Raw genomic sequence first — 113,580 nt, forward strand, 5'->3', positions numbered from 1 at the left:
GTTAAATGATAAGGTCAGTACCATTTACATACTTTTCACTACATTATTTATCTGATTTGTTTGTAACCATGGATAGGATTCATTTTTTATCATTCATCAAAAAGCCACTGATGAGAGGACTGATGATAATAATAATACTATGTACTCCAGTGTAAACACCTTACATATTCAAAACCTGTGTAAAATCATGTAGAACAGAATTGGGACACAGTTATAGGTTTTTGAAAGCTCATCCGATGCTCCACACACAAACAAAAAGCTTGAATAAGGATATCTGTGTAGATCGATGGCATTCACGTCTTCTAGGAAAACAAGTGTAGGCTGGTCATTTCTCAAGTACGGAGCAGCTACAAGTATTTGCTGGATTCCTTAATGCTTTCATTGACAAGTAGGTTTCTAAAAAGAATAATCTTTTGCCAGTATGCAAATATAAAAAAAGACAGGCTCTTCCATGTCACTGCTTTTCCTACCATTGCAGTCCCAGCCGTTAAAAAACAAGCAGAGGCTACAGATTGTAAAGCTTGGATTGGTGACAATTTTTAAATGTGGACAACCCTTGAAGACAGAAAAGGCTGATCGGTACGTGTTCAACAAAAAGTAAACACTGACCAAAAATGTCTCACGTCCCAAATCATTAGCAGTATCATCACCTTCACAACCGTTCTCCTTCCAGTGATAGTATTGTTTCAATCATGATGAGACAAAACAGCACATGGCATATTATGGCAATATAAGAAGCTTTTCTAAATCCACAAACCATGACTGACGCACGCAAAATAGGACTGTGATTTCTGCCACATAACGCTCCATCACCTCTTCCAGAAAACAGCGTGGCCCCTCAGAACGTGTATTATTTCGAGGACACAGGAAGACTGATGGATTCCAATAATGCAGGATCTTAGCTCGGTCGACCGGATTCAAGCGCTAACTTTCATTACGCACAGAATCCCAAGAGTGTGATGACTAACGAACACACCCCCACAACACTCAACTCGTCTCCTGTCACAAGGCACCAAAAAGAAACCCACAGCTATCAAACTGGCTGATCTACAGTTTAAAGAAATCCTCCGATGTAGGGACAGACCTAAATGAGGACATTAAATATTCATTGTTCCAACAGCCTTTAGCCGCCTGTGTGTGTGCTTTGCCCTCTAAGGAATGCTTTATGTTGAGGAATGATACATATACATTTAAGTCATCTGATTGTGTATAAATGAACACACAATGAGCAGGAAGGGAGAGTGTGCATTTGATGTAGCTGCTGGTTGTCATGTCCAAGGCGTGCCCTTGCTGTCTCCCTTGGGGGTAATCAACATGCTTTCCCCTTCCTCATTTCAGCTGAATGTCAATGGTGCCAGAGCTAAAACTGATGTGTGAGCTTTGAGGGAGCAGCCTGAGACCTGCAATCAATACCGCTGTCCCTTAGAGCACCAGCTTCTTACCCTTTCACGAACATAAAAACACAAACACATTCATAGACAAAATAACAACAATACTCCAATGCAAAGGATTTTCACACATAATGAAATTTTACAACAGCATTCAGTGCTATGTTGTAGGAGCTTTTATCTGCCAGTGGCTTTCTCTTTTCCTTGGTTGCTTTTTCAATATTTTTCTGATCATTTTAGAAAGAAAATAATTTCAAATGTATTTTACATTTGTCATGCAGCTATAATGTGAGTTTTTCTTTTAATAACAAAAGTAAAGTAATTAAATGACAATCAAGAATGACTTACAGTAGGTACAACACTAATAATAGCAGTCTAAAATTAAAATCTGTACTACCAAACATTAGAAATATTCCTGCATCTCTAGGAAACTGTAACCCAGTAAACAGCTGGATAAAGAAACAGCAGCTGAGGGGAAAATATTGGTTTGTGTTGACAGTGATGAATTAATGAGACAATGCTACATGTGTCACCTTTAAATATATGAGTGTAAACAGAGGAAAATGCTTGCTCCACATGGTATTATGGATGCAAACCTTGTGAATGTCACCCAGCATGCTGAAACAGATATCCTTGTAAATACTGTAAATACGCTTTTTTATGTGGCCACCCACTCAGCAGTGGAGTGGGTGGTGCTGAAGTGGGTTTAATGCAAATTTCCTATCTCTCCAGTGCTAAATGATCTAATTATTTAATGCTGGACACACATGGTTTTCATTAGGATTTACAGTACATTAGTGGTGTAATGTTTTTTTTTTTTTCCATGTTTAAAAATACAATTACAATATATCATAAAAAGATATATACACAAAATCCCATGTGAATGGGAGAGTGGTCTCAGACTTTTGGACCCCTCTGTATATACAAACACAATTGTAACTACATAAGCTTAGATATAAATGAAAAGTAAACAGGAGCTTGTGCAGGAGAGGTAGGAAACTAAAAGTTTATACCTCAAGACCGCTGAAAACTAAAGACAAGATATACAAAATTACATCCATCAGGCTACTCTACATGCACAATATTCACAGTTCAGAGTTCATGTTTTGCCATTTGCAGCCCAATAATTCAAAGGTGAAAGTTTCACCCAGGTCCATACACCCCTAACTACACGTCACAAACTATTTACGCTGCTCCCATCTTTTAGACTTCTTTGCTAATTTTAAAATGGCAGTCCCAGCATTTGCATTTGAACATATAGTTGAAGTTAAAGGTACACATTAGCTTCAATGAAACTGCTCAGCACTCCGCCCTGAAAAAGATGTAATGTCACGGTTCTGATGTGGATGATAAATATTGAGCAGGGCCACAACAAACTATAAACAGCGTGTGAGAGCAATGATGGAGTTTTATTTCTTGTCCAAAACGAGGTAATGGCACATCACCGAAATATGATTTCTCCATTTGAAAACAGGGTGCATGATGATTTCTTTCTCTCTTTAAGCCAACAGCAAACAGCAACAGCAGGGGAAGGTTGAACAAAATTGAACCATGAGTCCACCACAAGCAGCCAGAGGTCCACACCAAAACAGAAAACATATGAGAAAAATATGTGATTGTACAGTTCCTCACTTCCAACCTGAATGACACATTACTAAACCACCAGCACTAGTACAATCACATACAGTACAGTAAAAGCTTGATAAACATTTTTCACAATCCATGTCATTTACTTCCAAATGTTCCTCTCAACATTTCATGCCACAGGCTCTCAAAAGATTTATTCCAGAACATTTTTAAATGGAGAGGAGCAGTTCACCTTGTTTCCCAGTATTAGTGTCTCAAACCCCAGAGAACTGATGGTGCCTTGAGGTAATAAAGAAGTTTCAAATCAAACATTTTGGCTCCTGCTGCAGAAGTTTAAAATATTCCATTGTCTTAATTCAAGCTTATCTGGCACCTTTTGCACATAAAACACACCTCTTACAGGTAACTTTTTAACATCAGCCAGCATAGCCATGGAAAAGAGAAATGTAAGCAAACATGTGATGCAGAGGAGAGTTGTGTGAGTCAAGAAGGTTAATGCAGCATTGATGCACCAGCAGTTAGATCTTTCAAAGAAGGTCAGATAAACATCCAAGATGTTTAATTCATAACCCTCTTCCAACTTGAATCATATGTAGTCAAGTCGGTGAATCTTCTTATCTTTTTTCATTTTGCCCAGTAATGAAATCAAGAAAATGTGCACACAGCAGTGAGAACATACATTTCAAGCAGCAGTGAAAAACTCATCCTCGTGTATAGTTGCACAGAAAATCCTATGTGGATTCATTTTTACTAATCCCTCACTGCGTCTCCACTATAATTCCAACATCTGAGAGAAGCCCTACAGCTGGGAAGACTGCAGCTTGGGGTTTACGTGGATAATAGTTATAGACACATATGCACACTGCGTTTCCTTTGTGTGCAAACAGGAGAAACAAGGAATTAGTCCCATCCCAATCCCTCTGCAGAGAGAATAGGCACCAGTCAGAATTATGTCAACCCCCTTTTCAAAATTCCTTCGCTTTAGAAGATATTCACAATTTCTTGGGGAGGGCTTAGTTGAAGATTGAATTAGGTGTGACAGCAGTTCTTTATACAAGATGCCATTCAATGCAATGGGGTTTTTTGTAGAGCAATCTAGAGATTGTAGTCTGTACAAGGCCAAAAAAAAGATTTATTTTTAGGTCTAGGTTTAAGTGCTGCAACACGAGCAAACACCTTCGATTAAACACCTGCATCGTGCTGTCAAGTTATTTCACACCGGAAAGCGGGAGAGAAATGTATTCATGACATTTTAAATTAAACAAAACAGTGATATGGTTTCAGTATTAAAAGTAGAGAGATCTATCTATACAGACTTCTTGTATAAAAAGCAGAGTTGAAAATTAAATATCGTACTTTTAGGTACAATTTAGAGGTGCTTGTACTTCACTTCAGTATTTCTATTTTAGATGTTTTTACTTTTAACCCCTCTACATTTATCTGACAGCTACAGCCTAGTCTCTTACTTTTCAGATCAAGAATTGATGTTTTATGCACATCATTAAAGATAAAACCAGTGGCTCTCAACCTTTTTTGTTTCCATCCAACTCTTTACAGATTTACAAGTTTGGGCCCCATGTCACATTTTAGATGTCTGAATTATTTGCACCTTCACCAAAGAGACATTTCCCCTCAAGTTTTTTCAGATGCTTTCATTTAAACAGTTTTAGGGGTAAACGTATCCATTATTTTACAAAAAGCAGAGAACCACTGGACTAAACAACCCATCTGTGTCCACAAGAGTTAAAGCTACTGAGCTCCATCAGCTGCAGCAGTAAAATGCTACTACACATTGATGCATTCGTGCATCATGCAGTACAAGTAATTTAGATACTTTAACTACATTTCACTGATAATCCTTCTGTATTTTTGTTTTAATAAGATTTCAGTGCAGATTTTTACATTGTAATGTTGGTACTTTTAATTAAAGGATCTGAATACTTCTTCTACCACCTTTCTCCTCCGTTTACCTTCTTTCCTTTACACTTAATCCCGTCCCCCCTCTTTGTCTAGACTGAACAGGCTACAATAAGGTCCATGGCTGAGGACTGACATCTGGTGAGGAGATAGTGTATATGAGTTTGTGTATCTATAGGGCTGGGCATGTTTTTTGCCTTGCTGACTTCCTCAACACTGTGTCCATCCTTCATCCACACTGCTCCTCTGCGGAGGATTTTCTCTACCTCCTTCTCTGCCCTGTCCATCAGACACAATCCACACTACCGTTAATGCCCAGGAGAGCGAGGGAGAGCGACAGCTCACAGGCGCTTTCCTCCTCTACTCTGACACTGATTCAGTGCTGGAGGTTGGCTGGGTGAGGTGAGGCAGGGGGGAAAATAATCATTTCCCTGGGAGACGATGCATGTGTGCACACACACGTGCATGTGGGTGCGTGTGTGAAGTTGAAGCAGCTAAATCTCTCCTTGGCTTTCCACCAAAGAGAGAATATTCAGAGCAAAAGATACAAATTTGTTTTTTCTCTGCTCTTAAAGACTGATTATTACTTTCATCACTTTCCCGCGCTGTGACCAACAACTACAACATTTTATACTGATTATGATTATGTGGATCATTTAAACAAGGGATGCGTCTTTGTTGGCTTTATAAAAACCTACCTTAGCAGCTGGTAGGGCTTGGCAGGCTTTCTGCACTTCTTCAGACACATATGTAGCAGCGAGTCAAGCTTTTTGACTGTTGGCCCACTTCACCCAGGTAGCTGTCCTCTCAAACACTTGTAGGTCCACATCAGTGCAATCCTCCACTGTTACTGTTACTGCCATGTCCTGCTATTAAAGCAAGGTGTTGCTGCTGCACATGTAGCGTTTCCTCTTCAGGTGGTGTTCAGGCTACAGCCTCTGCAGACTCTGTTGTTGGTCACTCCGACAGACAAGGTGGTGCAGGTGTATTCTCCCACACCTGTGACACAGTCACAGGTATTCAGGGAATCAGCTCATATGAATGTTTCTGGGGAAAAGCAGCACACCATTCTGTTGATCACCAAAACATCTGGTGACAAAATCTCTGACAAAATGTTAATATTTTGTAAGGAGGTCTCTCTGAACACCACTGTGTATAATTTAGCAAAAGTCCAGTCATTTACAAACTCTGATGGTCTGTAGCTTGCTGCTCTGTCACATGCTGTCTCATGAAACTGCTGAGCTTCCCTTTACCAGGAGCAATGACGGTAATCGCCCCCAGGTGTGGGCTGCTGGTTTGCTCCTGTAAGAGGAGGGGAAGTCAACATACTGGGTGGGAGAGACCACACCTAACCACACCCGGCTCAGTTCTCTTTTGAATGTGTCACACCTAATATTAGTTTCTTGTTTCTTTGTCTTTGTTTAAGCTTTGGAGCTAAAACACTAAGCTTGGATAAACAGTGTGCACCTACAACATAACCAACAAACACAGGACAGCTCAGGTTTGGATTATCCACAGGGCAGATGGATCCCCCCCAAAGCCTCCAGCAGCAGCAATTTCACAAGTAGATACATCTGCATATCTCATATCTGTCCTAATATATGGCTACATATGTGGACAAAGTACATGCACAATGCACTTTGCAGGGTGCACAGCCCTTGCCACTGAAGTAAATTTTCCTTTGCACTGAAATTCAAGCTGTTTGTTACATCTATAGCTATATATTGAACAGATAATGAAATGCTTACAATGTTATGAGTTTAAGTGCTATAAACTAAACACATTATAAGCATAAAGCAATAAAACAGATTTAATGTCCTCTCTGAAGGTGACACGGGCTGTGACAATCCAAAAAGGTCATTTTCTTCTGTGCTAATTAAAAGTGGGGCAAAGAAGAGTCCCTTTGCTAAATATCATGTATCCCAGAGAATGCCAAAGACGGCATGATAATGAATGGTTGTGATGTCTTTTAAGGTTAGCCTTTCCATCTTCATCTTGCTTGTTTTCACTGGCAGGTCAAAAAGCAAGGCTGGGCCTGCACTAACCTGCCAGTCTGCTAATTCTTCTACTTCTGTTTTGCTGTAAATTTGTATGCAAACAATGTGTCTTACCTCATACATTTCAGCTGATATCATCATAAAATAATCATCTTTAATTTCAGAATAATGCCCCCATTCTGCATGTTATTGCCATGAGTACCTGAACTTGTTTAATTAAATAACATTCTTAACATGTAATTTCCCAAAAGTGTGATTGTTTTGTAATGAAATGAGGTTTAGTAGTCTCTAAAGGTTTAACTTGCATGCAATCAATTTACATAAGAGATTGTGGTCTGAATGGATATCTCATTTTCAAATGTATCGCAGGAGCTAAATAAACAGATAGCCAGACAGGGACGTCTCCTGGCATACAGATGTGCATACTAAAGTTCGTTGCATTTCAAAATCTTAAAATTCAAGCATATTCAAAGAGAAAATAGTGTGAGGGATTGTATCTTTATACACAACAACTAATCAAACTTTCTAAATGTTGTTAATGGGACTTAATTATTTGGGAGGTGTGCATTCCCCAGAAACTGACAATAGTGATTTTTGTTGTTTTGCTGTTTTGATGTTACATACATACTTATTCTCAGAATAAACTAATACCGCTATGTAGGTCTCCTCTCTATGCAAAGGCCAGGATAACACCACTTCTCATTGACTTTTCCTCAGCACTCCACAGTCAACAAGGACTTCATCTTAGCTCAGACCTTATGGGCTGTGCATCACAAGCCTCTGGCCCATATCCATGTTGAGGTGACAGCAACACTAAAAGCATTTGCAGTGCTTTCTTGATCTCCTGCAGCGATGTGATTACAGTGAGTGTGGTGCTAGGTCTCCTATGCCCAGCCCTGCTGCCCTCAAATCTGATCCCCCACTAGTGGTCTGCCCCCTTCCTGCTGAGTTTGACAATCTGATGCTGCTATGGGAAACCAAAGATTATGACTTTTCTTCTTTTTTTGCAAAAACAGTGCAATGTACCTCCACCAGCTGCCTTACCTCCCACAGCCACTGAATGCATCACATTCAGATTCTTCTGTATATCTACTGCAGATTCACTGCAATAGTTTAGAAAATACTTGCTTTAATGTCACATCCTGTAATTAGAGGTGCAGCTAAATTTAGTCTATCCTCCCTTTGGCTATGAGGGTCCTGCACCTTTGAGGGGACTCTGTTCAAAAGACTATTGGGGAAAACAGCTCACCAAGTGTCAGTGATCACAATCACATCCCAGACAGGTTGAGAGGTGACCTGTCTTGCAAGGTGAGCAGGTGATGTGTGGCCTTCAGGGTTGAGTGGTCACGCCAGTCTTCTTTCACTGACAGTGGTTAGTCCTGCAAGACTTCGAACCTGTGAGGATGTGTTGGTGCAAATCTACTGCTGTGCCACAGCAGCCTCCACCTCCAACTGGGTGGTGTCTGAGCTACCTGCAACAAACACTTCAGTAACAGTAACAGTAACTTCAGGACAGTCAGGTTAAAGTTTAAACAATTTATTGCAACAATACGCATTCACTGTCATGTGAGCAAGCATGCAAATTGTCCCTGACCTGCCAAAACCTGCCTGGTAGAGTCTGAGTTACATGTTATCTGAGGAACAAGAACACAAATGAAAAGAAACATAACAAATCACATGCAACTCAATCCTGATACAAGAGGAGGGTGTGTAGGAGGATGAACATGTGAGTATAAATCTTTTATGCCTGTATGAACTAGTTTAAGGACTCGTGAAGAACATGGGGACCAGCACTATGGTTGGAGCAGAAGTGGTTTTGCTCATGGCAGGGAAAGGCTGAACTGTAAGGTTCATAGGTCAGTCTATCATTTTGAGGCAAAAAAAAAAAAAAAAAAAACATGGCTGGGTTTTCATGCATCAAATGAATTAAGAATTGTTTCTCTTTTCTTTTTCTGCAGGTTTTAATTGAGCTGGGTCTAAGATGTGTTTATGCTGTTGACAAGTCAGTGTCACACCAGGGAGTGAAACAGTCAGGCTTCACCTTTTCATAGTGAATACCCCATAGTGTTAAAAAGGCTTGTTGTGACTGTCTGGCCATGTAATGTATATGCAAATGTCAGTGTGCCAAGATGCCAGAACAGCACCTTTTAGAGGGCTTGCTACCTAAGTGTGACAATGCATAACTATCAATACTGCGCTGTGCTAAGCTTAATCAATAGAATACACTAATTACAAAAGGCAGTAAAAAGAATTCTGACTTTCTGGTCATTGTTCAATATGTGGGTTGCAAAAAAGAATATATTGTTCCTATTTCTGTTGAACTTTTTAAGTCAAGTTGAGGCACCTTGAAAATGCTCATGTCTAGACTACAGCAAACCCAACACTTGTTCTAAGTCTTGTTGCCTTGGAAACAAAGGGCCGGCTGAGAAGCCAAGAGTGAATAATTCTGTGAGACACGGGGATGTTGTTGGAAGGGAGACAACCAGTCTACGGGGGCTGAAGCATGAAGACGTGTGTAAACAAGTGTGTTTTGTGTTTGTGTGAGCACACATGATACATATGCTTGTGCTGGAGTGAAGGGACTTTGGTGTTTGAAGGAGATGCAGCAGGATCAACACCAGCGAGCTGAGCTTGTGTGCTCTCCCCTCGCCTTTTTCTTCCCTTTTCCTTCCTGCTCTAAAACTCCCATCATCATCATCATCATCATCATCACTATGGGCAGTCTCTGCAGGATCTTCCAAAATAAACATCACATCTTTCTTTGTTACCAGTGTGTTGAGCTTTGCATCACAACAATCAGGATGGAGTGGGTTTTCTGCACAAAAGCATTCAGCGCGCCGAAATGTGAAAGACGAGGCTCAGTAGGGAACACTCAGCAGGTGCCACCACACCCTTTTATTTACTGTCCGCTTCCTGCTGAGTAATGGTCTGTCCCATCCAGTTACCCCCCACTACACACACCTCATCCAATGTGTCACTGTAACTGCATGGACATAAAAATGCTGTACAAACTTGCATTTTCCATCCCCTCCCATTGCTCATGATATATAGATATTAAATGTACAGTTGCAGGCCATTTGTCAAGCACTCAACCCTGCTGCAGGTGCTGAAAGCTTTTCCACACTGTCACCAAGATTTCTTCAAATCAATCTAAACAGAGAGGAAAGCACTTCAGACTATTTATGGTTTAGTTGTTGAAGTTTTTATTTGAACACATGAATATGTATCTTAACAGGACATATGTGTTTAAATACATCAACAGAAAAAGTAAAAAAAAATAAAAAAATAAAAAATAACATCAAATGATTACGAACCCACAGACATCTGTCACCCGGCTCTGCAGTTTCTCTGCATTCTAACATCCTTCAGCTCATCGTGTTGGTTTAACGGTCCACAACTTTCCTGGTTTCTCACCACTCTCACAGTGGTGGCTGATTTCAGCAAAAAGTTAGTGATGAGATGGTGAACGTGGTGAAGCATGTGGCAGTTTAAGAACAGTCTGGAAACTGTGGAGACCAAAAAAAAAAAAAAAAAAAAAGGTAAAAGGAGAGAAACGCTCCAGATGAATTATAACGTTGCCTCAAGCCTTCTGCATGTTTTGCATTGGCTTAAAACTTGTGTACACATTTATGGCTTTAAATGCTATTTTATAGTAACTTTCTCTCATGAAATTAAAATGTATCTGTGCCCTTATAAAACAGTATGCTCTAAAACTGTAGGTTTTTAATGTTGCAGTTCTGCAGTTGCAAAGAGACTCATGTCTCTGCATGTCTGTATTGTTTTTTCTGTCATAAATGATATAATAATGTTAGAATAATTATAATGCCTCATATTAAAATGCTCCAATCTTCAAAACCAGGTGGGAGGAGACCTTCTTCACTGAACTTTCTGAAAAGCTCGCAAATGCATACATCATTAAAAAAATATTTTTGCTAAGAGTAATAGCAGTCACAACCTTTAATCTTTGTGTCAGATAATTAAGGAGCTGTGAATGGGCTTTGCTTTGACCTGTCAATTCTTCATTAGCATTTAATATGAAAAGAACTAAGCATTAAAATTTTAGCATCTTCCAGCACACAGAAAATTATTCTAATAGGTTAAAATCTCATTTGAATCCAATTATGCCTTTGCCATTCGACTCAAGTGCTGAAAAGCTTAGCACTCAAGTGTAACAGGCGTAATGAGCTGAAGCCTCCATTTTAGCATGTGAGAGAGGTTCACAGGACTGTAAACAAGTGGGGAGGTGTTTAGAGCATGGGAACGTGGATATGGAGTTGCAATCATGGGACCTCCCGAATGCACAGTGATAGCGATCTGGCTGTGGTTACCATGGTGATGGTGATCATAAAACGGTGAATCCTGCATCACAAGGACCATGTTTTCTTGTGTAGACCCTGTAAAAATTCACAGAGAACCTACATATTCCTGATTACATCTGTATTCCTGCCCATTAAGGTCACACGTGGTCTTTTTGCTGTCATAAAAGATAATGTTTCTAGTTTAACTAAGGGGCAAAATACGCCCTTGCTGACTTTTTAAAAACCTTTTTCAGGGCTCTGCTGCACTCTGCATGACCAGGTTGAATAATATGATTTGATAACCTGCTCCCCTTAGGCTATTTCTTATTTCCATCACCAAATAGAGCAATATAACAATACATTTCATGTGATAACAAAGAAGTAGAATAGTGTGTGTGACATTATTTGTTTTTCCTCTCAGAGTAAAGAAAATAAAAAATGTGCTCCAGGCAGCAAACCCACCCAGAGAAATCAATTTGCAGGTTTGTGGTATCCTGAGACATATTGAACTCCTATACAGAATAATTTCTTCAGGTAATACAGAGGCAGTGTCTCAAAGAAAACACAGGCTGAATTTTTCAACCGCAAATGAAAAATTAAACACAAAGTACAGCCCGAAAAAAAGACCAAATTGATTCTCCTCCTTCGGAACCAGTAAGAAGTACTCAGCTACAAAATGGGACACATTAAAACTTAAAGGTCTTTAGTGTTCGATAAAGTCTGAAACCCCCTTTATCTAATGTATAGGTGCAAGCTTTCAAGCTGCAGAATGCTTGGTGCGTGGTTGATTTGGCTTATCAAGGCTCAAAGGGGGCAATTCTGGCATCACAGTTTATCTCAATGTGAAAAGGTCAGACCATCATCCTTTACACAGATGCAACACGTGAACCATGAAAGATGAGTTTGAACTAGAAAAATAAAGGCCGCTTCATCCACACTTATGTATGGCAAGAGCCCTCTTTGGCCTCTTAGTGTAGTGCCCAGTGCTGCCATTGTACTCCCTCTATAAAGAACCTGCAATCATAAATAACCTGCAGATGTTATTGACTCCATAAGCGAGAAAACACCCAAACAAAGGTCACTCTGTCTGGGACTTACGCAGCAAAACAGGTGAAATAAAACACAACGAGTGGCAGTGATGGAGGACTAAAAACCTGCTCTGAGCTATTCAGCAGTTCAGTAAACAGTCTTTTCAGGAATAATAGCTTTTCACATGATTGCTGTGTGTTTACGTCTTTTTTTTTTGGCTTCTCTGTAACATGCAGCTTCTACTGACCCGCAACTAAACCCAACAAACAGTTTTACACTCCAAAATATTATGTATATGTCTAATGTTTACCATGTTCACCATCTTAGTTTAGTCTGTTAGGATGCTAACATTCGCTGATTAACGCTCGCTAGTGCTAATTATCAACTAATTATCAATTATGAACACAGCTGAGGCTGATGGTAATTTAATTAGTTTTTCCAAATAATTGAACAATGTACTGGACAAAGTCAATTTCTGACCTGGTAGCAGCAGATGAAAAGTCAAGGGATCACTGTAGTCGTAGTGAATGTCTGAACAAAATTTCGATCCACCCAACAGATCGAGACGTTTCACCCGAAACCACAAACAGGATGCATGCTCTTAGCACCATGTCTGTGTCCAGAAATATCAAGATACTTCCATCCAGACCAAAATGTTGAACCAACTGACTAACTGTCATTGCAGTCCCAAGAGTCACATTGCTAGCATGGCTAAAAATCAATTACTGCTCAATCAATATAACAATATAAACAAAATGATTCGATATCGGGCTAAATGATTCAGTCATCACCTGCATGGTTCACATTAATCTGCTAAATCAGATGAAGCGGTCCAATTCTTATTGAAACAGTTGGAAAAATGTAAAGGGGCCTTTTTGTGAGACTTTTAGCAAAATTGTATCTGAAGTGTCCTTTATCCTCCTGCTTTGACTTAAATAGACACAGACAAGATGAATGCCACAGAACAAGACTGAAACAGATGCCAAGTAGACAGCCTCAAAATATCCTTGAGTTACTGTCCTGCATACTGAGCCAAACAAATCATTGATTTCATCAGAAATGTACTGCCTCTCTTTGCCTGTTATTGATTTTGCAATGCACTTTGTTTACCAGCTATAGCACACAATACACCGTTCTATCTAATTATTGTGGAGAATGTGCATCATCAAAGGTAGGATTAGTCCTGGCAGGTCCACGCTGCTTTTGTTACAGCAGCAAGAGCGAAGATCAGTCTTTGTGTACTCCCTGACTTTTTAAGGACTACGGACTGGATCGTGTATCGATTACACTATTAAAATGGATTTTCTCAAAATACACCGAAGCACCCTCTGCTGAGGCTCTGTAACTCTCCCTGCTGGGGTAGCTGCTCCTGAAATCATTAGTAATAATATTTCAGAGGTAATCACCAAGGAGACTATTATTCTACACCATTTTCACATTGGCAATAGAATAAAATCATAATTAGGCACATCATTTCCAGGACGGAAACGTGACAAATGTTTGATGTACTATCTGGGCACGAGAACAGAAGATATTGCAGGTTCTCGTTTCTCTCAGAAGAATCACAATGCTCAAATAGCAAACAGGAAAAATGGGGGTGCTTCTTTCAAATAAACCCTTTAGCTATGAGGCAGTGAATAATGTGAATCATTTATTATGAACATTTATTGATAAATAAATGCTGTGCCTAAACATCTGCAAGGGAGCTACAGAGAAGCTGAAACAAAAGTGATGACAGTTTCTACATTTAAAAATTCATTTCCTGCTTGTTTATGTTTCATATGTAATTTCAAGTAATTCATCAGAGACAGACAGACCATCATCAAGGAGAGAAAATTAACAATTCTAATGAGCTGGTTAAAGATACATTATGTAAATAAAAACTACATATCCACCCTCTACTTTGCACAGAATGCCTTAATCAAAATATGCAGCTACTGCAACTAAATATGCACCTCCTGCAACATTAAAAACTGTTGTCGATCCAACAAACTGAGGACCCCTTCTGCGAGCCGAGAGAGATGTAATCAGCTTCACAAAGAACTGACAAATCTCTCTTTGCACAACATGCTACCCAGCTGTGAGAGTCTTGGAAAATAAAATGAAATAACCAGTATCACAAAACCCTAACCCTATAGAGCAAGTGAGTTCAACATACTGTATAAGAGACTGAGATACACACACTGTATGTATGACTTCAAATTACATTTAGAACTGTAAGAATGAACCATTGCATTGTATGGAGAATCTAATTACAGATATCTACAATATAGTTTTGAATCACCACACAACTTAATGGTTCATTCACACGAGTCACGATGTAATTAGAAAATATCTTAAATTAAAACTCTGACTAATATAAAATTCAAATTCTAACTATATAGGGACATCTGACAGCAGTGTTTAAGCTGCATACCACTAAGACAGCAATGTCCCCAGTTTGAGTCCATCCATTGTCTGTCACTCTTCCTTTCTCTCTCTGCTGTCACCTCATAACTGTCCACTGTCGAATAAAGGCAAAAAAAAAAAAAAGAAAATTAGAAAAACTGATAATATGCTCATACATGCATTGCCGATATCTGTGAAGTAAATCAGTCTAATAAATGTGGAGCAATATCTGGGACCTCATTATAGATATCTTTAAAGTATTTCTGACTGTCTGACAAAATCTATTTGGAAATATCTTGAATTATTGGTCCTACCAGTCAGGTTGTAATTGCACACACTGTATCTAGTCACATTGCAATTACGACTAATCAAAATGCATTTGCAGATGTCTAAAATGTAATTAGAGATAGTGAAGTGAAACCTTATACATGCTTTGCCTGCTTGCCATATACCCTCAGGCAGGATTGAACCCACTGAGAATGAAGAGGCCCTGAAAAAAACAAATAAACTAAACTGCAGAACCAGGAAATGTGGAGCTTCAATTAATCTTGAACTCATTAGCGAAACGCTTGCACAAGTTATTTTAATTTTAGAGAAATGTTGAAAAGGGAAAGAAAAAAAAAACTGACATGAAACATATTCTCAGTAGAGTAATTTACAGGTCATAAGCTTCCCTCTAAAGGTTATTACCAAAATCCATTTCAGACACACTCAGTTCAACAAGGACCTAATTAAAGTGGCAACATCAGCACATGTCGACTCCTTCCCCTGTGACAGTCACATAAACAACTTAAGCAGCTAATTACACAACAATAAATGATTTTCCACTGAGCGTATATGATCCACATAGGGTTAGCTGTTGCATTTATGGAGGCACAACTTTTTGATGACATTTGCCACCTGTCCCTATAGATCACCACAATAATGTAACTCCTCGGAAAGCCGGCACACAATAACACAGCTTTCCCTTTCATTTTATCCCCATACACTTCAGAACAAAGTTGCCAACATAAGTCAGCCATGACAGTCTCTTCAATTATGTGACACTGGCGAAGAAAGGAGTGTGATGGATTGGTGTCAAAGCTCTAGGGAGCCATATAAGCCAGACAGAAAGCGCAGGCTGCCCATCTGTCAAAAATCTCAATTAACCACTGTACAGATAGAGGCATGCTGCTCTTTTATGCAGCACTATGAAAAAAAAAACCCAACGACAACAAGGGTCTCTATCATGACGGTGGGCGAGATCCCATTTTTACAAAGAGAAAACTGTGTATTCAAGGGAGCTGGATTGGTCCATCCATCAGCAGGGGGGTGAGTCAAATTGAAATCTGACATTTAGAGCCTCAACGCCATTGCTCACCGGCACTGATATGAACTATAGCAAGTGACAAATTGTTTGTATCAGGCCTGTCCCTAGGTGAAGCTATGATAATGTTTAGGGTTGAAATAGGCACCCTTGACATTTCGCTGAAAGGTCAGGTTTTGCGTTCATTAATGCCTCCTTTTTACACCCAGCAGCGGGGATGAGGATTATTACCATAATCTGGGTTGGTGCCAGCTGGTGAATGCTGCCTTCTTTCTTTCGATTCCTCTCCATAGTAGTACACAGGGAGTACAGCAAAGACAAGTCTGCAAAGACAAGACTGTCAGGAACAAGATCACAGCACGATTTTAGTGTTGTAAAGTCTCAACTCTTTTGTGCCTTTGTGCAAACTGATTAGCAAGTTGATCTGATAAGCAATTAAAGATTGTGCATCTGTCTCCTGAAATTTCACCAAAAGAGCAAAGTATTACAAAACTCATCACTCTCTGTGTGTGTGTGTGTGAGAAGATCTCTGACAGTTTCACAGGGAAAAACGTCCAGGATTAATTTGCTTCTGTACCAGGGTGTCCATTTACAGCTAAATTAAGAAACCTATCTATAAATCATTTAATGTCTGCACCAGACAAATAAGCGTCTTGGATCTGAAGCTAATAAACAGCTTGAAGTGGCGTTGATATGTACATAGTCCTACATTATTGCTGATCGTGTGTGTCACATTTTTGATTAGCCAGCCTCCTCAGGGAACAGTGGGTGAAATTGGGCCATTTTCCCAGACCCTTAGGTTTCTTAGGTAAGCAAATGCAAATAGATATCCAGGGTGTTTGTCCATGGTGTCTGCCGGGTTTTTCACTTTAACTTCTGGAATCTGGTACATGAAAAGACAATATATAAGGAGACTACTCTTTGAAAAGACTGGATTACCAACCAGGCAGAAGAGGCTCCACACCTCCAGGAGCCACCCAAAGCCACAGGTTTTCTGTGTGCCAACTAATTTCCCATCACTGACTTTTTTTTTTTTTTTTTTGATAAAATGAAGGATTAAGTTTTCTTTCATGCATTAAAGCCACATTCTTAGTTCTTGAGCTAAATAAGCCAGTTAAAACTCCACTATATTATGTGAAAAATGCATTTGCATAAAGCTGAAAAGGCGGTTTTTCTCTGATTTCTCATGAAAAGATGACATTTTAGAGATGAATAGTTTCAGACAGCAGGGTTTTGCTGTTTTTTCTTAAATATAAAAGAACATGCCCTGATAAAGGACATTTTTATTTCTTCTATTTATCTGTTAAAGTAGAACTGTACTATATATGAAATGATTAGTAACATGTTTGCTATAACTGCACCAGACTGGCAGCTAGCATTTTTAGATAAGCTACAGTACTGTAGTTAATCCAAAGAGATTCAGAGACATTTGACTTATGTAAAATTTAAGTTTTTTCCAAAAGCTTTAGGAGGCTCCTGCTGTTTGCTTGAATATACGTTGTTATGCCAGAAGATGCATTTTCTGACAACAAAATGACCCAATTATGAGAATAAAACCAAGGTTGGAAAATACTGGAATTTACCCATAATGTTTGTCCTGCTGCATTATCTGTATCAAAATCTAGCTTTAACTTGTGATGGAAGAGGTCCTGAGATCTTTGTGTTAAGTAAAAGCATGAAAACCTGCTAAAAGTTCTGTAAGCTATTCATAAGTCCACGTAAATAGAAATACAAAAGCATCAGTGGCAAAGTTTAATTGAAGCATCACAAGGAAATGTACTCATTATGTCACACTATGGCCCCTGTTATGCTTCTGGGTTACTATTACAAATGGAGGAAAGCATATTAACTACTTTACACAAAAATTAAATTTAATCTTTAACAAGGCATTAAATCTGATTTTAGTATCTGATCTCATAGTAAGAAGTAAAAATATCTATCACTTAAATGTATGTATGATGTAAAATTAAACAAGTAGGCTGGTTTTAAGAGCTTTATTTTTTCATCTTCCATATGAATATGCTGCACCATACAAATAATTTACAACAAACAGAACATAGGCTACAAAATATAAAACATACAATATACAACATATATTGTATTGTACTTATTGTATTTCATGCTTTGTCACTAGTAAAATGTTGTTTATAATGGGTTTACCATCCCTATTTTACTAAGAATGAATAAACCAGAATATATATGAATATGGTGCAGCTGTTTTTGAGGCAGCTGTGTCCACAGGAATCACAAGACACAGTTATTCTCCTGTCCTGTCATGTCAGCTGACTTCTCCTCCTCAGATCTCTCACCCATCTCTGGTGGTGACCCTTGAACCTCGGCGCTTCCTAGTTTATAGTAGACAAATCCCGGCGAAATGTGATTGGACAGTCACAGGCGCATTTTGATTTGATTGGTCCAGATTCACGTCAGTCATTAAAGGGGGCGGCGTTAACTCGCTGTGCATGAGGAAGCGGACCTGCGGGTAAACACAGCCGCTGAGCATCGCGGGTCGTGTGGAAAGTGCGGGGTCGGGAAGCGAGAATGTGCCGCGCCGCGTTTCTCCTCGGGCTCGTCGGGCTGCTCGGTCCCGCCTCCGAAGCTTTAGACAACGGCCTGGCACTCAAGCCCACCATGGGCTGGCTGCACTGGGAGAGGTTCATGTGTAATATCGACTGTGACAAAGATCCCGATAACTGCATCAGGTAAGACACCCCGGCGGTCAGGTGAGAGAGCCCCCCCCCCAATACTTCACTTCTCCCCGGTGAATTCTTGTGTAAACATCCTCCACTCCCACACAGGTGATTTCACCCAGACCCAGTGAGTGAGAGCTTTTACATTTTCAAATCAAACACATACTTCACCACAGAGGGCCCCACCGTGCACAGGAAGGGACGTTTCCACAGGGGCCCCTGGAAAACTAGGCCTAAACTCATTTACAGGTTGATTAAAGACAAAAACAGGAAATGTTAGTGGTAATCAAGCTTCAGAAGCACAGTGGTTTCACAAAAGCAAAAAAAAAAAAAAAATCCTAAAATTTCTTGTAATCATGACTCTTGACTTTGCATTTAATCCATTGTACGATGTAATTATTGTTTTATAATTATGAAATCTATTTTGAAATGAAGATATTTATTGAAGAACAGAGAATATGAGAGAGACACATGATTTGAACAATTACAGACAGTAATTGCCATCATGACCTGATTTAATTTGCCTTTATTTGTTCTTTGGATTAAGGCACTGGGAGGTATTGGTGTTAGTTTATGTAAAGACCATTATTATATTTCACAAGGCATTTTAATTTAATTGGAGGGTTCAGGTAAAACACATACCAGTCCACTTTTCCTCATGATTACCTTTTACCATTTCTGCTTGAAAAACTATTCAGACAATCGATTATCATAATAGTTGCAGATTAATTTTCTTAATATGGACTAATCAGTTAATAGACTAATGACTGCAGCTCTAATCATAATTATAAGTCTGTAAATTCTCCATTTTTTTTTTCTTTGATAAATACAAAGCACTTTAGAATGCAAGATATTAGTCCCTGTTTTATTTTAGGGCCCTCAACATAAAATACCTCACTATATTTTAGATGGCAATTTTTTCCAAGAAAGACCAGAGCAGTAAAGCATTTGGAGCACCAAAAGTGGGCTTATTGGTTGAATAGTTATTGTTTCATAACACTCAACAATGAACTATAGCGAAACTGGCATTTGCTGTTACAAGAATTCCTTCAGCATGTACATATTTGTGTCTGCCATATTGCTGTTGCTCATGACATTGAACACTGGCATCTCACTGATACTATCAGCCCCGCCTGTCTCCTCCTGTTGCCCTGGCAGTGAGCGTCTGTACATGCAGATGGCAGATGTGATGGTGAAGGAGGGCTGGAAAGAGGCTGGTTACGAGTACGTCTGCATCGATGACTGCTGGCCCTCCCATCAGCGTGATGCCCAGGGCCGCCTGCAGGCAGACCCCAAAAGATTCCCGGGGGGCATCAAGAAACTGGCAGACTATGTGAGTAGTAGGTGTAAAAAAAGGCATAAAGGCTCTGAATGTGAATATAGTATTAATGTCATAAGTCCTCCATAGACATCAAAGAGAGAGGGGTTCAGAGAGACTTGAGGAAAGGGAGAGATACTTTAATTGGAGTCATTTCACCAGCTCCAAGGACTAAATGTGAGTATGTGCTAGGATGTGACTGTTTTATTACAGTTTCCAGTCTTTGGGCTGCAGTATAAATAGTATGCACAGTTATACACCGGTAAACCATGTCATATTTAACACATATTCCCACAGATGTAATTCCAAGGTGCTCAGAGAATCAGTGGTGCAATGCGTCTAAGTTTGGAAATCTTAGACAAATAAAAACTTTGGGAAGCCCTGGTTTAATAACTTGAGAAGTAAAAGTGATTACGCAGTCAGATTACGTATTCATTATACATCCATCCAAGCCGACCTGCAATTATTTACATAATGAAGGGGAAAGGACCAGATGTAGAACCCAGGTCTCAGATTTCATACCGATAGAAATTCAGCACCTGGAGCTGAGGGAGATACCTCGGCATTAAACTGTCTCAGGTGGGGAGTATGTTGTTGTTCACCCTCTCGGCTGCAGACAGTCACAATGGAGAGGAGTTTTCTGCTTCATAGACCACTATGACAGGCTGATTCCTACACAGGCAGCGAAAAAGTTATATTCACCAGCAAAGTGATATATTTAGGCCCGCTAAGGCAGAGCTGCTGCCTGGAGTGGAAGGATCAAGTTTTTAGCTGTGCAACATCGCCACCTGCTGGTACATGTCTATAACCTGTCAAGAACAAACCTGCTGTCAGTACCTGAAAACTAAATCAATGAATTCCCATAAATTTTTCTCTTTTAAGGTCCATTCTAAGGGTCTGAAGCTGGGTATCTACGCAGATGTTGGGAAAAATACATGTGCTGGATACCCTGGCAGTCTGGGTTACTACGAGATAGATGCTCAGACCTTTGCTGACTGGAATGTGGATCTGCTCAAATTTGATGGCTGCTTTATGGACCGGACCATGCTGGGAGACGGTGAGCTTTTAATTCAGCCCCCAGATCAACTCTCAGCTTAGGTGCTGATCAGGACAAAACCAAAAATTAGTTAGTAAGGCCCACTGATACATAGCACTGCGCAAAATCTTTAGGCATTAAAAGTAAGAGGAGGATACTTTTTAAAATAACACAATTTAATTTATCAGTAAAGCTCATACAAAGTACGGGAAACAGAAAAAATTGAAATCAAATCAACCTTGAGATCACGTCTCTGCGGGGGCCAGACCATCTATTGCTCTTTGTTCTTCTTGTCACTGAGGATAGATCTTTATGACTCTGAGTGTCTGTTTGGAGTAATTGTTATACTGCAGAATTAATTTGGGACCAGTCAGACCCCTCAATTCTGGTAATTCATGATTCAAGTGCCTGAATCTTCTGCACAGTACTGTGTATGTAAATAGACTTTTGGCTCTTCTCTCATTCAGAACCTCAATTAGACAAGGTATTTTATGGGGTTTAATCTAACGACTTATTATTTATTCTGGTTAAGGCTACATAAAAATGTCAGAAGCACTAAACAGAACCGGAAGACCTATCCTGTACTCCTGTGAGTGGCCTTTATATGAGTGGCCTCTTCGGCAGGTGAGAGAAAACTTTTCGTTTTTTTCCTGACTTTAAATTTCAACACTCATTTTCCATCTGTGGTTTATTTTGCAAAATTCTACCCACATAACAGTAACAATAAAAAGAAAGAATACTTGATGATGATGAGACCATAAGCCACATGTTACACTACATAAAAGAGCATTTCTTTGCCTCCAGCCTAACTACACAGCCATTCGCGAGACGTGTAACCACTGGCGCAACTTCAATGACGTGTTCGACTCATGGAGTTCTGTCAAGTCCATCTTGGACTGGACTGCTACTTATCAGGACATCATCGTCCCCTCGGCGGGACCTGGGGGCTGGAATGACCCCGATATGGTACAGTGCTCTACTCACGCTCCTATACACTCTCTGACCTCAAACCCAGCACAGAACCAGTGGCCTTCAAATACCAGGCTGTTGTATTATCATTTTAACATCACTGAATGACTCACCAGTTGCCACATTTTGAGGACAGTGGTAAGTGGTGTAATATTTTCAGAAAGTCTTTCTTGCTGAGAGATAGATAAAAAGACTAAGTATAATTATCACTAGACTGTCACTACTATGGGGCTACAGACAGCATATAGCTGACTTAGCTTTGCACAAAAACTGGACACAGGTCAAAACAGCCATCTATGTGTACTCGATGTGCCAGAGGGTGGATTTTGTTCACTTTGGAGAGATCACGCCTAGTCTTTGTGCTAAGCTAACAGGCTTCTGGTTGTAGCTTCATTTTGACCATAAGGTCATTGGAGTGGTGTGGACTGTCTAATTTAAGCAGTTTATTTTCCAAAGTCAAACTACTCCTTTTAAATTATCAATGCTTTAGTTGAGGCTCTTGTTTTTACCTTTTTCATTTATATAGAGCTGCATTTATAAAGGGGCTCAACTGAATTTATATTACTTAAGCTAAAACTACAAGCGTGTATGTGAAAAAATGATCACATTACCCAGAACTGTGTTGTTGATGTACTGCATCCTATCACTAATCCTAAATTCCCTTGTTTTGTTTTTTTACATTTTTATGATACTGGTCCATTTCTCTAGCTGGTCATCGGGAACTTTGGCCTGAGTCATGACCAGCAGGAGTCTCAGATGGCATTATGGGCCATCATGGCAGCCCCTCTGCTCATGTCTAATGATCTGAGGGACATTTGTCCTCGCTCCAAGGAGCTGCTGCAGAACAGACGCATCATAGAAATCAGCCAGGACCCACTGGGCAGACAGGGATACCGCACTGCCAAGGTGGGTGTGAGAGGTGACACAAAGTGTGTTCGCCTCCTGGAATCACAGGTGTGAGCATTTGTAGTACTTTTAGTTTCTATATAGCAATGCTAAATGCTTTGTTATCATCTTGGTAGTCTAGAAGTCAAAACTTTAAAAAGACTATGATAATAACTAATGAAATCAAAGTAGCAATAGCAATTCACGATATGGACTAGCACCATCAACTGATAAGATATAACTTGTTCTGCAGGTGGACAGTTTTGAAGTGTGGGAGAGGCCTCTATCTACGAACCGGCTGGCTGTGGCTGTTCTGAACAGACAGGAGATCGGAGGCCCCCGTGGGTTTGTCATCAGAGCGGTTCCAGGCTGGAAGATCTGTAACCCCCAGTGTAACGTCACACAGATCCTGCCTCAGTACAAGGAGATGGGCGTTCAGACTCCACACAGCAAAATGGTTGTATCTGTCAACCCTTCAGGCACCGCTCTGCTCACTATCACTCCCATCAGCGACTTCGAGAGGACGCACAAGCTTTACTGGGAGGACATGTCAGTCAAACACAAGAACGCCACCATTTTGTAGTTCTCAAGAGGTTATACACTTTATCTTCCTACACTATACTGATGAAGTATAGTGTAGGAAGTTGTTGGATTTGTTTTAAGATCAGTTGCCTTTGTAAAATTGAGTACATATGTTCAAAAACAGAAGGTGTAAAGAGTTTTGCTTGAATCCGCTTTGATGACACTGGTTACTTTTTATATTTTATGTTCACTGGGCAATATTTTCGGACACTTGATGTGAATTTTCCAGACAAGCTTCCAAAGAGGTTAAATTACAAGACAAAACTTGATTTTTGTGCAGGTATGGTGAAAATAAGAGTGAAATAAGGACTTAACTACCGCGTTAGTTTTAACACATTTATTGAAAATAGTGACAACTTCATCCAGAAGATGGGACCACAGTTTAGAACTGGATGACCTGGCCCTGTAAGAGAACAGAGGGACACCTTTGTAAAAATGCAAGTTAAGGGTAGTTACTCAACATAAGGAAAAAGTGTCGATGGCATATGGTTCACGTTGAATGGTGCTGACAATTTCCATAAATTTCAAAATCATTGAGGTTTCTGAATCACATTTGAATGATGATATATTTGAATAAAAACAGTTCAAGTTGTCTGAATGTGTTAACTTCACATTAATATATGTTGGTTAAACTCTACATCAAAAGCAGAGTTTGATATCTGTACTGACTTAGTCTGATCCAAACATTTTGTGTGAAGAAGACATGATGTATGACAAATTAAGGAAATGTGCTACTGAGATGTACACATTTTGTCCTTTAACCCTTTATAATTCACCCTAATTGTCAACTGAGATTAACCACAAACTCATCCTCATAAATGACAGTTTAATGAATCAGTCTCTTACTGAGCTCTCACAACAGCTGGTGTGTTAGGGCAGGAAGAGGCAGCTAATCTAAAGTATTTTAAGGTTTACAGAGTTTGTAGTAATGTTTTAATGTTCATGTGGCTTTGATCTGATGTAAAAATGCTATATTTTACATCATCCGCATATTAGTGTGGGCAACTGGATCAGTCCAGTGACAACAGATTCCTTAATGTACGTGTATATGTTCTAAATGTAAACCAAAATCCCTGCAATTTGCAAAAGCCCTGCAAATTAATCCCTAAATATACAACCTCTGCAATTTTATGAATTTGGATCAAAACCTTTGTGCCTATTATGTCACTTGATTTTTTTTGTAGCGACATGATTCCAGTTAAAAAGCGATGCTATTCACTCACAATGTACCAAATCCCCTTCCCAAATCCTCTGCCATCTAAAATGAAATGGGCTCTTTTCAAGACAAAGAATTATTTTTCATCTCTGCCGTGAATAACTGTCCTGATGTTCACGGAGAACATCTCTCATTTCATGCTGCCTCTTTGGCAGCATGTCTTAGCACCCACTCCATCTTGAACATTTTCAACACTGTCTTCACCCTTTTCTAGTATATTTTTTAGTGTTAATGCAAAAGACAGGTACACTCACTGGTCAACATGCAAATAGTTGTGCTCATTAAAATTCTACAATCTTTACTACACCAGGAAAGGAGGAGAGCTAAAATACTAGCATGTCACCGTGTCAAAAGTTAACAGATTGTCAAGATGTTACCGTTAATAGGTTATTGACAGGGTTGATTTATATTAATAGTTGCCAAATTAAGAGTGTGATTACCCAATTACCTCCTTTAAGTGAGTGAACTATGATTCCACACAGCGCAGTAATGGTGGTAGAGCATTTAAGAATGATTTATGACATTCGCTGCATAGATATAAAAACCTATAAAAAAAATAAAACAGAGCTCCACACAGACATTATAAAAATGACACTTACCTTTCTCTTCTTGTCACCACCCAACTCGAAGTGCTTGCATCTCTTGATGGCCAGCATTCTCTTGGATCTGCAGTTGGGCTCCACACACTCCAGCCTCAACACAATTTTCTTTGTAGTTTTAGCCTGTGCAGACAGTGAATCAGTTAAGACTCCACTTCTGCCGCAACATTACACACACTTGATGACACAGAACTAAGCTTTTACTTGCCTTTTTGCGGAAGATTGGCTTTGTCTGACCACCGTACCCGCTCTGCTTTCTGTCGTATCTCCTCTTACCTGCAAAACAGTTTCAGCTCAGCCACATTTCCTAACACAGGAAGCTAACCACAAATTGAAATATGAACCACTCATAACAGACTGGTTACCCTGTGCATAGAGGGAGTCCTTCCCCTTCTTGTACTGGGTAACTTTGTGGGGTTGGTGCTTCTTGCACTTCCTGCAGTAAGTCCTGCGGGTCTTCGGGACGTTCACCTGAGCATAGAAAATAAACCTTGAGCAGACGTGCAATAAGAACAGAAACTGATCAAATATGTCGAATTAAATTTCCCCCTATAATGCACCGCAAGCTAACCAATGCGGAAAAACAAGCTACTGTCAATGGCCTTGCTAACTGACGGCTAACTCGAGTACATGTGGGCTGTTTAACAGATCAAAAATAAAACTAGCATCGTTTTATGCTAAAGACATTTTCTTACACTTGTCAATATTGGCTAAGAAACTCATGCTTCTCACGTTTTCACTGCTAGCTTTAAGCTAGCCAGCTGCCGTTAGCTAGCAGGCTAACACTGAAGCTATACAACATGAAATAAATGGGAAATACATCATTTAACATGCGACACTGAATCCAAGTTTAAAGATAAAAGGCTGTAGCTCGGAAATACGGTTATTTTGACATTTAACTCAAGCTGTCGGCGACAGAAAGGCCGGCTGCTGTGGAGGCACGACTTCACCAACACAGGAGACATCGTTCAAGAGCCATGAAACTGTGTAAAACAGACACCAGACGGCTCATACTGCCATCGCACCGTGTATCAAAACATTTAGCACATATCTGAACTGACCAGATGCAAAAATGGTTCCGTAATAGGTAAGATTGAGTTAGATTGAGTTTCGTGTGATAATTTCATACCATGGCTGCGACCCGATGCAGAGGAAAAGAGGGAGGGAGAAGCCGGAAGCAGTTCTTAAAGTGGAGCCCAGCTGTGAACCGGCTGTTGTCTGTTGTTGTGTCTGCCCCCTGGCGGCCAGAGATGTCAGGCGGCCCAAAATCACAAATCAGACAAAGAGCTCCAATTTCAAGTACATAAAAATGCATTGAGTTATATATTTAGTTTTTTGAAAAATGCTGAGCAGATTTTATAATTCCTGCAAAAGATATGAGTCTGAAGTGTGTCTATCTGTTGCCCATGTAATAGTCAAATCAGCAGTGGACTGAATATAAAAATCACCCCAAATAAAAAATGTAAGAGTGTAAGAGCCTAGTGTCTGAATATGATCCTGTGTTAATGTTTAGCCCGCTTCCAGTTATCACCAAAACTGTCCAGAGGGCCGATATGAAAATGAGCAGGAAGAAAAAGGGGAAGTAAGCAGAGTCGATTCCTCTCTGTGGGTGAGTTTAAGCTTCTTGCATCAGAGACTAGTACATTTAATGGGAGACAAGCGACTGAGACAAAGGTTTCTGCCATCGCTTCAAGCCTCAGCATCTGTAGCTGTCCATCTGTCTAATGCTTGACCTTTTTTGGGTGCCTGGGTAAGTGACATGGCTCTTTTAGTGTGGTCTGTAAGGTGAAGAAGTATTTTTATTCATGTGTTTCATTTGACAAAAGCAGTAGAAAGTACTGTGCAGATATGTGCAAGTACTGCATGGAAACCCAGCAATGCTAATTTTGAATGCAAATCCAAAGTGAAGTGTGTTCTCTCCACAAAACTACAAATACATAAGTCAAATCATACTGACTGTATCTGCTAAAATGCAAGAATGTTATACTTGTTTCTGAATGTTTCCTTCACAATGATGCACTGTGGTGTATTCTGCTATACGCTGCAGTGATGAAAACTTGTTGCATGTTTTTTAAACCTTTGTATTGACACATCTTGCATGACTACAATGGTTTACGTGTACGATGGGGTGACCATCAGAGGACACTTTCATGTGGTTACCTTTATAATCTATGCATGATTATTTTTTTAATACTCTGAATTTCTGAGGACTTTTCTAAATTACAATTTCAGAAGTGAAGAAGTGATCTCTCTTTGCACGCATCACAGAAATTTTTAATCATCTTAATTCCTATTTGTGCGCTCTGACAACTGAACTCCACAAGGAGACCACAATGATAAACTGATGTGGTATCATGTGGAGGGGGAGCATTTTTGGTGGTTACAACTCACAGTGAATTTGCTTTTCTCTCTCGTATACACACACCAACACACATACACACTCTCTTTTGCATATACTACTTATCTGTCAGGAAATGTCAGGAAAAGAGAGCATCTTAACAGGTTCCTGTTAAACCAACGCTTTCATGATATGGTTGTGTTTGCTACGTCATACAGAGCACACATCACACAGTAAAAAAACCACCTGCATTCCATCCTAAAACATTTTCACTATAGTCTTTATTACTTATTTAATTTGGGCTTCATTTTAATGTATGTATCGCTCTGCACACAGACATAACAACCCAGTTGGTGATATTTACAGTTTACAAAGATCAGCCTCTCTCACAGCCACCCATAGTCAGCGCATTTTCTTATGATGAGATGATTCTATGAGATTAAAATGGGTTTTTTTGTTGTTGTTTTTTACTTAGGCTACTCTTGACTTTTGAGTTGTCATATATGGTTTCTCACAACCCAAAACCACACAAGCAACTGAAAAGATAAGCATTAGAAGCTGAGAAAAAAAACTCTCTGCAAAGTAAAAAAGTGTGCAGAAATAGAGATGCAAAATCTAAAAAAAGAGAACCTTGTATATAGTTGTACGTGGTGAAGTGATGTATAACAGCACACAATGGAGGCATGTAACATGCATTTCAACTGTGTCAATGATAGGTAACCATACTCGAGAGAGAAACAGTGTTGGGTCGAAGTGCTGCAGGGCACACAGTTTCTTCTCCCTTCATATTGCAGTACAACACTGATGCAACTTCCCTATCAGTTTGTCTGTGTCAGCCACCATGAGTCAACTCCCTTCCAAAGAAGAAAAAAGAAAATCTCCTTCTACTGGTCGTGATACAGTGAAAAGTAGACGTACAGTTTCGGTTGACTGGCTCCAGTTGATCATAAAGGTGGTGGTAGTGAGGGTGCATTATCTCTTGTCTGAGTTTATTGACCTCCACTCAAGTTAGTGATGTGAGAAAACACTGGGTTGCAACGAATGAGGAATGAGTAAACAATGTTTCACAGAATAGGGAACACGTCTGCCTGTTCATGACGGCACAAACAAAACTAATAGGTATTGTCAGTCAGTCTGGTGTGAAGAAATGTCACACATTTGGTGTGCAGGGAGTGACAGAAGCTTCTGGTAGTGTTACAGTTCATATGATAGAAGGAAGTGCTCACAGGCTGAAAATAGGCTGAGCTGAAGTGCAAGCACATCTCACAGAGACTAAAAGGCAGTGAGCACTCAGCTGTGTGACGGGGTGAGTCTGAGCATCTGATCTGGGTTTGGCCCGGCAACATGGCACATTGACCTCTTCCCTTTAGGGTATTGTGTATTTTTTGTTGTATTTCAGAATAAAATGTGTCCAGAACATGACTTAGACTTCGAGTTTTTGCTTGATGGAAAGTGGTAGTTGAATTTTTTAGTGACTGTTTCACACTAACTCTACTCACTGGCCTGTCACTAGTGTATCTGTTGACATAAAATTAAAACAAGGTATTCAAGGATGTCTATATACAGACATCCGTGTTTCTCTGTCCTACTCCTCTTTCATCTAACTACGGCATCAATAGACACCCTTGTTCTGTTTTGGAGGTGCTAGTTTCATTGCAGCACTAGTGGTTAGAAACTACTGAAAACAAGACACAATAAGCTGTCCTAAACTAAGAACAGACAGGCACTTTCATTTGCCTACTTATCTTATAATGCAGGTGAAATGTGATTATGTATGTGAGCGGGTGAGCGAATGTATGTGAGAGAGAAAGGTGGCCTTGTGATGGTGAGATTGTTTGATATCTTATATTATCAGTTTGCCAGTAAACTAATTTCCCTTGGATACTGTTTCTTATCTCAGAGTATAAATTTAAATATGTTACGAGAACCTATATAACTGGGTTATTGCATTAACGACCAGGTTGAATGCTAAAAATAGCATTCAAAACCAGTTCAACAAAATACCAATAAAATGTGTTTGTGTGTGTGCTTTGTGAGAAAGTAAATTGTTCTATCAAGCCAGTCAAAGATGTCTATGCATGTATTTGCACCATACCCCCTACAATCTAAGACATGGAAGAGTAATGTCAACCCATCATCTAAGGAGCACATTTCCAGATGGACACTTTTATCCAATATTTCCTTACACAGCTTCCCAGCACAAAAGCATACTGTATATTTAGGTCACAGTCATGATGACCAGGATATAACAGCTGAGAGACACAGATGTGCCACAGGGGGGAAAGGATGTTGCTGGCATGAAAAGCAGGGCTTATGCAAACTACAGCTAATCACGCGTTCATACTTACTCATGCTGCAATGTCTCTCCATCTCTTTCCACATCTGCAGTCTGGCGTGTTGTCCTGGCATTGCTCTGACTCTATCTAGAGCAGGTAGGTATTGACTTAAACTCTGTTAAAGCACGTTTAAAACTTTCCAAGCTGAGCACGGTGGTAGCAAGTGAGTCAGTGACAGCTCTCAACAGGAAAATTATTGCCTGAGTTGAGGCGCAAATATACCGTTCAGTGTTGTTCTGCCACACAGAAAAGAGTCCATGCTATGCTGCTATTATGCTTCACAGAAGTATTCATCACTCCTTGTTCCCATGTAGGTTAATTCTGACTGAATCATGTCAGACCCTATACTGGAAGAAATCTTCATTAAACGATCCCAGCAGAAGAAGAAGACATCTCCTTTGAACTACAAGGAGAGATGGTTCATTCTCACACAGGAAAAAATAGCCTACTATGATTTTGATCCCGACAAAGGGGTACGTATATAGAAGCAGGAAAAAAATCCTTTCTTGAAACAGCATCACATATGTCTCAGATTAATTTTGCTGCCAACCTTAAAAGAACAGTGCAGCTACATTTTTTTGTTTATCCCTGAGATACCTGACTGTTTCCTCATCTGTTAAGCAGAAGCGAAAAGGTTTGAGAGGATCAGTTGACCTTGAGAAGATCAAGTGTGTGGAAACGGTCCAGCCAGAGCCCAACTCCCCGAACGAGCGCATGTTTGCTTTCCAGGTAGACATTTTTGTCAGTTAACTTCATATCAAAAACTACAAACATGCACTAGTGTAAATAAGCAAGAATGCCATGTATCACATTATCCATTTAGGCAACTGAGAAATAATAAATAAAGCAAGTGGAACATACTCTACTCCATGTATGACATTTGTCACCTGTTACTATGTAGACTTGGCAAGAAGCCACACATGGGACACTTGTAACATGAGACCAAATTTTCTCCCTGACAGACAAAAGCTGGCAATACTTTCAATAGTTAATAATGTGAAAGTCTATTGTTAAGAAGTGAAACCATCTCTCACACTCAAATGAACTAGGGGCTTTCAGTGATTGTGCAGGTGCTGCTGTTGCACACATGTTAAATCACAGTCAAGGTGAAAATGTTTCTGGCTGGCATTAGCCATCAAAGAAAGAGCAGATAACAGCTAATAGTTTCTTTCTTCAACTGCAGTGAACGCATGTGAATGCAGCTTTTGTCGCACTTTTTGCAAACCTGTACATAAGAGTGCGTATCATATGCAGCCACAAACTTTCTATTTTCTTTTTCATTTTGGCCACAGATCATTTATGATGAAGGGCCGTTGTACATCTTTGCAAAGAATGAAGACATCCGGGCTCACTGGATAAAGAAGCTGAAAGAAAGTAAGTATATGTTTATACATTTACCAATTTCTCTTGTGTTTGTGTATCCTGTCATATATGGGCAATATCTGACGATATCTCAACATCATCCAGTGTCTGCACATCAGAAGAGTTGCATGCTCATGCAAAAGCAAATGTTGATTTAATGTAAATGTCCTTTGTGTGCGTGTGTCAATACTTGTGCATAGTGGTACGCTTCAACAAGGACCTGATGCAGAAATACCATCCGTGTTTCTGGGTGGATGGGGTGTGGCTGTGCTGCCAGCAGGAAGTTAAACAAGCTATGGGTTGCAAGGTGCTGGATAGTAAGAACGGTGAGAATAGATTCCTTTTGGTTGGAAATCTGCAATAATCAACAACTAAGCTCATTCATCAATCCATGTTTGTGTTAAATAATGTCATTCATAGGCTTTACAACGAAAGCATCCCGTCGAAGGGGATCCAGGAAACCTCTTCCTCCTACCCCAACAGAGGTACAGACTCAGGCCTTTTTGATTGATATCCACCAATTAAAAACAGACTAATTTGTTCATAAAAATATCCACTAATCTTATCTTGTTTCAGGAGAAACATAGGCCTCTACCTCCACAGCCTCCTGAGACACCTGCCCCTCCTGCAGTCATCACTGTCATAGCTGAGTATGACTACACACCCATGTCAGAACAAGACCTGGAGCTGAGGAAGGATGAGGAGTATACCATCCTTGAGAGGTCTGAAACAAACTGGTGGAGAGCCCGAGACAAATATGGGTAAGATGAAAATATGAACGCAGGAGGCCTAACAGATTGCATTTACACACCTGCGTCCACATCCAAAACAAAGGGAAGAATACTGTTTAAATAAAATGATTGCAAGCTCCTTGCTTACAGAAGGGGAATTATTCATTGATGCCTCTGAAGCACATAAAACAAGGAGAACAGTGTTATGAGTAGACATACAGATCTGAATATGCACAGTATCAGTATCTGTATGGATGTGTTTTTACTATATTTACCCACATGAATTTTCCAGGCTACTTCATCTCTTGTGCCAGAACAGGAATATTTTTATATGATTAGTAAAAATATATAAAATACTGATAATCTCTAGTTTGAATGAATTAAATTTGTAGGTGTATAGAGGTCTAGGAGTAAAAATATATTTATGAAAAGTGTAGCTAGCTAGCAACTAGCATGGCAGTGGCCAGTCAAGATGCACATTTAGTTGTGTATTTGTGTGTATGCATGTAGACAATACTAATATCTAAAAAGTATTTTATTTTCTTTTGCAGCAAAGAAGGATACATACCTAGTAATTATGTTGTGGAAGCAGAAAGTGGGCTAGAAAGATTTGAGTGAGTATTGATTCTATTGTTCTGTCCTAAATTGGTGAATTATCTTCTTATATCATTGTAAATATACAATTTATAATTTTTATGTTAGATTATTAATACTTTGTAAAGTGCCTTGTCTATATATCAATATATTTTTGATTGCTGACGCAAAAAATGCTGCAAAAACAGTACACAGGGAAAATAATATTTAAATTCATTTTTACAGCTGGTATTGCAAGAACATGAACCGTAGCCAGGCAGAAAAGCTGTTAAAGACTGAGGTAAGTTAAATTATCAATATACATGATGTTATAGGAGGACAGCTATAAATATAGTTCAACTTAGCTGGGCAACATTTAATGTGAAACTTATGAATTATATATTCTTGTGTTTTCTTTTCCGTTATCAGAACAAAGATGGAGGCTTCCTGGTACGGGACTCAAGCAAGGCTGGGAAATACACCGTGTCTTTGTTCAGTAAGGGTGGCGGGTGAGTGAGCTCAGCGGTGTTAAAACACTGCTGCATGGTGCTCCTTTTATACACAGCATCCACTGGCTCCACTCATGTGTGAATCTATCAAAAGAAGAACTGTTTGTAATGAAAGCGGAAACAGTGGGCGACAGAGGGAGAGAGATGTAAATTTTTCATGCAAAACTTGGACTAATCAGCCTTCAGAACTTTTTCATCAGAGCTCTAAGACTGAACTACCTTGTGGATAACATTGAGGAGATATTACCTACTCAGGCATACATGATAAATGATAAATTCCTATGTTGTTCATTTAAGTTACTCTTCCTTTCCTCTCAACAGGGACACAGGTGGAAGCTGCAGACACTATAACATCTGCACCACCCCACAGGGCCAGTTTTATCTTGCAGAGAAGCATCTTTTCAGCACCATCCCAGAGCTTATCAACTACCACCAGCATAATGCAGCAGGTCAATATTGAATATATGGATATCTAAAAAAGTATCTAAAAAAATCAGATTTTAATTCTCCAGTATTTGTCATACAATGAGACATAATTAAAGTTAGGTTGTAACAGCACGAAACGGGAGTGAAGGTGACAAAACATAGGCACACAAACAGAATATTAAAAAATGGAAACAGTCAAAGTCTATTAAATAAAAATGTTGACCTCACTGGTAATAATGGGATTTTCTTATCTTCCTCACTAGGTATGGTTAGCAGGCTGAAATACATTGTATCTAACCGGGCGCGGCCTCCATCAACAGCCGGGCTTGGCTATGGTAAGAGTATGACTATAGAAGTATTGATATGACTTGAACTACTGACAGAGCTGAAATATGTCCACTTTCTTGGCTTCTTAAGATATTCTCTTGTTAATCATGATTTCTGGTGATTAATCTCTGGTGACTGATTAAAAATTTCTGTGTGTGCAATTTATAAACCACCAATCTTCTGAGATTGCCTAAACGCTGCACGTATTAACATAATGATCATTTGTTAGCAGTGGTCTAGGGCACCAGCACATTTGTTAAAAGTAATGATTCCCTTGTTTGACATTTTTGGAAGTACGCTTACTATTGCCCCTCCAATCTCTCTTGTTTGCCCCAGGTGTGTGGGAGATTGACCCCCATCACCTCACCTTCATCAAAGAGCTGGGCACTGGGCAGTTTGGAGTGGTGAAGTACGGGAAGTGGCAGGGACAGCATGACGTGGCCATTAAGATGATTAAAGAGGGCTCCATGTCTGAAGATGATTTCATTGAAGAGGCCAAAACCATGATGTAAGCAAAACTAATCTTAAGAGTCTTAATTTGAATTAAGTTCACACTCGTGATTGATCAGTAAATCTGAAACTGCCCATAATAGAAAAAACTGATGCGTCACACTGAGAAGTGTAGGCTCCGTAAGCATTGTGAGGAAAACCAACTCATAATACCTAACTTCCTTCTCCTTTTGCTCAAACCAGGAAGCTACGCCATGAGAACTTGGTCCAGCTGTATGGTGTCTGCACCAAACAGAGGCCCATTTACATAGTGACTGAGTTCCTTTCAAATGGCTGCTTGCTGACTTACCTCAGGGAGGGCCTGAAGCAGCATCCAACAACTGTGCAGCTCCTAGAGATGTGTAAAGACGTCTCTGAGGGCATGGCCTATCTTGAGTCAAATCAGTACATCCACAGAGACCTGGTGAGAGACAAAGATCTACTGTTCAACAGTGCAAAACATATCCCACTACATTCCTGCATCACTGCATCATGATACGCTAGGATACATTGGGGTTGTTTGTTTGAAGATAAGGCTAAAAGTTTAATGATTACACCTTAATCAAGAATGTTATTTGTTTTGTTCTCAGGCTGCCAGGAACTGTTTAGTAGATGGCAATGGTACTGTCAAAGTGACTGACTTTGGACTGTCAAGGTAAAATACATTGTACATTATCTTGCTACACAGGTACAATTTGTAGATACTTTCCAAGTACTTTTCTTGAGTATTCAAATTTTATGCTATACTTTGAATCCACTACATTTATTTTACAGTATTAGTTACTAGTTACTTTTCATATTAAGATATTAATATCAACTTAAACATAAAACAGTATGTAAAGTAGTTAGAGTTAGTCCCACGTCAACTAACCTTCATTTCCCCATTGTGGTATTGGCACTTTTTCACTTTAAGTAAAAGATCTTCCATCCCTGCCTTAGGTACGTCTTAGACGATGAGTACACAAGCTCAGCGGGTTCCAAGTTCCCTGTTCGCTGGTCACCTCCTGAGGTCCTCCTCTACTGCAAATTCAGCAGCAAGTCGGACATCTGGGCATATGGTGAGCAAACATAATGTACAGTATATTTTTCAGTTTTAGTTATCATTTCCCTACTGCAGTTTTGGTCGATTATAAGTGTTATCTATGTTTAAATGACTTCACAAACTATGAATTCACATCTGTATTAAAGCATCATCTTTATGTTTTCACCATAACTATTTCTATAATTACCTAGGGGTTCTGATGTGGGAGGTGTACACTTTGGGGCGGCTTCCATACGAACGCCTAAACAACACAGAAATAGTGGATCAGGTTTCCCGAGGCCTGCGCCTATACCGCCCCCAGCTGGCCAATGAAAAGGTCTACAGCATTATGTCAAGCTGTTGGATCGAAGTAAGTACATTTTGTATTGTATTGTACTTAACAATATGAGAGGTTAAACATCTTAAAGTATCTACAACCAAGTCCAGCTGCCCTCAATTAAACTGTTATTGGAATACCATGACCTGGATGACTGAGAATCTTCACAGACATATTAATGAAAACATGTATTATCAAGTATTAACTTAGTACTTTCTACTCCACTACATCTATATTGTACTTCTTACTCCGCTATGTTTATTTGTCAGCCTTAGTTACTAGTTACCTTACAGATGAATTATGATACATAGATTAAGCTACCCAGCAATATATGAAGTACCTGCTGCAACATTAGTGCTGCCACATTAATTTATCAACAAATAAAAAGTAATAATGTAAGGTATATTATTCAGAATTGGACCATCCATAATGAGTTATTTTACTTTTGATACTTTACTTGATGCTTATACTTTTGTGCTTTTACTAAAGTAAAATTTTAAATGCAGGTCTCTTACTTGTAACAGTATTTCTACACTGTAGTATATCTACTTTTAATTTTACTACTGACTGTTGGCTGTGTTATGATAATGGTCTTGTACAGACTGGTGATAGTGTATGAAAATATTTTCTGAACATCAACCATCTCGCTGCATTTCCTTGTTTTGTTTCCAGAAGGCAGATGAGAGACCCAACTTTCAAGAGCTGGCACTGACTGTTCAGGATTTGCTGTACGAGCTCCAGTAGACGCCAAAGTGATCCACACCACCATAGACACAAACAGTTCACTCTGGTCCCCACAGAGCAGCATCTCCAAATGTCCCTGGAAAGTTAACACGATGTAAAAACAGTTAACAACTTCAACACGAGACAGCACAGTCACACTGAGGTGCTCTGTAATGTGAATATGTGTACTGTGAATGTCATTATAACTCAATGATTAGAATAGCTCTCCTATCACGGGTACAATACTATAGTTCAGCATTTGAGATGTGTATATTTTATTGACGGTTATTGGATTAAAAAATATTGCATGTCTATATTGTATTCTGTGGAGTGATTATGGAGACATGAGGAAACAGGCTTTGTAAGAGCTGATTTATTGCACAAATATGAGCCAAGTATGACAGGTCATGGAATGACTGAAACATCACGTGAAATGAAAATGACAAACGACATCTAATGGAACTGTTCACTTAATACAAACTTTTAGTGTAAAAACAATATTTAAAAAAAAAAAACGTTTGCATGGGTTGGTATTATCTTTATTTGTTTAATTAAATAATATATAATTATTAAAAAAAAACTTTATTTAGAGCATTATCACATATAAGGGATATGACAACAATAATCACACATCAATTTCATCAGTTTTTAAAGGGTAAAGTAGAAAAATAAAAACATAAGCTCTACATTAGTAAAGTCTGAACATACAAAAGTCATACGGTATGATACATTAGGACAGAGAATTGGAAAAGAAAAGAAATAAAATTAAGCAAAATAAATATATCTATTTAATACCCTCTTGTTATAAAATTTATTATTAAATTAAATTATTAAAATTTTGTCATGAATAGTTCAATGGATTTAATATGTTAACAATCTGTTGTATTTTTGGAGTCTTGTTTCATAATATAGAGGAATATCTCTGGCTTACAAAATACTTGTAAGGCTTGTTTGATTGGCAAAAAGATATTTAAATTTTCTCCAGAATAATATTTTACATGGGATTTCATAAAATAAATGTTTTATTATATCTTCAAAACCACATTTGTTGATGATATATACATCTTGGGGTGTAAGTATTTGTTTGGTTTATATATTATGAAAATTTTGTAATGTATGTCTCTATGTCTGTACTGTAAAAGTAATTCATATATATATATATATATATATATATATATATATATATATATATATATATATATATATATATATATATATATATATATATATATATAGTGGCTGTTAATGTCAATTCCTTTTACAAAAAGGGTCGTCATTTTTGCAGCTCTTGCTATTCAAAGTTGATAGTATTTACAAGACAGGAATTTTTTTTGATCTAAGAAATTCCTCTGAGAATTTGAGCATTTTCACTTTGTGGGAAAACAATGTTCCTGTCAATCCAATGCTGTAAATACAGAGATTTATTCTTTCTGGTGATGTATTCATTGTTTGATAAAATGGTTTTGTAGGGAGAATAATTATGTACAAAACATATTTTTTCTGTAGTAAGAATTTGTTGATGATATTTAGACAGCTTTTGCAGTAACTTTGTTACTTATATTATAGTTCCATAATAACATGAATTGTAGGTCCCCCAGTGTGGCAGTGTGGTATAAAGTACTAAATAGGTTCCAATGCTTTCAAATACTCTTTTATCCATTTTACACACATCCATAAATAAATATCTCAGTCACCTTCACCTCTAATTGATCATATATTTTAATCAATCAAAGTTAGCTTCCATTCCATCACAGTCCAAGTATTAAGCCAAACGCAAATTACACTGAAGTCTTGTAAGACTGATTGTTTTTTGTTCAGTTTGTTTGAAAAAGTTTATTACTGCATTTAGAATCAGTAATATCTCCTGTGAAAGATCTTTATCCCCCGCATGGCATTTCATTAAGTGACACAGACTATCTGGAGCAGCTTCAGCTTTATTCTCTGTATTTGACAGTGAAGTTAGGCCAGTTTGTGCATCCAATCTGTTGCAAGTACACAAATGCTCATGATTAAATAAATGAGAGACAAACCTGATACCATGTAGGTACCAACCTCTAAAGAATGTGGGGTTTTTTTTGTTTTTTTTTGTTTAGTTTTTTTGGACAAAATAAATAAATTATTCAAACAATGCCTTTTGGTAACATCTATAAAGTTTCATTAGTAGTTTAAATGGGTAAAAATCACAGGTTAATAGAAAACTTATGCCACCAAGTTAATGAAACATTACGCATGTGTGATGACAAGTGACGTAAGAGAAACGCGCCCTGTGATTGGCTGAACTAGTTCCTGTTTCCTGTCGTCCATTCACACACGTGAAGGTCAGCAATACAGCCATAAGGCTTCATAATCACAGAAATATCCCTGTGACGAGCTCTCTTCAGCAGAGGATGGACGGCCAGGGAGCGACCGCCGACCCTCAGCTTCAGCACTTCATCGAAATCGAGTCTCAGAAGCAAAGATTTCAGCAGCTGGTTCATCAAATGACTGAGGTTTGCTGGGTAAGATCGGCTTTAAGCTAGCAGGGCAGCTCAGCGTTGGCTTTTCACTCGCGGTTCTGAGTGTAACTAGCAGCCTGCTTGTCTTGTAAAGACGTACATGCTGAATCTGCGGGTTTTGTTTGCTGCTGCTTCGCTGGTATCCAAGCGCACATATCGGGCAGGGCCGCCCGCAGCCTCCTCTGTGACCCCGGCAGTCCGTGTGTCACCCGGTCGCTCCAGGTCCGCTCAGTGGTGCAGGAGTAACTCACACATAGCACAGTGTAAACATACTTCACTCAAAGTAAAAAGTCAAACTGTGTATATTCAGGAAAATGCACTTTAAGTGTAAGAAAAAAGTACATAATGTAGGAAAATGGTTAGTTTTTATTGTATATCCTTAAATTATTATTACCCATCAAAGTAATGTGTATTACACATAACGCCTGACGTCTTGTCTGTAAGGCTGCAGCTAATGATTACTGACATAATGGATTAGTCTCCTGCTTATATTCTGTATTGATTGTTTGGATTGGAAAATGCCCAAAGAAACACTTTCGCAATGCTTGTTTTGTGCAGCCAATAGTCCAAGCCTTGAAATTATTATTAAAATATCAAAATAAATACAAATAACTATAATGATTTAAAGAAAACAGCAAATCCTCACAGAGAAGCTGGAACAATGAAATATTTGACATTTTTGCATGGAAATAGTCTTTTTAATTTGAGTGTGAGTGCAGTGCTTAAGTAAATGGTCTCCGTTACATCCCCCCCCCCCATTGAAGAGCATCATGTTCTTTTTACCTGTTGCTGACCCTCAATATATTTTCTGGTCCTATGATAAGTTTAAATTGTTTTAGCTCTCCACTTTAATATTTGCATTGTGAGCCCCAGAGGTCGCAGGTATTGTAACATACCAGGACTTTCTCTCACATTTTCAGCAGACAAGCTCTTCTGTTAAATGTGAAGTACTAATGTTAAGAGCTGAGACAATTCAGCAATTTGTCGCGGCCCTACTAAATTTGCTTGTAATGCCATGTATGATCCACTGGACCTTGCCTAAATTGTTGCGTCTCTGTCTCCAGGAGAAATGTATGGATAAACCCGGGCCAAAGCTGGACTCAAGGACAGAAATGTGCTTCGTTAACTGTGTGGAGCGATTCATCGACACCAGCCAGTTCATCCTAAACAGACTGGAACAGACTCAGAGGACCCGGGGCTCATTCTCTGAGACTATGTCAGACTAAAAACTGTCACTGAAAGGACTGACAAGACACGCGGCCCTTGCTCTGTGACAAGGCCATTTGGTCCTGACACAGCCTTGTGAATGTTGCAGAACTGTCTGATCAACTGGAAGGAACAAGATGAAGTGTTACTTGTGTTACAAGTGCCTGAGATCAACACAACGCATGAACCCAGGCAGAAGTCAAGGGTTTTATTTGCCCTCCACTTAGCGGCATATGAGTGCAAAACACTTATATTGTGACCCGTTGCAAGCAGTGCCCTTATGTTGGTTTTGTCAAGTGATTGGATTCAAGCCATTACTCTGGCAATCAGCTTGAATTTGTTAATATCCACTGCTGTAACTAGTGGGCTGAGTGTGGGAGGCTGCAGAAAGATGGACACATCTGGGACATTCAACTTGCCAACTGTTTTTGACAGCCATAAGGACTTCACCACATACACTGCTGTAATTTAAGAGAACTAACAATGTCATGACTGAAAAGGCATGATCAACAGCTAAAGGTTGTAGACTGTACATATGCAATAAACAAAATGCCAAATACTTCATTTGGAAAACTGTAGTAAAGTATTGTTGTAGCTATGTTTTAATCAGCATTATCAAACACACAAAAGGTACAGTTACAGCAGAGATATGTTACAGCTTGGCACATGATGGGAATTAATTCATACAGGGAAACAACATTCTTTGGTGCGGTTTGTATGAGGTATTAACAGTAACCCATCAGAGGAATTATTCATAGTTGTTCATCAACAAGAGATGATTGGATGCATTCAGGGCAAATAAAGTTGCTGCCGTAAATCAATTCATACATTTGCACAACACTGTGGATAGGTTCATTTTCAGTAACAGAAGGCACAGCCTGGCTTATGCAGAATAATATTAAATCTTCAATGAATTTAACTTAAAGTGTAAAAAATTTACACAGCAGTGCAACAGACATTCACATGTATATACATTATACTACCAACCAAAGGAAAAAGATGTGGATGTACTATTGTGTATGACTAAGAACATACATTTTATATGGTTTTCAGTGTGTTGACAGCAAAAATTGTGTTCATTTTAAGGCAACTTTGTTCATCCAATGCATACTGCATTGAATAAGATAGACTTGATATTTAGATTTAGTAAACTTGTCACACTGTAAAGCTGTGATGTGCATTAAAGCTTCAGAATTGCAATAAGCAACTTTTCTTGGTGACAAGACTGTTAAGGAGCTCTCTGGTGTGCACCCCACCCCATTTTTGAGCCTCCTTCTCTTGGCAACTTTATCTCATCCTCTGCTTGGCTGTCGTGGCTGGGAACAGCCACATAAGGCTGGTGGCCCCATGGAAAGCCCTGAGGACCTTTCCGTAGGTACAGCGGGAGGGAATCCCAGCTAAATGTAATGTCCTTGAAGGCATGGAGGAGGAAGATCCCAAAAATGATGGTGAGGAACCCGCTAATCGTTCCCAGTACTTCGTCAGTGGTCATACTCAACCATTCCTTAAATAAGATAGCAGAGCAGGCCATGACAGACGTGGTGAAGAAGACGTAGTAGATGGGCGTGACTATAGAGGTGTTAAAGATGTCGAGGGCTTTGTTCAGGTAACTGATCTGAACGCTGACACAGATTACCAGGCAGATGACTAGGGACCAGAACAGGGGTTCCTTCAGCACTGCTGTCCCAGCAAACAGCTCCTTAATGCCAATGCCCAGGCCCTTGACACAAGACACAGAGAGGGAGCCAATCACAGAGCAGATCAGGATGTAGACCAGCACATTCTTCTGTCCAAACCGCGGAGCCACAGCAAAGATAAGAACCAGGCTGCTTCCCACAACGCACACAGCAAACACAATGAAACCTAGTGAGAGCATTCAAGAATGAGTTAGTACCCTGAAAAAAATCCATCCAACCGTTATTAGGGATTTCATTTTCACAGCATGGTTAATCAGATCAGAAGGGAAGTTCACACTGATCAACCTCTGTCTCTACCTGGGTCTCTAAGCTTCTCTGCCATGGATGCGAGAGAAGCAACCTCCTCTTCCTGTGGGGCATGGATCACCATCACTGTGGAGCCCAGGACGCACAGCAAACAACCAATCTTCCCATGCACATTCAGCCTCTCATTCAGAAAGTAAGAGGAGAGCACAGCACTGGAGAGAAGACCAAAATTACATAAATAGAATAGATATTCTTATTATCATCATCATCATCATCATAATAATAATCAACAAATCCTGAGAAAAGACAGCTGGACAGTGTAGTTTTCAGCCAACATTTCTCAAACAGGAGGAAACACTCTACTTGGACTATTTTCAGTCATAGATCTGATGCTCCAACCTGACGATCTGGTCCCCCAGAGGGTCCCAAGATAAATCTGAGAGGTCACAAGATTATAAAGGAATAAGAAAGGAAAAAAGGTATCTTAGTTACACAAAACAAATTCTCTGGCTGTTTTTACTTTATTCTAAATATTGGGTACTTTCACCTCTTTAAGACTTGTTCTACTTAAGTAGTCTGAAAAGGAAAAGACACTCTTAACTCACAACATAAGTCCACACTAAGGCAATAGCCTGTGATGGGCAGCTGCAAGTAGACATTTCTTTGACTATGACCAAATTAAGCCAGTTAAATTACTACACACATATTTTTCTCTTGGTTTCAGCCCTCTATCCAAACTAAAACCGTTTCTCATTCCAAAATGGCCTACAGACTGTGTAAATCTGAAAACACTGCCTCTGTGTTTCAGTCTGTGAGAGGTAAACAACTGCCCAGTGATGGTCAGGGGATGTGTGGCAGTTAACACAACCTTTAGTCGCCTCGGACTTTAATTGTGATTGTTCATTTTAAATGACAGTGTAACTGAATAACATAGGAGAGCTACTATCGATAAGATGGATTTACGTTGATGTTGTCATATTAAGCAGCAGTTATAAAATGAGGATTTTATCAGTGTGGCACAGCAGCTTCATTCTGTCTGTCCGCCTCTTACAAGATGGCTGTGATGCCGTTCAGCTGTTTCCCAACTGAAAACAGACCTTTAACCTTTTTAATGCTGTTGTTTCACTGTGAATACTGTGAAGTTCTCTACAAAAAAAGGAACTGAAAATGTTAATATGGACGCCAATTGTTATCACACAAAAACAGCATCTTAATATTTACATGGCTTCGTGTCCTTACCCCTTCACCGAAGGAAATCTGACAGGTCACAAGATCAATTAAGACAAAAAACAATGTTTTTTTATGCAACATTTTTCTTTTTGCTAACTTTTCTTGAAGCTTTGATCTTTTTGTGGGATTTGCTGACACTAAGAAAAATACAGAATATTGCCAGACGTATTGAGAAGACTTTTAATATTCTAATATGCTAATGATATTCTTACATTTCTGTATCACACCAGCAGCATGTTGTGATCAGCAGCATCAGTGGTATAAAAATTAAAGTTAAATAAATTACCTCACAAGTACACTCAGAGCTCCAAGAGGTGTCACCAGTGTGGCGGGTGCGAATGCATATGCAGCAAAGTTAGCCGCCTCTCCAGCTCCCACTAGAACAAATCAACAGCACCATCAGTGTACAAAAATTCAGAGCTGTTGCAGCCCACATGTGCAAATGAGTTCTTTGGAGGAATGTGTACTTCAAAGCTGTGGTGTGGGTGATAGATCTACTGCGAAGTCACCAGCAAAAATACCAAACCCACAAGAGCCTCTTTTTCTGTTTGAGAAACAAAGGCCACAATGTTCCTGTGCATGACTGGTAGGCAGTGTAACCAAGCAATAACAAACACCCATTTTATAGAAGAATTATGTTGGTGAATCATTCACTTACTTGAAATTAGTCCTGCCCACCACAGCCATTCCTTCAGGTAAGCATATCCACCTTGACCTGTGAGATACAGAGAGGAAAACTGGAGTAGATGTCACATGAATAGTTACAGTCTTCTCACTTAAAATAACTGATTTTAATCTGGAGGGTCACTCGCTTCTGTCACCAGTAACCAATTTTATATAAAAACTTATCCAGGCTGATGTCCTGTAATGACTCATTGGCTTTAAATGGAATGTTTACACGGGATTTACGATACCTGCATCTCCTCCTCACCACATTTTCATACTCATATAGACAACTATGAAGTTTCCCTTACCTTTTGCATTGGTGGAATGTAACTAGAAGCATTTAATCAATACTTACTTTGCTTTTACAGCAATAGATCAGTAATAATCCAGTAACATAATACATAATGATAAAGCTGCAACAATTAGTCGATTCATCCATTAGTCGAATAATGGAAAATATATTTGATTTATATTTTGATAATCCATTAATCAGTTGTTATTTTTCAACATAAGCTAGTTCCAACTTATCACATTTTAGGGTTTGTCATCTTTGGGATTTAGACTGTTGATTAGAACCAAATAATAACAACGAGAAAATAATAATAATAATAATAATAATAATAATAATAAATAACAGTTTGGTGGATGCAGCCCTGCACAATAATATAACTCTGACAGGGGCTTTTATTTCTTACTCCAACTACATTTTCATCATGACTCTTCTTTTCTGCATATACATTTTGAATACAACTGATGCATTAATGTGGCTCAGGTTTACTTTTATTTTAGTAAGAGCTTCCAGTACCTGCTCGCATTGAACCCTTGCTGGCCAATCGCAGAAGGCCTTTCTTCTTCAGGATGAAGCTGCCCCCGATAAAAACACTGGAGCTCACCGCCAGTGAGAGGCCGATGTAGAAGTCCAGACGGTTCACTTCCATCTGGAGCAAAAGAAAACAGCCTTCCTGCGTTACGTTTAAGAAAATAACCTTGGTTGTGTGAGAAAACGGAGCTTTTAGAAACTTCTCATGAGTCGAGCAACAGGCGGCCCATGCTGCACATCACATGACGGGCTGACGCTGCGCGGCGCCAGAGGCTGGAGCTGCTGCGACCCGCAGGACTGGCCACTTCTCTAACTCCTTTTTTTTTTTTGGGGGGGGGGGGTCAAATTGTGACTAGTTACCTGATTCATCTGTCGCATAACGGTGCAGTTTGTAAAAAATGTTTTACCTCCGTTACGGCTGACCGAGCAGCAGGAAGTGGAGCAGCTGATTGGCGGAGCCGTCACTTCAGGAGGGAGGGGGCTCCTCCCTGCACGTCCCCGTCTGCTGATATCTCATTAACATTTGTGATAATCGATTAAAAAAATATTCAACACATAATTATCAAAGTAAAAATCCCTATAATTACTAATTAATATAATTATACATCTGAGGATAATTTCCGTACATAGTTTGACTGGCAAGCAGTTAGAATAACTTGTTAACTTGGGTTTAAGGGAATTATGATGAAAACATAAGGTCTTTCTTCAAGACTCGGACACAAGATAGAGCATGGAGGAGGTATTGTACTTCAGTCCCTGAAGCCAACTCCATATGTTCCAGTCAAACCAGCAGTATCTACACATCATAAACAGTGTTTACTGTCAGCACCCCTCACATGTGCATCCTCACTGGGCACCTTCCTCTTTTAATCCAAATAAACACTCTCTTTTCACTCTTTTCAGCGTAAAGTGCAGCAGGAGACAGGTTACACTGAGTTTTAGTTTTAACCACTTTATGAGCTCATTAACAAGAAGACAGTGATGATGGACCTGCAACCTTCACCTCTGTTGCTGTTCATGCTTTTTTATTTATCAGCGAGCTGACTATTACTATAGGCAGCCATGTTACATATCGATATTAAAGCTTATCATGACGTTTATCATGACGCTGCTTGACTTTTTAGGAAGCTTTTTGTTTCATTACAGGGATCTCTGTTTGACCACAATCCATTTATAAACCGCTTTTTAATTTTTTTTTACTCTGTTTATTCCAATAAAGGTATTTGGAGAAAACATATATGCTCACTCACACATCCACAGACTTCTCCTTTAAATATTTGCTGATTGACACGTTTAAAACTTCCTGTCAAAACAGTTTTAACATCTGAAAAAGTAAACAACACAATTACGTCAGCATTGCTTTGAGGAAATAGTCCTCGCCATCTCATTGGTGGCTGGGGCACTCTTTCCAGCGTTTTGATTGGACGAGCGATTGTTGTTTATAGAACCCGGAAGTAGCGCTAACCTTCAGGAGCAAGCAAAAACACATGTGCGACTGGGATAGAGAACAAGCCTTAAATTAAATGATTCATATCATTTCGGTCTACAACATTCACCAAGACTACTTTCAGAGCTTTTCCGGTTGTGGTTCTGTTTTTTTCGTTTATCCGTTTTTCGGCGAAAACGGAATCTTTTAGCTAGCTAAATGAATGACTAGCACTTAGCTTCTTTCTGCACTCCTGCAGTAAACAACGATGAGGTTCCCTTTGCTCTTTGTAACCAGAAGCTGTAAGGCTGTTCACAGACTGCAACAAAACCCGTTTTTATCACCAAATTCAGCTCCGTGGAGACACCAGAGGATCGCTGTGTTAACCCATCAATGCAAAGATGAGAGGAGTTACTACATAACCACTCCCATCTTCTATGTCAATGCTTCTCCTCATTTAGGACACCTGTATTCGGTTGTGATAGCCGACTGCCTACATAAGTATAAGCTGCTTCAGGGCTTCAACTCAAAGTTTTCGACAGGTAAAATATACATGTGCATGTGATAGCCTCAGTCTTGGGCTTGTCACAGTGTAAGAACCTGTGTTATCCGTCATTAATTGGAAGTCTGTGCGCAGAAAGTGATATTCCCAACAGAGCAGCATCTGGAAGGCTGTGATCTTTTTCCTTTTTTTAAACCACATTTTGTGAACTTTCCTGTTACCTTGCATTTCAGGCACAGATGAACATGGCTTGAAAATCCAACAAGCTGCTGCAGCTGCAGGAAAAGATGCCCTGACCTTCTGCACCGATGTGTCTGAGAGATTCAAACATCTCTTCGACAGCTGCAGCATTTCATACACAGACTACATACGAACCACTGAGCAGAGACACCGTCAGGCTGTGGAGCATTTCTGGTCAGTGCTCTGGAACAAAGGGCTCATCTATAAGGGGCGTTATGAGGGGTGGTACTCCACACAGGATGAAAGCTTCCTCACGCCATCGCAGGTGGGCGATGCCATGGACTCATCAGGGAAGGAGATTAAGGTGTCTCTGGAGAGTGGACACAAGGTAAGTAAAGCAAAACTGAGATGATAACATAAGTGTAATATCGGTGAAGATAAATGAATTTTACCCATTGTACACATTATGATCAGTTTACTTCTGACAAGGAGTACTTCTTACGTCTTACGTGGATCTGGAGGAGCTTTCTAAAGTCTGAGAAAATACAAAGCTTGGGGACTTGGAGAGGCGTTGCAGGGGAGGGCATAAAGTCAGTCTCTGCTCCTTTGATTTTGACCATTTCCCCAAGTCCACCAACTTTATTATCCATTCGATGTAAAGGTAAAGCCAGGATTTTGTTAGTTTAGCTTAATATAAAGACTAGAAACAAAGGGAAGCTGTTAGTCTGACTGTGTGAATGTTGTACAAAATCTACTTTGTTATACCTAAAAAGCTCACTAATTAACACATGATCTCATTTATTTAATCTTTGGAAAAAGTGTAAAAAAATTTCATATTGAACAGACAAGGAAAGCATTTTTCCCAAACTGTTCCTTTAAGCAGAAATCAAGCAACGACTCCACAGCTTGTGCAGTTTTAGTCCAAAATAATGTTACTACCAATCGACTCTTCACTGTTTTGCAGGTGGAGTGGATGAAAGAGGAAAACTACATGTTCCGTCTGTCTGCGTTTCGGTCTCAGCTGCTCGACTGGCTCAGAGGAAATCCCCGGGCCATACAGCCTGAGTGTTTCTACCAGGCTGTTCTCCAGTGGCTGCAGCACGACCTTCCTGACCTCTCAGTGTCCCGACAGAGAAGCCGCCTTCAGTGGGGCATCTCAGTCCCCGATGACCCTGAGCAAACCATCTACGTGTGGCTAGATGCTCTGGTGAACTACCTCACAGTAGCTGGATATCCAGATAATCACGACCAATGGTGGAATGCGGCTCATCACATTGTAGGAAAGGATATCTTAAAGTTTCACGCCATCTACTGGCCAGCTTTCCTTCTAGGAGCTGGACTGCCGCTGCCACAGACGATATATGTGCACTCTCACTGGACAGCAGGAGGAAAGAAGATGTCTAAAAGTTTGGGCAATGTGGTGGATCCTCTTCAACGCTCCCAGACGTTCACATCTGATGGGATGAGGTACTTTCTTCTGCGTCAGGGTGTCCCAGACTCAGACTGCGATTACACAGATCACAAAGTACTCAAGCTGCTCAACGCAGAGCTAGCTGACTCTCTGGGTGGTCTGCTCAACCGCTGCACAGCTCCGGCTCTAAACCCGGCCCAGGTCTACCCCTCTTTCTGTCCTCAGTCCTTCCTGAGAGAACAGGGAGGCAGGGCTGTGGTTGAAGACTACCACATGCTGGATGCTGTGAAAAGCCTCCCTGCTGTGGTAGAGCAGCACTATGAGAGCATGCATGTGTACAAAGCTCTGGAGGCCATCACTGCTTGTGTGAGGCAGACCAACGGCTTTGTTCAGCGCCACGCACCTTGGAAGCTGGACTTGAAGAACAGTAAAGACCAGCAATGGCTAGACACCATCATCCATGTCTCGCTTGAATGCCTGAGGATTTATGGCACACTCCTCCAGCCAATAGTGCCAGAGATTTCTAACAAACTCCTGTCCAGACTCGGGGTGCAACCAAGCGAGAGGAGCTGGGCAGCTCTGAACTTCCTGCCAAGGCATCAGGGATTGGACTGTCCCTTTGAGGGGAGAGCACTAGGATCTAACTCTGGTGTACTTTTTAGTCGACTGGAAAGTCAGAATGTAGATAAACAAAAACCTAACAAACGGCAATACAATTGAAATGAGGAATAGTTTATGTTCCCTGTGGACTGATTCAGTAAGAAATAAAAGTCCTGGCTTACTTCTACTTCTACAAGTGTTTTCACTTCATCTTCTAAAGACTGAGGTGTTCCGACTGTGCTTCATCATCATCTTCCTCACTTTTTGTTAGTTTTGCTGTCAGCTGTCAAGACAGAACAGCTTACACCTTTAACAGTCTTAGTGAGTTAGATACCATCAGGTATTGAGCCTTTTCACAACACTTTTTCCAGCATCTTTGACCTGACAGAGCAGGAAACAAATGGAGCTCATACAGAAATGGTCCTGTTCCATGTCCTGTATTTCAGAAAGCCACGGCAGGGGGTGAACATGTGCCCAGAAACTGGAACTGACGCATCTAACTGAAAAACAACCTTCACTATTGTCATCAATTACACCTGTGCTTTTCTTTTCTACTGTGGCAGGTCAGACTGTTTTTACAGCTTCACCCCACACCACCTAAGCAGAAGTATAAATAGGTAGAAAGTGGAAACACCTGCACGGGCCACTTAAATGTTCCTTTTAACACCATCTTTGTTTGAAATCATTGAAGGGGCCTTTTGTCTATTCGTTTTAAATACATATACAGTGTACATGGCTTGAAGTCTAGAACAAAATGGATTTGTTGATATTAAAGGAAACCTAACTCTAAATACTACGCAGGTAGTAATGGTGTGAATGGTGTGTATGTCAAAGCATCCTTCAGTACACTCACCAAAAATATTGCTTTTCTTCTTTTGGAGTTATTCCTTAGCCAGTGTGCAGTAATGTTCCAGACATTATTTCTACTTGGTAGTAACACTCCCATGCTAAATTTAGAAAAGTTGCCCAATTAAATAATAAAATGAATGATGGCTGAATACCATTTAGCTCAGTTTCAGGGTCCTGGTATTGTTCAGGCCGGCTCACTGGGACACGCGAATACGAGGGTGGCATCATTAATGTTATTGGGAACACCTGAGGTTTTCCTGCTGCAACAGGTGGAAATGTCTGCTGTTAAAACTATTGTAGTGAAGCTTCAGGTATTGTTTTCACTTGTAATATTGCAGTGCGACATTGAGACACACACTGCAACTGTAAACGTTGGCCAACCACTGCAGGAATAAGTCCAGGAAAAATGCCTCCTGCCTCAACTCGCCTTGTTAAAGACAGTTGTGGAATAAATAAAAGACGACCTGTGTTGTTAAAAGCTGTCATTTAGCTCTGTGCATCATGTTATTATCCTTTCAGCTATATCTACTGATGAAATAAATTCTCCCAACTCCCGACAAATTTTTTACCCCTGAGAACTGGAGAATGAAATGCTTATGTACATTAAGTTGCTGTTTAGAAACGTTCATTTGAATTAGTTGTGGGAACAAATAATCAATGGCAAACACAATCTCATCAACAGATGATGTAGAAGTTACTCAGATTTTCTTTTTTGGTTATCAACAGCCTCAGTCCTTTGATCCCCAATACTCTTGCCATTAAATGTTTGATAGGTTTGAAACAGTATACAGGCAGCCAACACAAGTACAAGACATAAAAACTGACATGATTTTTTAATGAGAAATACACGAAACTGAAAAAATTGTACAAATTGAAATAAAATAAAAAAATTGCATTATTCTTATAATTTCTGGTACTTTTTTACATAGACTTCTCCATTATTAACCATTATCTGTTTACTCCAGAGCAGTATCCCTCCTTTGATAATCCATAATTACACGACTGAAGTCAGGATATTTTCTGATCGTTGCCTCAGTGGTCGAGATGGGGTTTGGTTCATCTGTTTGGTTGTCCCTGTGCCTTGGAACAGTCTTCCCTCCTAACAGCCTACACAGGACTGGACACATTCATCTGCCACTCTACAGAGCTGGCCCTCCCCACATAATCAGGGCCTATTCTCTGCACACTACTATGAACAAGCACTATCAGTAATATGAATTGGTGCCTTGTCCTGGTTGTGTATCTGAAAAGAGGAGGAACATTGCATTATAAACATGGAATATTGAAAACAGTAGGTTCACGCATAAATGTGAAGAAAAAAAAAGATGAGGTCTGAAGAAGTTTCTGACTTACTTGAAAGTTGCTGTTGCAGCTGCCTGACCAGAGCCGCAGTCTGCTGCTGCTGTTGAGTCTGCTGCATTCCCTGTCGTGGGAACTAAAATAGAGATTCACATAATTTTTTACAGGGCCCCACTGTTGTTTAGCACAAACCCAATCAATACTAGCTGCATATACATAACCTCCCTACAGCTCATTTGGCAAAATTCAGTTTTTAGACTGATTCCTGACATTTTTTTTTTTTTACAGATGTCAGTTTTTTGTAGTATGCTATGAGAAACAACTTGCAGAATTTTGAAACTAGTTTGGAGTAAGTAATCCAACAGGGCCCACAGCTTCCTTTATTTTTAAAATCAAAATTATGTTGTGTGGTGATGCAGTTTTAATCATGGACCATGCCGAAAACATTAACACGTCTAGTGGTGCATTTAAGGAGGCAACAATGTCCCTTTCGGTCGAGTTGGCTACCAAAAGGCATTTAAATTACTAACTAGATTCAACAATGACTTCTGTCATTATTAGTTTTTAAAAAGCAGGAAACTGTACATTTTGGATGGCAAAGTCTTGAATGCACCAACAGGAAGTTTCCAAAATGATTTCATTGCAATTTTGACGAAAATAAAAACATCTAACTGCATTGTTTAACTTTCAAGTCTCTGCATGTTGATTTGTATAAACCACAAAAATAAACTAGCTCCATGGACTACAGTAATGTATACACAGTTGTTCATTGGCTAAAACATGCAGAACTACTAGCATGATACTTGAATGCAAAGCCACTATCTCTTCAATAAGACTGACAGATAAAACCTGTGTGGGTAGGTGTACTTATACTAGACTACATATTTCTATATGAATCTTTCTGACACAGACAGTGCTTCTAGAAATGGCTGACTCCAGCTCTCCTTTTATATATCAAGATGGGACCTACCATGGGTTGCTGGGGGGGCAGTGGCTGCATACCCAGGCCCTGGTTCTGTGCCTGGCCTGGCGGAGCCACCGCCGACACCTGCTGCTGCTGCTGCTGCGGAACTTGCTGTTGAGGAGGAACCTGCTGTGGCTGGACCTGCTGCTGCTGCTGCTGTTGCTGCTGCTGCTGCTGTTGAACTTGTTGGGCCGCCTGCTGCTGCTGTTGTGGATAACCAGGAAAAGGATAATAGTTGATATTAGTGAGGAAGACTTTTGACTTTTGATTTTAAAACCGCAATTTTAAGAGTTGTAATACAGCCTGAATTTCTCAGCCTTAGGTCAGTGCCTTTCAGAGCCTCCTGCAGACTGGACTTAGCTTAAACAAAGTTATGTTTTTATTAGTTATTTGTGGTTATGCATGGGCTCTACAAATTACTGCATAACTAAATAGCAGTGTTGCAGTATTCATTTTATATCATGTTTACATTTACCACACAAGAATTAACAATGGCAGCAAAGAGGACTGTCATGTAATTTACCGTTTTTAGTGCTACACAAGACAACTTCATTCACTGGCAAAAACAGTGGGAGCAAAGCACAACCAAATGGTACATAGAAATCAGGAGATGTAACAACTGCTCTCTCACAACCTGACTTGTGTCCAAATATTTTACTTTATTTTTCAGCATAACCACTTGTATTTTAGTAGAAACATCTTTTAAAAAATTAATCTCAACTGGTTAACACTGGATAGCTTCAGCGCTACATCATTACAGACAGTACTCTCAAACAGCCTCCTTTTCACTTCCCAAGTTACTCATTAACTTGGCCAAAACGTAGCTAAACTTTGCTAAAGTGATGATGATCAAGTGACATACTCTGAGTGCTTGTTGTCTGAGGTACTGCTGCTGTTGCTGCTGTTGCTGCTGTTGTTGCTGCTGCTGTTGCTGCTGCTGTTCCGTCAGCATCTGATTGGGTCTCAGGCCTAGATGGACACCCTGGCCTCCCATGTGACCGAGACCGTGCATGATGGAATTCTGGAGGGGTTGGTGGGCAAACCTGAGGTTTACAGGACGGGAAGAAGAAATATAAAGGTTGGTTGCAATGCAGTTGACGTAAAATGAAGGACAAAAAACAATGCAAACGTAAATTATGAGAATAATGTCAACCATCTGTGAAGAGAAAAAAAAACCCTTCTTATAACACTTTACTGACCTCTGCGTGTTCTGCATATTGTGTGCGTAGCCTGGAGCCTGCTGGTGAACATAACCACTGGGCCTCTGCTGCATTTGCCTTAGAGGATCCACCACAGCTGGGTTGGCTCCAGGATGGTTGCCCTGGAAGTTTTGGTTCCCATAGGAGGAAGGAACTATACCGCCACCTTGGGACGGATGCTGCTGCATGTGTGATCCGTATGTGGTATAGCCCTGAGATATGTTCTGAACACACAGAGACAATAGAGATTTTAAAACTAAGACAGAGAAGGAGACCATTATTGATAGCGTCTTTGTCAGAATTATTTATGTACTAAACTCACGCAAGACCATGAAAGTGCGTATGCATGAGCAAGTATTTTGTAAAGATGGCAGACGTTCCGAAAATGATCTGCAAATGCTGGAATGGTGAATGGAATCCTGTTAAATATGGACACAGCGTCTTAAAACAACATTTACCTGAGATGCCGGCATTGGAGTGTATGGTTGGTTGGGTGTTATCTGTCTCATCTGCTGCCCTATCATGCTCTGATTCTGAAGAGAGAAACAGCAAGTCAGCAAACAGCAAAGATTCAATGGTGTAGAAGAGGATTCTTAGTACTGATTTAATAACTTTTGACACTTAAAACAATCATTCTTATCTAAAGACCCCTTTGGACAGAATTTATTATCTAGAGGAGGTGATTTTAATATGTCCTGCCTGTGATGTTAATAATGTTAATAATTATAGCTGAAATTACTTTTTTTTCTTCATCAAACTCGCGAGTCCTTATGTAATTTAAATCCTGTCTGGTGCAATGTTCTTGTATCTCTAGTTTCATCTTTCCTAGAAGACTAGTACAAATACCACATAAGGAATATATTAAAATCCTGTCCAGGGGGATGAGTTAAATTACCAGACCATATTACCGCAGACCAATATTTTACCCCCCACTTCCCCCCTTAATGTTAATCCTGTCCAAATGGGTTTTTAGCAATCACACAGGCAATCAACTATCCTAATTCATCTCACAGGCTACTCAGTTTGTTCAGCTCTACTTGACTAGAAGGTGTTGCTTGAGCTGTCAGTGCGGACTGACTCACCAGTCTGACCTGTAGCTGCTGGCGCAGTATCTGGCTCTGTGGCATGCTAGGCTGGGGCTTATAACCCATCGGGTATTGCTTGTCCAGCTGCATCATTCCGGGCATGCTTCCCTGCATGCCCGGAATCATGCCTGGGTAGCTGGGCCGAGTAGGCATCATTTTGTTCATCTGTGGGTTGCGGGCAGGTCTGTATGGAGGCTCTAAACCGGGACCTCCTGTGGAAAAAAAAAAAAAAATTACGTAAAACACAATTCCAGATGGTTTTGAGGTTATTGTTTTTTTAACCAATAAGCGGAGAACTGACCTGGAGGTAGAGGCTGGTTCTGTGTGTACATGCTCATGGCTGGCTGGTTGTATGACATCCTGCCATATGGGTGGTTCTGCATCAGCTCAGGTGGCATATTAGTCCCATAGCTTACACCACCTGGTGTACGGTTCACAAAGTCCTGAAAAAAAAGTTACTTTTTAAATCTGACTGTACAGACATCAATCCAGGGAACAAAGGAAGTGGGATCCAAAAGTCATGGTTTTAGTGACAGTCAATCTTGATATGGGAAATATCAAGATTGACTGTCATTAAAACCATATTATTCTAAAATGATTAATGGTAGACGTAACTGACCTCAGTCTTGGTGGGCGGAGTTTTCGTCTTCTTCTTGGATTTCTTCTTGTTCGAGTCAGAGGGCACAGCAGGTACATTCTTCTCTGGCTTCACTGGCTCCATCATCTTCTTCTCTGGTTCCTGGGAGACGGGCGTCAGGGGCTCCTCCTCTTCAGGGGGCAGAGGGAGTGGCTCCAGGTAATAGCTACGAGGTTTGGGCTTCAGATGGGTGTGGTAGAGCAGGAAACGCTGCTGCTCCTCAAATTTGGTGACCTTGCGGTCAACGCGCACCGTACCAAACCACCCCCAGGAGAGAGGGGCCGAGTGTTTGAGACCCTCAAAGACATCCCACGGAGAAATCTTCTGTTTGGTTGAGACTTGAAGGCCCTGATGGAACAAAATCACAGCAGTCTAATTATCTTACGCACGTACATGCAAAGTTAGCCTCAACTTATTTCAGGTTTGTTATTAAAAGAAGTACTTTTAACCACATTGTGGCACAATGTAAACACGTCCATTTTTTGCATCTACACTAACCTATCATAACACAAAATATATACCACGAATATTTATCAGACAGATTACATCCTGCTTTTACTTGGAGATACAACTCATAATGCAACTTCACTTTGCAGGCAGACATCAGGGAACATGAGCATGTGATTAAGCCGCTTACCTCCTTCTCAAAGCCAGCGATCTTGTTACCCTTTGTGTCTATGAGGGAGCCCTGAGGTTCACAGGTAATGACATCACGGGTTTGCTTGGGCAGCGGCAGTAGCTGACGAACTTTTTCCAAACTTTCTGACTGACGATCTCCAAGCTCTTTCTGTGGAGATGAAATGGGGACATTGGGGAGAGGAGCGATTAAGAAAATGTAAACAATTCAAAGCAATTTATTTGCTTTGCACACGAGTATATTATTTAACGACCGTTTTAGGCTGAAGATAGATGCAAAGTAATCAGGGGGTCAGGACAGATGTAGTTAAAATTACTCTTGACCATTTTTTCTGTGAGCGTGAAAGCCTTTTTCACACCAGATGATTTATGCCATTGTTTCACTTTTTTGAGCCTCTCATACAGTTTTTTTTAGGTGACTATTTTGGCAGAACAATGTGCAGTTCCATTTGAACTTGTATTATTTTTTTACTGATGATGCTATAACCCTTTCATCTCCTTTCTCACGCAAGAGAAAAAAATTGCAAAAAGCTAATGGTCCTTGACTTTGAAGCACAACAAAACCCCTTAATCCCTTCACAGTCATTAGAAGAATAGAGGCACAATACGACTTTTTGTAAGTAGGGGCACATCTTCAGACTCAATGTGCTGGCTGTGGGTGAGAAAGGTGTGCTGTTCTTACCCTGAGCTTCTTGACGAGGTTCATATAGGCTCTCTTATTCTCCTCCATGCTGCCCTGAGAGATGCTGGACATGTCAGCAGCCAGAGTGCCATTAATCAGCACACTCAACATGTCCAACACTGTTGTGAAGAGCTCACTGTTGGAGAGAAACATGCAGGGTCAGGCAGATCAAGTGACTGATAATTGAACAGGTAAAAATGTGTGTTTGAAAATAATAACTCAAGTGTCCAATTAGAGGAATAATGAGCGGACTGCACTCAACACTCACTTATTGGACTGCATGTCCACTGTGCCACTGCTGATGATGTCGAGGAGTAGTACTGCCCACTCAGTTGTCTGCTGGGTGCTGCGCTGCACCGTGTCAAACATACCGCCCACCTTTGTAAAGAGGGAAGCACACTGTTAGTCTCCTCATGGTGCCCAATGTTGGATTTTAAATAGTAGAGTAATAATGAAGTAAATGGCTTTCATTAAATGTTTTGGATGATTAACTTTCATATTATGGACTTTGCAACATAGTCAGGGTTTCTGCAGGGCAAATTCAAGACTTTTAATGACCTGATTAATAGCACGTAGGTTGATTTTTTTATGCCCTTTTCATGATTGGTTTAATGAACTTGTCCAAAGTTTGTTCTGTATTTCCCAGAACTAAGTAACAATAGTTCCTGAACATATAGTTCATTAAATGAATGAACCAAAATGAACCAAAACATTAATTAATTCATTTAAAGTAACTGGAGCTAAAAAAAATAAACAAATAAATAAAAATCAATCATGCTAAAAAAAAAATTCAACATTTGCTCATTATGAGTGGTTGAGCCTCGTAACTGCTGTATAACGGTATAACACGGCGTAACATCTGCCAACATCTTGCAATCAGATACAAAAATAATTTATAACTTACATCACTGACTATGGCAGGTAAAAGAAAATAGTTTTGATTTATGTAAATTAAATTTAGATAATTAGACATTTTAATACATTCTAAGACATTTTTAAGGAAACTAAATTCAGTGCTTTGCAGGACTCTTTCAGACCTGTAGAGACCCTGGCAGTGCCGGTTCCCTGAGATTAAAGTCTAGAAAAAGTCAACATACAATGGTACAAAACTAATTACACATGGACTTTACACAGCCAGGGAGTCTGTGCTGTAAAGCTGGTTCAATAAATTCTTACAAGATTCAGGCGTAGTTTCAGAGCCTCATGCATCATTTGTTTTGCCTTGCAGTCATCCTGGTACTGGTCTTCTCTCCAGTTGGTGACAATCTGCTGCACTTGGCTGTAGAGCGAGGTGAGAAGGCCTTCCCTCTGTTCATCCTGCCCTTTCAAGCAGGTCAGCACCAGAGACAGGAACGGCTGCTGGCTCAGCAGAGACATACTGAGGAGGGAAAAACTGAATTTAATAAGGAAGAACTGGTGCTCAGATGGCTGGCTAATTTTGTTTTTGTAGCTTCCACAGCCTGTAAGAGTGACGCAAGATGAAAGACCCCTTCCAGTCAAACAGATTCTAGCAAAGGTTTTTGTCTTGTAGACCAACCAGAGTAAATAAAATCTGATTTGTTGTAGTACTAAAGAAGTGTGAGTTTGCCACTGACCTTTTCTGTTTCTGTCTGTCCCTCTCCTTACGTGAGGAGGAGCCCAGGTGCTGTCCTTTCTCCAGCTCCTCTCCTGCTGCCTTCAGTACATGGCCCTGAACTGAGGTGGGCAGCTTGGCTATCAACGGAGCCACCAGCCAAACACCTGACCGCTCAGATGAGCTGCAGATCAGAGAGCAAACAAAAATGTGAAGACCTCAGCATCACTGAGCGCAGAGCAAAAAGACAAGGAAAAGAAGGTTTTAGGGTTAGCATTTGGCCCCTTTTGCGGAATAAATCTGCATACTTTTTTTTAGGTAAGCAAGCAAATTGAAAAGTGAAAGGGTTAAAGCCGTAACAGTATCACCTACACTTCAGATTTACAAACAAATTGTTTTCCAAATTTTAATACAAAGAAAAACACAGAGGAAAAAAAATTCAGTCATCTCCTACGAAGGAGGACCCACCTTAAAATAGGTTTCATCTTGCTTGTGGTGCTGTTGTTGTTGGATGCGGAGCCACCCTGGACTGCTGCTCCATTCCCTGAGGGGTTACTGGAGTTCATCTCAGCTGATTTCTGAAACACCTCTATAGTGGCCTTGGCTATGTTCTCCAAGAGTGAGTAGAGCTCCTATTGATAAATAAAAGAGGAATATTCAGATTATTTTGATAAAGACTACACATTCATATTTCATCCATCAAACAATAGCTAGATGCACTTAAAGCAGTGGTTTACATTGTTGGTGCTCTGTTTGATCATCAGCTGCAGCTCCAGGGACGACTGCCTCATCGTCCATTGGTCCATGTTCTATCAAACAGAATCACTAGTTAGTTATACACATTTTTTTACCCCTCTCTTGGCAAAAGCCAGTTCTCAGTATGCATGGTTCAGAGACCTCCTCAACCACTGATTCAGCCACGAGAGGGCAGCAAAACCTCACTGTTCTGATTCAAGTTACTGTTTTTCATAGAATCATTGGAGATGGTCAAGGCCTACACACTTGAAAAACATGCACATTTTTCATACATTTTATACACACACACACACACACACACACACACACACACACACACACACACACAAACTGAGAGTTCTCATTTAAACTGAAATAAATCATTCTCCCGTTCAAACAGAGAGAGGTAAAATTAAAATACAATGAGAGCTCATGTGTATTTTCTACCTGTAGGATGCGTTTGATGCGTTGTCTCTGTGGGTTGTCGCCATCATCACTGTCCAGCTGGCGGTGAGGGTAGCAAATAAGCTGCAGCAGCCGTTGGGCCTGAATGTTTACCAGCACTGGGTCCTGGAGGGCACTGCTGTCCTCAGACAGAGACTTCAGGCAGCGCTCTCCAACCCATTCCTGCAGGACACAACAAGTGGGGAAAGCGGGGAAAGAGGAAAAAGTGGCAGAAATCCAAATGTGAAAGCAGTTAGTAAATTACATTCCCTGACACCCTAATACCTGAGTTACAGCATCTGATTTTAGGAGCATGACTTGAGTGATACCAGAGCTTAAGATATAGAATCATGTAGACCCATGACTAATGCAAAGCAAGTTTATCCAAAGCTGGGTGGGTGGTGATGAAAACAGGGCAAAGGTTCATTTCTCAGGAATAGAACTGCACATGTCAGAGCCTTGCTGGGTAGAAAATGTGTCTGAAGTCTCTGAAGGGCTCAGAGCAAGTCCAGCCCTCGGAGCTGCTGCCAGCTCTCTCTCCGGCCCTCATATCCATGTAGCATAAATAACATCTGTTGCAGAAAATGATCTCATTCCTACTTTTTATACATCTTTGGCTTACTGCATTTACAAATAGCTCAGAAAAGCAGGAGAACTTCTTTTAGGAGAAACAGAAACATTGCTGTTTCGATGTGCATTCACACAAAAGCTTTCAAACAAAAAATACAACAGCACTGATAATACTGACCATGACAAGGAAACTATGCACTGGACCTCAGAGTAGAAAGCTGTTATCTCAGTACCTTCATTTTCACATCTTCCATTTCAAACTGACTGTAACAGTCAGTTTCATATCATTCACCTCATTTCGACTCATATTCTCACCTGCTGGCAGATCGTCTTCAGAACATACTTTGCGTACACATCTAGGCTGGCCGTTTCTATAGAGACATTGCGTCCCTCAGATATGTCGTCGAGGCCAGCAGGGTGCGACAGCCCTGAGCCTCGTAGCTCAGCATCACCTAAGACAGGAAGAGACCAGTACAATCAACCAGTGAGATCTATCAGTGGCACCATGAACAGAGGTTTGACCAGGAAAACCAGATTTTTTTTTGTAAGACAGGTTCTGACCTTAAATTTAACAACATGACAATGCTACAACCATTCTTACCCAGCATGAAGACAGCTTTTAGGACAGCAAATACTGCTCCAACAACAATGCTGTTCTGAGAGGCAGCAAGAAGGTGGCGATCACAAGACGACCGGATGCCAACTGAGGATTTATCTGCAAAGCCATATCACCAGGTTAAGATGCAGAGTCACACTCAGGTAGAAACGTAGATGAGTTGAAACATTATTGTTGGTTGCGTTCACTACCTGACTTCACACCATCTTGGGGGACAGGGTTGCGTTGTGGCGTCTTGAAAAGGTGCAACAGAATCCTGCAGGTGAGTCTGGCTCCTGGCTCAGAGTCTTGCTCACTGCAGGCTGGAGGTAAGTCCAGACACACATGCGCTGATTAGAGTCGCGTTTCCTCTCATAACTCGGGTTTACATTCTTTTGCAGAGGCATCATCTATTGTATCAAAGTCTGACATCTAAATTTAAGCCTTGTCCTAGATGGACCTCTCATCAGTTAGGATGAAGAGGAATTTTCATAGAGCTGCAGTCGTAAAAGAGGGAGCGAGAACAAAGCATTTATCAGAAGCCAGAGTTGCTGGCATTTGGCATGTGTAGCTGCATTATAAAATGAGCCAAACACCAAACAGCATGGCTGAATGGGGCTTTGTGTCCAAGCTGGGAGAAGAAAGATTAACAGCAGGGAGAGAGAGGCTCTTCTCTGGCAAGTGCACAAAGCACATCAAGGTTTCATGGATCCTGATCAAAAACGCTGCGTTTACTTTCCTCTCTGACAGAAGCAACGCATTACACAGATTGGTGTTCTTTTCTATGAGCCGAATAGCAATGTTCTGTTCACTCATTTACAGAAAGCCTGGTGGCTGCGAGATTATATATAGATGCTTTTTGGATTGTTTCAAGCAGTGGTTCTCAACCAGGGGTGCTCACACCCCATGGAGTATTTCTGCAGTTGACAGGGGGTAGGTGGAAAATACAATGATGGTACAAGAACAAGCAGTTGCAACAGAGAATTTTGCACTGATTTAATTGGCAATACATATTTTTCTATAGCACAGTGCTAAAGGTTAAATAATCCTTACCTGCATTGAGGAGGGAAGGAATGGCCACACAACGAACCAGGTCCTCTAGGAGTAGGCACTGTCTAGCAATGAGAATGGCTACGAAGGTTGCCAGGGAATCATGGAAGGACAAATCGCTAACCTGAAGGGCACGAGCACAGAGACCAACTTTCAAATGAAAGTGTAGTGAGAAAAGCTGCTGTAATTTAGAGGACAACTAAATATAAGACTAAAAAATAAATACCAAAGAGTAAAAACGTATTTAGATGATATCATTATCCAAAATGTGACATACAAAGACATTTGACATAACAGATGTTTAAATGCAAGCTATGGTAAGGATCAAAACAAGACAAGTGCCAGATAAACAGTTATGAAAGCACAACTTACATCTACGTTACACAGTAAATCATTGAAGCCACAGTTGCCATTGTTAGAGGAGCAGCAGAGAGCCTTGAGGATGCCGAGCCACTCGGCACTCAGAGAGCGACAATACGCCGTCAGCTCTGCACACAGGATCCCAATATCGTTCACCCTGAAAGCACATTACACAATGTCAACAACAGTCCAACAAGGAGTTGAAAACTGTAGCAATGTCAGGAACACAAACAACATAATTGTTATACGAGTTACACACCTCTCAGGGTCTCGGTGGTCCACACACACGTCCATGAGCACATTACAGACGAAGCTGTAGCGGTTAGCTGGGCTGTCGTTGAGGATCTTGCCCACCATGGAGTGGTTGAAATTGTGGGCTGAGGGGTTGGCGATGGCCTCCATCATGAACAAAGGATCCCAAAGCATGTTGGAGTCTGACGGGTCGGTGTTGAAGTAGATGGAGTTCTTCACTTTGGAGCAGAACTCACTGAGAGAGAAAACAGAATAAGAGGTAAGACTGGTGCTAAAAAGGAACAACTAAAATTACAATGAGTCAAACACAGATAACAAAATAACATTTAGGGATATCTGATTTACTATACACAACTGCTGGAAACGGGGATGGTACATTAAAGTGGATGCAAATACTATACATAGCATGTACTCTATATAAGTGTTAGGATTAATCTCTGGTGTGATTCACTATTTGACACATTCCCTTCTCCAAAAAAAACACAACTTGAGTTTTTAGTCAAAAAAGGCTCAGCACCAGAGCTACATATGTTTTTTTGTGAGGCATTCCTACCTGAAGATCTCTCCAAACTTGTTCTTGAGGTGACTACAGGAGGTGTAGAGGTCATACAGGTAGGCCAAGATGCAGCGCTCAGCAGAGGAACAGTCTGCCGGGTTCACCCCCGATTTCACCACAATGCGCAACCTGTGAACACATTTACACACGTGACGGACCTGCAACTTCTTAAGATGTATATTTAAAGGAAAAGTCAGATTGGGGTAGTTTATTTGATTTCATGCTAAGTGTCAGATGGGGAGACTGATACCACTCTCATGGCTGTATGACGCTACTGCTAGCAGCTAACTTAGCTTAGCATTAAGACTGACAACAGGAGCAAACAGCTAGCCTGGCTCTGTCCAGAGGTAACAAAACCCACTTTCCAGCACCTCTAAGGCTCACTGATCAACTCACTATATCCTGTGTGTTTAATCCATACAAAAACTGAAATGTAAAAAGAGCAATCTGCAGTTTTACCTGTGGTTATGTTCCAGACTATTTCTCAGCCAAGATCAATAACACCTGGAGAAACAGTCCAGCACATACTCCCTCGTAAAACTACAAAACGATTTTGTGGAGCTTTAGAGCTTTGGAAGTGCAATTAGGAAACTACTGTTACCTTTGGACAGACCCAGAGTTGCTGTTTCCCCCTCTTTCCAGCCTCTGTGCTCAGCTAAATTAGCCGGCTGCAGGCTGTCCAAGTCTCCAAAAGAAAGTAAATGAGCATATTTCCCCCAAACATCAAGCTATTTCTTTCTCGTATAAGCAAAACTTTTAGATTTAATTGCAATGATTTTAAATAGAGGCTTTATGTGAGCAATCTTTATCTTTAACACTTAAGGCATTTAAGTAATGCTTAGTTTAAACCAACAGCAGAATCAGCTAGAACAGGCGTTCAGGAACTAAGCGCCCTGTCAGCAGTCCAGAGGCAATAAAAATCCTCATTAAAGACAGTGGAAAGATTCTTTAACTTGCAACTCCAAACATCCTTTATACTACTTTAATTATACATTTAACTGATGTCTTAACACCACCAAAATCACCCTAGGGATGGGTTACAAGCTCTATTTCAGTGGTTTTCACAACAATAACCACAAAACCATACAGTTCCAGGTTTGAGCCCCCAATCAAACATGTACTCTAGTCTAGATTTTCATTTTTGGAATCCTGTTGGCGAACATCACAGCTTATTATTGAGTCACATACCCATCAAAAACTTGCGCTGTCTGCTCAGGATTGAGAATGAGGCAGGAGTGGTATCTCCTCAACACAGCTACGATACACAGACACAGGCTTGTGGTGTAGCTTCCCACCAGGCTGGATGATTTCAGCAGCAGCTCGGCTTCCACCAGACTCAACTCATTCAGAAGCTGAAAACACAATTTTTATAAACAGTGATGACTACAAATAGATTTTTCTGGATTTATCCATGTTACCAAAAAAAATATATCCGTACCTGAATAGCAAAGTCTATGAGGCCACTAATGTTCAGGGAGTACTCCATGAGGTCAAAGATGAACTGAATGTGCTGGACGAGGGGCAGGTGATAGGACATCCCTAAGGCAAAGCTGGTGATCTGTTCCAGCACGTTTCTGGACACCTGCACACAAAAGTCAGAAATCAGACACCATTTACATGCAAAAAACAACAATATTTCAGCCTTGGCTCTGACACAATACAACACGCTGTTGTTCAGCAGAGCTAACAACAGAGACAGTCTCTATCTAGTATGAGTAGAAACATTCAAAGTATGCCAAGTGATTTTATCAGCCACTCAACTTTGGTTGTTTGTCAGGGAACCAGTCTGACAAATGGAATATAAATTCAATTAGATTTTATGCTTAACATGTATACGAAAATTAAGAAAATTATGCATAAGAAAAGATCGATGTCACTCTCACATCGATCCATTTAATACGAAGCCACAACCATTAGTTTAGCTCAGCATACATAACTGGAAGCAGGGAGAAACCTCTAGCCAGGCTCTTGCCTTTAACAAACAGATATGAGCGAATAAGCACATTTCCAAAATGTGAAGCTATTTTACACAAGGAGGCACACCAACACAACCATCATCTACTGGGAAGTTGTTCCTACATATGAAACTATTAGCTGACAAATAGGGGATGAACATTGTGAGACAGCTTTTGACCCTGAGACTTTTTAAATCCATTTTGGTTTCACTGCCTTCAGCTTTTATGCTCCAATTCACTGGAACACGCTACCTAATCATATTCGGGCTGCTCCAACACTATCATCTTTTGAATCTAAACTGAAAACACTCCTTTTTAGCTGCGCCTTTCAGTAACCAAGTCTTAATTATCATCTATCTATCTTTTTGTCTTATTATTCTATTGGTCTAATCATTATTTTATTCAATCTCATTTTATTCCTAGTTTCAATTTGCATGTCTCATTCATTTTTACTGATCTGTTGTTGGTCTCAATTATTTTATTTTCTTAGCGGTTTTTAATTTTTAAATTTCATTTATGTGTTTGTTTTAATTTGTGTTTATTTATGTCTAATGTTTTACCTTCACACTTTCCTCACAGTTCTTTGTGGTTGCAACATCCATGGCAGCTCATGCTTTGTGCAGCAAATAAAGGCCTTTCGCCATTAGCTATATTTGAATTAAAAGTAATTAAAAATACAAATGAAAATTAAATTACAATTTCATAGTCCATGGGAAATTATTGGCTTTATTGGATTCTGGATCACCTGCATTCTCCATTACAACCTGTGCTATCTAAAAATGTAAATACATTATGTTCTGCTGGGTTTTCAAGGTACTGCAACCTGAGTGCATTATCCATTCAAATTGTATTCAGACATCTCACAAGAGAAATCAAATCACACTCAAATTACATTTACATCCAAATGAGTCACCTTGTGGGGGGGCTCTTGTTTTAGGCTCCTGGAGTGTTTGCATTAATGAAGCCTTTAACTGGTGGGGTTGTCTGGTCTTACCTGCGAGGTGACCTGGTGCTGGTCAAAGTGGGAGAGGTGCTGGAATTTGGAGAAGATATCCTCTGCAGTGGGAAAGGCCTCCGGCTTACTCCTCTTTCTCTTTTGTCCTTCCTCCCCTCCTGCGTATGTGGGAAAGAGAGGTGAAAAAAAAATAAGAGAGGAAGCAACTCGTAACTGGTCAGCAGTATTCTTTCCAGTCAGCCGAACAGACCAGCCGTGAAATCGAGTTAAACCAATGGCCTGTTATCTTATTCCCAGCCTCCTTCAATCTGAAGCTTCACTGCAAAAGACACTGCTATAAAGACAGTTAAAGTAAAGGAAAATGGTACTTTTCATTTCAGAGAAACAAGTTGTGAGCTGAAGGTCATCATGAGCTCAAAGAAATGTGCTAAGTTGTCACGAAACACTCCAATCTGTGCAATTATAACTCTGGAAACCTTAAATCACCTTAATAAGGTCACATGTATCTGAGATAAAGTGGTTGTGAACAGATGAGAGCTATTAGCATAGAAATTGGGTGGAAAGAAGATTGAGTAATGCCACCCCCCCCCCTGGGTTGATAAAGAAAGAAAAAAAAAAGCTTGTTCTCTTAAGAAGGACAGGAGAACAGGAATACAAATGAAAAGTATTCAAAGAGGAGAGTTATTAGGAGGATAACAGCTGGATTGGCCACAGTGAGAATTGATGTGTATGTATGAACAATGTTTTACAAACATCCAAGTATGATAAAGCTCCTGCTTTCCACAAGGCAAAACATTATATTTAACATGATTTACATGGATTATTCTACAGAGAGATGCAGAGGGGGAAAAAATCCACTCAATAAATTAGGGGACACTTATCAAAACTTCATTTTCATTCCTTAACATGAAAAGTAGGTAAAATTAAATTGATGAAACATAATCTTAAATGGCAGCTGGCTGGCAGACAAACTGCATGGCTACAGCTGTGGTAATGTAAAATATCAACTAAATGGGAAATGCAGGACATTAAGCATCAGTCAAAAGCTGATAAAACCGAGTTACCTGTTTCTGCTGTGCTTTTGCGGTTGAGCACCTTCAAGATGTCTTTGGTAATTTTCTTGATGGTGTGTCGCGCCTCATCTCTCAGTTTGCCCACACCGTACAAAACCACTAACCGCTGGTTGCACTCGTGGCTGGCGCTTTCCTCCTAAAGGCAACGACAAAAAGACGCAAAGGTCCTGATCAGCTGGATGCAGTTGACACATGAGAAGCACAGCACAAAAAAATATGAACCAAACAACAGGAAAATAGTGCATATACTTTTTCTCCATAAACATGACAAGGTTTATGAATTAATTTAACAACTGTATCTTTTAAATTGTTATAAAAGTATAAAAAGAAAATTGTTCATGTTTAACACAAATCTGTATTCAGTATACTTGGCTTATGTCACCTGAGATAACTTGGTTTCCCCTTATAAGAATGCTATGGCTCACACGTGTATCCAGACCAATGTTGCTTTGGTAACCTGTTAAATCGCTGTATTTAACAGGTTACTAAAGCAACATTAGTCTGGAGATGAAAATTGAGGACGGGTGATGCTTGATAGGAACTAGCTCGCTTACTTTTCACCTCCACACACCTGAAAAATTGCTGTGTGAAGTGGGCGTGAGTGAAAAAGTTCCAGTGTGAGAAAGGTGAGGAGGAGGAAGGTTTCTGAGGCTTTACAGCCATCCGACAAGCACTTCTGATAAATCATACTTACCCCTTTATTCTTCACTGCACCTCTACATGCAGTCGTAGTGTATATTTTATGTATCAGGACTGAAGCTTTACTAAACTTCCAGTCAAAATAGAATCTGCTCATCTGATCATCCATAACAACCCAATAGTGGAGGGATTTCTTTTTAAATGCCAAACTGTGTTCTCACCTGAGGAATAGGGAAGTGAGTGGCATACTGAATGTGGCGGGGTTGCTCGTACAGCTGAGGAAAGGCCGGGTCCATGCCCTTGTCCTTACAGCCGGCCTTGCTGTCCTGCTCCGGAGCTGGCTTCTCTGGAGAGGGGCTGCCCTTAGACTCACAGTGCATCGGAGGAGAGAACATCTGCAAGGCAAAAGGAGGCTGAAATCACTCTAAGAAAGGGCATGCGAGCAATGCCAAAATGTTCAAAAGAGAAATGTTGTAGAAGTGAGTGAAATTTGCAAAAAATAACAGTTTTATAGCAGGTTAAATACTGTGTTTACCTCGTCAAAATTAGCACTGGAGTTTTGATCGATCTCCATAGACTCTGACAGACCGGTATCCTGTTGAACAAACCATAATCTCATGTTACCCTTTCACGCCACAGTGTTACTTTGTACTGCAGCACAAATGACTCATCACACTCCACAACACCAACAACAGATGCCTCCGACATGCCTCCATCTTGACACTGCTGCCTGCGTCCTGCTCCTTGCGCTCTGAATCATCGGAGGGCTCGTCGCTGGGGGATCGCGGGCGCGGCAGGTGGGAGTCAGAGGCCAGGTCGCCACGGGAAATGAGCGTGCACATGTAGATGTTGTGGGAAAAGACATCGTGACGGATGAGCTCACAGAAGAGCAGGACCAGGTTGGAGAACTCCACTCGTTCACTTTCATTCCCAGGCTCCGCTACAGAGGGGAAAAGAGGATTTGAATAATTTAATACCAGGTTTCCCATGCCAAATCATTTATGATAAATATGCACCGGGAGATGAAATAAGAGGCAAAGACAAAAGGATATAAAGTTCCTTCGGTATAAGACTGAGATCAAGTTTGACACATTACAGCCAAGGGAAATGAATGACATAAGAAATCCTTACTCAGTGTGGGGGCCTGAGTATCAAGGAACTGGAGCAGAACATCCTGGAAGACCGGCAGTGTGGCAGCTGAGAGGGAGCCGGATGACACAGAGCCCTTCTCATCCACCACCTCCGACTCACCACACCTCTGCAAACAAACACACAGCACACAGCCTGTGAGTGCTAAATGTAGGACATTTATTTAAAAACCTTCCTTATTTGACAGATACATTTGAGTTTACAGTTTAGTCTACAGATGCCACAAAGTACTAATTATGCATTAGGAATATTTTAAATGTCTGCAGGGCAAAACAGCACGTAGGAAAATCAGCTGTTGATTTGTAAAATATTAACTGAAGCGCTATGCAGATGAATATCAAAGGCGGATATTTTCAGACATGACAGCGCGGTTACTGAGACTTAGATCAGTGCTTTCCATCAACCCCATGGGGTCCCAAAATAAATCTGAGGGGTCAAAAGATGATTAAAGGAATAAGAAAGAAAAAAACATATTTCTGTTGATTATTTTTTTTTATAACTTTTCTAAAATGTTTGCTTTTTTTCCTGGGAACATACTGAATAGCCTCTTCCAGCCTCTAAAAAGCTTTTAAATGAAAATCGGAGCAGAAAAGCTTATACGTATAACTCATATACACAGTGAGGCACAGCTTGTGATGCAGAGTCACAAGTAGGTATTGTATTTTAAGGGGGTCACAGGTCAAGTCAAGTCTGGGAACCAATAACAGAGAAGATGTAATGAGCTTTATTACGACTAAAACTGTGGGGAAATCAGTTTGGAGCTGTGAATACAAGCAAGAGACAGAAACATGTATCAGACGTCAGCAGAGGTGGTGTGTCTCTTACCTCTGCTTCTATTTCAGCCTGTCTCTTTTCCAGCAGCTTGGCCACCACCATGGCCCTGTGTCTGCCAGAACGCTTGCAGCACACTGCCCACTCACACAGCAAGGTCACCACCGCATCATCATCTGGTGACATCTGGACAGGAACATGCATCATTAGACAGTACCGCTAAAAACAGAATCGCTTGGTGCCACACATCAGCACAGCTCACACGCCGGCATCAAAATTCTACCTGTTCAAATTAAAAACTATTTGCTCAACTGGAATGTCGACAATGTTTTCCTGACCATTGCAAAATTGCTTTATAATATCTCATTTAAAAGACTGTGTCTTTTCATACTTTGAGCATAATAAAAACAGAGATAACTTACTTCATGTCCATCTTTACTCTGGCCCGACCCAAATATCCTGTTGTACAGCGAATCCAGTGAGTTGTTAAAGTCAGACTTCTCAAAGCTGTGGTTGTCTAAAACCTCCAGAGTGTGGAGAACCCTTCCAATGGTGAACCCTGGCAACAGATGACAAAAACCATCTCCAACACTGACTTTGTTGTTCTCCTACAAACATTGTCTGCAGAGATAAAGGAACACTTCTCTCACCTGCTGTGGTCTCCTGGCACTTATCAAAGGACCACCTGAACTCCACTGCCTGGCCTCGCTCCTTAATTTGCTCCTCGATTTCTCTCAACTTTGCACGGACCTGCGTTTGAAAGAAGGGTTCAGAGGATATCATCCTGTCATCTGGCAAATAAAAACACCCCAAAACCCAATGGGAATACCAAGAGTGGTTACATAAACCACTGCCAGAATCTCCCCCGCTGTGAGACAAGTCCCTCCTGCTATCTTCAGTGGTACGACAAGTTTGTTTTTGTTTTTACCTATTCTGCAGTAACTGTAATATTTTGTCTTGTATTTTATTCTCCTTTTTTTATCTACTGGAAGGTTCATAAAAAAACAGCTTGCATTGCAAATAAAAAGAACACCAACCAAGAGGGGTTTGTGTGTGTGTGTGTGTGTGTGTGTGTGTGTGTGTGTGTATACACACACACACACACACACACACACACACACACACACACACACACACACACACACACACACACACACACACACACACACACAACTTGTCTTGAAATAAACAGACAGAGAAGGATAAACACTACATCAGTGCTGAAGGAGGTACCTGCTGTGTAAAGGCAGTGTTGCCTCCTGGCATGGGTAAGCTGGACGGGGCGATGGGCAGGAGGTCCAGAGGGGAGCCGGTCTTGTTCCTGCTGTCTGTTAGGGAGTAATGCCACACCAGAGCACTGGGACAACACAACACTATGCTCTAATGTGACAAGAACCAGACACAAATAACAAGGGAAGGGAAAAATAGAACTAGTCAGTGATGTATTTTAAGTCTCCTACATTTTCAAAACCATTTTCAGAGTTATTTATGAAAGCATGACGAACAAAGTGTCATCTACGCATCAGTCAAAATGAAAAGTGTAATACCTGTAACATGCAGCTGAGGCCAAACACCAGAGGCCTGTGCTGTGGGCAGATGTAGAAATCCGTGAAGGGTGTCTGGGGCTGGTTCCCTCCTGCTGGCTGCGAGGTCGGGGTTGGGGGCAGGGCGTTACCTTGCTGCGTCAAGATGCCATGCGTTGGATGTCCTCCTGTGCCGGGGCCCAGGCTCCCGTCACTTAGCAACAGGTTGAGGCGGCGTGTGCAGAAGTAAGCCAGTCTCCGTGACAAGTAAGCCGACTGTACAAATTCCCCTGAGTACTGCAGGACCGAGGAGAGATTCACAGCATTACCCACAGCACTCAGAGACCATTAACATCAGTCAGCTTTGGAAATAGAAACAAAACGTGAGGCAGTGGGCCCCAGAGGCCACCGCCAGCAAAGGTCAAAACCGCCAAAGTGCTGTGGACGAAGACGCACAGCAGGTTCATGATAAACCGCTGACAGCTGCCTAGCTGCACATAACACGGAGCAGCTAGTGTGTGTTACTGTGTACAGCTGTGTGAATGTAAAGTGGGACTGCATGTTTCCAGAATGTAATCCATCAGTGAGTGAGTGATGTGAGACTGCTGTCGACATGCTGAGATGACAGTAAGTGAATAGAGGTGTATACCTGTAGTAAAAGGGGCAGGAGGAGTCTGAGAAGCTCATCTTCACCAGGTCGGACCTTCTCAAAGCACTCCAGCACCCACGTTAGGAACTCATGTCTGTCCAACATACCATCCTGAACACAGACATAAAAACACAGGTGCATCTTAATATCAAGGACATAGACGCGAAGATTACTGTTGTTTAATGCAGAGGCCTACAATTAACTAATCAATTCATGGATTCATTGATTAATAAATGCAGTAACCTCAATCAACCTCACGTCAAGGACTTAGGTTGATCAAACGGTAATCCATAACCTTAATTCCTTTCCTAAATTACTCTCCCCCAATGTAATGTGATTATTTTGTTGCTCATGGAAAAAAAGAATCATATCACTTTGCCTCAGAATTTGTCTAAAAGATGCAGATTTGACAGAATGTTTCCAGCAAGCAGGATGACACAAAGCTCAATTAATTTTTCCTGTGATACTTGGTGCACATTTAATGAAAACTAGTCTTCACCTGTTTATTAGAAACACTAGGAAAAGGCTGTTTTCTAAAACTTAAAGTGGTGTCCTCTGCTGTTTTGTACTGTATATGTTATTCTACCAAAATGTAAAGCAGAATGAAGAAGGACTGGATGAAAACGCATTTTCCTTGATGGCTGAATGTAGCCATAGTGGATTAATATGTTCCAAAATAATTATGTTGAAATTTTATGTGCAATACAAGAAATGCCTGTAGCACCATTTTCGGCACAGCAATAACTAGTGTAACCACCAGAGATCCATTACAGCCCATTACTGCTACTGCGTCACTGGAAAAAGGAATGTGATTTTTTTTTAACATGTTAACTCCAACAATGTTCAGCAGTAGACTTCACAGAGTGAACTGACCTGAAACATGAACATGGCCAGCTTCTCGTTGTATTCCCACTGCTTCATGGCTGTCTCGACGTCAGCGGGAGTGGCTGGTAGGGGTGAGCTACAACCTTGACTGGGAAACTGTCTGTAAAACTCGGCCACTTTCTGAAGCTGCTCCCACAGGTACTTAGTAATGATCTGGGTCCATTCTGCACATACACACACACAGGAAAATCATTTCAAACCGCAGAAAAATCTAATAACAAGCACCACATATTCTATTAAAAAAAAAATATACACATTATGTATTTTTATCCAACGGTCACAAGAAATAAACCTCAAAACACATCAATGCTCCTTTAAAAAAAACGTGTCGATTACCTGCTTCACTTGCTTACCTATACAAGGATCAATCACATGCCTCTTCTTGACTTTAGTTTCTGTGATGGCTGCGTGATACGCACAGGTCATCTTGATCATCCATGCTGAACGCATGACAGGGACCGAGTACTTGGCCAGGTATCCAAAAACCTCCTCCTTTTTGCTAAAGATTGGAACCTGTGAGAAGGACATTTCATGTAACGTTGCAACGTTGAGTGAAAAAATGAACACACCACAAATATTTCTACCAAAAGCCCACAAAAGACACGAAAAAAAGAACTCTGCCAGAAATCAAAGGTCATTTTTTCCTGATAAACCCTCTGAATGATGTTGAGATAGACTACAAGAATGCTCAAGGATTTTTTTAAAGATATTTTTGGGCATTTTTGTCTTTATTTTTGATAGGACAGTAGAGAGTGACAGGAAAGGGACAGAGAGAGGGGGAATGAAATGCAGGAAAGAGCCACGCCGGTCGGGAGCCAAACCAGCGCCTCGCCTGCAAAGAGCATCTGCACTCATGTGGTACACACCCTAACCACTCGGCTGTTGGGTCGCCCCAGGGATTTTTTTTTTAGCTAAATTAATTTTCTTTTCCACCATTGCCTGTTCTGTTTCAAATATAAGGAACTGCCTGCATGGAGTCCACATTTTCTGCTGGTGTAGAAGAAGCAGCTGAGGTGGAAACCTGAAACTGCTGTACTTCTGGAAAAGTGATCTGTCAAAAGCAAGTATCTCAAGCTGAGTACCCAGCTAAATGCTAACATTTCTTGTGGAGATAGTGTCAGAAACAACAACTTCCTGTTTCTCATCTGACATGTTGTGTCGTTGCCCTCCACTGGTTGTGACCACAGTGTGATCCCTGTGTGTCTGTAACATTCAGCATGTTAACAACTGAGGATAGACTTTATCTTAATAACCTATGCTTTGAATTTTTGGGGGGGAATCCATTTCCTGTCTTGTGGACATGGGTGAAAAATGTTTTGGTTTTGGTGATGTTTGGTGATAAATCAAGAAAATCAGCAGGAAAAAAACATGAAAACATCCAAACAAAAACCATGCACAGGACACGAATGTGCAAAGAATTACACCAATTATCCAGCTAACCCAAGCACAGTGCAGAGGGTAAGGCCACTGTGGAGAGGACATTCCTATGTAGATTTCTCCAGTTATTTTACTACCAGTTAGCAACATGGAAAAGCCGCCATTTAGTTAAGAAGGCTTTAAGTGACGAACAGGGTCTTACCTTTTTAGCCAGCTGTGTTAGGGGTTTAGTCCCAGCTAAATCCGTAAACCAGTTATTGATGGAGCTCTGTGACCTTGCTGTGACAAGCCAGAAATTATCCTTCTGGTTGACCTGCGGCTTACGCTTCCCTGTGTCTGGAAAGGTGTTGTAACGCAGCTTCTCTGCAATAATGCTGCTGAAGTTTGAACTGATCTGCAAAGCATTGAGCGAAACGGGTGAGGCCCAAATCAAATCACGAGCACATCCAAATATTAAACAATTTATACAACAAACAAATGTGTAAAATAAGTAAAACGCAAGGGAAGCATACTAAATATACTATACACAGAAACATATTAACATACTAATAAAAACAAGACAGCATCAAAGAGCAAATACACGTTTATGAACACGACAACAGATTAAAACGTTAAAAACGAACAGAAATGTGGCATTAGTCAGTACCTTTGAAGGGTTGAAGTTGACATTTTTGGCACTGCCATGTTCATCACCAGACACAGCTGGCTGGTTATTGAATCCTTGCTTCACATTCAGGGCAGTCAATTCATCCTGAAAAAAAAAACACACACATTTAAGTGCATATTGATTTTTTTTTTAAAATAGTGTAAATCAACAACATCTCATTATTTCTCAAAAAAGAAATCTGCGCTTGATTGGATTTGCAGACACCAGGAAAATACACTTAACTATAATGAAATGTTATTAAGTCATTATTAAAAAATGTTTGCAGACACGGTGACAAAATAAATAATAGGTAAAGCAGCCAGTTTTCCATCTACATCAACACATTATCTTAAGTTAATAATAGATCAGGAGCCAGCAGCACTACCCTGCTAGGCCAAACTCCAGTTTTAAAACTGGGCAGAGATCATTTAGCTTGAACTACACTCGTTCAGGACAGAAAGCTTAGCTGTGCAGGTTTCGCTAACGTTAACTCGTTGTACCAAAACATCAAGCTAACAAACAATTCCCAGTCACGCACAAAATCGAAAAAGCCAACGCAAATTATTTTCCATCACAGATAAATACTGGTGTTAGTTTTCTTTCTCCACCTGGATAGCCCCCGCCAGCCGACGAGCTAGCTTAGCAAACTCTGCTCTCTAACGAACCGGTTCTTTTCCAAATAAGCTGGCGAGCTAGCTAACAAACTGACAACTGGGTGCTGTTCATTGTTATTGCTAGGCCCCAGTCGTCTAGAGGGCTTGCTAAACAGGCTAGCTAGTGTTAGCTCGAACAGCTTCTTGGCTCAAAATATCCCTCCCCTAGACATCATTCCCGGTCGTTCAGATCGTGCATCGTAAAAATCTGACCTCTTTTTGTTTTGGATCTTGAGGATAAACGTCCGGAGGGCCGAGCCGGGGCCGCTTTAATGGCCGGTGTTCGTAACTTAGGATCCCGAAAGCAGCCATCATCCAGCGGCATCACAGCCAGGGCTTTCCTCCTCCTCAGCAGCCTGAACCGAGAGACAACAACCGAACACACTTCCGCTACGAACTTCAAAATAAAAGTCATGGAAAACACTTCCACTTGGATGTGCAACAAAACAACACATAGACTATTGGATAAAAGTAAGTATATTCAGTAAGTATATTTAGTCAAGTTCTATACTTAAATATAGGTGGTTAAATAAAGGTAGTTTTTAAATGTTGTGGTACTTCTACTACACTACAGCAAATTTTACACAAAAACACATATAAGATTTGAAAAGACAACACATTCTCATTCACATCTCATTCAAACAAGACTAGGTCAAAACCTATCTGTGACTGGACTGCCAAAGGTCAAATCCTGATTTATAACCAAGATGTTGTCTGACAAAATCACCAGAGATGTACATTATATGGTCCCTCAGTCAGTCAGTCAAAGACATTCCAGATTATGGGGCTGGCACAGCAGTTGTTTATTGCTGTCTATCATTTGACTAATGACAGGATATTGAGACAGTGTGGACTTTTTCCTCCAGGGCAGTATGACTGTAAAATGTTCTTTTTGTGAATAAACAAGTCGCAACATGAACTATCACCCTAACATTTTGATCATGTGGTCAGTAATAGTTGACTAATGTATATAAACTTGCCCCCATAGGAGCAGTGGTTACATAACCCTGGAAACATGTTTACACACAAATAGCACTACACCTATGTACACAACCACTGACTTGTTATTTGTGTCATTTCCCAAGATTAACATCTCATCGACCCATGTGTGATCCTGCGGTACCATGTCAACAGCTTTGTGTGAAACAGAACATTTGTACAGAAATATGTGCAACCAAAGCACGCAGTTATCTGAGATGATTATGGACCTTAAGGTGCACCTTACTCTATTTACTGTTTTTAAAGTCCCATCTTGAGAGGGGTTCCTCAATTTTAAGACCTTCAGTATCTCAGTTTTGTGCATATTCACCACAGAGCAATGTCTGTTCTTCCAGCACAGAAATTTGCCCACCTTACCTGGCAGCTTTTTATGCTCTGGAAAAGTGAGGAATGAATGACAGACAGATATTTATTTATATTTATTTCATCTTAGTTGTTAAAACAACCGTCATAGCAAGTCAGCAGCTTTCCCAACGCCATATTGGTCTCAGTTCAGATTCTAATGTGGGAAAGTAGGTAGACTGACAGTTTAATACATTTGAGTGACAGATCAATAAGCAGGGGAAACAAATTCACAGCCAGGCAGAACATATTAAACATTTTCCTTACAAACATACTATATATGCACCTTGCACATTCAGGAAACATACAGTGTTGAGAGCAAGAAGCTGCAAACTAAGATGATTATGTTAATTATTACGTTATGTTAGGGTTATGTAATGTTGTTGCAGCATATAAGATCAAGGAAGTGAAACCCGGACAAGAAATATAAAGACCTTGAGTTGTTGATCATCTGATAGGAAATACCAATCAGTGGATGATGACAGGAGGGTATTGATACTGAGTCCAGTTGTTTGTGAATGCAGTTATTTCTCTCTCTCTCTCACACACACACACCCAAACTCGAACTGTTCCCCTACCTTGTTAAAGAATCTATGTTGTTTGCTGACAGTTGACCTACTTCCACACAGAACACATAATAGGCCGATAGCGGCACCTTGTCAGGTTTCACTTACCCTTGATCTGAGGACTAAAGCAGTATGTATTGAAGTGCATGTGCCTAGATCCTCCCTCCAGCCTGAACTTGGCAATAACACTTGTGGGTAATGTCGCCTCAACCCTTAACTGCGTTACACATGTAAAAGGTGTTAACACTACCCCATGACCCAGGGAGGGGTACTTGTTGCAGTGTCATGTTTATGCAGTGCTGCTGGGCTGTTCTGATAAGTTGATGATACTAATGTTAAACTATGATGCTTTTAAATACCTCCACTTTATTTAATACAGTTAACAAGTAAAATATATATTTGATAACTGGACATCAGCATATACAAAAAATATCTTTATTGAAAAAAAAAAAGTTTATCATAAAATTCAAACATTTACAAAAAAAATATATTGCAATACAACAATCTCAAGTGTACAAAGGCAATCTTGAAACTGTATCAATGCAATAGAAAGATATTGCACTCTTCATGATTGTTCAGCACATACTTGATTATAAGGCAGAGGTTTACAATCCCCAGCACTGTGAAAACACAACATTTAAAGACAAATCCTGATGTTGATCATTTTCAGCTTTGTTGCAAGTAACATACTGTACCATGGTTTGAAACCTAAACTGCAACTGTATAACATACTTTGTCCAACACCAGAGTTACCTTGCTGTTAAAAAAAATTACAAGCAGTGTAAAATGTGCAGATTTTAAACTCCAGCATTTGGATTTAGAGGAAACCTTAGCTCAATTCAAAACACAGTACTTGCATGCAGTCTAAAAAAGCATGCTTACATAGTTAACTCCACTATGTGACCTGAAAATGTCAACAACTATAGGCACACATTGCATCTGCAATAACTTACTGAAAAAGACTGCATCATAACATTCAACTAAATGCAGCAAACATTAAAAACAAACTGTGAAATATTTTAGACAGTGCCTCATATGAAAGGTTAATTTGTTGTTAATTTTTTTACATTTATCATATTGATTGTTCAGTACTAACTACTAAATTCTTGCAATCAATCAAATCAATAATGCTTTGAAGTATAAATATTAAATGTTAGTCTGGTCTATACCATTCTTTACTTAACAGTAAGATCCTGCACTGCGAGGTCATAATGACAAAAACTGATAACTAATTTGGAGTCTCATTGATTAGCTGACTTCCAGAGGAAAAGGAAGCACCACATGTTCTTCAATGTCTCCACATGAAAAATAAAGTGCTATTGTCAGAGTCATTGCTCTGTTTCACTTGCAGTTAATTATTTCGCCTCCAGGAAATAACTCTGGTGACACGACGGCAAAGAACAGGAAGTTGTTACGTCCTAGATTTGATGAGGCGTTCATAAACGTGGTCCCTGGGTCTTTGGTGAGGAAATAAACAGACATTGTTACATGAAGCACCCATTACAAAAGCCGCTGTATTTCTTAGCACATACTTTCACACCATGGCAGGATTAGGATAATTGTGTGTTTTTGTGCAATTCCGGCATCCCACTGAGCATTTTGTGGTGCTACAACTCATGTCCAAAGTTCATCCCGTGCCTCTTTTATCTGCTTTGGTTTTCTGATGCTTCTATCATGGCTCTGAATCTTGAGTTTTCATCTGCAAGCAAGGCAGTCGGACTGTCAAACTCCAAAATCTATGAGAATGAAAGGGATAAAAACAAAATGAGTAGCAGCACATAAAATCAAAGGTTGCACTCACTCATTCCATGAACTTGTGTAAGGACAAAAAAAAAAAAAAAATTAAGTCATATTTTTTTCCCTGTAAATGTTGCACATACCTACATCTTTAAGTTATTCCCAGCAGATAGCAGATGAAGAGAATTCTAATGTCTGAAAAGTATTATCCTCAGACAGCTTTGTTACGCTTTGGTGAATGACAAAAACCGATGCTAACTGATCACTAAAAGATTCTTTATACCCGACACACATATGCTGACGTTCACGTGGCTCAAATTGTGATTGTTCTTTTTATAATTTCTGCAGTACTGGATACTGCAGAGTACAGACAAACAAGATTGGAGATGATATACAGCAAATTAAAAGCTTGAATTAGCAGCTAAGTTGTAATGGCTATAGCAAAGTAAGCAACCAACCATCAAAACTGCATAAGTGCCATTTCATGCAGTGAGTATTAGACCATTTAGGGCTATCTAATAATTATAAAATAATCCAACTTCATTAATATCTGTTCTGTGGCACTCCACTACAGGGAGGCAAGGGAGCATGGTTTCATAGTCACCGTGGCAACAAATTAGGCTTACATTCACACCACGAACCTCGTCTATTCTGACGCATCTATCATGTTTCATTCACACTCATGAATCCTTAGATAGAAACTCAGCTTATTAACAAGTTTAAAAGGTGACACAGAAATCATTTGTGTGCATTTCATGTTCACTGCTAACATCAAACATCTGTTTGAACACAAGACCATCTCAGTAAAATGTCTCATCCAACGCCTCAAAGGGAACAATTCACACAGCAAAGCAGGGGTGTTTCAACCTGGGAGTGAATTACAACCATGGGGCTGAATTGTGCATTCATGCAGTCCTGTTGCATTGATACACACCTGACCACTGTCCAGGACCATGACCCTGCTGCAGCTCATCACTGTGTTGAGACGATGGGCGATGATGAGGGTGGTGCAGCTGCCAAACGCACAGCGAATGGTCTCCTGGATGAGACGATCTGTCTCAGTGTCGATGGCTGCCGTTGCCTCATCCAGTATAAGAACCTAAAAAACAGCAGATCAGCAACTGTCAAAACAACAAAATAATTACACAATCCACACAAAGTCTCGTTGCCTGTGATTGTTGTATAAAATGCAACATTAAAGAATATTATTTAAAGAAAATTAAGAAAAACATTACACTATATGCTTTATGCTGTTCATGCCTAATTCATGCTCCAGTGGCTAACAAGGAGCATTTCCCATTAATACCACCAGGTGGCAGTGTTATCCCACGCAGGGACACATGCACACTGACAAGTGTGAGAAACAGAGAGGTCTGTTTTTTCAGTATAAAACTGATGAGAACGTCTTACTAAAGCTGCACCAATCAGCACTCATGCCAAACAATATTCCACATGTAAATAAAAAATAGCTGTATTATACAATCTGCACCTTGCTGTTCCTCAGCAGGGCCCTGGCCACACAGAGTAGCTGTCGCTCTCCCACTGAGAAATTCTCTCCGTTCTCTGTCACCTCTGAGTGGAGGGAGTGAGGCAGCTGGCTGACCTGAGGAAGGGCAAAGTTACACATGAGGACAAGTGACTATTCAAGTAATGCATCATTTGGCATAATCTGACAATGTTTGACCATCTTGTCACTTACCATTTCTTTAATATGAGTCTTCTCAAGAGCTTCCCATATCTGAGAATCAGTGTATTGATCCCATGGGTCTAAATTGGTCCTATTGGAAGATAAACCATCATTTTGACATTCAAATGGATTAAACATAACAATTTCACATTAAGACAAGATGTTTAGTCATGACACTGCAATCTAAACCCTCAGCTGACTAAGATCAATTCTCATCTGAGGTAACTAGCATCTGTAAAGCAACCTGGAAGTTTTTATTAAAGTAAAGCTGACATTTTATTTTTGAATCAGTCTCCCCTGTTCTATTTGGCTTATCCATTCTTTTATTTTGTAGTGCTGAGCACCATTTTTGTTTTTGTTGCAATTTCCCTCTGGTGTGGGTTTGCAAAACACTAACACAGAGCTCAGATCACTGCTGGACCCATTAGCAGTAAATATATTCCCCAGAAACCTTCAAAAAGCCAATTTCAGGCAAATGGTGGAATGTATGTGTGTATGTAAACAGGATCATAGACACAGACTGACCAAGTGTATCATATTCTGTTCATTTGTGATGTAAAAAACATATATTGTAGCTTTAAAGGGGCAGGTTGACTGGAGGCACACCCCTGTTTGCAGGAGGGAGTGGCCAACTGTATGGGAAGGGAGCGTTACACACATGCAAACACTTAAACAAATAGCAGACACCCATTTACACCACACTGTTGCTGCAATAAACACAGAAGATTTTCCATGAGAGCAGGTGCATTCATTGCCAAGTTGAATCTGCTCTGCTTATTAGTCAAAAATGTATTTTTAAGTCAGAACAATGAATTAGTCACAATTCTTGTTAATAAAAGTGATTATCATTGGATTACCTGACGGTGCCAATGAAGAGCACAGGCTCCTGAGGAATGATGGCTAGCTTGCTCCGCAGGTCATCCAGGCCAATCTGTGCAATATTGATCCCGTCAATGATAATAGAGCCTCCTTTCAGCTCTACAAGTCTGAACAGAGCTACACCCAGGGAGGACTTTCCTGCAAACGCACACAGAAAAGACACAGTGAGTGCAAATGTGTGCACAAGTCGAAACAGAGATGTAAACGTGAGCTGAAAATGCTGCTGGCTGGAGAACAGAGCGTCACTCATACCTGATCCTGTGCGTCCCACAATGCCGATGGTCTCTTCAGGCAGGATGGTGAAGGACAGGTTTTTAAGCACCAGTGGCAGATCATCACGATAACGCATCTCCACATTCTGGAAGGTGATCTTTCCCTGCTGAGGCCAGGAGGAGGCAGGAGCATCCGCCTCAGGAATTTGTCGGGGTGCTTCACTCTCTAGACACTGAGATAAGGAATGGCGATGGTATCTGGTATTAATCTCTAAATCTCTGTGGAGGTGCATGCCCCTGAACTGATTTGCAGTGATTTTCTTTCTATGGGCTTTTCTTTGTGATTGAAACGAAAAGAAAAACTTTAGTTGATATTCATGTCTTTGTGGTGATGGCTGTTGTGTGAAACAAGCCCTGTCATGTGCTGTGGAGTGTGTAAAGACCTCATACTGAGTTTCTATTTGCTTCTTGCTGTGTTTATCACACATATACAATTACATGCGCACAACAGGGACACACACACACACACAAGGACACACACACATACATGTCTGGACAAGCCAACTGGCCCTGAATTCAACAGCTCTGTTGTAGTGAGCTGAGGTGTGTCTGGCAATGTGATAGTAGACAGTGTCCTGCTCTATGTGACCTTGTACAGTATATTTGAGCGCCACATAATCCACCTCACTGCGCTAATCAGTGCTCTTACCTTTATATAATGATTGATCCTCTCAACTGATGTGAAGCGAGCTTCAGTCTCTGTGAGCAGCCTCACTGTAAACTGAAATAAGCCAGTCAGCTGCAGGTGAAAGAAAAGCAGAGAGAGGTGGAAGGTTAATGATTCACACTGTCACACCAATTACTGTGAAACACTGGCTGTTTACCGGAGCCGGTCCCCTTCCACAAATGAGCAGTACAACGTTGACAAAAAATGTACAGCCTGATAAACAGATTAGCAGATATGGCTCCTTCACCATCTAGCCAACCGATTTCAATTCTCTACCATGTTTCTGCTGATTATGACATGCACTAAAGCACTGAGCATTTAAAAAATAATAACACCAAATATTGGACAGTTTAACAATGAGGTAACAAACATTCTTCTAAAACATGCTGTGGAGATAGCCTTGTGTGTATGCATTAATTTGATCTGTGAATAATATGTTGTTTCTTTTTTGCAAGACGATGTGACTTTTGCTGAACAATAGCCAATGCTAAATGCTAAACAGCAGCTTAGCAACTAAAATGTTAAGCTATTGTAACAGTGGCACCAGTGCAGAAGAGATATAAAGTCAATCAATCAACAATGCAGCAAAATCTAAGTCAATTTTAAGTATGGTTGAAGCAACAGTGGTTTCTGTAGCTTATGCATTCAACTTTTCCTTGGTGAGAGGAGGAGTGTGTTATTTATAAGTTACAAGTTCTCTCGCTTTAAGTTTTATTTACCTATGGAGCAGTTTAAAGAAGTGTGAACAAGCTTTAGCTCACATTTACATCTAAACAGTTGGCCAGCAAGGCAGGCAATGCAAACAAACAACTCCATTATATAAATGCCAAATGTGGAACCAAAAGTAAATCCTGAAACAAACAAAGTGCATTTTATGGTAGCTGCTAGAAGCAGAAGAGGCTTTACCTTGTGACATTTCTTATCGAGTCTGGGGCTTCAAACTACTTTTTTTTTTCTCCAACCTTTAGACTATTGCTGCTGGTGTTTCCATTCATTCTGTGTGATTACATGTGTTTGTTTACAAACCTGCACTGCGTATGATATGGCCAGGCCTGCATAGGCTGGAGGTATCTGATTGTGCATGAAGACAATAAGAAGTGCTACAGCAGTGATAAGAGAGATGCTGATGAGGTCCAGGCGGACAGCCAGCCAACGCATTGCGCAACTGAAGAGGTAGTTGGAGGCCTGGTTGGTGTCCAATAATTCCTGATATCTGATGAAAGAGAGATAAAGCCATTTCAGCCAGAACAATAGCAAGCAGGACTCTATCCGCAGATGGAGGGGGAATTTTCTGGTCTGAGGTTTGGTATATCTTCTAAACTGAAAAACTACAAGGAGAGATAAGATGAAATTAAAGTTTCATGATCTCCATCTCCTCTCTGACTGACACCATTATACACAATTACCTTTGGAGGAAGTCATGCCCTCTTCCGTATGCGTGGATGGTGGAGAGTCCCTGAAGACTGCTTGTGATGTGAGAGGTGAATGGTGATTGGCTGATGTTCTCCAGACGCTTCAGCTCGCGAATCAGAACCCTGAAATGGACAGAGATCATCTTTTACATTTAACTTCCTGTATTAGGAATTAATGTTTTGTATGAAAAACATTTCATTCTAGCAATGAGCCTGGGTGAGCACAAAAGAGAGATTTTTAAAATCCTGTATGAAATTTGAAGTGCAAGCCATTGTGAAGCTGCTTTGGTGTATTTTTAAAATCAAAGCTTGCACATCACACTGTCATGTAAGATCTTGGAGGGAGTGCAGACATTACATCTTAATACTGAAACACCACTGAGGAGTGACGCATTGAAAAATGCATCAGCTCTAACGGTGCCGTTTTGCGGCAGAGAGGTAATGATGACACAGTGGACAGAGGGGGATTTGGTTCACAACACAGCAACTGTCTTTCTGGCCGTTTCCCACTATCTGATGCATGTGCCATGTTATGAGCAACGTCGCACACAGACGGTCACACACTTGGCAGCCAGACAGACACCAGACTTGTCGTCCACGAGGGTGTGCGAGTGAAGGAGGTTTATTGACAAAGGTGGGGTGTCTTTCTACTTTTAGATGCCAAGATAGAATGGATGGTGCATGTGAATTACAAGTCTCCCATGAATCATTTGGTTTTCTCATAAAAGCTGAGAAGAGAGAGGGAAAGAACATGACACGTCCGCGCTTCAGGGCTGTGATCCAGACAAACATATTTATGCCCTGGGCAGTTTCATTTCAGAATTCAATAAAGGCTGCTTTAGAAGTGGGAAATTTCAATGGGAGATCCAGTTTGATGTAACAGCCATACATATCTCCCGATGTCGCCACTTTGTGAGATACAGTATTTCATTTTTTTTAAAAACAACATTGCCAAGGGTGATCACTACCTTTTGGTAACAGCTTCCATTTAGTTTAAGTAAGGTTAATACTCAAAGTATATCATTCATTCCAATTCCAATTTCAGTGCATACAAATCAATAAGACAATATATGAAGTGATATGTATCTGCACCACGGGAGAAGTTGTGTGTGATTTTTTAAGCAGGGAGAAAGTTCAGAAGTGAACCTAAAACAAATCAAATGCTGTTAAAGTCCTCCCCAAAAAGCAGCTTTGTACATTACATTTTCAAATCAAAGCTGTCATATGTCATTATATTTGCAAATACTTATTATTAAGAATTGGTAAAAATCACATATATATATGTATATTTTATATTTGTATAATGAAATGTAAACCATTCACACAGCTTGTTATTGTACTTTCAGACCAGAACAACAATAACAATGACAGTCATGTTCGTCTTTATCTATCAGACAGAGGAAATAAGATATTGTGGTTATTTCCCAAGATATCAGCGAGCTGTTGTTCCCCTTGGTGGTTTCACCTTTATTGCGCAGTTGCTGCAAAACCGTAAATAATGACTAAAGCAGAGTGATCACATCTAGGGCACTCCTGCAGCATTCACTACAGAACAGAGGCAGTGAAAAATTAAATCGGTGACCTATAACACTCTACAAACTTGCAGATAAGGATTATTACTGCACTTCTTTCACTGTCTCCTGTTATATTTTAAAGTCACAGTTACTGATGACAAAAAGTTTGCATTACCTATTTCATAACCATACTGTAACATAACAGGTTGTGCTGCCATGTACACTGTTGATCAGTAATTCAAAGTGTAATGTTGCCTCTGCTCTAAAGTCACATTTACAACATACAGAAAACACTTTTTAACAAACAGCATTTTATTTGCTGCAAGATTTGAACTTTTCCTGTCTCTTTAACTAAAACTTGCACTAACAATAAATGACCCAATATTAAAGAGAGAATTAACTGATAGATTTAGCAAGAATTGCACATTATAATCGCATTAAAAATTCATTTAAAAAAAAAAAAAAAAAGAAAACCACCAAATTTACAGAGAATTGTCACATAATTCTTGGGCTCATTATTCAGTTTTTTTCAGCTGAGCATTTGATGCTCTGATCACTCTCATCAACCCTTTCTGCAGCCATGGGTTGACAAAAAGCTTTGATAAATGCACTGTACACTTCTGTACAGTGGGCAGACAAAGTCAGTAACTAGAAACTAAAGGAAGCTATAGATCTAGCAGCTAAAAAGCCAGAGCCATGATAAGAATGTAAGTGATGAGAGTCTGACCTGGAGACACGGTTGACTATACAGAGGAAGACTCCCAGGGGCAGGATGGAGATCAGGAACCAGGGGAAGATGATGCCCACCATTCCCAAACAAAACAGCACCAGGGTCAGGTTCTGCAGCAGCATTTCAGCTTGCATGGTCAGACGAACATCCACTGTTGGGAGGAGGCATATCATATGTCAGACACTGTGTGGTTGGATATCGGATATATCTATCTCCATGTTTATTTTCAAGTGTCAAAGGGAAGAAAAAGATATGCAGATGACATAAAAAACCCACAATGGAATCTTCAAACACATTTAGAAACAAAACCAAGCATCCAAAAAAAAAAAAAAAGAAAAAAAAAGCAACCCACAAATATCAAACAAAGACACCAATGAAGTAGATAACAAACAGCCAATCACTTGGGAAAATACTGCATGTCAAATTACACTGTGTCTTGGCACAGCACCTTGTCAACCAGGGTGACTTCACTGACTGGGAGCACTCTTAGGGGGAAAGGTTCACAGTCAAGACAAATCAAGCCTCACCCTCATCCATGTCCCTGGAGAAGCGGGTCAGGATACGACCCAGAGGTGTTGTATCAAAAAAGTGCATGGGGCTGAGGAGGAGGCGGCGGAATAGCTTGTCGTGGAGCACGGAGGCAGCCTTCACCGTGCACTGTCAACACAAACAACAGCCGTGTTTGAACATGAGACCTGACACATATAAACAAACAACTTTAAGATACATAGGGAAAGCGTCACAGCTTGGATAAACAGGCAGTTGGAAGGAAATAGCCGATGAGCTCAGCCTCAAACACAAAAACACACAATGGTTAAATACAGTGGCACAAACATGTTGGCCACGGAGTTACAGACATGACCTCAGCATATGCTAAGCATGTGCACAGTGTTGGGTAGTCACACGAGGCACACTGTCAAATCTTCATTTATAATGAGCTTCTGCGAGGCTGACATAAAGGTCATGACCTAATGTGCAAGAGACATTTCACCGATTGGACAGAAATTACATGTGGCAGCAGAGAACAAATTAATTCTATTAATGGAATATTCAACACTCCCAAAGATCTCATCACAGCTAGGGGTAAAAAAAGATTAGCCATCTTTGAAAAATTAGCAATTTCAAGTGGCACACATTAACGTGGGGACCCGACCTCTGCAATGCAGTGTCAGGATGGGTTAGATTGAAAAAGAGGACGCACACCCGAAGGGGTACTGACATGCACACACACACACACACACACACACACACAGTCATCCTTCTTCTCTCCCTGCCTCTTTGTCTCTCTTGCACTTACAGACACACAACAGACACATTTAGCTATTGTAAAAAACTGTGAGACATGGTAGTGGACAGATAAATGGATTTGGCCTGCAGGCGTTTTCAATTATAGCACTGGAACCACAAGAGCATGAATGAATGACAATAAAGACAATTAAGGAGGAATGCTGCTTAACTGTGAAGCCCTCATATATCAACTTTCCATATTCCTTTCAAAACCACTATCGCTTTTAAAGTTCACCAGCGTTCAAGAGGACAAAGCATGTGACACAAAGAGGGCGGTCTCAGAGGAAAAATGGTGGGGGGCGGCTTACCTTCACAAACACCAGCCCTCTCACTGTCTTCAGCAGTAAAGCAGCTCCCATGGTGACGACGTAAATAGTTGAGTAGTACTGAGTATGAGGGTTGAGTCTCATGCTGTTGCTTGCCATCGTTTCATTCACCAAGATTAATGATGTGTTCTGAGGGCAGATGGAGCAACAAATTACTGAGAAAGACTGAGAAAAAAAAATCAATTTTTTCCCCACAAAGGAATCCTGCCTCTAATGAAATTGAGAAAAGTCCACATTGGCATACAAAAAGTACATGAAAAATCAGTCAGTGCAATGATGTTTACTATTCCAAGCACATTTCTCAATGGCAGCCACTGCCTGCTTTGCTGCACATCTGTTTCTTCATTGCTCGTACTTGTTTTTAATTAAGTTTACCGCGGTGCTGTTACTTTTTTAATCATGCGCATTCAGATTAATGCTCACTCAGCTGCCACAATTCACTGAAGCATGGTAGTTATTTTTCTTTTGGGAGCCAAATACACACTAAAGGGAGTCGTCTATTATAGTAAAGCTCCAAACTCACCCCACTGCCCTGTCTGATCCAGTAGCTCAACCACCAGTTACTGAAGGCTATGCTGCCTGTGGTGGAGAGGAAGAAGAAGATGTTGATGATGAAGACTACTGGACCTCCTGCTGCTTTGATGTAGGCACCATACACAGACCAAGCGACTGCACCAGAGCCCTTCTCTTCAGCTTTCATCAGTCGTTCTAAATGAGATGCAAGAAATTAAGTGAGAGAGAAAGTAAAAAACTAAGAAAAAAAAGTTACTTGTGAACCATTCTGGCAGAAAAAAAACATTTAGCATTCATTCTATATTTGGAGAATGAAATGTGGCAGAGTCTCTCACCTCCTTCCTTGCTTTCCACCTTTGGTTTAACCTTGGCAACAGCAACACCACTGTCAGCCTTGTCTGCACCTGCTCTCTGCTGTTTGTTTTTCAAATTCTCTTTGACCAGATTCTAAAAGACGCAAAGGTAAGAGAAGAAAGTGACTTCTGAAACATGCCACTGCCCACAAATCACATCAGCTGTAACAACAACCCCCTGCAAGTCATTTAGACAGAGATACGGTTGACAGGGTCTTTAGCTGCTCACCAGCAAATCAATGCACGCATAAATAATGAAGGGCCTTGTATGCATTAACATTTCCCAGCTACTGGGCCTGCCTTTCTGGGCTTATGAATTATTCAGCTTGAAATGTTCAATGTTATTGTGTAGTGGGGGCAAATATGCCTTATTCAAAAGAGCTGGCTTGGTGCCTCATGTGCCCCTGGCCTTACCTCCTGTTGCATGCTGTTGAATAGGGTGGCATAGTCACGCTCTTTAGCCATTAGCTGCGCATGGGTGCCGTGCTCGGCAATCTGCCCGTCCTTCATCAGAATAACGTCATCACACTCAGACAGATACTAAAAAGATGAAAAGATGAAAAACTAAGGGAAAATAGCAAAAATTTAATGTTGCACACATGTTGTGGACATTTGGAGCTTCAAACTTCAAAGCAGCTAAAACGACTCCTGTGTGGTCATATTGTCAAAGTGCTGAATCTACAAAAAAATACACATTAAGAGAGAAAATTAGAAAATCACAGACAGTCCCTTACCTGCAGCTGGTGGGTCACAAAGAGCACAGTCTTGCCCGTGGCAGCACCCTTAATAGCTTTAAAGAAGATATGGGAACCCACACAAGCATCGACAGCACTGAGAGGGTCATCCAGGAGAAGGATGGGGCGTTCACTGTACAGGGCACGAGCCAGGCTCACTCTCTGACGCTGCCCTCCACTCAGGTTGGCACCTCTCTCTCCAATCTAAAAACAGAATGCTTCTTAAAACTCTCTTACATTAAATTTTGTTGCGTTTACTGAAACTCCTGTGAATGTCTCTTCAGGAAAGAAAGTTTATAGAACTAAGAGCAAAGACAGACAAAGCATTTTATGAAAAAAGACACAGATTTCTACCGATACCTCTGTCATGTCTTTGAATGGGAGCTCTGCAAGATCTGGGAGAAGACAGCAGGCTTCCAGGACGGCATTATATCTGAGGAGGGAATAGAAAAAAACGTTCAGGAGATAAATCTCACCCTTTATGGCTTTTGTTCTTTATAACATCATTATACACTGATTGACCGTACTTGTCTTGATTATACTCGTTTCCAAACAGGATGTTCTCCTTGAGAGAGTCATTGAGGATCCAGGCTTGTTGGGAAACATAAGCAAAACCACCACTGGCAGCTACATTACCCTCTAACAGGGTCATCTGCAAGACAGAGAAAATACAAAAAATTCCACTTCAAATTGCAGGTCTTTGTGCGGCATGGTTTGAACGAAAGCCTCAAAAAGACTAAATCTATCTCTGCTGCTGTTACTCATGTATGTGTCCGTCTGAGGGGGAAACTTAAATCTATTAATCTAGTTAAACATCCAGTTGAATCTCACCTGTCCCAGCAGAGCAGACAGAAGAGAGCTCTTTCCGCTCCCAACACCTCCACAGATCCCAACCAGCGAACCCTAAAAAAGGGAAGAAACAGTGACATTGTGGGAAATACACGAAGCAGGTAAATGTCCTTAATCCACTTAATGTATGTCTGTGTTGTTACCTTCTTAATGCGCAGGTCAATGCGGTGCAGGGTCTTGTGCAGAGGAGGTCGTATGCTTTGAGTAGAGGAGATGGTGCTTTGTGGACTCTCCTGCTCCATGTTTGTGAGAAGACTTTGTGCATTGGGAGCCTCCTTGTTTCCTTTGTCGTCCTCTGTGGAAATGTACAGGCTAAGCTTCTCCCTGCGCAGCACACGCTTCATCCCTCCTCGCTTCCTGGGAGGCGGTTTTGCAGCTGGAGCACGCGCCTTTTCCCAAGCCAGTGTGGCATCTTGAAATTCTACTGCGTTGCTCGGATCCTCCATTTTGACCAGGACGACCTCTCTGTCATCCATCATGAAGAGCCTCTGCGGAGTCGGACACAATGGATTACTTTACGCGACATTGAGCGCCAACCACACATCGTGACGACATAAAATGTCTAAAATCGGAGCTTGCAACTTGCAACAGCTGACTTCTGTTTTCCTTCTGTGCATGACTAAGATAAAGAAAAAACAACCATGTGGTTTACCATACATGAGGTTGTGCTATGTCAGGAGATACTGGCACTGCTGTGATGACAGCAGTGTTAATAACAATACCAGAAATACTGTCACTGAGAACATCATTCCTTTATTATGCACGGTGTAAATGCAAAACACAGAGCAGCTCAAGCCTTTTGGTGCATCCTTGGCAGAAGTGCTTATTTAACCCTGACTGCTTCTGTGAAACCATCTCTCACTAATGTGTGACATTTACCATGTGTTTGGAATAAAGTATGTCGAAAATCTCAGTATGTGGTGTGGGTGGATGTGTTTATAGCATCAACAGGAGCACCTTTTTGTTGGTTCTGAGCAGTGCCCGCTGACATACCCCATACACATTCTCTAGGTTTATTTTAGTCTGTTGACCTTCATAAAGTGTATGCACATTTTAACAAGTGAGATGTTGCTCTGTGTTTTAACTGTGTGTCAAAACAGAAATGAGATGCATCACATGACATTCATACCAGCTAGGTAAATAAATAAAACATGGCTCTGTGACCGGTGTGGCTGACAGAAGTGTCTATATTTCTCACCTGAAATCTTTTGACTGCCACAGCACCTTCTGACAGTGACCTCACAGCCAATGGTGTGACTTTAAGGGCAAAGGTCATGGAGTTGAAAACTGCAACCACAGTGAAGGCCTAAGGCAGGGTGTGTAGAGATTACAGACAGTTATTAGTTTAATAGATTTTCTTGGTGCTACACCTGTAAAAGTTAATTAAATTATCTCAATATACAACTTATAGATGAATAGATGAAACACTTTGTTTAGATGCACAAAAATCTGTAAATTCTCATCACAGATGGAGATAATCTCTTGTCACATTAACTTTAAAAACACAACTTTGTAAACACAAAAATTGGTTAAGGTGAAACCCAAATGGAAACAGAGGTGATATGGTGACTATAAAAAATACCTCAGCTGCAGTAAGGTCGTGGCCTAAGGCCATGTGTAGGGTGAAAGTGCACACACTAGCTATCACCACCACGATAGGAGCAACGCCCACTGTGAGGCTCTGGACGATCCCAGCTCTCTCCAGTATCCCCCTCTCTTCAGATCGCACCTCTGTTGAAGAGATAAGAAACAGGGAGATGATAAAAAAGGCAGCGAGGAGCAGAAAGGGAGAGAGAAAAAAAAGCAAGGGTTGAGTGACTCCCAACGGGTTCTCCAGTGAACATTCAGTCAACAACACCATAAGAGTCACTAACCAACACACAGCGAGTAGACAGAAATAGATACAAGAGGGAGGACAAGGGCCTCACAGCCATACATGGTATGAAAGGGGCTTCAAAACCTGCTGAACCTTGATAACTGTCCAAGTCTAATGCCCAAATCCTGCCCCCCCTCCTTCATGTTTGTATCTCACATAAGCACGCGCTAGCTGCTTTGTTAACTTAGTTCACTGGGTGCAAACACTGGAACAAAAAGCATCCTTAATTCAGCCCCAGCAGCACTGCGTGTGTGAAATGTGAGAGCTCCCCCCTCCTGGTACATGTTACTCTCCATGGGATTCCCATTGGATGCTATGTGTGTTTCTGCATGGATTACAAAGCAAAAGTCACACGCGTCAGACAAAAACGCTGTGATCATCCATTTAACAACAATAGTAAGTGAGGGGAATGACATTGTAACTCTTAAGACTCATTGGCCATTCAGCTGAATGCCAATTAATTATTATTATTATAATAAGTAATCACAGGACGGCAGTGAAAACGAGCCCCACCTGGCTAATTTGGAGCATGATTAAAAGGGGAAAATGATCCTTATCCACAACCTACAGCAAGGGCCTCGAGAGAAAAGGCCATCCCTAATTCATGGATGAGTAGCCTTGACAGTCATTCAAGATATCATAAGGCCCCAGACACCTTGCAAATTAACCTTGAAGCCAAGGGATTCAAACTGGTCTTGATTATAGATGATGGCACAGGGAAAGATTAAAAAAGAGCAACCTAATGAAAATGGATTTAGGGTCAGGGTTATCTTGCCAGTTCACTAAAAGGATAAGTCTAATTTCAGGTGATTAACTGACTGTTTAGTCATTAATTTACAACAGTGACAGGTGTTAAAATGAGGTGACCCTTTATTCTGAGAGAGTTGGGAATAAAAAGTCTGATAAAGGCACTAAACAGCACAAGGTTTGCATTTCTAAGAAATATCTGGTCCTGACCAGAGACAGGAAGTGAGCAGTGTATGAGGATATCGCTGAGTCATTGGGCAGCATGGCAGCCACTCACTGTGAATATTCTGCGCAAAGGCATCTTCCCAACAATACATCTTGATGAACTTTATGCTGCTCAAGATCTCGTTCATCAGCCTCACGCGCCGGTCAGTCACCGCCACACACTTCTTGCGGAAATACGCCGTCAGCCTTGATGCGAGCATCTGTCCAGACAGGAATAGAGGAAATGATGACAAGAGAAAATAAGTGGCAGGGGAGGAAATGAAAGCAGACACAATCACATTAGCTGTGCTGCAGACCTGCCCGGGGGACTAGAGTGATAAATGCTTTTCACATCAATACCAGGGTCTCTGCCTGTCAGACTTCAGCTTAGACTGAGTGTAATTTGAAAATAACAGCTACAAAGTTGACAGGAGATTGATAGCCCAAGAGTTATGATGCTTTTAAAAAGTGCTGGATGTGTTCTTCAACAGCCTGAATTAGTGTGAAGATTTTAAAGTGATGAGTATCTGTGTCTTCAACTAAGCAAATTTTTTAAAAGTTCTCAGCTCAGGAAATAGTGACACAACAAGAAAGTCTTGTCTCTAGTCATGACCTTTTGGTAAAATGTTAAGAAATGTATATAATGAAATTGCATGTCACTGCCACTTACTTGGCATACATTTTTATAAAAGGTATGAAACTATGCTCTGTTGCTGACAGCAATAAAATCACTGATCGTTGTTTGTGTGTGTTGTTTAATTTTTTTCTACTTTGTGTAACAAATGTATGCTGTATGTAGTACATTGCACAAAAGCCTCCAGACTTGAGCAGAACTTAGTTCATCCTTTGTCTCCCTGCTTCAGATGTTCTAGCTGAAGTCGTACCATGGTGGGATAGAAGATGATGAAAATGGCCGACCCCACCAGAGCAGTGGGGCCCAGGAAAAATGTTGTGTAGGACAGACCCAGTATTCCCACTATGGGCCCACCGGCCAGGAGGCAGCCCACTGACACAGCTTCATACAGGCGCTGGCCGTCACTGGAGCAGATGTTGATCAACTAGGTAGAGAGACAGTGATTGATGATGTAAATTACATTAAAAATCATTCATGAATAAACCTCTTCATACTGAAATCTCGCCAATACGACTATAGAAGCAATTTCACAAATCGAGTTGCCCTTCCTACGTTTACTTGTTGGACAATGATTCCTCTTAAGCTGTGTAATGACTAATCTTAGACAGCCTCCCCTCCCTCAGGCCGTGGGATTTGTCAAGATCTAAGCAGGAATGTTGCAAGAGTGGAAATTAAATCCATCTCAATCATCTGCATGTGGTACCCTGCAGTGAGGGATGATTTTGTTAATTTGGTGATGAGTCCCCTCCAGGGTTACGCCACCTACCTCGCCTGGACCGATGTCTTTAGTGCTGCGCAGGCGGAGGATTTTGTGGAAGGCAAAAGTAAGAGCTGCCCCACGGAGGCGTGCTGCAGTGCGGTAGTTGACGGCCCACATGAGCGCCAGAGACCAGGAGCGACTCAGTTCCATGAGGAATATCCCAGCGACCAGAGATAGGCCGTATGGCACGCAGGTCTCTAAACTCTGGGAATACTCCAGCAGAGCTCGAACCAGGAGCGCCTGGGAACAAAAGGAGAGAAAGGGTACAAAGTGGAAAAGAGATTAAAGAAAACCACACAGAAATAGTCACAGAACAAAGATGAGCAGAAAAAATATAAACAAAAATCAGGAACATGGAAGAGATAAAGTGGGACAGGAGGAGGAGGAGAAAAAAACATGGAGATGAAAAAGAGAGGGCAGGAATAAGGAAATGCCATAGAGAGAGATAAGCAGGGCAGGGACCAGATGGACAAAAAAAGATGAAAGATAACATTATACAGCAATAGATCAGAGACCATATGAGTAAAGTAGTAATAGAAACTGGAAAGACTGGTTACACAGACAGCCAGTAATTTAAGGGTCTGATTGAGATTCCATGAAAAGACCAACAACATTTTGTGAAGGGTCAAATAAGACTGAAAACTGATAAATCCACAGAGAGAATATATACAACAATGCTGTGTCAGCAAGTGCACTCATTAAATCAGACAAGAATGTGAGACAAATGCGTCATTGTCTAAGAGTTAAATCCAGTTAATGCTATTAGTTGTGGGTAGTAGCAGGCACACAGTGTACACATAACACAACACCAAAATAAACAGCTTAGACCATGTGGAACAAAGGGGCCGACAACAAAACATCACAAACCCAGAACTCCAAGCATAATTACCCTTTATGGTGATTACTTAAAAATCATGATAAGGAATGTTTAAAAATAGCTGCGCTTTGTTGATGCTCATCTGCATGTTTTGGAAGGAAATCTAAGGCCAAAATGTGGCAGATAAGAAAAAACAAAACAAAAAAGACTGCATATTTCTGGACCGAAGCATGACTGGGTACAAACCAGCTAATCTATGGCATTAATATGGGTTTCACTATCTAAGGCTATGTAATCTCCCAGTATGTTTTCATTTCAATTTCCAGACCAGCGTGAAACGGGATAAAGTGATTTTCAGAAAATACATCCGGACTTGGGACTGCAAGCCAGCGACCATGCTGAAAGGCATATTAGCCGAATCAGCAGAATATAAAGGCAAAGTAGGATTTGGACGGTACTCACGGGCCCAACGAAGCCTGCCACCATTGTGAGGAGGAGGGAAAAGATGGCCACCAGCATGCGAGTTTTGCAGAACCTCCAGAAGACTCTTGTCAGGGATGCCCCTTCTCGCCCTTGTCTTTTTAGCTCGTCGTGCCACAAAAATTCGAGCCTGGAAGAAGAAATCAGAAGCTCAAAATGACAGAGCTCAAGCAAACATCATCACATTAATAAACTTAAGTCAAGAATGATGATTTTCAACAGTCGACCAAACAAATTTTCACACTTCTTTGCACATGAATGCTGCACAAAGTGTTATGGTACCAATTAATTGTATGTAAAAGTTGGCATTTTTGAAGGGCAAAATAATCATAAGTGAAAAGAATACTCTCTTTATTGTTATTTTTTCTTATATCAAGTTGATTAAAAACAGTAGAGCTGCGCTTCCAATTAATCAGACTGCCCGAAAGCACAGTGGGGAATATAAACAGTCTGGCAGGCAATCACTGCAGCTGAAAACCACAAAAGAAAAATGAAGGCAGCAAGGCTGATAATAATGTAAAGGTGACCCACAATATACTATGAATGATGCATCACATAATTAGACTGAGAAAGGTACTACCAAATATGTTAAAGATGTGTTAATGTACTTGTATCATTGCCTAATGCCCATTGAAGAGGGTAAAATATCTTGTTGGCCAAATGCATCATGGCTAATGACTCTATAAAGCAGCAGCATAGCAGCTGCAGAAAGTAATTTACGCCCTAATGACTTTATTAAAAACGTATCAGAGATAGACAGAACATTAAACCAACCAGACTCTCAAACAGCCTGGTAATTACTACTTGAAGTCAATGGCGCTGAATCTAAGAAATTACAATTAACTGCGTCCCAATAGCTGGATAGAGCACAGCTTGAGTCACTGGAGATGCAACGTCTATTTCCATATTAACTTGTACCTAAATAAAGGTGAATATTAATACACTATATGTCCAAAGTTGTGTGTATTTTTAGTATAGATCAGTTTCAAAGGGAGGAAAAGAGGGCATATGTAATTAACTACAAATAAAATAACAATAAGATTAAAAGCTCATACAATAGCAAACCTTTGAGTAAGTGTGTAGTCACACAGATGAATGGAAATGAGAGCACCAGGGCAACAGCATGGGATCCAAAGGAGGAATGATTTGCTTTTAAACATGACTGAAATGTTCCTAACAGCCATCGGCTCAGTTTGCCAGATGGCAGGCGAAGCTGATGTTCCAAGAGCGTGTTGGCCAGGACACTGCGTTCAAGGTTCGCACCTCACTGAGCACCAACAAGTGTCAACTCTCCCAGGGTGCTCTTCCCATTCCCCTTCTCTCCACCATCTTTGCTTTGCATCAGGGTTGCATAACTGTTCTTGCTATGTAAACACAAAATAAAGCCCTCCCCTCTCATGCATACCATCTACCGGCCACGCCTATGTGATAGCTTTGCGCTGCTTTGCTCCTTCACTTCTATGTGCTTTTATACTCAAACAAAGCAGCAACAACACTAAGCCCCAGGCCCAAAGCCACAGCCTTTAAGCAGAACAAGTTATTTACAACCCACACAGTTGTCACCAGATACATGAGCAAACTTCCTCAAATAGTCTGCCCCTCTATACTGCTGAGTAATGGCCTCATGACTCGGCAGAATGTGAGTAATGGGGAAAAGCACTACTTTTCTTTTCAGTGAGCACTTAAACACTAAATGCCCCCTAATAATCTTATTGTGAGTCTGTATTGTTCATTCATAGAATTAGTGCTTTACTACAGCGCATTTCTCAAGCTGCAGTTTGGCAGGCAAACAGTGACTTTAATCTCATGGTCTGCTCCAGTCAGTGACAGCTACTGAATGGGACAGGGAGACACGGTGCATCGCAGGTAGAGGAGTTAATGACATAACCATCCAAGTCAGGCACTAACTCTCACTGTAATCTCTAATCCCTGCTATTCTTAGCAGCCTCCCATCCCGCCAGAATGTTCCTATATTGGTCCAGAAAGACGGAGCATTCATTAGTTAAGTCTCACTGCACAGACAAACCTCATGCTGTGCAAAGATACAAAATCCCAGACAGTTGTTTACATGGCAGGCAATCACATCTTCATCACTGATTATTCTCACGCTGGGAATACTGTGAATGCAACCTTGGACCTGAACCTGTTTTTTTGTTTCTTTCTGCAGTGCGCTTGACCAGGTTTATCACCACATTTATCTTGTTCACATAGAGAGCTGGGGGAGGTTTCTCAACATTTGTTTAAAAAAGGAAAACAATCTCAGGGATCCTACAGTGTGAGAGTGAAGTCACATGGTGGAGATCAGTTCACCTGAGTACGCCCTGATACGACCAAGCTCAGCTGGGTGCTTGAAACAAAAAACATTACTTTTTCACCTTTCTCTGCATCACCATTTACCAACCAGCCAATGCAGGCAACTACACAGGGGCCAAATAAGTCCCAGGTTCACTACAGGTTAATTAGTAATTTAATTATCTGTAAATTAGTGAGGGAATTTGCACCACTTATGTACAATATCAACTAGAGCGGGTCCTGCAGTTGTCAGATAATCTTGAGACCCCGTCTTGTAGAGATACCATGTTTCAAAATGTTGTTTTGAGAACTTTATTCATTGTTTTACACTGTACTAATCCTTGATAAAAAAAAAAGTTGAGTTCAATGAGTTAACACAAACAAAGTGACACACAGAAAACCTGGGACAAGGTAGCATTCCAGCAAATGAGAGCTAGTTGATCTCCAGGTGTCTGAGCATATCAGTGAAGATGCCATGAGCAGTCTGAACATGTCAACTAATCTCACAAAAATACCAAAACCAACTTCACGCTAGTCTGTCTCTCAGCATTTTTTAAATTCTGTGTGTGGCTCTCAGCGTCACTGTTTTCTACTGAGAATGTAATTCTTTAAAAATGTGCAGAAAATATATACTTATAAGCCTCAGTAATTTCTGAAAACAACTGGGCACTGCAGCTTTTAGCAAAGCTTCCTCAAACAGGAGTAAATAGTGGACATGTTGGGGGCTATTTTTGTTTGTTGATTTGATGTGCAAGAGTGTATGAATGGCAGTCACATCCTGTACATAGGATCAACTCAAAATGAGCTACAGTACCCATGTTCATTTTAATGAAGGAATGTGTCACCTGGTGAAACAGTGAGGCTTACTGGTGTGTTTTTAATAGTTTTTTTGGACAATGAACAATGCAGCTCCAAGGCAGACAGCAACAATTATTAGTGGAATCAAATCATTATTGGTTGGGATTTGTTGACAATAAGAAAAATATAGAGCATCACCACAATTGTCCTTTAATGGGAACTTGGTGGCAACAGGGTAGACAATGTGGTAGGTGGAATCAATAGGGGCACTACAGCATATTGTAGCCCTGAGGACCCACTTTCAGTCTTCATAATGTTTGCATCTGACGTGTCGAATTTATCCATTATGAAAAAAAAGAAATCTGACAACTCAGAAATTACTCCTATGTGGTATAACCTCACCTTCAGACAAACCCTTTTCATGTCAGGTCTCACCTCAACTATAGTTTTCTAGGATTTCTGAGTGTCAGCACCAAATAGACTTTTCTTAATACTGCAGGTCACTTTTATCAAACAAACCTCAGTAGTGCAACAATTACCTCACCTTTGGCAGTTGATTTCAGAGGCTTCATGGCAAGACAGTCCCCACACATCATCTATAGACAAGCTGGACGCCTTGTAGGCCTTCAGTGCCAGTGGGGAGAGCCAGTGCAGAGTCATAAATGAGAAGAGGCCGGCGTTATCGACTGGGTGCTGGTGTCTGGAATAGAGAAGACGACGTGGAAATGAGTGAGATGTCTAAAAGTGCAGGCACACACAGAGGTGCTATGTTGGGGGAGCAGGCCCACGTCGGACACTGAGAGAGAAGCGGCGCCTTTGCTCGCCAGAGTCGATGAAAGGTGAATCATGCCTGCAGTGTTTGAACAGTAATTTGCACGCTCTTCACAGAAATCTGAGAGAGCAGCAAAAAAAAAAAAAGTTCAGGGGCAGTTTATCAGCCGGCATATGTTCAAACACGGGGCTGTCTGTCGCTGGGGGATAAGTTCCCATCCCTTATCATGGCCTCCTGCTACTCCCTAACAGTTAGCTCATAGGGCCGGCAGCAAACACAGTGAATGTAAATTTTTGTGTCTATGTGTGTCTTTAAACGGATGTCTGTCTGTCAATGTGCCTGTTTTATGTCTGCCTTTATATGGCTCACAGTCAGACAGTCGCCACAGGAACTTAAATACAATTCTCTTTACTTGTGAGTTATCCTGAAGGGCTTTAAAAGCTGCAGGCTTTTCCTGTAGCGTCCTCGTCTCTTTGGCCCCCGCTCCACCGATGCCTCTGCTTCCTCTTCCTCCAGCTCTGGTAACGGTTGTGGGGAGGACAGTGGCAGGCCCTCCACCCGCCCCACTGCTTCGAGGGCATCAGGGAACATGGCAGACCCTCTGGGGAGAGAACAGCAAAGCCACAAATACATATCACATGCATGATAACAGCCTGAAAATAAACAACTACAGTGGTGCCTGGTAATCCTGCTAAAGACAAATCTCCCCTAACTCCAGCACGTTTAGTTTTTAGAAACAATGAAAAAACGGCTTGTTATCAGCTTATGAAAGAGCTCTGAGATCTGAATATGTTTTATTACATCAGAGATGACCTTCCATTTGCTTGTTTTGTACGACCAATGGTCCAAAATTAATATTATACTAGAAAAGCAAATCTTCACATTTGAGCAGCAGGAACTCGTATATTTTTGCTTGAAAAAAACATCATTGTTGCCAATAAATTTTTTTGGATTGACTAAATCATGAATGCTCACGAATCATTGCAACTTGAAAAACACTGAACAACATCTTCTCACAGTGGTAACAATCTGTTAGAATGGTGTGATAATAACTTATTTTTTTCTGAAAAACACTCCCAACCAGAGATTTCTGCTAACCTCTCAGTGGGAAGCCCGTGAATAAAACACTGTAATCTGCCTGCTCCGTCCTCCTCCAACCCAGAGAACTATTTCAGAAGAACAGTCTTTTGCTGAATCACCCTGTGAGATGCTGATAGATTTGAGAAATCACCTTGCTCACAGGTCACAGCTCCTCTCTACCATTCAACTAAAGTGCTTATCTATTTAAAGACGGCCTGCCAGCAGCCCCAGGAGCTCGGGAGCAGACATCTGAGCTGCCAGTATGTCCGTACACTGTCACTGATCCCTTCAATGGCAAAGCTTCATGACAAGGTCAGCCTAACTCGGTCTGGGGTGCAGATTGACTGTCCACATAAACTGTCAATGATTAGATTCAATACAAATGGCCCAGTGGGCACACAAACAGAGTCACATAAGAGGTTGTGAGAAACATGTAGTCACCGTCAATGTAAAAGTGCGATGGGAGCCAAACTCTGGGGTTGAGAAAAAAGCATGAAAAGATGTCTTGTGCTTCCCTCAGCAGCTCTCAGTGCCTATATCACGTGAAGTTTGTCATATGGCTGTGAACTTTACTTTACTGTGAGCTTTCTATAGGGAAGAAACCGCTCGTCATTCACGACAGTCAGGAATTTTCTAGCCCTTTATTCCAGGAAGCGACCAAATTAAATAAATCAAACTAAACATGGATGCCTAGAACTGTAACTTAACCTGTCAGGTAGGTTTGGACAGAAACAGAAAACAAACAGCAGGTCACTGTTTGTGTTTGATGTGAAAAAACAGACGGATGCACCAACTGTTACAGGACAAAGACACAAAAAAGCAAAACTTAAAGTTAGGGCATAAAAAGTTAGTAAGCGCTGTTACGGTACACAAAGAATTTACCCATATTAGCAAATGTAATGTTAAAAAATACAGACCCTGTCACATTTCTAAAAAGATAAAAGATCTTAGATACTGCCTCACTAAGGAGACTAGTTTTGTGAGGGTCACTTCGGTCTTACATGGTCAGCACTTCAAGTGACAAACAAAACTTTTTGCCCAAAACTTCAAACCATTACAAACTATTGCCAGGTTAGTTTACTCACTCACTTATACACTACCACTATTACTAGCAGCAGCGACCGTGTTGTAGAGGTGTACTGTACTGGTAATAGCTAAAATCAGTGATGTTAGCTGGCTCCAGCTGTCATTAACATTACACTTACATTGAAGCCGGCCTTGTTCGGGTCACCTTGGCGGCAGTGCGGATCTCAGGTTTTGTGTTTATGAGCAGGAAGTGCCGGTGAAGAAGCAGCCGACCATGGTTTCTCGTTTCCGAGTTGTGACATTAAACCTAAACTTCTCTTCCACTTCTCTTCTCGCTCCGCGGGAAGAGATGAAAACACGGACAGGAAGCGGCTCACGTGTATGAAATGCGTGCTGCTCCCCCCCCCCCCCTCCTACACACACACACACAACACAACACACAACACAACACATAACACAACACACACAGCACCGACTGAAGCTCCGGTTCACCGTCACACGGAGCCGCACAGGGAGAGGAATTCCCGCTGTCATCCTGACGTCATAGCGGCTCCGCCAACCGGTGACGGTGCTGCGCAGTCGCCGTTGAATAAGCACCATGGCAACGGGAATCATGACGAGGAAGTAAACGCTCCGGCGGTGGAATCTGATTGGCTGCCCGCTCTGCGCTTTAACACTGACAGCTGACGGGTCCGGCTCCCGATACGGATGTTGTTTCTCTCTGTCCGCAGATATTCAACACCACTCTGTGTCTGTGTCTGTATGTGTGTGTGGATTACATACACAAATGCTGTATGCACATGTCAGGTACATAAGAAACATAAGAAAGGAGAGAAACAGAATAAAAGTATAAATAAGTGCAAATTAAAGAAAGTAGAACGAAGATAATAAACATAGGAAAGGAAAACAAGATGATTCGTTGTGAGTATTTAAGCTTCATTCAAAGGCAGAGCACAACATAAAAAAGAAATAAAAATAAAAAAATTAAAAAAACCCTGAATTTAAAGGTGGTTTAAGTCAGATAAGTCTAATTATGGAGGTTTATGGATTATGGAGGTAGTTTGCACAGTTAGCGGCCCCTCCACCTGACGACCTGAGAGGTGTAGAGGGCTCAGAGTAAAATAAGATGTATTTTGGTCCTATTACTATTATTATTACTATTATTATTATTATTATGTTGTTGTGGTTGTTGCACCAAACCCATAATGGGCGTGCTGAACTAAGTGGGAGGGTTTTGGCGACTGGGTTGGGGAGGGGCTAAGAGTAATACTCTGCAGTGTGGTCACAGCCTGATGTAATACAGTCACTCCTTCAACCTGTTGTGCTATATTTATTTGAACTACTCTGCATCCACCTGTGGATACACAGAAAAACTCAATAAATCAATATTTGCAAGAACAAGAAATAAAGATGAAAGCACTGAAATGAGGGGGAAGCAGCTGAGCCTCTTCCCGTAACAAACTATGCTTTGAATTAATCATTCATCATGATTAATCATGATTCATGATCCAAACAGTAAAAATGAAATGGAAATGATGTCATTGCTTGTGCCTTGAGGACAAGGCATCACAAAACATAGAGAGTCCTCTGTGTTTTGTGATGAGTTATAACTTGTTCCAGAGGTGGAAAGTCACCAAGTACAGACTGTACTTTAGTTCAAAATTGAGTTTATTTGTACTTTATTTGGGAATCTATTTTTTTCATGCCAGTCTTATACTTAACTACATTTCAGAGGGGAATGTTGTACTTTTTACTGAAAATGACATTTATCTGACAGTTTCAGATGGTATAAGATTTTTGCACACATGCAAGAGTTTGTGAAATAAAATGCGAGTTCACACACGTATGCTGAATTTGAAGTCACAGAGAAAAAAGGTTTGCAATAAAAATGTGAACTTGTATGTTGAAGTTTTCACTCACAGAAAATATTCACACACCTGTGTTGTGAATGTTAAATCACAGAATATTCACAAATGCGCACATTTGATATTTACATAAACTCAATGACAGCTGCAAACTTGCCATCCAACATTTATTTACCATTTTCATTTATTTTTCCATTGTCCAGTACAATCACAAATCTGATTTTTGCATCAGAAACTTTAAATTCAGCTCACATGTTTGTGAATATTTCATACAAGTGAAAAATAAGAGTTACAAGTTCTTGCATTATATTCTGCAAGCAACATATTTACCTTCATAGGTAACCTGCATTGCATATTCTGTCATAATAAAAGTCTCTCTGTGCCCCAACCCATATAAGTGAAGAAGCTCAATCTCACTGGACTCATGTTTGCATCTAATGAAACAATCATTTTTCATAAATTAAGTTTTTTATAAGTTTTAATTTGTCAGTCAAACCCCAAACGGCAGAGTGTGTCCTACAGGGGACAAGGATTCAAAATTTGGAGGTCACAAACAAAAAGAAATAGAAACACTAGGAAACAGCAGACAGAGGGGCATCAGATGCTGTGATAGCCTGCCATTATCAAGCTGTGCTGCTGGTGCTAATAATGCTGTCACTGGCTGGAAGAGTTTCAACATCCTAACCATGCTTTGTTTACTCGGTTGACAGGAGCACAGATGAGTTAGACTGGAGCAATATCTGCCAGATGAATAGGAAATCCTTTCTACAGGTCCTCGCATAAATGATAAAGACCTTAAGCCCAGCTGGCTACACAAAAGACAACACTGACACCCCTTAATGGGCTAAAGCAGTTATGTAATGGCAATTTATATGCCTTGAACATACACAATCGACAACATGAAGTAAATCCAGAACAACAATACAGCTGGAACTTAGCAGCAAGCAAAAGAACGTCCAGCTTAGTACATGGCATACAGGTAAAATGAGGCTTGTTTGCACACTTAGCAATCTTTCATTATTAGAGAAAGTACCGTGGACATGTGACAGAGACATGGTCTCCAATAAATTATGTGAATATACCTTAACTACAGGAATGTTTTAGTTACACGCTCACTCCTATTAGAAGCCAGCAAAACCTTCTAAAATGCTTGAATTGTGGTTCCTGAATGAGACCAACTTTTTTAAATGTTATATTTAGCTATGCAGGATTGATGCTTAACTATGGATTTGAGCCTGTGGTACTGGGATGATCAGTCATGTGCTCTACATATCACATCAAGATCAATATGTGGGCTCTGAATGCTTTAATCTTTCTATTGAATAAGGATAAAATTCTGTCCACTATGTCACTGTTTTATTGCAAATCGTCTTTTGCAGACTGGTGATTTGGTGGAGAATAGCCTCTACAAATATCTTTTTTCCATTTTCACTAAATTGATATCACATAACTTAAGTCCAATTTACCAAGCTATGAAGAATAAACACCCACTAGATGAGATTTTGAACGAAACATAAAACAGTAGTAAGTAATAAGGAATAATGGTGGCTCCAGGGAGATTATTTAATTTATCCAAATTGTGCTCCTGAATTTTCTTATGTCAATAGTAGCAAAAAAAAAAAAAAGCCTCAAGAAGTGAATCTGTCTCCAATCAACAGTAGAAGGTTTCATTTCATGTGTGGTAACAGGTGCAGTGATACCCTGAGCAGAATCACGAAAAAAGCTGAAACAATGCAGATAGATATGCTCACTCACTCCTTTTTGCCAAATTACTTTCAATAGGATAAGCCAACATATGCTTCTTAGCTGGTTGGCAAAAAGGAACATGGGAAAGGGGACAGTTACAGGCAAAAGTCTTGCTTGAACTTTGGACTGATGGTGGTGCTGAAAGGACTGCTGCCTGGATCCCAAAATAAATTTCTGCATTTCTTCAAACAAAGACAACTTACTGAAAATTGTAAAAGAATACTCACACAGAAAAATACATAAGGACTCTATTGCATCATTTATGAGGATGGAAATAGACATATCTGATCTCTCTCATCGTAAGGAATCACCACTGAGTGTGAGAGCAGAGCATCTAGAAAGAGCACTGTCTACATGAGGAATGAATACTGTCCCACCTCTACAGAGGATGAAGTCCAAAGCAGCTAAAACTCTGTTTCAAATCAACAGTTTGTAGTTTGGTTTAGAGCTCCTCCTGTTGATGTCACTGTAATAGGAAATAACACTTCCTCAGGAAGTGTAACATCCACTGTGAACAACATAATTAAATGTCAAGTTATATTAAATACCATGTTTGAAGTTGAAGAGTACTGTGTTTAATCATATCTCCTTGAGCATTATATTTAGATAAACTCTACATGTTGTAAACCCGTTTGCCATGCACAAACCTGCAGAAGGTTTGATGGGACTTGACTCATGCTGAGCCCTACACCAGTGAGGTACCTTACAGGGTGTTCAACCAGTGTCTCTAATGAAATCAAACTGAAGAAAAGTTCATATTGACAAGCAAAACAAAACAGTAATGCATACTGCTTGCAAAAGGCTTTTGAACAGAGGTCTACACCATAAAGTATTCATAGGACTTTAAGATTTGACTAGAGAGACAAGAAACTAATTAAGTTATATCTAGCAGTTTCTCCATAATCGTGCTGTCAAATGGCAAATATAAAGACAATTTTTATTCTATGCCTCTATTTTTTATGCAGTGTCTATATGACTTAATACAATGATGCAATCTTACTGGCAGCCCCCTCTGCACCACTAACAGACAGAAAAAAGCAATGCATGAAATTGTGTAGAAAATCATTGACAGACTCTCATTTTACTGAGCTTGCTGAACTTCTTCAATCACTGCTCTGAATCTCCTGAGACATCCATGATAACTGCTAAGCCATAAGTCTGGAACAGCGTGATCATACAACTTTTTCTTTTCTATTAGTGCTATATGATTTAAAAAGCCCTGCAGTGTCACTGATTTACACACTTACTCAGAACATGTATGAATGTATCTAAGCTGCAAATGATTCCACAATCTAAACCTCCAGACACCTGAAATTTACACAAAGATGACTTGAGCTTATGACATGGTGCTTTTATGGCTACAGTTGGAATTTTTCAACTTTGCACAGTCCTGACATAATATCTTCAAATAGTCCTTTACCATGCTGTGAACTTTGCTGTGGGGAAGACATTTCCATTATTTACAGCATATTGAGGCTACTGTCCGAAATAAATTGGTTTCTCTGCCTCTTCTATGAGAGTGATTGTTGAATATAGGTGTAAAATGTTACATTTGAAGATTGCTGGACCCAAATGCAGACAAATACAAAGGGAGGTAGGTAGAAAAAAGGTAATTTAGTGATGAAAACCAATTTACAAAACAGGCAAAGCAAAACTAAGAAATAATCAAAAATCCAGTCAAAAACACAGGAACAAAAACCAGAATCACTAGTGACACCTGGGAAACTCAACAGACGAACTGGGACAAGCGGACCAGAGGCAGAGGGAAGGAGCTGGGGAGCACAAGAGGAGCAGGAGCAGAGCAAAAGGCCTCAAGCAGACAGCCCAGGGCTTAACAGGGGTTGAGTAGAGGAGTGGGGCTTGGGATCACAAACTTGCTCTCTGGTAGGGCAAGCAGGAGGCCGGCATTGCAGGGAGAGCCCCATCTGGAGGATGAACAGGAGGACAACCAGAGAGGTGGAGCAACTTTGGGGGATGACCTGGAGACCACCGATGCAAACAGAACAACTCTGGAGACCGACAACAAAGCTGGAGGTCAGGAAAGGCAACTGGAACCAGTAGTGCTGCAGGTTGCTGAAGGCCATGGGATAGTACTACTGGAGCGCAGAGCTGGAGGTGGTCAGCTGGAGGCCAGGCTGGATGTTGGCAGAGATAGCCGACTGGAGGTTTGGTTGTGGGTCAGCAGGAGCAGAAGACTTGGAACCAGGAGCTGGAGTCTGGCAAGGCTGCCAACTGGAGATCAGGAGCAGATGTCAGCCAAACCACTAATGTTTATGAGGAGCAGGGGTCGGCTGGACCGCCAATTGGGGATCAGGAGACGGCGACATGGCCAACTGGGAACAAGGAGCAGGAGTTGGCCAGGCTGCCAACAAGACACGAGGAGCTGGTGTTGGCCGGACCACTGACAGGACATGAGGAGTTGGTGTAACGTCGACTAGGACCCCTTATGCTGGGACAGGTTAAAGCGTCTGCCAGGCTGGTCAACTCAGGAACAGACGAAGTGTCAACCAAGATCACCAACTCAGGAACAAGAGAGATGTCCCCGATGCTGGAACAGGTGAGGCATCAGACAGGGTGGTCGACCCAAGAACAGAGCCAGGAACAGATGTGACTTCAACCAAGTCCCTTGATGCAGGAACAGGTGAGACGTTGCACAGGACCACCAACTCAGGAACAGGGAAAAAGTGGTGAAAAGAGGCGAACTAGATGAGGTGTCAGGTTGGTCGAGGGGAGGCTCCTGGTCACTGGACAGCAGTTGCTTGGTATAACTGTGCAGCAGAGGCTCAGGATAGCTGGGCATCTGAGAAACCTGGGGCTGGTTGCTGGAGGCCCAATGCTAGCTGACTGGGAGACTGGCTGGAGATTTAGGGTGTTTACAAAGTCCAAAAGCCATTCAGGCAACAAACTCTTCAAGCAGGGTCTCTTGGACACTCTTCCCTCTGTGCCATACTTAGAGCTGCCTCTCTGTACCCCCCACAAATATCCTATACCCTCATGATAGAGAAGTATGAAAGTGTATGAAAGTTATTTGAGCTCTTTGTCAGAAGAAGTGTCTTTTGGGTCCATTATAGCCAGTTTGTTCTGTTACGTTTGAAGATTGCTGAACCCAAATGCAGACAAACACAAAAGGGGGTGATTAATGATGAAAATGCTCAACTAAAAAATAATCCAAAATTCAGGCAAAAGAAAGAAAGATTTAATTACACAAGGGAGGCAGGGATAATAGGACACAGATGAAACACACCAGGGCGAGTCAGACAATGTAGAAATTGGACAAAGACAGGAAGTAAAACAACCACGAGACACACAAGGGAAGTAATTTCAAAGTAAAACAGGAAAGCAACAAAAGTCCAAACATTAATGAGTCAAAACGGTCCAAAAAATAGCTCCTTCATATCAAATCAGGACACAAAATGGAAGGCCTACAAAAAGGACTCCTACAATAAACTCTTGTGTGGCTGCAACAGAAATGTCTTCCCATGACATTAGATTGCCTACATGTGACCAGTAATCCACAAGAGTAAGAAAAATACATCAGCCAACAGCAAAATATATGCAAACTACATTGCCAATAGCTATTTGTTCACAATATTTCAAAGGTAAGCTCACTGTTCTTTGCAAAATGGTTTTCCCTTGATGATACCTTGAATGTTCAAATGCAGAGCACAGCTTGTTTGTTTTTTTGTGGAGAGTTGTCAAATGCCATTAATATTCATAAATCAGCCAGTAGAATTGCACATTCTAATTACTTGGCAGTTATTAGAGTGCAGGTTTCTTGTTATTTTGATAATATTTCTATAAAGCAACAAAGAGGATCGGTGCCAATTATGCAGGGTTTGGGTATCCAAGGAAATTGACATACAGCAGACTTCTCATGTTATTGTAAAGGTGGAGACACTTGGCATTAATCACGCAGAAGGTCAGATATCTGAATGTGGAACTCCACAGTTTTAATCAGTGTGATGGGGAGGACTCATAAAACATGACTGGATCACTTGATTAATTTCTAAAGCAGGCTTGTATGCAGTATTATATAACTTCCAAGTAGGAGTGCAACTAATGATAATTTCTCAGCTGATCAATTAATTGTTTTTAAAATGTTATAAAATGTTATAAAATATATTATAAAATATCAGCAAATTATGCAATCATGCAGAAGCTTTTCTTTCCTGACCAAAAGTCCAAAACCTACCTACTAAATTAACGAACTTAATTTGTCTGTGACATGAGACTAAGAAAACCATCAAATATTCATGTTTGAGAAAAGAGAAGCAAAGACTTTTTGGCATCATTAAAATGGTTGGTGGTTAATTGTTTCATTACTACTTACAATAAATTATTTTTACTGATGTTTTCATCACAGGATGAAAAACTAGAAATGTCCCAGCAACTGTGTCTAACTTCTACTGAGTTATCTGCCTCATTGAAAACATGAACACTGTACACACTCAGTGGTTTTGAGATCTTATACAACATATTATATACTTCCTACTGGAGATGCTGCTCCATCTCTGGAGGAACTACAAAATCCCTGACAGTAACTTGGGGAACAGAGCTCACAAGTTGACAATCCATCAGCTTTAATAAGGGGTCAGTCATGCATTGAGTGAAAGCTCAAGGGTTGTCAGTGTTGATTTTGCCATAATGTATCCTTGGGATATTGATCAAGCTGTGCAGCAAGGAATCAAAAGACATTAACTGAAGACTGATGCAGTTTTAATGACAATGACACACTCTGTTTCATGGTTCATCCAGGGTAACTGCAGTTAGAAAGCCTCCTCATATTTTCTGGGAACTAATAAATAAATGATTATTTGCAATTATAACAAATTATCATTAAGATGAACAGACCCACAGGCCACAGAGTCATTCAGATTGCAGCAAAAGATGATTTCAACCTGTACATTGATTCACAGTGTAGTACTGGTATTACTGCAATGATAATTAACAGCATTTTTATTTTAAGCCTTTTTTAAGAGTTCAGATATGCTGATTGTTAAAGTTTATTCTTTTTTTTTTTCACGCACACAACCCTAAAATTAATGTTTATAGTTTGTACCTCCTGTAGGTCCTTTACAAGATCTGGCTGGCACTGAAATGGTTTAAATCATGAGAACATTGCTGCTATGTTGTTTCTGTAAACAGTTAAAGATTTTTTATTCCCTTTATATTAGTTAATGTTGTGCTAGGACCGAGGACAAAATAGACAACAAATGTGAGGCTGCTGTTGGTTAAAGTGGGCTAATCTGAGCTAAATGCTAATATCAGCATGCTAACTTGGACATTATGACAACACTTAAATGTTTTTAGCAGGTATAATGTTTCTATCTCAATTTAGCTTTAGCATGCTAACATATGCTAATTGGCATTTTACAAAAAGTAAAGCGAAAGGTCAGTTTTACAGGCTATAAACCAAATAACTGAACAAACTGGAATATTTTTCCTTGAAGATGACTTAACTTAAAGCACAAGTATTATGATCTTATAAAAGTGCGATGGCTAATGTGTTAGCAAACAATTGCCTACTTACACGTCCAGCAGTGTCTGCTTTCTTTGTGGTTTGTTAGCTGCAATTCGACGCCTGAAGGTGGTGCCTTTTTAAATTAAGCAGGTCACCATGGTAACTGAAACAGCAAACGTAAAGTCATAAGTTATATTTAAGTTATATTTGACTACTAGCAAGTAGTTAAATATTAGTAACATAAGGTTTATTCGTTTCATTTATCAAGTTTCAGGTCAGATGTTGCTAATATTTTATATTTTATATTTATTTTACTGTTCGCTTTAAATGGGTGATGTATTAGCAAGCTAACGTTAGCTAGTTTAGTTTGTTAGTTCAGTTAGCCACGCAACAGTTAGCTGCAGTTAGTGGGTGTAAATATTTACTGACAGCTGATCTCTACTGAAAGAACTAGTTTATGTTGCCGATGTAGTCGACAGCTGCCAACTGATCAATCAACTTCACATAAAAACTAGTCATTCCTATAATATCTTACTGTGTTGACTATAAGCCAAGTGATAATGAAGAGCAATATGTTTACAGATCAGTGGAATCTATTTACTTTCCAGAATGAATAAATTACACAGCCATCAGTCCACTCTGGCTTTAAAGCACAGTTAACAAGCTTTAGGCCTATACACTCAGTTGCAAATTTATTACCCAACTAAAAACTAATTCAGGTAACCTACTGGACAGGCAACAACGAAGAGGTTCTTCATGCAGCCGTTACCCAGCAGTCCCTGGCTGGAGACGATATTAGAAGTAGTTTGTTTACTGTCAAGATGTTCAGCACTACTGGAAAACACCACGGGGATGTGATTATAATCGGCCTACAGATGAGGATTGCGAAATAACCATAAGCCAAAGTTCAAATTCAATACATATGTTTATGCATATTTCCCACGCTGTCAACTGAGTTATCTTAATCAGCTGATTGTGGCTGTGTACGTCAACCAATGTGATATCAGTGTAAAATCTGGTTGCCAGTCGTGTGGCTGTCGGGACTAAAACTATTCCTCTCTAAGCTGCTTTCAGCTGTCATTTCAGTGCTGTGTTGACAAGCTTCACCTGCTTCCCTCCACCTCCTGCGTTCATCGGATCAAACCCCTCAGTGTGATTCAGGGTCCAGGTCCAGTGAGCTCATCAGATATTCTCCATCCATCCTGGTTTGGAGATGCAGCTCCAGGAAGAGTTCTCTGTTCGTCAGAGCCATCGACAGATCTTCTGTTTCTATTCTGGCTTTAGGTAAATAATCATTTAGACTAATTCAGTCTCTTCGGCTGTATAGACTGTATTCTGACACATTTCTCTTCTCAGAAAGTGTGCTACAATATCATAAATATCAACCTTGCAATATAAAATTGAACATATACCATGATAAAGGATTTTCTGCATATCAGTTCTGTTACCTCCCATATTTATTTCATGGACACAGACCTGGTTTTGTCAGCGTGAGTGTGCTGTCCCTTAAGGCTCAAGCAGAAGATACTCACATACAACACTAGCCAACCTCCTGAGGTGCCAGGCATCCCTGCAGGCCTGAGGGTGTTTGCAGTTCAATGAGAACTTAATGAAAATCCCACAGTCACTTAACAGAAAACACCACGTGGGGTTGCTTTGCCAACTTCGATGCCAAATGTAATGAATACTTTGAATCAGTGTCTCTGGACTAAAGTTTAACACCACAGAACATGTGACAGAATTCATGGCAACAAACTCACTCATCATGTCTAAAAATAAACATTTCTTAAATAAGTTTCCACTGTGCAGATAATTGCTGTTGGTGCAAAGCAATTCGTCTTTGTTTAAGGTCACTCGATTAATAACAGCATGAAGAGTGGCCATCGCTCATTAGGAGAGAGTTTCAAAATCCCATCTAACCTGGTGTGAGCTGCACAGTGCTGGCATTTCAGATCAAGCACACTGATCAGGCCCACTGCTTTCACCATCTAATGGGCCAGAAATACCACTGCTGGACCCAACTGCAGGAGGATCTGTGGTCGAGACATTTTCTTACCAGTGAACAGTATTAAATGGCAACGATTTTTGGAAGAATGCCACGAATACATTTTCCAAAGTGCAGAGGGAGACTTCACTTCTGCCATTTCCTCTTCATACCCTTCCTCTCAACTTTAGGGTCCAGGTATTTGATGTGCTAGAAACTGCTTAGGGGGTGCAAATACCTTATGGGCATTCACTGCTGGGCTTTCAACTCTTTCCTTCTTTGTATGATGTTCTATCTAAAGGAGGGGGGAGGAAGGAGAAGGAGGGGGAGAGAGAGAGGGAAGGAGAGAGAGAGATTGAGTAGTAACAATGAGATGCATTGTGTGTCATACTCCACTGAAATCTGCAGCTTAATATCCTGTGCCCAGACACCCCAGAGAGCACAGTGTAAAGCAATTATTCCAACACTTGTCATTCATTCAGGCTAAAAGTGCATGCAATTTTCCAAGAATACCAAAATGCACTAAACAAAAAAAACATTGTGCAAAACATGATTTGCTACCTGCCAAACTAATAATCCTGAAAGAAATAGAAATCTCTTTAGTTCTAGCTTTAATATTCCATAGTTTTGGTTTCTAAGATGTCATTCCAAGTGCCTGCAGGCAAGTGTTTCTGGAGCTGTGCTGCAGCACTGGCACCCTGGAAATAGAGTCAATTTTAGGAGCTTTTATGCATACATAAATTAACGAGGACCATGCAGCTTTTATTGAAACAGAAACCCGCATGAACAGGGCCCCCGGTGCTATGGCCATACACCCGCTGTCAATGCAAATCACCCCCAGTGCTGGCCCACTGGCTGAAAAATGATCGTGTGAGGTGTAGCTGCTGTTGTGCTCAATAGGAGGAGCTGTTGACTCACCACCTCCCGTCAACAGGCTATCTGAGCTTTATCCAGTGCTACATCTCGATAAGGTTTAGATATCTAATGATTTATCTGGTCACAGGCAAAACAGCAGCACATTGCTCTGCAACATGCCGGTCTCGTCCGTGTCCAAACTCTTCAGCAGATCTGTTGTTCCATTAGCCTACGTGGATAGGCACAGAAGTGACCCCCCCCCACCCCTGCATTCTTTTCATCCACTATCAGAGGTGATTTGTTTATCTTGTTTGAGACCAAACGTGTTGTATACACAGACAGAATCCTCTCACCTGTTCACTCAAGGGAGGCCATAATCATAATTAAGTAGATGGGGATGCCTTCAGGAAACAACATGAGAAGAAAAGGTAATTAAAGGTATTTTAAGCATCATGATATCACCCCAAAGAACCTGGTTATCTCCTCACGTCCAATTATACCCATCTTAGACGTGATGTGAGTATGCATAAATGGATTTTGGTAATCATTCACAAAATCCCCTGAGAATGATACTAATGCCCTTGAATTAACATTCAGGCTCAATATTCACATCAGCAGATGCCCAAGGACATCTTCAAACGTGGCTCCCAGAGACTTGACAAGTTGGGAGTTGTTCTACAGCATTGTCACTGCTGGTGA

At 40.6% G+C, this 113,580-nt stretch overlaps 8 protein-coding genes across 14 annotated transcripts; 4 read left to right on the plus strand and 4 right to left on the minus strand.

Moving 5' to 3' along the window:
- The first annotated feature begins 18,358 nt into the window (after positions 1–18,358).
- gla (galactosidase, alpha) lies at positions 18,359–23,982 on the plus strand. The gene is made up of 7 exons (XM_071457339.1): positions 18,359–18,612; positions 19,759–19,933; positions 20,801–20,975; positions 21,487–21,578; positions 21,759–21,920; positions 22,632–22,829; positions 23,062–23,982. Exons 1-7 carry the CDS (start codon positions 18,452–18,454, stop codon positions 23,389–23,391), a joined length of 1,293 nt encoding a protein of 430 aa, XP_071313440.1. The 5' UTR covers positions 18,359–18,451; the 3' UTR covers positions 23,392–23,982.
- On the minus strand, positions 23,713–26,535 carry rpl36a (ribosomal protein L36A). The gene is made up of 5 exons (XM_071457340.1): positions 26,335–26,535; positions 25,571–25,676; positions 25,414–25,481; positions 25,206–25,328; positions 23,713–23,793 (listed from the first exon to the last, which is right to left on the minus strand). The coding sequence occupies exons 1-5, from the start codon at positions 26,518–26,520 to the stop codon at positions 23,773–23,775; spliced, it is 504 nt and encodes a 167-aa protein (XP_071313441.1). The 5' UTR covers positions 26,521–26,535; the 3' UTR covers positions 23,713–23,772.
- A 281-nt stretch (positions 26,536–26,816) lies between these two features.
- On the plus strand, positions 26,817–36,782 carry btk (Bruton agammaglobulinemia tyrosine kinase). The gene is made up of 19 exons (XM_071457338.1): positions 26,817–26,955; positions 29,932–29,975; positions 30,194–30,352; positions 30,504–30,608; positions 31,172–31,253; positions 31,442–31,567; positions 31,662–31,726; positions 31,818–32,002; positions 32,524–32,586; positions 32,792–32,846; positions 32,975–33,054; positions 33,376–33,503; positions 33,744–33,815; positions 34,144–34,315; positions 34,501–34,720; positions 34,887–34,951; positions 35,236–35,354; positions 35,530–35,687; positions 36,327–36,782. The coding sequence occupies exons 3-19, from the start codon at positions 30,212–30,214 to the stop codon at positions 36,396–36,398; spliced, it is 1,908 nt and encodes a 635-aa protein (XP_071313439.1). The 5' UTR covers positions 26,817–26,955; positions 29,932–29,975; positions 30,194–30,211; the 3' UTR covers positions 36,399–36,782.
- Positions 36,783–38,664: 1,882 nt separating this feature from the next.
- On the plus strand, positions 38,665–40,661 carry timm8a (translocase of inner mitochondrial membrane 8 homolog A (yeast)). Its single transcript, XM_071506610.1, has 2 exons — positions 38,665–38,875; positions 39,937–40,661. Exons 1-2 carry the CDS (start codon positions 38,765–38,767, stop codon positions 40,096–40,098), a joined length of 273 nt encoding a protein of 90 aa, XP_071362711.1. The 5' UTR covers positions 38,665–38,764; the 3' UTR covers positions 40,099–40,661.
- On the minus strand, positions 40,658–49,910 carry LOC139637749 (magnesium transporter NIPA2). Of its 4 annotated transcripts, none has more exons than XM_071506607.1 (6): positions 49,858–49,910; positions 44,723–44,855; positions 43,910–43,966; positions 43,538–43,628; positions 42,073–42,233; positions 40,658–41,941 (listed from the first exon to the last, which is right to left on the minus strand). In XM_071506607.1, exons 1-6 carry the CDS (start codon positions 49,858–49,860, stop codon positions 41,307–41,309), a joined length of 1,080 nt encoding a protein of 359 aa, XP_071362708.1. In that variant the 5' UTR covers positions 49,861–49,910; the 3' UTR covers positions 40,658–41,306. The 4 variants fall into 4 exon arrangements, with proteins under 4 accessions (XP_071362708.1, XP_071362707.1, XP_071362710.1 ...); XM_071506606.1 differs by lacking the exon at positions 49,858–49,910 and adding an exon at positions 49,710–49,845; XM_071506609.1 differs by lacking the exon at positions 49,858–49,910 and adding an exon at positions 47,041–47,164.
- On the plus strand, positions 46,179–50,609 carry mars2 (methionyl-tRNA synthetase 2, mitochondrial). Its single transcript, XM_071506605.1, has 3 exons — positions 46,179–46,705; positions 46,899–47,233; positions 47,810–50,609. The coding sequence occupies exons 1-3, from the start codon at positions 46,432–46,434 to the stop codon at positions 48,974–48,976; spliced, it is 1,776 nt and encodes a 591-aa protein (XP_071362706.1). The 5' UTR covers positions 46,179–46,431; the 3' UTR covers positions 48,977–50,609.
- On the minus strand, positions 50,520–74,989 carry med12 (mediator complex subunit 12). Of its 3 annotated transcripts, none has more exons than XM_071506603.1 (43): positions 74,831–74,989; positions 73,965–74,069; positions 73,521–73,712; positions 72,295–72,454; positions 71,930–72,105; positions 71,057–71,167; positions 70,432–70,704; positions 70,118–70,264; positions 69,535–69,634; positions 69,307–69,443; positions 68,939–69,070; positions 68,096–68,222; positions 67,675–67,904; positions 67,500–67,559; positions 67,186–67,359; positions 66,317–66,461; positions 65,292–65,410; positions 63,781–63,924; positions 63,531–63,694; positions 62,340–62,471; positions 61,794–62,021; positions 61,547–61,691; positions 61,178–61,298; positions 60,337–60,447; positions 60,131–60,244; positions 59,845–59,981; positions 58,963–59,142; positions 58,518–58,589; positions 58,249–58,412; positions 57,803–57,964; positions 57,384–57,585; positions 56,476–56,585; positions 56,208–56,343; positions 55,527–55,676; positions 54,872–55,237; positions 54,554–54,695; positions 54,259–54,464; positions 53,626–53,700; positions 53,168–53,391; positions 52,831–53,011; positions 51,975–52,172; positions 51,059–51,140; positions 50,520–50,948 (listed from the first exon to the last, which is right to left on the minus strand). In XM_071506603.1, exons 1-43 carry the CDS (start codon positions 74,930–74,932, stop codon positions 50,911–50,913), a joined length of 6,474 nt encoding a protein of 2,157 aa, XP_071362704.1. In that variant the 5' UTR covers positions 74,933–74,989; the 3' UTR covers positions 50,520–50,910. The 3 variants fall into 3 exon arrangements, with proteins under 3 accessions (XP_071362704.1, XP_071362703.1, XP_071362705.1); XM_071506602.1 differs by having other exon boundaries at positions 54,250–54,464; XM_071506604.1 differs by having other exon boundaries at positions 50,764–50,948; positions 51,059–51,128; positions 54,250–54,464.
- Positions 74,990–76,943: 1,954 nt separating this feature from the next.
- Positions 76,944–110,206, minus strand: LOC139605781 (ATP-binding cassette sub-family C member 5). Of its 2 annotated transcripts, none has more exons than XM_071457559.1 (29): positions 110,112–110,206; positions 99,277–99,465; positions 98,637–98,792; positions 94,985–95,132; positions 93,712–93,945; positions 93,196–93,369; positions 92,385–92,532; positions 91,067–91,215; positions 90,683–90,790; positions 89,628–89,972; positions 89,467–89,538; positions 89,163–89,287; positions 88,996–89,068; positions 88,636–88,839; positions 88,316–88,441; positions 87,884–87,995; positions 87,559–87,743; positions 87,018–87,164; positions 85,950–86,079; positions 85,420–85,573; positions 83,173–83,301; positions 82,793–82,979; positions 81,749–81,838; positions 81,080–81,272; positions 80,806–80,965; positions 79,961–80,039; positions 79,751–79,864; positions 79,196–79,360; positions 76,944–78,260 (listed from the first exon to the last, which is right to left on the minus strand). In XM_071457559.1, the coding sequence occupies exons 2-29, from the start codon at positions 99,453–99,455 to the stop codon at positions 78,168–78,170; spliced, it is 4,179 nt and encodes a 1,392-aa protein (XP_071313660.1). In that variant the 5' UTR covers positions 99,456–99,465; positions 110,112–110,206; the 3' UTR covers positions 76,944–78,167. The 2 variants fall into 2 exon arrangements, with proteins under 2 accessions (XP_071313660.1, XP_071313659.1); XM_071457558.1 differs by lacking the exon at positions 110,112–110,206 and adding an exon at positions 101,150–101,290.
- Positions 110,207–113,580: the final 3,374 nt, after the last annotated feature.

The sequence above is a fragment of the Trachinotus anak genome, unplaced genomic scaffold (genome assembly GCF_046630095.1).
Source record: "Trachinotus anak isolate AG129_WGS33_773 ecotype Australia unplaced genomic scaffold, CSIRO_AGI_Tana_v1 ptg000021l, whole genome shotgun sequence".
In the NCBI taxonomy this organism is placed as follows: Eukaryota; Metazoa; Chordata; class Actinopteri; order Carangiformes; family Carangidae; genus Trachinotus; species Trachinotus anak.

Coding starts and splice junctions, on each gene's coding strand:
- mars2 (XM_071506605.1), top strand. CDS start 46,432: ATGAGGTTCCCTTTGCTCTTTGTAACCAGAAGCTGTAAGGCTGTTCAC. Junction 46,706..46,898: donor CAACTCAAAGTTTTCGACAG/GTAAAATATACA, acceptor CTTGCATTTCAG/GCACAGATGAACATGGCTTG. Junction 47,234..47,809: donor CTCTGGAGAGTGGACACAAG/GTAAGTAAAGCA, acceptor ACTGTTTTGCAG/GTGGAGTGGATGAAAGAGGA.
- med12 (XM_071506602.1), bottom strand. CDS start 74,932: ATGATGGCTGCTTTCGGGATCCTAAGTTACGAACACCGGCCATTAAAG. Junction 65,411..66,316: donor CAAAAGCACAGCAGAAACAG/GTAACTCGGTTT, acceptor CCACATACGCAG/GAGGGGAGGAAGGACAAAAG. Junction 51,141..51,974: donor TGCCCCCCCAGCAACCCATG/GTAGGTCCCATC, acceptor TCTCTATTTTAG/TTCCCACGACAGGGAATGCA.
- gla (XM_071457339.1), top strand. CDS start 18,452: ATGTGCCGCGCCGCGTTTCTCCTCGGGCTCGTCGGGCTGCTCGGTCCC. Junction 19,934..20,800: donor TCAAGAAACTGGCAGACTAT/GTGAGTAGTAGG, acceptor TTCTCTTTTAAG/GTCCATTCTAAGGGTCTGAA. Junction 21,921..22,631: donor GCTGGAATGACCCCGATATG/GTACAGTGCTCT, acceptor CCATTTCTCTAG/CTGGTCATCGGGAACTTTGG.
- btk (XM_071457338.1), top strand. CDS start 30,212: ATGTCAGACCCTATACTGGAAGAAATCTTCATTAAACGATCCCAGCAG. Junction 31,568..31,661: donor GGTGCTGGATAGTAAGAACG/GTGAGAATAGAT, acceptor TGTCATTCATAG/GCTTTACAACGAAAGCATCC. Junction 34,316..34,500: donor GAAGAGGCCAAAACCATGAT/GTAAGCAAAACT, acceptor TGCTCAAACCAG/GAAGCTACGCCATGAGAACT.
- rpl36a (XM_071457340.1), bottom strand. CDS start 26,520: ATGCATTTTTATGTACTTGAAATTGGAGCTCTTTGTCTGATTTGTGAT. Junction 25,329..25,413: donor AGCCAATCTTCCGCAAAAAG/GCAAGTAAAAGC, acceptor CTGTCTGCACAG/GCTAAAACTACAAAGAAAAT. Junction 23,794..25,205: donor GTGGTGACAAGAAGAGAAAG/GTAAGTGTCATT, acceptor GTTCTCTTACAG/GGCCAGGTCATCCAGTTCTA.
- LOC139637749 (XM_071506606.1), bottom strand. CDS start 49,802: ATGGGAGTGTTACTACCAAGTAGAAATAATGTCTGGAACATTACTGCA. Junction 43,629..43,909: donor GTGGGCAGGACTAATTTCAA/GTAAGTGAATGA, acceptor GATTTGTTCTAG/TGGGAGCTGGAGAGGCGGCT. Junction 42,234..43,537: donor GCTCTGAGTGTACTTGTGAG/GTAATTTATTTA, acceptor TCTTCTCTCCAG/TGCTGTGCTCTCCTCTTACT.
- timm8a (XM_071506610.1), top strand. CDS start 38,765: ATGGACGGCCAGGGAGCGACCGCCGACCCTCAGCTTCAGCACTTCATC. Junction 38,876..39,936: donor AAATGACTGAGGTTTGCTGG/GTAAGATCGGCT, acceptor CTCTGTCTCCAG/GAGAAATGTATGGATAAACC.
- LOC139605781 (XM_071457559.1), bottom strand. CDS start 99,455: ATGTTCCCTGATGCCCTCGAAGCAGTGGGGCGGGTGGAGGGCCTGCCA. Junction 98,793..99,276: donor CCCTTCAGGATAACTCACAA/GTAAAGAGAATT, acceptor TCTCTATTCCAG/ACACCAGCACCCAGTCGATA. Junction 90,791..91,066: donor ACGACCTTACTGCAGCTGAG/GTATTTTTTATA, acceptor ACCCTGCCTTAG/GCCTTCACTGTGGTTGCAGT.